Source organism: Macrosteles quadrilineatus, unplaced genomic scaffold (genome assembly GCF_028750875.1).
Source record: "Macrosteles quadrilineatus isolate MER2022 unplaced genomic scaffold, UCM_ALF_1.0 Scaffold_5__1_contigs__length_97177068, whole genome shotgun sequence".
Taxonomy (NCBI): domain Eukaryota; kingdom Metazoa; phylum Arthropoda; class Insecta; order Hemiptera; family Cicadellidae; genus Macrosteles; species Macrosteles quadrilineatus.
The window spans coordinates 53,000,191-53,144,369 of record NW_026542598.1 but is presented as its reverse complement, the minus strand read 5'-3'; the positions used below and the strand labels follow the sequence as shown (position 1 = coordinate 53,144,369).

At 32.3% G+C, this 144,179-nt stretch overlaps 1 protein-coding gene across 2 annotated transcripts; it reads left to right on the top strand.

Moving 5' to 3' along the window:
- Nucleotides 1–39,766: 39,766 nt before the first annotated feature.
- LOC128995224 (frequenin-1) lies at nt 39,767–136,680 on the top strand. 2 transcript variants are annotated; one of them, XM_054420169.1, is made up of 9 exons: nt 39,767–39,851; nt 84,981–85,005; nt 93,994–94,081; nt 125,033–125,057; nt 125,464–125,512; nt 126,025–126,114; nt 128,239–128,317; nt 131,234–131,322; nt 133,809–136,680. In XM_054420169.1, the coding sequence occupies exons 3-9, from the start codon at nt 94,018–94,020 to the stop codon at nt 134,007–134,009; spliced, it is 597 nt and encodes a 198-aa protein (XP_054276144.1). In that variant the 5' UTR covers nt 39,767–39,851; nt 84,981–85,005; nt 93,994–94,017; the 3' UTR covers nt 134,010–136,680. The 2 variants fall into 2 exon arrangements, with proteins under 2 accessions (XP_054276144.1, XP_054276145.1); XM_054420170.1 differs by lacking the exon at nt 84,981–85,005 and having other exon boundaries at nt 39,772–39,851.
- Nucleotides 136,681–144,179: the final 7,499 nt, after the last annotated feature.

The following is a 144,179-nucleotide window of genomic DNA, read 5'->3' as shown; positions in this document are numbered from 1 at the left end:
AAGTTTAGGAACAATTATTACAATTCTAAACCAAAATTTTCGGGGATATGACTTGCCAAAAATAAAACAAATATTTTATTAAATTCAAAACAATGTGTTCTTTGGAGACTGTAACTAAACTTAGCAATAAGGCAAGGACAATGCCACTGGTGTGTAAGTGACAGTTGTTTTACCTCTCAAACGAGTTACCATTGTAGACCTTAGTCAATTGTTACTTATTCCTTACTTGTCTACAGGGTTAATTAAATATAACTGGATGAAACTAATTTAATAATTCAATAAACAAAATAAAGGTTTTATTTTCACTTTGATGAATAGCTTAATATTTCAATCTCTTAAATGCATAAGGTAAAACGGGAGTTAAATTATTTTCCTCACGAAAGTGGGTGAAATAAAATTCCAATTAGTTAAGTGAGAACAACTACTATTGATGATGGGATGGTGGGATGGTAGAACGTAACACTAAATCGATAGCAATAAATCAACATGTCAAATGTAATTGTTTGCTAACAAAACGTAAAGCATGACTATCTTAAGCGTACCCTAATACATATTAAAAACGTTCATAAATATTTCTCATCAAAAGTTAGTATTGGTAATATATGGAAATTTTAAACAACATTGTGCATTATACGAAATAAGAAGTGTTTGGAGGACGTATTACTACTATCATTGACTATTGGACACTGTATATATGGACCAGTTGTCGCTATTTTCTATTAAAAACAACATATTTATGTGAGCAGCTAGTGTTAAAAATTCTACGTTCTACCTTATTTTTTGTTACTGACTAAGCTGATGGATCATAACAGTTGCTAGCTCAAAATACGTCATTCCATCAGTTTGTCTTGGTGAACAAGTTCGCGTACTCCACAGAAACTATTAATTATTTAGATCAGAGCAATCTGTTCGTGGCTTACACTAACTACGAATATTTTGATTGAAAAAACTAGCGACATCTTTAACATGGGGATGGGATGTCTAGTTGTATCGGAGCTTTTATGTTTGCTGGATATTATTATTTCAACTGAAAAATGTCTATGTATTAGCTTTTACTATTGATAGAACTATACATTCCATCTCCATGTTAAAAGCTTTTTCCAAAATCGAAATGGATGTAGTTGAATAGCCACTGACAGATTGCGCTAATGTTAATTATTGATTTCAACTTTTTAACCAAGTCACATCGATAGAATAACTTGTTTTAAACCGTAGCATCTTTAATGTCACGCCAGCCCCTCAGTAATAAGGTGGAAAATTGAATTTCAGACACTAGAGCACTCTGAGACTAGCTCATTCAACTAATACAAATTGATGACAGCTCGTCCATATAGTTGGGATTTAAACTTCTACTACAATATACAATAGTCAATGGTATTGGTTATAACAATATTTTAATGATATGATGTTCTTTTAAGTCTCAATGTGCCTAGGCTTGCTTCAATATTGTAAAGTTCTCTCAGTGTTTTCTTGATTATGTAGTTGGTCCTTTGCCAGTTCCAGGTGGTTCAACGAAGTTAGGCCTCCAACCCTGTGTCGTGACTGCAATACTTCTAAGTTAAGATTTGTTCATTTTTGGCAAGATTTGTAACACAGGTATGCAATACAAACGTTTATCATGACGATTGGGATTGTAAGCTTGTCATTCGTTATTAAAATCTGTAGCCTATTTTGATTATTGTGAAATGTTGGTGCCATTTGAGTGTACTATTGTTCCCTTAATCTTACCCCTTTAATTTAATGAAGCTAAAAGTTAAGCTTTTTAAGTTGCTACTTAGAAAGCAAGCAATATTTCAAACCAAAGATTAAGTCAAAATAACTTTTATGTTCATTAGTTTAGAAACTAAAAGTAAACAACCAATCACCACCAACCAAACGGAACTAAACTTCAAAATGCCTCTATCTAAATATATAAAGAACTAGCAGAGTACACGTCCTTCGTAAGAGGTTGGCGTATAAGTATAAAATGCTTATTGCAGTTATACTCGTGCTTTGCGTTTGAAATGGAAGAGCACACGTTTAAAAAAATTAGGTTTACTATAATTTGCGGTATACTATAGTATAGCACATCTCCCATAACCATAATGTTCTACCACTGCACTTGAACAATTGAAACAAACTAAATCATCACAGCTTTTAGTTACTGCTTGGTTCAAATTAGCTGTTGTCGTAAATGTAAAAAGAATTAATAGTGATGCACCCTGTTGGTAAACCTTATAACCTTTTAATACCATTGAATATCATAGAACCAAAGTGTATAGTTGAAAACGCTGGCAAAATTCCTTAATTCCTTTAAAATATGAATACTCATGAGGCTAACATGGGAACTCTAGAGCCACTGGGGCGGAGCCCGAAAGAATTTTTGAGATAAGAATATGTCTATGAGTTAATTGGGAATTTAAGCTAGCATCATACCAAATTTCAACCCAATCTGACCAGTGGCTAATGCGTGATTGAACTTCATACAAACAAACACACAAACTTTCACATCATATTAGTAATATTTCTGTGATAGTGGCGGCATTTTTTCTCTTTGAATGAAAATTTGGACGGGTAAACTTATATGAACTACATATTTGAAAGGAGAACTTCAGTTTTCCTTAAAGCGTTCAACACAAAGCCCTTAGCTTATTTGACTTTTTGATCACATTAAATGTGTATGGGAACAATATTCACAACTTGTTGACGTCACACAAATAATATTCCATACAAAAATAATACGTAATAGTTTTGTTTACCTTAAGAGTCTTCCGTAGTGGAAGCCATGTTGGGTTTCTTCCCCATAAGAACAATGTTAGAATTGCATCATTAGTGGACACGTAACGGCGTTAAGATATAGCTTTGAAATTTATAATTTGTATTTTTAACATAATAGACTCGTGACTGAGGTTTTTGAATTTCGAAAATCCATTTTCATTTCCTTTCAATAATTAGCTTAATTTTAAGCTAATTAATAATCAATTATTCATTATACAAATTAAAAATTGTGAAATAAAAAACGTCATTCTCTAGAGGACCGCAATTCCTTAAATTTAACTCCTTATCCATAATTATATGACAATTTGCTGATGAGATATTTGGACCCAAAGTTAACATTGTTCTTATGGGGAAGAAATCCAACATGGCTTCCACTACGGAAGACTCTTAAATATTTAAACGGTTAAAGCTTAAGGCAGAAAGAACATGGGTTGCCAAAAAATATTCAATTGAGAATATTAAAATTTTGTTACGTGCATAGACTTAACTAATCAGGAAGAAATGCTTATGAACGTAGGATAGGGGAACGTCACTTAGTAGTAAACTATCAAGAGTTTATAGAAAAACTAATTATTACTATTTTTTCCTCTGGCCCCAGAACTGACATCCTTTTGTATAATTGTAGAATACATCGTGGAATTGTATAATCTTATTTGTAGATTATACAACTATATCCTGGAATTTCTATAGGTAGAACTATAATTAAGCTACCGACACCTGAACGTTGTATATCATGAGATATCGTTTGTCACGACCGACAGGTAGGACTTCACTAACACGACATCTGTAGATTATATCTCGCACTTCCTGTCGATAGACAACATTGGACATTTGATTGAGCTACTGATATCTCGACTGAGGTCAACGTTGTATATAATGAGTGATGGTTTGTCACGAACGTCAAGTAGGACATCGCAAACACGACATCTGTAGATTATATCTCGCACTTCCTGTCGATAGACAACATTGGACATTTGATTGAGCTACTGATATCTCGACTGAGGTCAACGTTGTATATCATGAGATATCGTTTGTCACGACCGACAGGTAGGACTTCACTAACACGGCATCTGTAGATTATATCTCGCACTTCCTGTCGATAGACAACATTGGAAATTTGATTGAGCTACTGATATCTCGACTGAGGTCAACGTTGTATATAATGAGTAGGCGTACCGTGGAGGTAGAACCAAGATGGCGGCCGTAATCTAACCACAACTGTTTATCTCAGCTGATGTCAGATGGTGTTTATTTTAAATAAATTATGGATTAAAAGTTTTGGCTTGAACAAATTGGAACTCGGGTCTTTTAGACAAGGGTTGGGGTCGTTAGCTACTGATCTATGATGCTAGTCATACCTGTACCTTAACTTACATATAAAGGGTGTGTAAATATTGGTTGTGGAGGTTTGATTATAACCTGGATAGAGGTTCACGGGTTTAATTCTAACCAATCATTTCCGGTTGGAGGTTCACGGGTTCAATCCTAACCAACCATTTCCGGTTGGAGGTTCACGGTTTCAATCCTAACCAATCATTTCCGGTAGTGTGAGGTTCTAGCTAGAGGTTTACGGGTTTGATCCTAACCTATCACTTCTGGCAAGGTTTACGGGTTCGACTCTAACCAACCACTAATGGTACTGTATTATAGCGGGAGGTTCATGGGTTTGATTTTAACCAACCACAAATCATGTTATTAAAGGTTCACGGGTTGGATCCTATCTTTGTTTAGAGGTTTTTTGGTTTTGAACCTAATCTAGTTGGAGAGGTTTACGGGTTCAATTCTAACCCAGCAGGTTTTGTAAAAAAAAACACTCTATTCTATATATGCTGTAGTGTATAATGCTTAAGCGGAACCTTACTGTTGAGCATAAATACTGTCAAATGTTGGATGTTATGTGTTTTGAGGCGTGTAAAAATGTGTTTTTGGTATAGTGGGGGTTTTAAAGGTTTACGAGTTCAATACTTTGTAACAAAAAAAAACATTTTATTTTATATATGCTATAGTGTATAATAAATGTTAAACAAACAGATGTCAAAAACAGCTGAAAGAGGGCTTAACTTTACCATTAAAAGCTACCAAATATACAGTAGTATGTTTGACTTTATGCTGAATGAGTTATTTTGGGTTGTTTTTTCTTTGTAGTGAGAGGTTCATGGGTTTGATTCCTAGTTGGTTATATGACCTTTATGACCTTGTATTGTATATGCATTCCACCAATTAATATATTCTCACTCTATATACTGTGTATGTATGTTGTCTGTTTTCCCGCTAACGGTTCCTGTCATAACTTTACTTATGTACATAGGAGTTGTCATCTGATAATGTGACCTTTCCACCAAATTGACATTACCTAGGAGCTGTTATCTGCTTTAGTAACATAATCATACCTATGTACGTAAATTAAGTATTAAATTATGAATAAAAGTGTGTACCTTGATCGGGTATCAAATATTAATATTTTAGGTAGTGGTCAAATTGTCTTAGTCATAGAGCTATGATCACAACTAATAGCTTATGTTATTATGGATGAGGTAACGATTATGGTGGGTAAAAAGTGGCTTCATATCCTATGTCTGGGGAAAGATGGCCTCTAACTAGTGGTGTTTAAATGAATGGAAATAGCTAACTAGTGGTATCCACAAGAAATAATGTGCAGCCTATGTATTTTGTTATCCTAAAGGAAAGATAACAAAACCGAGGAAAACGTTGTGATTCAAATATTTTTATCTAACCATATCCTGTGCAGCGATAAGTTACTTGTTAACAAAAAGTTGCTCTCTAATTATGTGTTATAAAATGACACTGGAGTATTAATGAAATATGCTTTAGGCAATTTTTATTGATGTATTGAATAACAAAGCATCTGCAGATCACCAGACAAAAATTATTTTATAGTAATGAATGTATATACTAACTTACTTGTAACTAGCTAACCGAAGATTCATTATAATGGATTACACCAACATTAGATATGCGAGTGATGTCTGGAGTAGCTTTTATTGACTTTTTTATGAAAACAATATTTATGTACTACCTCAACTTTTAATTTCTGGGTACACTTAGAGAAATAACTATGTAATAAGACAATAGTTAAATTACCTATGTCTAATGGTTGAGTAATCTTTTATAGGAATTTGATGAATTATATCTTCAGTACTTGAACTTATGAGCTGGTAAACATTATATTAACAAAACAAATAACTGTGTGGTACCTAGGTATAATTTAATAGAACACGTGTGTCGTGTATATTATGGGTTGGAATGTTCTGATGTAGCTGAAAATCTTGTTTATTGCACCATTATAACAAGCTTAGTATACTTTTGTGAAGTGTTTAACATAATAATATATATTTCTATAATGAGGGTGAGCTTTGCATCTGTCTATGTTGTCACATCTCGACTCCTTGTGTAGAAGAAATTTTAGTCACTTTTCCAAAAATAATTATCCACCAGAAACAAATCTGTAAAACAATTCAGTTCTGATGGGGGCTGTGGAAAAATTAATGTCCACTTAAATGTAACTAAATGTAGCATTTGTATGTGGAGAAGTATATTGTCATCCTTGTGGTAATAAATAGCAACAACTATACATGTACTCAAAGTTACTGATGAAAATTTATGCAGGGATAAAATAGCTGTTAATTTACGTTAGGTTTTTATTCTCTATAAGAGACTATGTTAGACCTGAAGTGTTGACCCCAACTACTCATATCCTCTGCCAAGGTATGTATGTAATACCGTTAATATCTAGTTATTTATGATTATTCAGCTTTGTAGCGAGCGGGGACCAAGCACGCATGATAACACGATGTCTGCACCGGAAGCTTGATAACTGTTAAGATGCAAATACCCCCACTTCGTATTATTAAGCAACATGTTGAAAGATATGTTAGACATACTGCTATACAATAATATATCCAAACTATAGCACCTAAACAAGCAATGTTCTTATTGCTTTTTGTTATGGCTTAGTTTAAATTATTGTTGTAATAAATATAAAAAATAGTTATTTGTGTAGATAAACCTTTTTAAACAACTGAACCTATAGAACCAACTTGTGTGGTTGAACTAGCTGGAAAAACTCTTTAATCTATAAAATATGAACTATGTTATTGACTCCAAAACAGAAGGTATGAATCATTCAGGCATTATTTAAGGACGATTTGTGTAGATTTGTTAAGAGGGCTCTAATGTCGGATTTTAGTAACTACAAGGTTTATAAATAATTTAAAGCAGATGTTTACTTTCACTAGATGTTTTGTAGGTTTGAATAACTGCATCATTCTGTTATGATTTGAAATAGTGTTACAACGTTCCCACAGTATAAAACTATTTTACTTCTGGTTAAGTACAACCGCAGCACACTTGTGCACTCAACAAAGCTTAAATCCCCCACTATTTAAGTAAAAAAAAATGTAAAAACCTTTATCAAAGTGATAGAATTGCTTTAATATTTGTTCTATACCCACACAACTTAACGTAAATTATTAAGTGAATAATAATTGTGTTTGTGCTACCTCAGGTATTCAAATGCCTCTCAATTTGTCATTAACCCACCACATTACTACCATTAAAAGAAGGAACTTCAATAATGTGAAACTTAACCCCGCCGAAGCTGTGCAACGCTACCAGACTGACAATTTAAAAAATTTCACCAAAATTGATTGAAGCTAAAACTATCAGTGGTAAGTTTAAAGGAGAAAAAATCTTCAGTAAATAATATATTTTATTTTTTGAATCGTAGTTCCAAGTGACTGATACGTAAAAGGTGCTAGTCTGAAATAAGCTTGAAAAATCTGTTAATTCCATAGACAATCAAGTAAAATAAATATTCTATTTCTGTTTTTTGTATACATTTCTATTATTTAATGTAATTAACAAATTACCGATTAAAATAATAATTGTTGAGCGCAGCAACAGGGTAACTGCTAGTTTCTTTTAAACATGAATATTGATAGCCTAAGTCCAACATGGAGGCTATAGAACCGTTTGGGAAAGGATTTCTGTGGTAAGAATATTTTGATCAGGAATATGAGCTATTATCATACAAAAATTTAACCCAATTTAACCAGGGCGTGATTGAACTTCAAACATACAAACTTTTACATTTATTAATACAATGTCTAGAGTTTACCATGATTATGATATATTTAAACTAGTAGACACTTTAAAAGTGGTTTAAACAAGCGTCAGATATTAGTAAAATAAATCACATTACTCTTTTTGTGATTTTAAAATGTTAAAATGCCTGCTAGACAGGACCTGATTGAATATCGGATTATGTTTATCACCAAACCAACATATAACCCACCATACCAATAAACACAAATATGAATAGTTGTAAAAGCTCACACAGCAAACCAAAGGTAAACTGTTTGTCATACAAGTATTCTAGGAATTAAGGTTTCTATTACATCTGTAGGTTTGGAAAGTAGCCCTAACTCCCTACAACAATTGCTTTGAACAGGGCAGTTTGATAGTTTGTTGTAGATGATAATGAATAAACATATAAGCTCCTCCGATGTGAATAATATTATATGACACGAGCCCACAGTTAAAACTTTAGTGTGTATACCAACACATACCTTCACCTTCAATAACACCTTTTAATAGTGTGAAAGGTTTAAACAACTAAAAAAATATTAACATAACTATACCATAGGTCCTTATAAGGAAAAAAACTAGACTCAATTCTACTTATATTCTAGAAGTTGACTAGGTTTATTTTATGACTTCAATGACATACAACTATGATGTAAGGTCAAAATTATCTTAGTAAATCTATTTTTTCTAACAACTCTGATTAAATAAATTACAGCAATTTTTAAATAGTTCTCATCTACGATAATGTAAAAAACAAAATTATTCTTTTTATATTAACACCTTAACCTCCTGTAGAGTAGGACCCATTGTTAATTGTGTAAAATTGATTTTTGATACTATGAGAGGAATATGTATGCAAATTCTCTACTTCTAGGTACTATGGTTTTACATGTTTGTTGATTGGAATTTAGCATTTATATACCTAGTACTATGATATCGTAAATTATGTAGATCCCAAATATGTTTTTAGTTTCTTAATTAAAAAAGCCGTATAAAAGTTAGAAAATTCATGTTTTAATTGCTCAGGAATATTGTTTTACAGTGTTGTGAAAACTATGGAGATAACAACGCGCCCCACCCTTCTTATCAGGCGTGAGAAGCCTGTTGCGGTTGAGTTAGTTCAGTTTAGACGTTTTGGTATGCTCAGGCTGCATTCAGTGTAGGTTCTGTCTTCTTTCTTGGATATAGGTCTTGTTGCTTAAATTATATCTTGTCTTGGACAAATATTTTAACTTTGTTGTGGTTATCTGATATTTTTGTCATTTAACATTACTAGTGAGGATACATTGATAAATAGCTATTCTTGGTCAACGTTTAAGTTCAGCTTTCTCTTTGGTCCGGTTATTTGAAACACCGGCGAGGGAAATACATCTGGGATCAAATAGGTAAGTCATTAATTAAACCTACAAATTAGATTACACATTTACAAAGTTGGGCTATAGTAAAAAGTAAAAAAAAACAATAATGTGAATAATAAATTAATAAGTTTAACTTCTTGGGTTTGATCTATTAGGCATACAGCTGATTGCTGTAAATATTCTAAGATTGTAGCATATGGTAGGCCTATTACAGATACTAACTGTTGTTAACATTGGGCTTTAAGTATACAGTAAAACAATCAAGTAATGACACCTGAGTTTATTAAGTTGAGTACAACTGAGGTATTTTTAACATTTTGTATATAGGAATCACGACTTTACCCGGCCTTAATGGATAGTTTTGCACAAGGTTTCGAAATTTAATTATAAGAGTGTGGTTCTTACAAAAGTTCATAGGTACTTTAGGATTTATCTAGAAATCAGCCTATAACGTCTACAAACAATCAACAGGGTTTTTCATTAATTACTTGGAATAATGGGTAAAAGTTTAAAAATGTTGATATGCTCTTTTGTTAACACAGTCATTGATAAATATATTGTATTGATTTTTAGGAAATGGTCTTTGTTACAATTAACAAGCTTAGAGTTTAATGCTCTTTTATGTGTTTGACAGATGCAAACTATGACAGAGTCAGCGAGCATCAGCGGCAGAGGTCTACAGCTGAGTCAAAGTCAGAGGTCTAAGGTCTACGGCAGAGGTCTACAGCAGAGGTCTATGGTCGCACACCTGAAGTTAAGCAGCTCACGAGGTGAAGGATTGGTAAGTGTTGTATTCCATAGTAGACTTTAGATGCATCTTAATTATTATCACCCACATAGATAAAACATTTAACACCAACAACTGGCCTTTAACTAAAAAGCTTAAAAATGCCATTTAAACCATTGATATATCTACAGGTTTGCTTTAGGTGTCCAAACACTTTTATTTAGCGTTGATATATAATAGCACCAAGGAGTTTAAAAACCACTTATCCTGTAGAAAAAAAGGAGATGTCTAAAGAGTCTGTCCATGTATTCAAAATATTACTTAACATAAAACCAATCGTTATTTTACTCATTTGATAAAAATAGTACCTTACTCCAACACATTAAAAACAAATAAATTTATTAACTTATAACAAAGAGAATTACATAAATGGTATTGATTACTAAATTGAACTTCATACTTATATAACCAATTAAGTTATGACTGAAATGAGATGTAAAGTGAACAGGAAGCTTTTACCAAACATAGGTAGGTGCTTGTTATAATCCTTGGTTAATTTCCAAATGCTGCCATTAGGCCGATTCCGTACAAACTAACGTTAAAATGTATGTTTAGACAACATGTATCAACATTTTAATAGCTAAGAAAATTAAAAAAGTAAAGCATTATTCATACAATCATTTAACTGACTGCAGTACGGCAAAATGATATGTATTATGCAATACAAATAATTTTTACCGTTTTTTGTAGTAATTTGTTTTAATATAAACTGCATACAGTAAAAATCTATCTAGTACTGATACTGTAATTTTAAATATCATCCTTAAGTGTTAGCTCTTGTATAACAAACAACCTTTAATCAGGAAAATGCAAACCATTGGTTATAAGACACAATGTAAATATAAGCAGTAGATCTTTTGTTTGGATAAAAATAATTACCAGTCCTTCTATTGCGTGTACTAGATTAAAATGTTTAGTGAAATTATTAAGAGAAAACTTGACAAAATAGCGTAGAATTAGATTATTTGCAAATTATGAAAAGCTAATCACACTGTTAAAATTGATTTTGCTTTTTTCCGCCATCAAACTTTCTATGTTTTTGAAAGTTGTATTCTCTTAGACTTGGTGTCCCATTTGTTGTCTAATAAACTGCAGTTCCATTGTAATATAGTACAGAGCTTAATGCTGAAATCAAGTATATAAGCAACAATTCCGTTATGAGATAGGATATTTATTTACTGTAACGTTCTGTAGAGTTTAGCGTATTTTTCTCATCACCGAGCATGATAATGCTGGGATTTCTTAGAAAGCAATGGCTACGTTAATAAGCCTTTATAAAACCTACGCAAAACAGACTCAAAGCAGTACAGCGTTCTTGTCACTTTAATGTTATAAGTACTGTATGGTATTTCACAGTAACATTGTACTTTTGTAGTAATATTATGTTGAAATAGCAACCATACAAATGTAGGTTTTTAGAGATGAGTGTAGGGTTAGGTTGAATCAAGAACTATAATAAGCATAACTACACCCTAATAATGATAAACATTTACACTATTGTTTTTAGTGTTAAATGTATGGTAAAGATCATACGTCTGTAAATGTATAACAAAGTAAGCCTACATAGTAATTATACTATTAGTCATAACAAACATAAGTACAAACCAGAAACACTAAACTGGAAGGTATATTTGACTTAGAGTAATTGAGGTCTTTTCATACAATTATTACGTAGCCACACATATCGTGGATGTAGTTTGGTCACTATGTTGGAGTGTTAGGTAATTTAGTTGATTAGCAGTTTTTATATATTTATAGTATAAGTTGAATATCGGTAGTTTTTGTGTCATAAAACAGGTTTTTTCTATTTATTCAAAGTATGTTGAATCTTGATAACAGTAAAAGGAGCTTAGGACTTCAAGTGTATCTATTTTATGTCAATCTAAAAGACATCTCCATTAAAACTATTACTTAACATTAAGTTTTTTTCAACACAGTGTCAACTTAAAAGAGTCGTAGACAATAGGTATTGCATTACATTCATAGCTAGGAGCAATATATGGAACATTAGGGTAGAGATTGCTATAAGGAAACATGTTTATAATAGTCTTCACAACCATTATGGTAGACGGGTTAAAAGCCCACCTATTAAAACCTGGAATAAACTATTAATTGTTGCTTAGAAAAAGTACATAAATAAATAGAATTTGGTATTTAATTTTTGGGTTATTGGCTGATACAAACATACTTTTACCAGACTCAGGATGGATATAGGGTTATTGAAAATGCCTAATAGCTAGAATTTAATCAATAAAAAAACATGTCTCCAAAAATCAGACACCAAAGGCAATGATGACGTTTTTGCGAGCGCAGGAGACCACGTTTTCGTGACTGTAAAAGACGATGTTTTTATGATGACTATACTATCTCACATATTATTATGCGCATACAAATTTCCAGATAAATCTACAAGATTTAGCTATAATCGTTGTACTACAGTAATATGTTATTGGTGATCGGTAATTTAAATGTAGGTTTTTAATTAACTACCGATACGTATATAAATATTTGACAGAAAACATGTTCAAATACAGAGCAAAAAAGTGATGTAGGACTTTGCAACAGTATCTACAGGAAATGAGATAGCAGTATCTAATGACCGCCAAACACACTCAAACCTTCTACACTGACAAAACATTCTATGAACTATGTAGTATTTTTATAGTTGGTATAAATAACTCTTTAATATTTGGTTATGCTAATTGACAATTATGGTGCATATATTGATACATACAGCCTGGAAAGAACTACTGTATTGTGGGGCGTTCAGATTAGTGAATGTCTGTATTATGGGGATTGATATAACCCTAGGTCGAGCTTTTTATTTAAATGAAGGATCTTAGTACTAGAATTACATTGAATTGTTTAAATTGTCTTTTTAAATAGTGTTGTCTCTGTGACTATACTTATTTAGAAGCATGCATTCATTTTGGATGCAAACTAATTGAGCTCTCTCTCTTCCTAGAATATTCAATTATCTTAATTTTTATGTACAAATAGCTTTGTAGGCCTATGGATTTAATCATGTTGATTTTCTTATAATCGGAACAGTATTTCTTTTGCATTTAGTGTGTATTTTTCCGGATATGTAGGCTAAACTCTGTATTCCGGTTAAGCTCAAGTACAATTTGATAAACACAGAATCTCCAATTGGCAACCCAAATAATGCATAGAAGTTTCATTTATGGTTACACGTTATTACTCTTGCGATTAATTAAACGTAAGAAAAAACGTTTTTTAATCTCATTTGGGTGTACTTACAAAACATGTTTGGTAATGGTTATGTGTAAACAATATTTAATGTAAAAATATAAGTGACAAAAAAATAAATCCATCCAAACAGATGTTCATTACTTCATAGACAGCACATTCTCCGAAAGGATGAATATTTCATAAATGGTAAATGTTAAGAGAAACTTGACAAAATAGCGTAGAATTGCAAAGTAGTGGTATCATATTACAATGGATAGAAATTAAGATAACACAAATCGGTTTCTCAATATATCGTAAAAATAACAAAAATTATATCATTCCAAGCAATATATAGACAAAACTCTAATTTTTAATACATAATCACATAGGATAAAATTATATGTTTTAACGATTTCAAGAGCATCTTTAGATTTTAATATCCTTTAATAACATGTATTTATTTTAAACATAAAATTACATTCCCTTTATAACACCAACTTGTTGGTTGTGTCTTACATAGTGTCACCATTCATGTAACATTTGCGGTTTGAAACATAACTTTTTAAATTTTACATGCCCGATTATTTCTCTAGACTACCTTATCGATCCTTACCAATTACTATACGTTTTATTTCATCAGGGTAATATTTTGAGTTTTGGTATATCACAGTGGGAGTAGTGTGAGTCCTTGATCTCAGAGGTTTACGGGTTCGATCCTTACCAATCGTCGATAATTTCTGGTTGGGGTGTTTTTAGTATGGTATTGTATCATAGTGTGAGTCCTTGATCTCAGAGGTTCACGGGTTCAATCCTTACCAATCACCGATAATTTCCGGTTGGGGTGTTTGTAGTATGGTATTATATCGTAGTGTGAGTCCTTAATCTCAGAGGTTTACGGGTTCGATCCTTACCAGTTACAATACGTTTTATTTCATCAGAGTAATATTTTGAGTTTTGGTATATCACAGTGGGAGTAATGTGAGTCCTTGATCTCAGAGGTTTACGGGTTCAATCCTTACCAATCATCAATAATTTCTGGTTGGGGTGTTTTTAGTATGATATTGTATCATAGTGTGAGTCCTTGATCTTAGAGGTTCACGGGTTCAATCCTTACCAGTTACCAAACGTTTCATTTCCGGTGTTTTTTTTTGTATGATGTTGTACTATAGTCTCTTGTTTGTGTATGGATGTTTGATCCCAGAGGTTTGAGGGTCCGAATCTTACCAATCACCAATCATTTCGGGTTGGGGTGTTTTTAGTATGGTATTATATCATAGTGTGAGTCCTTGATCTTAGAGGTTTGTGGGTTCGATCCTTACTAGCTACCATTTGTATTATATCAAGTTGGAGTGATTTTTAGTGTTGTATAGTAGTGTTATATTTGTATATGAGACTAGGGTTGCAGGTTGAAATCTTCTAATTTCTGATCAAGTTAATATTTTATGTGGTATAAAATAAGGAGCTTAACGAGTAATTTAGATCTGTTACATCTGGTATAGTTCTTTAATGGTGGAAATGATGTATTCTTACACCGGTTACATATATTATAGCTTTATATTGGATAGGGTTTGAGACTATCCCCTCATTAAGTGAGGCCAGGTTAAGCGTTTATAGCCAATCCAGATGACCTGGTAGATGCTTTAAACGCCCTCTCCCTTATTTATAAAGCTTTTTTTTTGTCAAGTCTATAGATTTAGTTATATAACCCAGCCAAGAAAGTTAACATTCAAGGTTTACAGGCCTTTTAGTCAGCCGTGCCAGTGACCTTCACTCATGGTTTACAGGCCTTTTAGTCAGCCATGCCAGTGACCAATAACATTCACACAAGTACAGGGAGTGGTACAGGTTCTATCCAATCTGAACCCCTCAGTGTACACACATTCACACAAGTACAAGGAGTAGCACAGGTTCTTCTAAATCTGAGCAACTCAATGTACACACACACTCACACCTTAGTTGGGTTACATAAGTATATATCTATAGACTTGTTTTTTATTAGGAGAGTTATATACAATAATATACAGTGAAAAATTACAAAGTTATTTACAATACAATTTACATGTCTCTTTGGACTTTTCTATATCCAAAAGGTAAAGTATCATATTGACCTTCATACCTCCTTTTAGGACCAGTTATTTTAAACACTTTGCTCTCAGCGATGGTGACGATGTCTCTGTCTCTAGTCCTTCTGATTCTACTTTCTTCAATTTCAACAGTCTGTTTTGCTTCACTCAGAACCATCTCTTTTAATTTTTCAAAATTTACAACTTTTGATGTTTTAAAGTTAAGGGTGAGGCCCTTGATTTTACATATTGGGATCAATTTTTGTTGATTGGTTGACCAGACAAGGTACGCGTAAGTTTTAGGCCCCCCAGAAACAAACTCAGTAATATAAGAGCCGGGTCCATACTCTACTAATTCGTCAGTCATTTCACCGAGGTAATCTCCTGTAGACACCCTATAAAGACCGTTTCCATATATGTAAACAACACTGTCAGTATCATAATATAATACTTGAGCTCCTAGGGCTTCAAGATGTTCATAGAGCTTGAGTCTCGCCTGTGAGGTAGTGTAGGCCGCGATACAAACGTTTATGTTACTAAGAGGTTCACCTACCTCCTCCAAATATTCCCATGACACAACCACAACCTCATCATTAACAATCTGAATTCTGTTTACTTTAATTTCGGGGCTAGAGAGCATTTGAAATAATGTTTTAGGATCCCTAACAATTGTAGCCTTAGTTTGATTTTCCCTCTGACCAAATTTTCCCCAAAAACTATTTAGCATTAATTTTGCCAAAGATCTCAAACCCCCATTCTTAACAATCTTTTCTTTCTCCAACTTAATTCCCTCGTGCCCCAAATACTCTGCAATATATTTGTTTTTATCCTCTTCAGTCTTGCACCATTCTGGATAGCCCGAAGCTTCCTGTTTCATCTTAAGAAATTTATTAATAAAATCGGTGAACAAACCCCCATTTTCATAAGTCGCTACCTGGTACTCCCACAACTCATACATATCCAATACAATATACCCTTTCTCTACTGCCTTTCTGATTTCATCCATAGTCCATGTCCCAACTAATGCTCTATTATCGCTGTCATGATTACACTCTCCCTGATACATCATTTCCCCACACGTTTTACACAACACAAACATCAATTTATCATTCATTTTTGTAGGGAGTACAGGGTGGTAGAGGTCACGAGGCGGCAATACTTTACATTTTAACAAACCCTCTACACCCATACCTCTTTCACGACACTCTCTGTCTCCTACATAGATGGTTGGGTGACCTACAGGGTACTTCCCATACTTACAAACATAAGGGTACAGAGAACAAACATCAACATACTGTATAGTTTCCCCCTCAGCGCATTTGTGGTAAGATTTCGCGTTACCTGTTCTACCTCCAAAGAAAGCCTGCCTCGGATCAAGTGGGAGATTATTCAAGATAGGCAGACTGTCCAGATATTTAAGCTGCAAATCTTTTTTTTGTTTACGAAATTCGCATTCCCACATCTCCACTAGTGCGTGTTCTGTAAACTTTGCATTTTTAGCCTTGGTTCGCTCATAGCGAAGATGTAGGCTATCAGAAGGGTCCTCTTTCAAAGGAGCGTGACGGTTGTAAGGAAAGCATTTAAAACACCCATGGAAATAACAGCCATGAAATTCGTAGATGTTTCTGCCATCAAACCCGTCTACTTTCATTCCATTGACTTTAACTTCTTTGCCTCGTCCGGCATGATCGATCCTAACCCCGTTGGTTTCCTCGACCCAAGAAAGCCACTGGAGCGCTATATTTGATTGATTGTCTACCAAGCGGTAGCCGTTCTTAGGGATAAGTCCGATAGTATTAGGTTTCAGGAAATTACGGCGAAAAGCTAGATTACAAGCACTCGCAATGGTAACAGCCTCGAGAAACGGATCAACATTACACTCTTTTAGGAAAATTGAGCGAAACTTTAGACAGGCTTGAGCCAAGATATCAACATCTGAAATACAGTAGGCTAGGATCTCGTTTTTGAAGTTGAACACATAGTTGTTTGCCACCTGATCACTGTACCATTTTTCAAAGTCATTATGGGATTTCTCAAACATAGATTCGGGGCAGTAGTACTTTTTGTCTGGCATAGGGCCTACATAGTTTTGATTTGCCAGAGTGTTGAACAGGTGGGGAAAATAGCCTTTCTTTTTCTCTGGAGGTAGGTCAAAAGCTTTAGGTAGAGCAGACAAAGCCATAGGGAAGTAGCTAAGTGAGTCAACAAACCTCACATTATCAATTTCCATTAAGATAATTTTAGTTCCCCGCATTACAAGTTCTGGTGTGAATTTTGTTTCTTCCAACAAGTACTTTAGCAGAAATTGAAAGTCAAATCCCTGCCCATTGTGTGCAATTACACAGATTTTTTTAAACTGTTTCCTCACTGACATGACATAGTTCATAAACTGATTGATAGGGTCAGAGTCAAACACTCGTGTACGGTTTTTACATGCTATACAATATTTTGCCTCAATACACTGATAACAAAATTGCTGGGCCACACACAAGTTTACTTTATGCACTTTACTTTCAGGGTCAGAGGGCAAAGGCTCATCCTGACGGGTTTCCAAATCAAAGAAAATAAAAGCATAGTCTTTAGATTTAGGTTTACCCTCGTTGGGTTTCATGTAACATTTATGGTTGGGATCTTTATATTCTCCACAAGGTTTACAGAATACTTCCCCACACTTGTGAGGCTTGGACCTCTCTTTAAGCAAAACTAGTTTCCCGCAGTCAAGGCATTTTTTTACATGTTTACACCTATCAACTTGATGCGCGATAAAACAGCGTTGATTTTTATAAGTTAGATTGCATTTAGGACACAAGATTCCCCCATGCTCCTCTACACAAGGAGGTGAGATGGTTTGACACTGTGGGCAAATGTTTGAGCAGCGATGCTCACGTTTGTGATCATATGGGATATGACAGGCATCACAAAAAAACACACAAGCAAAGGCTGCTGTCAGGCTAGTAATTACATTATAATGTCTATTATAAAACAACAGGTTAATTTTAAACTTGGGGTTCTCTACACTACCCTCAAAATACACATCACGGCCTTTAGCGTTATAGTTGTACACAGTGATTTTATAGTCTTTAAGTAGATGTTGGAATTTTTCAAGTTCGGGAATGCCTGCACCACCCTCAGGCATCACAACTCTAGCTCTACGTACAAGTTCTCGAGCCCTAACAGTCTGTCTTTTCCCTTTATCCATTCTAACTAATTTATATTCAGGATCTTTAGTTACATTAGCTATAGCCACTACAATAGCGCGGGGAAGACACAAGTTATCTTTATTATTAATTACAACAATCCCTTTCCTTGCTTTACATTCTTCATCAAAAGTATTATACAATCCAGGTCTTTTGCGTCCGCCTGAACCTACAGGGAGATTAACTCGGGTACATTCGACTTGGAACGTGTCCGTGGACTTGATTGATTCAGCGTTACTTTGGACAATTCCCCCAAAGATTTGCCACAAGACATCCTCATTAACTTCATTTGCAGGGCGAAAAGCAACAAACCCCGGCTCCTTACATTTTAGGTTAAGTGAACGCAGAGTGAATCCCAATTGATCGCCCTCCTGACAAACTTCTTTCATTTCATTTACAATTTGACCAAACCCTTGTCTTAGCCAATCAATCTCACTAGTTTCTGGTGGGGGGTTAGAAAACTTAAAAACTGTATTAATTCCATGAATGCGAAATCTCTTTACATAATTTTCATGTTTATCTAGAATATTTACAGGGACAATTACTTCAACAGAATCTTCTACAACATTTACAGGTTCATTACTATCAACAGATTCATTGGAATCTACTGGAGCAGAGTTACTTACATCCGTCATCTTGAAGCACTGGGAGCAAAGTGATGCAATAATGGCAGGGTTGCGATAAGGGTTTATATAGGAACAAGAATGACCACAAACTTGGTTATCAAAGGTGACGTGGTACACAAGAGGAAGTGATAGCTGTTATTTTAGATGATGCAATACCGCAAAAGTGGTTATCAAAGGTGGTTATCCGGTTGTGATATGGTACACAGGAAGTAAAAGTTGCTGTTTTGGATGATGCAATACCACACAAAATGTAAACGTTGTATTTAATATTATATACTATATAATTATTATATACTAATTATGTTTATTGTTTGTTTCAGATGGCTACCCCTCTCCTCCTCTACTAGCTTTAAGTATCAGAAATCGGAAATCAGAAAATCTTTAAGTATTTAGTAATAAGTTTGTATGTAAATAGTATAAGTAGAAATATAATATAAGTTAGTTAAATTATAAATTCATTTTTAGCTTTCACAGCTGTTTTTATTATTTTCCTCAACTTAGATTACATCATAAAAACATTCCATTGACAGAGACAGCTGGCAAAAACAATTGATGGAAAAACGATTAGTAGAAACAATTGATAAAAAAAAACAGATAACACAAAACAGAGGTTATATCATATACAATGTAATCAGTAGTTGGTAAAACACAGCTACTGCTACCTAATACCACAGTACATTAGTATAATTTATTATAGTAAATCAAACATATATTATACATTTATAATTATAAACTTGATAGAAAAACAGAGGTTATGTTACAAGAGCACCTAACCTATAGTTGACTAGACACTAGTGCTGCAACCTAGTAGAGAATTTATAAACTATAACAAATCACAATAAAACATAAAATGAAGTTATTTTACTTAGCAGAAAAGCATATAACACAAAAGTGAGGTTATGTTACAAAATCATATAATCAGCTATCAGTAGTTAGCAGTACTAGTGCTACTACCTGGTGGATAATTTATAAACTAATACCTCAACTCAGAGTAATCTGTTATGATGAATCTTATATCAAGTTAATCATTATTATAATTATACCATCAACACTGGCGCTCCAGTGGTGAATTAACAAAGTGGTTTGAGTAAAAAGTGAGGTTATGTTACATATACAAGAGATCAAACCTTCAGAACTCATATACAAACCGTTAACTATACCAACAAAAAAACACCCCAACCGGAAATGATTGGTGATTGGTAAGGATTAAACCCGTGAACCTCCAGGACTCCCACTACAATACAACCTAACCCAAAGAACTCATTTAACATAGATTAGATGTAAATTTAACCTAATATATTTGGTGGCCTTTACAAAGACCATTTTTATACTCAATGGTAAAGTTAAGCCCTCTTTCAGCTGTTTTAACACCTGTTTGTTTCACATTTATTATACACTACAACATATATAATATAAAAAATAAAATAAAATGTTTTTTTTATACAAAGGCTTGAACCTCTAGCATAGGGTTAGGATTGAACCCATAAACCTCAAATACAAAAAACAACCCTAAGTAACTCAAACATATGATATTTAGTGGCCTTTAATGATAAAATTAAGCCTTCTTTCAGCTGTTTTATATTTATTATAGCATATATAATATAACATCCAACATTTACCAATTATGCTCAACAGTAAGGTTTAAACATTATACACTATATAAAATGTTTTTTTTACAAATCCTACTAGGATAGGATTGAACCCATAAACCTCTAAACCAGGTGACGTAATCAGCTAAAATAAACAGCTGTAATTAGATTACATCCAAGATTAAACCTATGAACCAGAAATGATATATTTTATGTTAGGTTAGATTCAAACCCATGAACCTCCAACCAAGACAGAATTAACCATGTTAAAATCAAACCTCCAATACACACCCTGTATATATACATACATATAGGTACAAGGTGTCATTTACCAATATAAAACCTATTCCCATAACACTGCTGTTGTAGCTCAACTATCTAACGCGTACAACTACCAATAAAAAGACCCGAGTTCCATCCTCGGTCAAACCAACACTTTTTATCCATAATAATTTATTTAATACAAACACCTACTGACGTCAGCTGAGATAAACAGTTGTGGTTAGATTACGGCCGCCATCTTGGTTCTACCTCCACGGTACGCCTACTATAATGAGTGATGGTTTGTCACGAACGTCAAGTAGGACATCGCAAACACGACATCTGTAGATTATATCTCGGACTTCCTGTTGATAGACAACATATGACATGTGATTGAGCTACTGATAACTGGACTGAGGTCAACGTTGAATATCATGAGTGATGGTTTGTCACGAACGTCAAGTAGGACATCGCAAACACGACATCTGTAGATTATATCTCGGACTTCCTATCGATAGACAACACATGACATGTGATTGAGCTACTGATATCTCGACTGAGGTCAACGTTGTATATAATGAGTGATGGTTTGTCACGAACGTCAAGTAGGACATCGCAAACACGACATCTGTAGATTATATCTCGCACTTCCTGTCGATAGACAACATTGGACATTTGATTGAGCTACTGATATCTCGACTGAGGTCAACGTTGTATATCATGAGTTATCGTTTGTCACGACCGACAGGTAGGACTTCACTAACACGGCATCTGTAGATTATATCTCGCACTTCCTGTCGATAGACAACATTGGAAATTTGATTGAGCTACTGATATCTCGACTGAGGTCAACGTTGTATATAATGAGTGATGGTTTGTCACGAACGTCAAGTAGGACATCGCAAACACGACATCTGTAGATTATATCTCGGACTTCCTGTTGATAGACAACATATGACATGTGATTGAGCTACTGATAACTGGACTGAGGTCAACGTTGAATATCATGAGTGATGGTTTGCCACGAACGTCAAGTAGGACATCGCAAACACGACATCTGTAGATTATATCTCGGACTTCCTATCGATAGACAACACATGACATGTGATTGAGCTACTGATATCTCGACTGAGGTCAACGTTGTATATCATGAGAGATGGCTTGTCACGAACGTCAAGTAGGACATCACTAACACGACATCTGTAGATTATATCTCGCACTTCCTATCGATAGACAACACCTGACATGTGATTGAGCTACTGATATCTCGACTGAGGTCAACGTTGTATATCATGAGTGATGGTTTGTCACGAACGTCAAGTAGGACATCACTAACACGACATCTGTAGATTATATCTCGGACTTCCTATCGATAGACAACACATGGAATGTGATTGAGCTACTGATATCTAGACTGAGGTCAACGTTGTATATCATGAGAGATGGCTTGTCACGAACGTCAAGTAGGACATCACTAACACGACATCTGTAGATTATATCTCGCACTTCCTGTCGATAGACAACACATGGAATGTGATTGAGCTACTGATATCTAGACTGAGGTCAACGTTGTATATCATGAGAGATGGCTTGTCACGAACGTCAAGTAGGACATCACTAACACGACATCTGTAGATTATATCTCGGACTTCCTATCGATAGACAACACATGGAATGTGATTGAGCTACTGATATCTAGACTGAGGTCAACGTTGTATATCATGAGAGATGGCTTGTCACGAACGTCAAGTAGGACATCACTAACACGACATCTGTAGATTATATCTCGGACTTCCTATCGATAGACAACACCTGACATGTGATTGAGCTACTGATATCTAGACTGAGGTCAACGTTGTATATCATGAGAGATGGCTTGTCACGAACGTCAAGTAGGACATCACTAACACGACATCTGTAGATTATATCTCGGACTTCCTATCGATAGACAACACCTGACATGTGATTGAGCTACTGATATCTAGACTGAGGTCAACGTTGTATATCATGAGAGATGGCTTGTCACGAACGTCAAGTAGGACATCACTAACACGACATCTGTAGATTATATCTCGGACTTCCTATCGATAGACAACACCTGACATGTGATTGAGCTACTGATATCTAGACTGAGGTCAACGTTGTATATCATGAGAGATGGCTTGTCACGAACGTCAAGTAGGATATCACTAACTGTGATTGAGCTACTGATATCTCAGGTTTGTGTGTTTTCCAGAAACAGGGTGGTTTTGGCTGTGTTCAGAGCCTCTTACTCTCCACAAAATGGTGGAAATCGGCTTCACTCCTGGTACCTATAGCTGTGAACTTTATTCCACGTTCACCATGCAGACAGGTCTTAATGATTTTGGTCATGCTACAACCTTTACTGCAAACATCATGCTTATAGTCATTCTGGGTGCGTCAACGGTCCTCACGACTCTCGTGAAGGGGCTTAAGTAATATATTTGTTTTATTTCAGTGTTTTTATGGTGTTTATCAAGATAGACTGGTATTACCATTGATAAATCATTCACCCTTACCTTGTGAAAGAGCTTGTGTTGCTTAGTCTATGGTATTACTAAGTACAGAGTATAGAGGTATTAACCATATTCATCTTTTCCAAACTTTAATCAACACGAAGGTGTTGTATTTGTAAAATTATTCAATTAAGAGCAGTACATATTTGATGCCAACGATTTAAAACGTTGCAAAGGGGTAACACATATAAAAAAAATCCATCTATTTTATTATTATTTTAAGTAATACAGTCAAATTTGTAACACTCGTTTAAGTTCTTTTACTAAATGAAAATATAAACACATGAAACATCAAAATTAAGCTTGGAGTGTGTAGATTTTTCGAAAAGTATTAGTATGAACAAAGTGCCCATGGAATCTGCCCAACAGCTGATTTTCAATAGGTTACGCCTTAAATGCTTCCAAAGTTTGCATGATTTAACTAATCGAATGAAGCAGCTGATCGATACAATTGACAGTTTGTTTATTTAATGGAAGAGGGTTTTTATAGTGCTCATTTTGTAAAATGTACTTTATTTAGGTAAGGTTATGATTAATAAAAAAATGTAGAAAAAGTATTGTGAAATATTACTCAGAATGTTCTTTGTAATCCATACTATTATAAAGTAAAGAAGAGGTGGTGTCTGTCTGTCTGTGTGTTTGGTCTCAAACTGGACAAAAATAAAGCTACAGCTCCGAGGATACATTTAGCAAGGACTCTGTCCCGTGGTCTTTGAAAGCTCTGTGGTGAGAGTTTTAAAAGTAAATATTGATTGGTACCCATGGCAACAAAGAGCAAACTCATGTTTAAATGTTTAAAAATGTTTAAATATAAACAAGCAGAACTGGCAAATGCACTTGATATCACAATTCCACACAGTTGATTTAAATAAATTTAATACTGAAATAATATTTCAAATGGAATAAATCATTGATAAAATAAATTATTTATTGATGAAATAAGTTTGATTCTGTAACCATTGCCGTATCAACGTCAACTGTTATCCTTTGTTTTATGAGAATGAGTTATTTATATATAGTTTTTGGAAACCATGGTGGAAGGAATCTTCCACCATGTGTGGAAACAGTAATAAAATACCCCCGCCACAGCAAACTTGTAGACTAAGGCCATTTTCACACTATGGTGGCCAGTAATATGTGCATGGGCTACTAGCTCAGCCACCGAGCTCACAGTTTACGGGATTTTCAATTTGCCTCCTTAAAGATGCCAGAAAATTCACTATTGACAGTCTTGGAAATATTGTGACAGCTTTACTTTTACAGAACAAACTACTCAAAACATGTTATTTTATTATTCCTTAAAATACATCATAGATTTTGGATCCTAGGTAGCTTGAATAAGATTTAACAAATAAATACTATAATTAAGTTAATTAATACAGCTCAAATTAGTTTCTGAATGCAATGGTGGATGTGAAACCATTTTTAAGACATTTCTTCTAAGAACAAACATAGTCTCTTTTGAAAACTGACCCCGTTGCAAGGCTAGATCGAGACAAAATCAGAGTATAGCTGCTAGTTTATATGATGAGCGACAGAGAATGAGGCTTGACTAAATTGAACTACATTTTCATGGAGCATCAATATCAAGTAATGCTCCTTTGTGTACTGAACTGCTCAATCCTTTTGGATCTATTGACATAAAATATTTGTAGGGGTTTAAAAGTAGGTCTACACATTTTTTAAATACAATAGATTAAATCAAATCATAGAGTTGCCGTATTTTTAAACACACATCGGCGTCACTTGTACAATGTAATGATTGCCTAGAAATGTAAACCTCTCATTGAAATATACTGAAAAGAACTACAATAAGTGGTAGAACTAAGCTTTGTTTATAAAATTAATAATAGATGTGTAACTATTTCGTACAGCAGATCCAAATAACAGCATTATTCTCTTCCACGCATTATATTTTAAATTTGTTATAAAAAACTATGATTGATGTGGTTGACGCTGTTTTAAGGCGGGAATTTTTCATTACAACAGCCATTAACTTTTCCGCTCCCATCAATTATATTGTAACGACAGTTTAATCAACTTAGGTTCTGAAACTCAGTTACCAAGAAGAGAAACATTTTGTGAAAGGTAATTTTACACCGGTCTAATGGTATTACATGTTTATATATGATAAAAGAAAACCGTATATGTATTATGTGATTAAAATGATTTATCACTACGGTACCCAATTGGTTCAATGTGTTTAAAAAATATGTTTTGGTAGTGCCTTGGAATTTGGACCAATAAAACTTGGTTCAGGTTTGTACCTTTCCTTACTATTTATTAAGCTAAGTTAAGCCTAGATTAAATATACCTTTAGAAAGACGAATGATTAAGCTGAAGGATTTCTTTACAATACAAATTTTATGAACTAAGAATAAATTAGGATATTACAATGATGAATGGGGTTTGATATTTAAATAAACAAATACAGGGTCGCCATCTTGGTTAGCCTAGCTCAGTAAATCAGAAAAATGAGTTTACAAATAAGTTAATAAGTTTAATTACATATATTCTCAGGGAGGGAAACTCGACTGACTCAAAAGATCTTAAAATATTTTAATTTATTAAACAGAATATGTCAATTATAAAAAATTGGGATAGTTAATTGATATTCTTGGATAGGTAGCCTAGGTACTGTAACTTAAGTAGTCCAACAATGAATAGAATGGGTACAAAAATTAATCAAGGTTGAACTTAGTTATCTTGTTCAAATTGTTTTTTCTGAAATTATTTTTCATAAAATAAAGTTATAGTTATTTAATTCAAATTAGGTTTGATTAGATTAGAAAGTTAAATTTCTTGAAGTAGGCTAAGTCTAATATTCACAAATGGAGAGCTCTGACTAGGTTGGTTCTTCACAGTCACAGTGGAAAATTAGTTTAATATGGATCTTGATGTGGCGGTAAGCTATAAATTTAGAATATGAAATAGATATAAAGGCTAAGACTATTCTGTTGTTATTACTAATTACTTTTAATCACTTTCACTTTATTTAGGGATTTTTCCCTCACTGCTTAAGTTTGAGATGTTAAAGCTGCCATATCCAAAATGAGAAGGAGGATTTTTTTGATTTCATACAGGATGATCAAAGTTCATTGTTGAAGCCAGCTGTCTTCTTTCTTCATCACTTACACATGCACTAATAATCAGGCTTTTGGATGATAATTCAATGTTGGGGTTTTAGAAATAATTTATACTATATTAATAATTTTGGATAAAAGTGTTATTGCAACTATGGAGTTAATTACAGGTTACAGGTTTTTATTATATTAACAAGAATATTTGTTGAATATATACAATATATTTTGATGGTTTCTGAGGGGTGATTAAAGGATAATATAATTTAAATTATTTAAATAGGCTATATGGCAAATTTTGGTACAATCAAAGAAGTAAAATTATATAGCTAAAAGAATGAATGTAGTGAATGGGCTGATGATGACATGTAAATGACATGTAAAGGATGCATGCAAGGATTAAAAATTTTACTGTAGAATAAAGTTATACAATTTATCCTTTTTTATTTATATCTTGGGCTTGCATACACACTCAAAATCTGTGACAAAACATTTGTTTTTGTTTTTGCCCTCATAAAGGAATTAATTACTGATCAAACTAGAAATGAATCAATCACGTATGGATTATTAACAGATCCCACTTTGATTATAGTGCACATTGTAATTTGCAACCTTCTACCATCGGCTATTAAGTAATTGCAAGGAACTATTCTGAATTGCATTTATAGCAATGCATCGCATCACCTTTTTACTCATAACATTCCCTGATGTAGATTAAAATGTGCCTGAGCAGTTTAGTAATCATTTTAACTTTTTAAATATGCAAATCATCCAGGTATGAATACATATAAATAAATCGTACTAATATATAAAAATAAGACTCCCGTCGCAGCAAACCTGCAGACTAAGGGAATTTTATTTGCCTGATTGGATTTACAATAAAATGTCTCCTTTAAAAAATCACATTTATTCCCTATTAAAATATAATTATTTTAACGAGTTCTTAGGTTAACTGCAACAAGGAGGTAAACATTTTTTTTACAAATGTTAATAGTTTAGTAAAATAAGAATGCATTTTCCAAATTTGATCAAAATATGTTCATAAACAAGCAAACTTTAACAGTTTACTTAATCTCCATAAGAATAACATAAGAATTTTAAATTTATATTTTTTTTGTATTTTCTGCGTAGCCATTAGACGTATAGTAACGCTTCGTAATACTAAATTATTTGTTTTTTAATCTCTACAAAATGGTTTGGAGAGAAATTGCTAAATGTTTTCGTTATTTGAGTAAAAAATGGGAAAACCCAATTTTTACCCCATAAAACCACCAATAAACTTGCCATAGTCCGATCATGCTGGTTCGCGAACTCGATCGAATAAATGTAGGTTTACACCTTTTTACAAAATTTCATCAAAATCGGATCATTCTTGCTCGAAGTATCGTGGTAACGGACATAATATATAACCAGCACTCTACACTCTATACTCCATAGCATATATGTGAAGCATATATATATATATATATATATATACAGCATATATATATGAATTTGAACGGATGGTGTAACCTAACCACCTTCAAAAGCTCAAAGTAAGATATTGAAACTTAATTTAAATCGATGAAAACGTCGATTGACACCGACCCTTTTTGTTTCAAAGGGTTTTCGTGGCACACTTAATGGATTCTCTCTGGTTTTAGTAGAGGTGATAATCTGGATAGTTAAGGCGAGAATGCCTCGTGATGTTTTGGTCTGGAAACACCCTCATAACTTTGCAACTCTGTTTTGCACCCTCCCATTAATGTGTTGTGTTTCCTATGACATGGTTTTTGTTATTTTGTCAATATTAAAAATTAAGCCTGAACTAAAACTGTACTTTATATATAATGATACCGTAATTATTGTAATAATTTATCATTTGGATATTAAACTAAATAAATGTTATGATTTGGAATAAATAGAATTTAAATTATTAGTTATAATTTATTGGTATTTTTGTTTGGTTTTTGCATGTACGTTTTGCTTTATGTATACACTTTGTAAAATAACCCTTTATACATGAATTTTATTTAATCCTAATTTATTGTAGATTTTTAAAATTGATATAAACACCACATGGTCTCGGCTAAGAAATCAAATAATGTCTTATTTTTATTATTATTAAATTTGATTTACTAATAATTTCAAAACAGCTTTTATTCCTAAATACTTGTGTTGAGTTAAGATAAAATCTGCTATTGCCCGTAACTATAAGTTGTTTCAAATCAATACAGCCAGCAATACAGTAATATTATTACGGTACAGTTATTATTGGGATAGAGTAAAAAAATAATATTGTTATCAGTATTATTAAAGCAAACTTAATAGTAAAATAATACCGTCACAAAATTAGAAAACTACTGATTTGTCAACGCTTTACACAAATCTTTTTGCTTTATGGATCCATTAAATAAACTATCCAAATACAGTATGACAAACCGAAGTGAATAAATTGTCCATTTTTTGCATTTTAGTTTTTGCAGTCTTCATCCCTTTGGATCACATGTAAGAATAAGAAGTTTGGTCAGGTAAATTGAGTTGTAGGGAAAAGGTTCGAAATAAAATTGATTTCAACACACTATTTAAACTTCAACAAAACCGGTATAGGAGTCATTTTGTGGTTGTAGGGGTTCCTCAACCCTTCAAGTAGGTCAACCCTACTCAAGGCAAAGTTATGAGGGTTAAAGGTTCCATGAAACACTCATTTAGAACTAGACGTGCTATCGGCTTATGTAAACGCAAAGTGAATAAATGAGAAGAAATGTTTACTTAATGCTGACAACGCAATTTTAACCTTTTTTGTAGACACAGCATATCATATATAACAAATTACTAGGAAAATACAACTGCTCATCAGGTTATGAAAATATTTGTTCATCGTATTTTTTATATCATTTTACTCAATGTTAATTATAGGTATTAGGTCCAAATGATTTTAGAATATCTTTTCCCTATACTAGTTCAACCGGCAAATGTGAAAGCAAGATCAATAATTTTAAAACCACTTTTGGTTCATGTGATAAGCTTTAGATTCATTTCCCGTCGCAGGTCCCAAAATGTATAACTAACTATTTCAAAATTACAATTCAGAATACTAGGAGTTTTTATAATAGCTTCTACTGGTTTGCAAATACTTTATGTAACCTACAAAGTTTTTTATCTAACATTATTTATTACATTTTGACGTCTACAATATCAGTACCACAAAAAGGTTTGAGTTGATTGCCTCATAACTTTATTCATTATTAAAAAACGGACCACTAAAATAAAACTGCATGATTTAGAAACATTTTCAGATCAATTTATATTGGTTTTTTTTTCAAGAAGTGGACGTCTATTGACTGGATATTTGTTGAGATTGGTTTGGAGATGAGAAAACTCCTTTTTGAACGTATACATATTTTAACGGCTTTACAGAAAATAAAATGAAATTACATTATTAATTAGTTTAGGTAAACAGTATCTCATAAATTCTAATTAATGTTTTTTTCATTTAACGTTTTGATTACTTTATAGAAAATTACAAATTCAACAAACAAATAAAATTTTCTTTAAAATATTTATCCATTTATTGGCTGGAATAATTTAAAATACTCAATTTTATTTCAAAACTCTTTTTGTATGCCATTAAAATTAAGATCAAATCAATTTTCGTGATACCTACTCGTTTTATACCAAATATTATGTTTTTTTCCATTCATGTATAAATAAAACATAACTTCAATAAAAGTTATTATAATTAGTAACATAGTTTAATAATTGCCTTTACAATACGCCAAGGAATTATTGGATTACATCTTTAAAATCTCTATTTCCTTCAACCACTGTATTCTATCCAAAAATAATATATAATTATGTCAATTTTCAATGGTCGTATTGAAATTCATAATTTTTTTGGTTAAAGTATATAAATGCACGTTATATATATATATGCACGTTACTGCATAAACGTCACATAAATATGAAATGGATTACAATTCATATTTATTCACTTAATAAGTTAGTTTTATATTTTCAATTGGAAAGTAATTTGATGAGCCCCAGGGGCTCGTCTGGAGCGAATCCAATCTCCAACATGCCGAACATCTAGGAGCCGTGGGATTGGTGTATTTGTTAATTAAATTAGACCATCAAATTTTATATTTTTGAATAAAAAAATGAGCTGAAAACACAAAACAAATAAAAGTCTATATAATTTAGAAAACCTAAAAGATTATTTATGTTTTAAAATATTAAGTAAAACGAATACAGTAGAGTTTAAACAGTTTATTATCAGGATCGTTGATCAGTATTTCAGTAATGAAACTGTAGTGCTTTATATAGTAGGTGAACGACCTTTGAAAAAGCTCTAAAAGTAAAAGTATAAAAGTTAATAAGGAAAATGAAGACATATTTTTTTGTAATTGCACAACTAAAGAGATTATGCATTTTGCAGTAATTTAATTCATTAATCCTTTTATTTATTTTTTTACCAACTAATCCAACGCAGAGCTTAATGGAATTAAGGTAAAACAAATGTCCTGTTTTGATAGGAAGATAATGCCTCACAGTAAAGTTATCTGAATTTGATTTAGTGAAGCTTTAAAATAAAAATACATAGTGCAACACCTTATTTTCACAATTATCCAAAAAATTATTCTCTAATATGACGTTTTATAATTTTTATTTTGTTATCTTTTATGGTTTTTTTTATAGTTATGGGATTCCTCGTGTGCTTACCTGTATTAATTGTCATTAAGGAAAGTAGATGGATTCTATACACAATAAATAGATTTAAAAGTTATAAAATACGGAAACATATTTCACCAAATATCCAAAAACTACTCTTTGGCGTGCACACGTATACCATTTTTGTGACGTATTTCACCACTGGCTTTTAAAAAAGCTATTTGACACTTTAGTTTAATAGGGACTATTCTACATATCTAAGTTTTATAGAGATCTTACCCCCACAACGGAATACGTTTTATGCAATGCCCTATATGTACAAACTAATGATTTGAGATGTCTAGTTTTTAAGACTATCTTCAAAATATTTTGCAAAAATGATTTTTTTATGATATGCATTTAGAATCTAAAAAAGTGTACCTTCGTAATAACCCTACAGATTGAGCATTCACAGAGAATATTGTAATTTAATTTCATTTACAGTCTGTAATTCCATACTTCAAGTTCAATTATTGTAAACCACAATAGGGCCTATCTTAGTTATAAAGTAAAATTAAGTTTGCACATTTTGCTTGTGTAATGTTACAACACATTTTTATTTTATTTAAATTTACAGGCAACGAAGGAATGGGATATATTTTCTATACAAAGAGTGAAACTAAGACGTGATGTTTCTTCAAAAAGGGTGAAATTTCATACAAATCCCGTTTAAGGTAAAAAAGACATGGAGAGAGACAACATCTGCTATTACAATTACAAAGTGTAATGTTAGAAGTTTGGTACATCTCAGATAGTAATAATTATAGGATACGAAGGGATACTTTTTTATGGAGGATTTTAAATGTGCAATTGGTGCAAATCTTGATTATCATAATAGTAATAAGGAACAAATGGAGAAAATAATTTTGGGCAGACAATTTGCATAACATTAAATCGCGTGAAAGGACTTTAACATACCTAATACCGTAGTTTAATATGATCTAGCGTTGCGGAAGAACATAACACTCGTGCGGACCAAAATCTCCCCTGCCTCACATGTTACGATACGCTATGTGAACGCCATTTTCCGGTCGGATTACGACGATATAAGTATTATATCGACATCCAGGACACGTATAATTCGTTTTAAGATTCTAAATTCGTAGTACCAAACGTTATATTGCATAATACTAAACCTAGGATAGTGTCCATAAATTGTATCTTATTTTTAGCATACCACTTGTTTTTAAATTTTTCATGTTCTGAAACCCATAAATTTTTTGATGCAAAACATACGTTTCCATATAATCTATATAAGCTGAAAATGATTTATAACACTCTTTGTTTTACAATAAAAAAAAATAAAAAAAACACTAGTTGAGTGTTGTAAACGTTAAATAGCAATCTTACGGTAGGTAATATTACCATCCCTGTTGCGTAGCACAGCCATATACCACGTAAAGCCCAATCAAACACTTGACATTACTCTTAATCTGAATTTTTAAAGGAATGTTGTCAACCAGGAAAGTTGATAAAGGGCACTTTTATGTATATTTGTAAAATAAGAAAACAAAAAAACAATGACATCATTTGGATCCTTAATTACTTTCGATTATACTGTTGATCTTTTTAGATATTTTGCTAAATAGATTTTAAGGGCCTACGTGTTGTACAAATACATTTTACATTACTTTTCAACATATCCAAACAAACCATTACATATGGAAAACAAAGTTCACTATTGACTGTATTAGTGTGAAGTGCACTACAACACCACCTGGGAGCAACATTGACTGTTGTATGAATGTCTGAACATCGATGTAGTGAGCCATGACACGACCAGTGGTCAGCTAATAACTGTAACCTTTAGTAACAGGTCCCAGTATACATTGTATCATTACGTAGGCCTACTAAATACAGACATAAGTTTATTAACACACCAAATATTACAATTTACATAGTTTTGATATTAGTTTTCGTTTCTAGATGTTGTTAGGAGTAAAATTTTAAACATATTAACTTAACTAAAAGTTAAAAACTAAAAGTTAGTTAGTTAGTTAAAAAACTAACTAAGTTAAATTTGTTATATTCAAATTTCCATTACACCTAAAATACCTGTATAAAGGAAAGTTTAAAAATGTTAGGAAACACCTCATAACCGCAACAACCAAGCGGTGACGTGTTTAATGCCGTCATCGTTGTGGTGTACCTGTGGTTGTGCGTGTGAAAGCTTCACACAGGCTTTGGTTTTACGTCATTAGCCTAAAGCTATTCACATTATGTTCCATTCTTGGCTCATCAAAAATGAGAAATTTCATATTCGAAGAGTTATAACATCAAACATCATATTAAATACAAAACTTTTAACAGCTTAAATAAATTGATACATTTTAGTCGCATAGTGGGTCAAACCCCCAAAATTATAACTACTATGGACAATCTTTTAATCTACCGACGAAGTCACCGACCAAATTAAAATAAAAACTTAAATGGACATCTTTAAAAATCATTAACTACACTAGTCTCAAGAATATTGAAGTGGAGTCAGTTTAAATTCTAATGTAAAATTGGTTATTAGATATTTTATTTTTATTTTTTGCAAATTTTCCTATAGGGAAGTAGATATTACCGTAAGCATGGTAAGATAGACCTGGGACCGATTAACGTTTTCATTTTGATGTTTCCAGTAAGCCAAAACACGATTAGTTTAAATTTTTTTCCATAAAATTAATTTATAGGATATAGCAAAACTCTCAGTAATTCGACAAGTTAAGAACATATTTCGGCCGGATTAATGCAAAGATGGATAAAATAAACCTAATATAAAGAAAGGTAGTATTGCTTGTATGTTTTTAAAACCAGTGTATAAAATTAGAAGACTATAAAATAAACCTTGAATTGTGTGTTCTGAATTTAAAAATAATTAAAATACGGATAAATTGTAATTGTAACTAACTCAGTAATTTACAGAAGCACATTTCTAACAACCTGCCACCAGGATTAGGCCAATTACGTATTGATGGGGCAAGGTTTTTATAATGATTTACTTTATGAAGAAATATATGTCAGCAACAAAATAAAGATGCATTGAATTGCCAGGGTAAAACTCAACACCTATTTTTATAACTTTATTTTTTGAACAACTTTATTCAGCTAGTTTCGAACAAGTCCGGAAAACTTCCCACACGATAGGAAACCAACTCTTGTCGTCGCAGCTGTTGTCAACGCCTGACTGCTTCCTCAGTGTTGTCAAATAACATTTACATTTCCTTTAGATTTTGTTAAATTTATTCTTGAAACGGTCAACATGGGTTTTCGATGTAGTTGTAATTTTATTGATATTTTCATATGAATTTAAGGCAAGCCGCAGAAAACTCTGTTGGGTGTTAATGAACGGTAGACAATATACCTCTTTATATATATACTATATGCCACAAAGTGCCTACCACAAATCCTAAAATTGTTTAAAACGTTACAATTATAATATAGTCAAAGTACCATAGTTAATAAATATAAATCCTGCACATACAAATATTTGTTTCAGTGAAAATTAAATTAGGCGACTCCCCATCGTGTAGCTACTAGATTATAGTAAAATTAGCAAATTAAAATAGCTATTTTAATTTGCTAATTTTACTATAATCTTTGACTATTAATACAACTTCAATCCACTTCCTTAGTACAGTATCCAATTGTCAATGCTATAATGTAAAAATACAGTAATCATTTAACCACAAAGCTATTGCTAAAATGTATAATACCATTTAGTTGATGGCAAATAAAAGAAAATACAATAATTGAAATTTTTATAACTACAGCTATTTATGTGTAAATATAATGAACAGTTTTACCTGGTGGTATACAAGCGACGTATATCTTACTTACAAATGTTTCCTGCACCATGAAAAGGAAGGTCAAGCTGAATGCACCAGAAATACCAAAAGCCACAAATTGCAAAGTCACTTAGTCCAGCTCCATTGAGTACTTGGTGTCAAGTACTCGTGCTTAACCAAGAGATGAAAAGCTTCTCAGACATCATTCCTGTTAACACATCCTGTCCACTATACACAGTTTTGCTTCTTCATTAGTCAAAAGATAATGAATCTTGCTAAGAACCAGGATTGGAGTCATACTTTTGGAATCATTTTTAATGCTGTAAAAAGGTTAACATTTACTTCTATTCTAACCTACTTTTCTAACTATTTATACAAGGAGTTTTCCTTTATCGAAATTCCATTTCAATTAATGTCTTTCTAGAATCCCTGTAATTTTTGGACAAAAATACATTCAAATTAGAATTAAAACATGCTAGTGATAGAGTGCATAATTTCTAACAGATAATAGGCACATTATCTAACAGATAATCTAAAAGGTAATATTTTTACCTACGACCGTTTTTTAAAGTAGCCATTTCAGTCCAGTTCTTAGAATTGAAAAGTTTCACTTTACAGCTGTTTACTTTCATATCCGCATAGTTTCATTTCATATCCGCATAGTTTTCTCATATCCACACAGGTAACGGACCAATGAGGTTCAAGTATTGAGAGAAAAGAATTAAAATTGTAATGCTTCGAACGTCAACTAATCAGCTGATCAGCTGATCAGTTGACCAATTTAATTGTTGATCCGACTTGTTCATGTTGATACTCGCGTATTCTTAATTAAGTTGGTGGAAGTCCAAAAATAAATGAAATATTTGCCGAATTGTACCTGATACAATATTATTTATGGTAAGAATGCTGCTAGCAATGTAATATTTAACGAAGTTTAACAAACACGTAATTACAGGAAATCAGCTGATTATACAACAAGTCGTTGCATCACTTTCAGTGGCAATGACAATACACGAAAACATAACCTCTCTAAAAAGTTATCATTAGTGATTGTTAGTAATTAAATCCAGATTGATAGTAATTAAAAAAAAAACGGTCGTAGGTAAAGTAGTGTACGCAACTCGCGTTAATAGTCTTTACGACACTCGTAGAAGTTTTTAAGGCACGCACTCGCCAAGGCTCGTGCCTTAAATTTTCTACTCGTGTCGTAAAGACTCAATTAACGCAATCGTTGCGTAAACTACTATTTTACCATCCGAATAAAAAAAATTATATTGTGTTTTAGAGTTACAACATCTCATCGAAGCTAATACTCAAAAATATAATTAGTATGCACCTCAATAAGGAAACCTTAGTACTAAATATATTTTGCAGACCGTATCAGAGTATATTTCTCTCCTTACCAAGAAAGTTCAAGTTATTAATAATGTATTACAAAAGTTGGAGTATCACAACAGTGAAAAAGTCATTCATAGGTACGATTACAAAAGACAATAATTGTCAAAGTTGCGAGTGATTCTGTCTGAATGCACAACTTCCAGCATACAAATCGACTGAAACATGCCATTTCGATTCAATTTTAATATTTTCCTTGTGATACTTAGAATATTATTCAGACATCCTTTGTTCATCCATTTACGAGAAGACTTTTGTCCAGTAAAAACTTATCTCGTGACAGGTAGTTAGTTTTATTTTTACCATAATATTGCAGAAAGGGTTTTGACAGCCAACATAGTCTTAAAATGACACAATATGTGAATTCTTGATTGTGAAATAAACAAGCGTCAAAGTAACTGTTAGAGATTTACAAATAAAAGTGTTGTCTGCCCTCAGCAATATGGGCGCATAAAGCCTAACACTTCAAACCGATATCCAACACTTTATCTCATATGTAAAATGTATAAATAACTTCCTTTAAATAATTTTTTAATCCAAATATCATACTCATTAAACCAGCTATACTGTTATTTCAATCGTTGTCAAATAAGGAAACTCCAGACTTTATAGTAAAGTATTTTGTTATCAGTCATATTAGTCATCGTGTCCTGATGTAAGAAACAAGCTTCAGATACATGATGGGAGGAGAGGCCACCCTTAGAGGAAGTTTGGGACAAGGGCCTTTCATCAACTTGATCAATAAATCTTTCATCAATGATAACTTCCAAGGTGTGTGTAAGGAAACTGGAATCACTTACTTGGAAATAGTTTTCACGTGTATTACAAATTAGATTTTTGTACACGTGCTTCCCATCCAGCCCTATTTTGATGAGTTATTGAAAGTACCTTTGAATTCAGACTTATGTTATGAGAGATTATAATTTACCCTTAATAAGAACATATACCGCCTTAAGGAATGCATACACAAATTGGTGGGAAACGCTCACCCTCAAATCTAAAAAGACTGTTCTGTTTCGATCTTAGATTGGTCCTGGACCCAAACACCTTTCGTCGTTGGGCTTGCAGTCATGCTATCCAACAAAAGGGTTATTTTAGATGTTAACAAAGATCCTTACCTATCCTGTCCTTACCTAGGACCCTTAAAACGTAAAAAGCCCATCACATAAAAAGAAAACACAAATAAATATGACTATATGTATCCAACTAAAACTGTGCTTAGGATTTCACTGGTAGGCTTATGTAATAAAATAATCTTTAGCTAACAAGGAGTTCTTTTTTACATGATCAGTAGGCTATGTTTTAGAGAAAAGGTACTTTACATGGGCATACTCATACTGGATCAACATCACCAAGTTTATTTTTAGTTTAAAAACTGACTATAACCTCATAATGTTACTGCAGTTTTTGGTGTATGCATAGTTAAAGGTATGACGCATTCTTTAGTAGTCAATTCATCCAGAGCTTAATGTCCAATTCAAAGTGATAGAATAAAATGTTTTATTGGAGAACCAGGAGCCATGTTGGATGTGTACACTGTACAGATCTGTATCACTACACGACGAGGTAGGCAGATCCACCGGATCTAACTGTCCCTGTATGTCAACTGATGTACAGTTTGACGTTTTTTGAACATCGGCTGTTTTGACATTGGTCACAATAATCACGAGGCAATTTTTATTATAGACTGTGTAGCTAGTATAGTATGTATCATAGTGTGTTAGTGTAAATTGTGTATTGTGATACAACTAACCTATTTGTAATTTAAGTTATACACGTTTTATAGCATTCCTAAGCGATTCGTTATAAAAAGAATATGCTCATCCTCACAATGAAGGAAGTAATATTTTCACTGAGAAATTCAAGAATTTGTAAAAAATTAAAATCTTCACACATTAATAAACCATATATTTTCAAAGAATGCTTGTAGGTAATTTTGTTTGGTTGTTAAATAACTGTGCAGATTTTCAAGATAGCTCTTTCTTACTAAAACGAAGTGTCTTTTTCACTTGGAGATAATACATGTAAAAGCAATATAGGAAAATCCCTTTTGGTGGAGTATTGATCACACAAGATTTAAATTTCATAACACATCTTACTACACCATTCAATGCAACAATACAATAGGCCACCAAACGTCTTATAGCCCCAAACTGATCCGCTTATGCATTCAATGTGTGCTAGACTGTACTACAGTTTATTATTTTACTAATGCACCAGTGCACAATTATTCTGCTTTTGAATAGAAGATTTGTGCTTTAATATAGATGCGCTTACTTACTTACTTACTAACTTGTGTTATGAACCTTATTGTGTACTATAACTAAGTTTAAGTACTTTTTAATAATAACAATGACACTTTGTAATCGTATGATTGTGTCTTCTAATTCAGATTGAGCTGTTTTCAGAAATGATGCGAGTTCTAAAGTCAATTTCGAGATGGAAAATGTGCTTTTTAACACCAAATTTGTGCTGTTGTCCAAATTCATTCGTTAAGAAGTTTCGTAGTCTAGTGGTTAACGTATTGATTGGGTATGAGAGGAATAAATTCGGTCAATATATACCCACATTTGAGAAGTTTGGATTAGTTTCCCTGGAATGGGTATGTGATTCTTACATACAAAATGGACTTTCTTACATTCTTGACTGCAACCATGAGTAAATTTTAAGTTAAAATACAAATCGGAAGTATGTTGTAGGAGTAATTTACATACCTGTGCTTTTCACACTCCAATTGTACAAATTACTTCTTGGCATTATTATCTAAACATAGTTGGCCTTAAACTTGTCATTGTTTTTAACGCAGACTATTGCTGTTCGGAGTGTTACAATATCAACAGTTAATCATACCACTACAACCTAAACGTGATCTGGTCTAGAGGAACGGGGCATTGATCCCAGAGAGCACGGGTTCAAATCTTCGCAATCACCAATGAACCTAGCTGCAATGTCAAAAACTCGTCGCTAACAGTTCAATGTGTAATGTCAGTAATGTGCCAAAAATTACCTAAACCACCGTAGTCCATCAAACACACCAACTATGTGAACTCATTCAGTTATGTTATACTTAGACGAAACAATGTCTACAAAATGTGATGTCTACCTTAGTTCCCAAAAGTCAATAGTTATAAGCACTTTTGGCCATTTGTTCGTTTTTAAGCTTCAGTTTCATCTCCCTTACTGGACTAATTGTCGAAACTTGTAATCCACTGACCGTGGTGTCACTTTACCGTTGTCCTTACACCTACTACATATGTGTATGTGTGTGTGGGCGTGTGGGAGATGTCTAGGGAGCCATCTCCCCTCCTGCAATGCGACGGTGCGCGCGCAGCTTCTCCCAGCTCAGTGTTGTGCGAGACTCTCCCTAGAGTGCGCGCTCCTCCGTCGTCCTTCGTCCTGCTGCCAGGATACGTCTCTTCCGAGTCTCTCTCCCTTTCTTCGGTGAGCTTTCATAGACAAAATTTCAAATTTATACAATGATGTAACTTTTTTCTTCACTGTTTTGTAATAAATAATCGTATTTTTGTAATTTTAAATAGAAATATTTTCCTCTTTTGTGAGCATTGTATGAAAAATTAGAGTTATTTGATAATTTTCATAATTTCGTTGTAAATAATGTTCGTATTTATTACATGCAATTTTGTTACATTAATTAATCTCCCCTTCATTTCGTGAGCATTCTTTGCAAAACTTAATAATAATTCAATAGTTTTATGATTTTATTAATATTTTAATTATTTATTTTTATCATTCAATAATTGGATGCATTTTAAGCATAGAATAAATTCTTCATCATTTTTCGGTGAACTTTCTTTGTCAATAAATCCTTATTATAAAAATAATTATTGGAAAATTCAATTAAGATTTGATAATGTATTTAAAAGCTCGAAGATCACATATGAGAAATTAAGTGTTTAACAGCATGCTTTCAAGTTATTGTTTATATATTTTCAGTTTGTATTTCAACACAATGACATTTTTTAATTGTCCATACCGTGGTCTTCTTAATAAAACTATATATTTTGTTATAAATCTTTTCAGCGATAAATTGCATTAGGGTTCACAATTTATATTATTAGTGGATGAACCAGCAACGTTTATATTTAAAAGGCGTGTAACATCACTTGGCTACCCTTAAACACGATCGAATAATTATTTATTTAAAAATCCTATAGCTCAGTTACAATTAGGAAAGGGGTAAAAAATACTTTAGGTTTTTCGATACCTAACTTCAATCCTGGTGTACAATTTCACAATGACTCCTGGTAATTGAAAATACTTTTGAGTTAGACGCGTTCGAGAAGTTTCACTTCAATCTCGTACTTCATTTAGTTTATATTTTTATTTTAAAGAGTATTAAAAATAATAGCAATAACTTTTATCAATAGTTTAGGTAACATAAATGTTAAATTTTTACATACAATTTATATGGGCAAAAATATTTAATACAACTCTATTTAAAACAAAACTTAATTCTTCAGCATAACAAATACAGATTATTTGTATGATAACAATATTATACGTACACAAAAATGTATACAGTATTATTGTTCGTAATATTCATAGCTAACTTGATCTACTTCGTATTTAAATTGCATTTTAAAGATGTTTTTCACAATATTTTACCCATATCAAATGTCTTAACTTAAACTCTTTCGAAATACAAATACATTTACTACTTTATAAATTATAATGTAATATTACATAGTACATAATGTAAATATTAAATACTTTTTATTTGCCTTGTGTATTTCAAAAATGAATTAATTGTCTAAAACCAGTGAATTACTGAGGCATTCCAAGTAAACCAATTACATATGGGGTTTTTAATTAGCACACAACTATTATCGTATGCTAAATACCAATAAAAACAAAACAGATAGAATCTTAATATCCTTAAAAGTAGTAGCGAAAACTCATTGTCACAAGCCATTTTGAAACTAATATGATTTTGTTTATATCATATTTATCTGCTGTCATTGGTGAGCGTTTAAGATGAACAACAGGTTTCAATGACCAGAGGGGAGAAAATTTCTGGGCGAGTAGCACTTAAACTTAAGCATAGTTTCACATTGCAGAGTTGTTATTATTTCAGCGATCAAATGTTTATGGTTTGTAATAAAAATATTTTCCTAAATTATAAAATGTCTGTTTCTGATATTGTTTTAACGATTAAACCCAATTAACCACAACCGAGGAAGGCTTGGTCCCCCGCCCCCCGGTACTCAATTATTATTTGTTTACTTAAAACCCCTTATATACATAAAACGCGCTAACTTATATGTGAAATTATTTTTAGTAAACCTTAATTGTATTTTGGCAGAACTTTGTGTTGATATAAATTTCAATTCGATTAATTTCTTCCTTATTAGTTTGCAGCGTCGTGCAGAGTTTAAGTTTGTACCACACTCAGTTAAAACTTATAATCTGTGTAGCGTTGATAACTCCTCCAGATTCTGCCTTATCTCACGTTTCAGAAACTATGTTGCAAGCAAAGTGTCTAAGTTTAGTTTGGAAGATAATTCTATTAATCGAAGAACCGGTTGTTCATACATTTTAGTCATTGAAGTTTCTTATTATGAGTTTCTTTTATTTGTCAAGAGTAGTATAGTTTAACCTACTATAAGTTTTATGTTTTATTCTACTAAAAACATTTTGAACGATCTGCAAGAAACTTAAATACATAGAAACAAGACGTACATAATATTATAAACCCTACTTTACATCGATCATTATTTTAAAAGTCTTGTTGATATTGAGCTTGATTGTGGTAGAAGGGTTTAAAATGACACAACTATCATTATTTTTGCAAAATATCTAAAACTGTAAACTTTTCGCTTAGTATTACAAAAAAGTGGCTATAACATGGTTTCAAAAATTATCAAAATAACAATCATCTTCTTTTTCCATTAAGAATATGTAACTATAGACCTATAGTATGATTTATGGCTTTGCTCAGTACTTAGTGTAGATTCATAATCGGACAAACCTCTTTCTTTACTTGCTTGTATAACCAGTTATCATTTCTGAAACCTTATGGGTTAATTGGTTACAAGCATGATAACAAAACAATCACTGAACAAAGGGAAGCTGTTATGTAGTCGTAGTCAATAAAATGATACAATCTAACACAATAGCAATGCTACTTGAATTGCACTCATTCAATTATTTCAGTAACTGAAAAATTAAAATATGTCATGGACTCAATGATATTGCCTCAAGCCACTTGTTTTAACCTACATCACAATTTACCCAGTTATCTGAATATATTTAAAAACACTTTTGCAAAACTTATGACAGCTAGCTTGGCCATACTACTGGTCCGAAATACGCGCGGTTGGTACCATATGAAAGATATTTTCCTTTAGATGTGCAGAATCACCTTATGAATTAAAATAGGCTGAAAATAAGCACAAAAAATGAATTTGATGGGCCTCATGGGTTGCCTTGCTAGTGAAAAATAATAACAAAATAAACAGAAAATCTAAAAAAATCCTATCACGTGTTTTATTTACAGTGTGGGGTGAAAATAGAGAAGTCTGTACATTACATATTATTGGTCGAGTTTTTGAGCACTGGACGGCTTCTAGTAATAATTATTCTATCTCCATTCCGTATATTAATGCAGTAAAGTTATTTTAATTCGTTCTTAATAGGTATTTAATTAGCAAATAACTAATTAAGTCTGACGTAAACACTAAATTAAGCTGTTAAACCACCTAGAACTACGACAATGCAAAAACTTGAGAGACTTGAGACTATAAAAAGAGTGAATTATAAAATAATTAACTTTGAAAAATAATTTAATTTTTTTTTAATTTCATTGTTTTGTTGCTTACGAATCAAACTGATTGATTTACCAAGTGTTTTTTAAGTGTAATTTTGATAAAAGGGGAATCGTTGAGTGAAAGAACATTGTTTGGAATATGGAAATCATGAAACGAAAGATTGCATGCAACCTAAAAAAATGTATCCAAGAAAACCATAAAATTAAGATTTCATAATTATGTTAGTATTTGGGATTCATGAGATTTGAGATTTAAGTAGAGGATATTCTGTTGCATGTATTAACTAGTAAATTGTCTACATCCAACTACGATGTATTCTGTTTCCAGATTATCATCAACATGTGGCTTTGTAAGTTTTAATTTGTTTCATAAATGAAAAACACTCGAACGAGCCAAGAAATCAGGTTGTAAGCTAAATTTACGAATGAACACTCCTATATGGCTATAAACAGGGCTGAGAAGCTGCTATCTCAACAATCACAGTGTATCAGTCAGTCCAACATGCAATAGCCCAGCTGTTATCTAAACTACCCCCTGGAGGCAGACATATAACATCCTACTGGTCAAAGCCTTCTAGATACACATATATAACACGTGAACCTTGTGCTCACACAAAGTGTTTGGTTAATTTAACAGTTTTAATTAAAACTTTTAATTGTTTTCTATAACAAATTTTAATGTACCCTGTCAACATTTACAATGATAAAAATTTTTAAATTTTGCGAATTTGTTTGTGATCATTAACTTTTAGTTGAGCTAGAAGAGAGATTTTAAATTTTAAAAATTGATCAAATGAGTTATATAAACGTGTGTACGTGTAAACGTTACACGTTATATAAACGTGTAGTACAAATGTGTTATTGTATGTTATATTTGAAGAGTTAACTGGTGCTATTTATTTAGGTTTTATACAATATTTATGCTAATTTACGATACAACTTTTGTAATGTGAAATAATCATATAAATGTTTTGGTTGATATGATTTTAATGTTGTGTTAATATGCACAGGGAATAAAATTGTAATCATCATTAGAGATTAAACTTATTTCACCTTGGACAAAGGTTGAAGTAGATCGAGTGTTAGTGACAATGATGACCTTGGGTTATCGATCATACAGAAGGTGTTGGGACCTTCGCCTAACCTTCGTGTTGTTTTATCATCATCGATGATATCTTTCTCGCACAGGGCTGGCCAATTGTTAAAAGGAACATTCTTATTTATGTTTTACATAATAATGATATTAACTCAAATAATTTACACTTAGGTTGCATCATATGAGTTGATTAAATTAACAGCCAAAATAAATAAATAAACGAAATTAAATAAATGAACCATACGTTTTATACCGAGTCAAAATTATACTATCCATTCAAATAACGAGTTTTGTCGTACCATGAAGATGTTTTACTACTTTTTGATGACTACTGTTTGTGCTACTTTTAATCTGTTTCTGTCTGTTCTAATAACCACGGATAAATTAATTTTACTAGAATCCAATCAAAAATATGACTGAACATATAATTGCAATGTCCACTAAATTAGACATACAGTAGATATAGATATAGATATAGGGCTAAAGATTGTCCACGAGATAGCTATTACAATATCATTTTACTTCTAACCTTAGACTTCAAAGTTCAAGGCTTGAATTGGTAGTTTGTACAAATGTTATAACAATTTAAATTTATCTAATAAGGTATTGCAATAAAGTGTTGTGTGAAGAATATATTTTTGGCTTTGATTAGTGTCTGACAAATGTTATGATGTGACGTTATGAAAGTATGTTTTATCTATGATATAACGTTTAATACTTCATATCAATTTCAATCAAGTTTTCATGTAGGCCTATTAATGTATGTTTGTTGTATGTCTTAATAATATCTTGTTTCCTCTGATTGATATGATTTCTTCCAATAGTGCATGTCCATTTTGGTTAGTTATTGTAAACAATAGGAGTTGAGATTCTTATTATAATTTACAGCTAAAGTTTGACATAAATTAATTTCATTTATTTTTTTGCCCAAAGTTAAGTCAAAGGGAGATAGGGTAATGTAATTCCACACATTACTAAAAGAGTAAAGTAATAGATATTTATTTTTGTTTACCACTCATTAACTTGTTCAATTGTTACATTTATTTTCATATAAAATGTATACGAATTTGAACGAATTGTGTTTTTGGCCTCTGGAGACATCAAAACTAAAATGTAAGTAGGTCCCGCGTCTAGGTCTCTCCGTTCCACTTACGGTTATATCTACTTACTTAAATATCGTGCTGAACAAGCACTTAGGGCCTAATCAATAAAAACATTTTTCCCAAAATAATTGCAGGAAAAAATATCTAAATCCAGATAATGACCACAGCAGCCATTTACCGTTTGGTTCCAAATATGTGATCCAGTCTAATGTCCGACCATTTAGATAATTTATAAAATTTGATCGTTATATAACAACGCAATTAATAGTACCCTTACATATTTACTGTGAATTATATAATATATTGCAGTTCCATCAATAACCTTAACCCTGACAAATACGGCCAACCTTGTTGTACGAGACGCTATGTTGGAACGCTTGAAGATGAACTGCTTGGAATACTTAAAGGGTATACAAAAGAAATAGAAAAGAAATTACAAGAAAATAAAATACAAATAAATGGAATACAAAAGGGTTATTGACACTTTTTTTAACCAGTGACAGGGCATTTTCTATTTCAAAATGATAATCCTGATTATTGAAATATATTGAAAGAGGTGAAGAATCCTTACTCACTATTAACATATTATGATTTTGGTTAGAATTATTCATGAAAGGGAAGAAATAGAAAGGATTACTTTTAATGAGGGACCTTAAGGTTCAGAGAGTGATGATGATGAGGAGCAGTTAATAAGCTCTCTAAAGAGACTCTTCACCTGTATTTTACAAGGTATTTTACATTTATGCGCGTTATGATGTTATCATTACCATATTATATCACGTTTGATATACATCAGACAATTAGGTCTACCTCCTAGCCAACCTAACTAAAGAAATACTTATATGCTTAAAGCTAAGTATAATCAAAGCCACTCTTTAGAATAATATACACTACAATGAGTACATATGTATTAACAAACTTACGGCAACTAATAAATTTAATCTCACCCTAAAAATTATTTCTAAACAAAAAATAAATACCTAAGACTCATAGAACTTGGAAAGAGGTTCCTACAAGTTCTCTTAGTGTTTGTACTTAGCAAAGTTCGAGTCATCTAATGGAGAAGTTTATGAAAAGTTCCTTTAATTAGAGTGTACCGCCTTATAAATGATATAATTTGGACAACCTCTGAGCTTGGGTTGCAAAAAAAATGCTATTACAATTTACAAATTTTCTTTTAACTATTTAGAGATTAGTGATGAAGAACCAATATGAAATTTGTTATGAAGAAAGGTAGAAATTTATAGAAAATCTAATCATTTATATTGAAATAGAGGCGGTTTCAATTAATTATAAGACTTTAGAATGGTTGTGTTATTACCTTGTCATTTGCAAAGTAGAGTTTAGTTTAGAATATCGCATGTTTAATTTTCAGTAAACACACATAACTGTGTTTACTTTCGTGTTGTACTTATTTATGTTAATTATCATCGATTAAACTTTTCAACTAAAGCTACGATTGTTGTAATTTTTTCTAATAGTATAGCTGTGTATAATAAATTGATGTATCCAATAAACCATCACAGCAATTGGGTTGGAATGACCATAGTAATGTTTTATGTTAGAGTTTCATTAACAGAAGTTATGTTTAAAACACTGACAGTATAAAGTCAATTTTGGTTTTAATAGTTTCGTTTTTGTTTTTATTATGTAATGTACTTTTTTAAGTAAATGAAAAACACATTTTAAATTTATTAATTGGTGAAACCTCAGAGTTTTATTTACTCTGAGGTGAAACTAAGTGTTAATTCGCAGATGCTTTGAAGCCAAGATCTCCAATAATCGAATCTCTAAAATTAGTCAATAACAGGTTTGCTGAGTTGTTACAGTGTTCGCTTTATAGTTAAAAGGTTGCCAGCCAGTTCAATCCTAACAGTTTAGTAACTTTCTTATGTCTTAAAACTGGACCCAGCTGTTCTTGATCACTGGACTCTCATGGTCCCGTCTAGTGACAAAAACTGGTCTCAATCATTAATAAAGCTACATAAGTTATTTTACGCTATTCTATACTCACCCTGCATATTCAGCTTACAATAGGCTATACATAAAAGTGTTATGTTTTGTCTTGAAGAATTGATTGAAGCATACTGATTTTAAGGACGATTACTTTAGTTTAAACTTTTTGTTCAGATGTCATCACAGTCAAAGATTTTTTACAAAAGTCAAACCGAAAACTATAGTGATTGTTTTCCATTAAGACAACGATATTATAAAATTATTTGGTTACTAAAAAAAGCTGAATTAGTTGATAGTTAGATTAATTAAATAGCCTCTGCAGTAATGTTGATTTATTCATTCACGTGAAGGTGCTAGACTGGAGAGGTGGCTCAAGCACTCGGATCGATCGTACCTTGATATTCAGTGACTCTGAGCCTAGATACAATCGCCATCAGTCCTAAGTGTTATAAAGCCTCACCTGCCTTTTTGTAAGTCTCATTTAAATTCTACATTTAATCTTCAACTAACTACTTAACTGACGCGGTTTGGGGAGCGAGCTGGCGTAGTGGTTAGAGCGCAGGAAAAGTCCTGAACTAAAGACTAAAGAGAACTAAAGAGAGTAAAGAGAAGAGGAGAGTGAAATGAACTAAAGAGTCCCTGAAGTCCCGAGTTCGATCCCCACCAAGTCACCAATGGATTTTATGTAAGTGATAATGCCGCAACCCCTAGGTCTAGCCTGAAGTAATGTGAAAAACAATTCCAGGCTCGTGCCTAGTGTCCTAGGAAAAAAACACGCGGTTTGGAACCAGGACCACAAAGATTTTAAACTCTCACCCCTTTGCATAAATTCTATTCACACCCCTCAGTTAATAAATTCTATGATATCTCAAACACCAACTCAAGTATATTATTGAAGTTTCGTTTTAATAGCCAGTTATATTACACTAAATTTCTTTCCTTTGACTACTAATGTTAATTTTATTAACGTTTGGAAATATTTGCTAATTCAATTTTTTACTTGATTCCAGTCAGGCTGGTTTTATGCACCGCGACAGTCGCGAGTCGCGAGTCGCGCCACGTCTTGCGGCTGACCAAAATGTCACGCGACAGCGACACTTTTTTGTCTCACATCCGGTGGTGGGGGAATTAAAAAAATCAGTCTGTTCTCAATCCAATGTTGTGTGTTGTATTTGTGATGTAGAAGTGATTATTAAGTTGTTTAAATATAGACCTGTAGTGTTGTACACGTTAATGACAAAACCCCAGTTATTTAAACAACACATACAATTTACAGTTGGAATTGGGTCAATCCTCTTAAAAATGTCATTACATAATATAATGATGTAATTTATATTACAAATAAAGGGTAAAGAACTGATTTATATACTAATTATTAACATTAATCAATAAATAAATGGAGAATATACCACGTGGAGTATAAAAAATACTACTGTTGCGCCGCGACTGTCGCGGTGCATAAACGTGCCCATTTGATCCAATAGAACTTGAACCGCGCGCGACTCATTTTTTGAAGCTGCGATTCTAAAACCTGTCGCGGGTATTTAGAGATCTCCGAGTCGCTCGCGCGGCAGTTTGTCGTTGTCGCAGTGCATAAATGCTCCCATTTAACTCAATAGAAATTGAGTCGCGGTGCATAAAACCGGCCTCAGTGTTGTTTCCATGTAATGTGTACGAAATTCTTGGTTGGGTTCGTGAGAGGTTTTAGCCTAATTGATGCGAATAGTAATGTAAAGGAAAATATATATACTCATTCACCAAGGAGTAAACCACGACTTATTTACCAAAAGATCTCAACCTTATAAACATAACATTGAGAAGTAAAATAAATCGAAATCATCAAGGGAATAGGATTTAAATACATTATGAAAATTCTAAGAAATAGCTAACTAAAAATACAAAGACTCAATTGGCGATGACAAACTGTAATGCTAAAGATCAAGTTCAACTGTTGACAAAACGATTTTCAATTCCAAGTCGCAATCGTTACCGGATCTTACACTGTTTATCCTTCAATATTGATCTTTTAATCGTTTTCCTTCTAAATCGATGCTGTTCATATTGTCAAAATATCTTTTACTCTACTAGGCGTAGAATAATATTGAACAGAAGGATAATAACTGATAAGATGAAATAGTTTGAGCACAAAAATCTTTAGTAAAATTGTATTTAACTCAAATTTGAAGGCAACTATCTTATATTATTATAGTTTGAATACAGTAATAACTCCTACTTATGATCTATTGAAGCTCAGACCAGTCTATAAAGAGGTCTTAACCATCGCAGCTGTAGGCTGTAAATATTAATAGGGACATTATTGTAACAGGATGGAAATAAGCTGATGTTATGGGCAATGAAGAGCACTTTTCGTTTAAATCCAGGCATTTTATATGAATGTATAGTTTTTAGGGGTTTTCAGTTTTGGAACGGTCCAAACTGTGGTCTTGTTATTTTATAACATACAACTTTTGTTAGATAGTAAACCTCTGGTATCTTACTGGTAAAGAATGGGTCCTGAATTGACCCCTGTCATACTGAATTACTGATTACTAGTAACCCTCGGAGATGACGGAGCGCACTAAAGCAACTCGGATACCCAAATAATTACCCTACGGTGTAGTGTTAGAGATCCATACAAACTTCAATACATTACCGATGTCGTAATCCTACATAGCGTATGATTTTTTTCTGTTATGATATGATAACAAATAATGTTAATTATCATTGTATAACATTGCATAACAATTTCAAACAATCCTTAAAATTATCCTAAAACACAAATTTATTAATTTCGCAATTACGTTTTTTGAATGCTGATAGTAAGTAAAATATATGTCGTCATCCTGAAGTTTCAGTGGGCGATTAACCATCCGAAGCTGTTCTACGACCTTCGTCCTTTTAGCTTTAGAGTTTAATAAACTTATGAGTCATGAAACAATCATTTAAACATATTTCGACCTATTTAAAAGGGTGAAAAGTATACTTACCAACCAAATCCAGTAGTAACAAGTTACATTGCACAGCATATCTCTTTACGGGTAACACAACAGTCTATATTTTGTGAAATAAGACTCAAACTAACGTTTGTAAAACAAGACGAAACACGAGCAGTGTGTTGAAAATTAGTCAACACGTACAACACTACGGGAGATCAGCACAACACGTGCACGAACAGACTAAATCATTCTGTCAAAGTAGGTCAAGACGTGTAGCATTGTTCTTCTTCATTCCATGTAGGCCTACTACAGCAGCTTCTTTTAACTAACTGGCGTTAACACAGTAAAGAAACCTCTTGTACGAGCAGTTTAGCCAAAGCTTCGTAAAGAAATTATAAACGAGGTTTTCTAGTAATTAACCTTAGTATTATAATAGCCCAGCCACAGTAATCCTGCAGATTAAGTGATATTTCATTTTATTTAATTGTATTTTCACTTAAATATTTACTTACCTATGTCAGATTCACGTCCTATTTAAATAATTTAATAAGTACTTGGGTTTTAAGTTCCAGGTAACGTAATAAAGTGTTTTCCTTTAGTAATTTCTTTTTCTTCTAGTAAATGTGTATTTAGTTCGTTTTGTCTGATGAAATAAATAAATTTGCTGAACCTTATAAATATATACTAATAAACAAGCTAACTACAATACTTAACCTCCAAAAGAATAAACAAAATATAGGGTTAGTTGATTTTTTTTCGTATCCATTAATCGTGCAAAAACACTTAATGTACAACTTCTTTTTGTTTTAAGCTCTAAAAATGGCTTTGGGGTAGTTTGTGAACTTTAACCTTTTAATTGTGGAAAATGGGAAACCCCAATAATTGAAATCCTATAAATCCTCGTTCTCATACGCCTTACATACTGGGTTTTAAATTGGTTCCTTTTATTATAGTTATTTTATATTTATCATATGAATTCTAATTCAGGTTTTCTACGAATGAAATTCCTGTATCTTTTGTAATTATTCTTTTCGCTTAGGTTTAATAAAACTACTACAAAGTCCAGAAACCAAATTTAAAATATTGTACTTACAAAATCAAAAAGGTTATTTGCAGTTATGGTCAAGGCATTTCACACTAAAACTATATATCCCCGGTTATATTTAAATATTTACCCCCCTTCGAGGTAGGTATATCTACATTATAACTCAGCAACCTTTAAAATACTCTTACGAACCCACGCTCAGCTTGCATACGACAGTTGAATTTAGTTTACTGCCAAATAGTGGTAACAATTGATTATGAAAAACTTATATTTATCATTAGGTTCATGGAATATTCTGCCTTAACTGTATATATATATATATAAATGTTCACGTCGTTGGTGAATAATAAACTGAATTTCACAAATTTAAAGAAATTTTTAGCAATGAGCAACAAAGTTACCAGAACAGTATTAAACTGTGTCTATAAATTATTAAGGCAAATGAGGTTAAATAAAGCAGATCCCAAAAATGTTTACAAACATATACTTATGTTACCAAAAATAGCTGTTTCCATTTATTTAATAAGTTATTTTACAAAAATTATTAAATCAAAAATAATAGTCAACCGCAATGTTTTAACTTAAACTCTACTTGACAGGTGTCAAGGCAATTGATATTCTTGACGTATCGCATCAACAAACTGTCAATATCTCGACTGCTTGCATCAACACTGCCTTTAACCTCAAATAACAAATTATCCCAGTATTATACTTCAAAGTTAATTTCAGTTACAAATTTTCTTTTTATACAAAAACCACGTCGTCAAATAAATATTATTTGCTGGAGTTTAAGTGGTTGAAACAGCTTTTTACCTTCATTTTTACACGTAACCTTCATTATTAAACATAATATCACGATTAGTTTATCCCTCCATTTCTACACAAAACAGTGACGGATTCTGTTAACATAATTTGAGCTGATCATGAACGCAGGGTGACTATATAGGGCAGTGGGAAGTTATGTGTAGCTTAGTTACTGACTATGATAGGCTATTTATTTAGACTAGACCGTTTATTAAAATCTCAAAGCTAAAAACTATGTCTAGTTTTTAACCATCAACAACCTACTGACCTTTTTCGAGATCGAACGAACTTTTTCATTGTTAGGTTAGCATAACAACAATTAATTGGTCTTACTTCAAAGTTGTCTTAAGTTCTACCGGATTACCTTTTGTAATTATGGTATATTAACTGACAAATTTGCTTACCTCCACGCCATCTAACTTAATTATCACAGAATAAATTTGACAGTACAAACCTAACATTGATAATCTAAACAGTAGGTTTTGTAACTAATGTACAAAGTAAGCAGCGCACTCAAGTGGTATGATAAGAAAAGCATTATTATTAACTGTTACGGTACGATTAACATCGTGCCAGCCCTATTCATTGTAGGTGCAACCGCGAACCTGATTTTGTTTATTTTAAAAATAATTTGTTTCAGGGTAAAACAAAAAAATTGGATTTTTGACACATCATGAATGTAACGATTAAAATCTATTTTACAGTAATTTTTTCTAGGATTCTGTGTGTTTTGTTTCTTTAAATAGCTTTTTCGCTGGAAAACATGTTTTAATATGCTAAAAAGGTTACATTAAACTACCCTTACCCAACTACAACATTTTTATCAACAAACTAAAAGCATATTGCACACGCAACTATGAAGAATTGTCTAAAAATCGAGAGAGGTTTGAGAGGCCCTCAACAGAGCTCGTTAACAGCTCCTCGTCTACATCGCCCTCTCAACCTCTATGTTCTTTCCTCCCCCTATATCTACCCTTCAACCTTCAATCTTCCTGACTTCTCTATATAACTGTCATTACCCTCCCGAACTTATAATATACAGGTAGGTCAAAAACACTCATTCGTACTTTTAGTAAGTAAGTTATACAATTGTTTTCGTTTTATTCCGATTTTAATTTTTCTATGGTTAACGATTCTTGATCATTCAATGCTATAACAAATAACAAAATATTCCATCCCAACTATGTTCAAAACTTAATCCTAGGAGACGCACAGCAACCAGACCACCATAGCTGTATATTGTGTTCTATGTATGCGATCGGGACAATGCTATAAATGTTTGCATGGTTAACGCTACTCTCTGTAGATTATACGCTTTACATCTAGCGCTAACAATTTTTTTTCATAACAGTGTAATAGATCCACCTGTGAAATTTGCCAGATTAGTAAAATCCATTTACAACAATGAAAACATAGTTAACACCAAAACAAACGAATCATTTCGTGTGAACTTCCAACTAACAACCCTGCAGAGCTCGTGATTAAGAGCTGTTAGAGTTACTGGCCTTGACTTGAATAAAAATGCAACGTGCTGCACGGTTTTTATTATAGACCATTTAATAAACGTTTGTACTTACAAATTTAACCACAGATACAACTACAGATTATTGGCATTACAAGAGTTTTAACTAATGAGTTGTCAAGGCCATGGATATTTCAACTAAGGTTAGAGATATAAGATTCATTATTGCAGCATACGTCTTGATTAAGTTTTTGCCAGTAAACATTTGAAGGCCAAAACTGCAAGGGGGTGTTAAATAAAACCCGCTACAGTCATGAAGGTTTATTGTTAAACCTGACCTACATAATACAACACAAGTAGCTGGTTGGGTCGTTCCCGTGTTGTGTTTTGGGCTCACGCCGTGTCGTCCGTGTAACTGAATTTAATTCCAAGACTACTCTGATCGTGTTCTGTGAAGTAACACAGATGTTCTTCTATCATACAACAATACAAAGAATGTTTAGTAACAAAAGGAGGAAAATTGAAAAAAAATATATTTCAGATGGAACCTTAAAGTTGAGGGTGGTGACAGGAGTTGTAATGAGGGCTGTCGAGAATTCATAGTGTTAATGAGGGCTTAATTGAATTATCTCGATTTTCATGATATTTTTACAACCATGTGTTCAATGATATCACCACTGACATAATAATATGTTTAACGGGTTTATTATTATAAATTATTATACTGTATTGTACGCCCAACAAAAGATAAACTTCTCAATTGTAAATTATTGGTATAGGGGAGTAGGATATAATATGTCAAGGAACTAGCCAACAGTCTAAAAAACTAACAACTACAATATACAAAAACTGCTTGGTAAAAGAATAATAATTATTATGTTATCAATATATAGATGATACATCCACTTCTCTAGAAATTAATAACCTTTAACCTGAGATATAATTAAGGAAATAACATAACATCAGTTTTAGGGTTTGAATTATTATTTAAAATAATACATCTCGGATTTTTTTGTAACCAGTAAATGATTTTCCAAACAGAAAATCACTACCTAGGATTCAAAGAACTTGGGAACAGGTTTATAGAAGTCTTTTTAGCACTTCACCTTCTTTGGGAAGTTTGAGTCATCAAGTTAAATGTAGAAGTTTAGAAAATTAGGAGTTTTCTTTTGTCTCGTACATCAAATGGTGTTAAAAGTTTTTAAGCTAAAGTTATTTAAACAATAAATAAATAAAATACAATATTAGAGTTCAGATTTTAAAATAAAATTTAAAATAGATTTAACTACGGTTGAAAATCAACACAATATGTTTCATGGTTGACAATTAAATGTTCGAGTTAGAAAGTATAAATTTGTATTAAATTAAAGGCAATGTTATTCCTAATCCGTAGGTTAGGTTGGTTGCGTGATGTAGGAAGTCAGTAAGTCAATTACCTTGTCATCTGTCAAGTAGAGTTTAGGTTGGAATATCAAGGCCTTAACTTTCAGTAACACATCTATATTTTACACAATTAATAAACATAATTCATAAACTCGTATGAGTCATTACCCATTTAAATTAATTCAAGAACCTATGTTATTTTTGTTTTAACATGTGTTATTATTCGCTATATTCAATAAGCTGTAACAAAGATAAATTTGGTAGTGATTAACATATATTTTACAGTATTTAAACCAATTATACTTACTACTCAACAAAGTTAAGTTCTAATGTGTAATGTGGTGAAATATTCAGATTTGAACGGGAAAATAATTTTTGAATTACACTCAAAGATAGATCGGAAAAAAATAAAGGAGTTAAGTTTGTGGAACATTGTACTTGCAATTCATTCGATTACTCAAAAAGTTGAATTGTTTATAAGTTGAATCAAATTACTCCATTAAAATAATGTTGATTTATTCATTCACGTGAAGGTGCTAGACTGGAGAGGTGGCTCAAGCACTTGGATCGATCCTGCCTTAATATTCAGTGACGCTGAGCCTAGATACAATCGCCATCAGTCCTGAGTGTTATAAACCTAGCCAGCACTACTTGTATGACTTATTTCAATTGTACAGTAGGCCTACCTAGTGTAAGCCATAGTTTAATCACTAAACAATGATACGTTTTCAAACTCAGAGGTATAGACTAAAACAGAATTGTCGCGGAAAAAAATTTAACAAATTAAACTGCATACGTGCTAGTAAGTAAAGGTTGTAACAATTCAGTATATTTCCACTGATATTTATCCATAAAGTCATTCAAGTTTCACCATATGTTTCTTTAAAATCTGTACGTAAATGTAAATATCCATTCTCCCTTTTCAAACTATTTGTAATAATTGCCCAAGCAGACCAATAGGTAATTAATATAATATAATGTAATATAGACAACTGTTAAATAACCTAATTACATAAATATGTAATAGCCTATAACCTTTTGTAACAAAACTGCTTCAAATTTAATATAATCCATATATAAATCCCAAAGTACCCATGAACTTTCGAGAAAACTACAAGTCACACAGTGTTAGTTAAGTTTTTTCACATTAATACGGGATCAGATTCCAGATCCCGAAACGTTGTGTATTGTTTTTTACCATCGTGATGGAAAATGTCCGCAATAAACATTTGAACAACAAGCAATTCAACATGGTGTAAGCTGCTAAATATCAATGCAAAAACTTAAACAAATAATTTGATAAATTCTAGCAAATGACAAACAGTTGTAGACCTTGTAAGGAATCGTTGAACCTGCTTAAATTAAATCTGTAAGCTATAATTTTATTTTATGATGGTTCAATCGCCATAGTAGCTCCTACATATGATCCAATGAAGCTCAGAACAGCCTATAAAGAAGTGTTAACCATCACAGCTGTAGGCTGTAAAGATTTAGAGGGCGATCAGCGTAACAGGATGAAAATAAGCTTCAGAACTAAAGCAAATGTATAGCCAAGGGGTGATTTTTTCATTTACTTTCAGCCATTTTTTTACGAGTCTTCTAAACTACTCCATTATAACAGTTCAAAAAAATGATTTCTTGTGATTCAACAAAATTAAGAGTTAGTATTTTCATTTTTTATAAAGATTTTTTCAATCTATATTTTTGTTAATTTCTAACCTCTATCCTCTACCTTTTGTTATATAGTATTCGTTATTTTTATAAAGTAACGAGTAGTTTTATAAAGTAAATACGGAAATCATTACGATTGCTGTAAAATGTTGTAGTATGAGTTCAATAAAAGATATCATCTGGGTCTAGAGTTCATATTGAGCTGACATCTGACCACACTTCATATCGAAGTAATAACCTTCGCAATATAAGTACTTAATGTAGTACTACATGACCACTCGGCCACCCAGACAATAATATGCAGTTTTAAGGTAGGCCTTGTTATAACCGTAATACAAGTATAGTAAGTTTAATATTAGTCTTTTGACTGCTTATGTTAGTAAAATTCATAACAATTTGAGGTGAGTCTAATGTCTCAGGGGGAATATTTTTAGTTGCCAACCATAGCTGTTGTAGGATTTAGTCTTCATCAGACTTTAAACATATTTATTACAAAAGTATGAAGCTGTATATAGCCAATATTTCAACTTAAAATTAATTTTACATAACATGACGCTTTTAAACTTGAGAGAACGAGTCATAACCTAGAATGGAAGGTATAAATTAATATTAGCATCGCAGTTAACGGAGGTTAATAATCCTTCAAGTGTTCCGCGTAAGCCAATAAGTCCCAAACGTGAAGATTTGTTGCAATTTCCTCATTAAATTAATGTACCAAGTTCTGTTAAACGCCACTATAACTTAAATTTTACTAAAACCTATGTCTGAAAAGATCATGCAACAGATGGTGTGATATGTCTGACCAGTTGATGTTAATAATTTCTTTGCCAACGATTCGAAAAGATGAGCATAATGTTTAGTAAATTTAACACTAAGCTGATTAGGTAAGTTTGTCCTCCTGTTTGTAATAAATATCAAAGACGTTTTATGATTACTAGCATAGGACTGTGCAGTTCTTTTGGGTATTATTTTAATGTCGGTTATTTACTTTAATACCTTATCAACTTTTTACCTAAAATATTTACTTCTCTGATCAATAAATATTGTGAATAACTAAATTGTATAGGTACAAAAAATTAGATCACGAAAACTGGAGGTTTAAATAGGAGGAGCTTAACATTTGACATCTATGATCTTTTGACCTTATTGGACATGACACAATCATTAGGACGTACGTGGAACATCTTATACAAGAATCAAGAAACTTTATTGCCTTTGATCCATGTAATACAGATATTGGCATTACAGGTTGAAAGTCTATTTGCCACCCAAATCCAGTAATAATAGGTATATAGTGTGCAAAATTCCTCGATACTTATGCTATAACAGTAAATATTTTATCAGACTTGAACAAACGTGTGTAAAACAAGAGAAAGCCCGAGCAGAGTGTTCATAACACTACATGATATCAGAACTACACGTGTTGTACTAGTCTAGCCAATTCTTGTTCTTTTAATCTAGGTCAATACGTGCGACATTGATATTTTGTAACAAATTGCATTCAATTTACTTACAGTTACTTCCTTCAAGCAACTGGTTGACATATGAGGTAGTAAAGAAGGCTGTTTTGGGAGTAGTTGAGCTGTAGCTGTGTGGGGAAATCATAGCCGAAGTTTCCTAGAAAATATTCTTTCTTATATTAAAATATGTTGTTCGTGTGGTTATGTTTGAGCCAATGCCAGTAATTTCAAAAGCGTACTATAGCGAGTCAAAATGTAAGGTGTTTTCCAATAGAGTGAAATTGTCTAAGCAATTTTAGTAAGTATTATCGTTTGAGTTCTGTTATTAATATTGAAGCAAGGACGTTTAACACTGTGTTTTACTGACAAACCAACCTTAGCAACCCTTAAAGCTTTTCCAAATGGCGTTGACTGGCGTGAACATTTTTGTTTAAGCTTTTACTGTTGTAAATTACACAGAAAAACTTCTATCAAAGAATACATTAATGGTTCATTTTATAAAAAGCTTTGTATTTTTAAGTCTTCTTTTAGTTCAAGATTTGTGTCCAAAATATATCAAATAATATTTTGACGGTGTTTCCATGTTCACTGCTTTGCTTCTAAAACATAACTTGCTTGAAGTTGTACCCATCGACACAAGTGTTATAATAATTTGTTACATATCAATGGTTAGACCATTTCCTAGAGCTATGTGAGGTCAAACCCAACAACAAGAAATTATTGCACGATATCTAAAACCATCTGTAACATACATAATATGAACCAATTTAATAATTTTATATGTGGGCACAAATTATTACATGTAAAGTATTAATACGTAACTGTGTTTTAAAGATAGTGTCATTAACACTATTTACACGAGTCGCGTACCTTACTTTACCTACTACCGGTGTTTAATTACTTATAATCATTACTATAAACTTCTAAGAAAGGTTATGTTTTCGTTTATAACCTTTCTTTGCCACTGACATTGATGCAACGACTCATTAATTGTACCAATCACAAATTGTTAACAATTAAATTGGTAAACAGCTGATTGGTTGAAGTTCGAAGCATTGCAATTTTAATTCTTCTCTCTCAATACTTGAACCTCATTGGTCCGTTACCCATGCTGTTAAGTAAAATGATGCTGTTATGTAAGTAAACAACGTTTTTAGGTGACACTTTTCAATTCTAAGAACTGAACTGTAACGGCTATATTAAAACCTGTCGTAGGTTTTTTTTTTTTTTTTTTTGTCCTAAGACGCTAGGCACGAACCTGGGATTGTTTTTCACATTACTTCAGGCTAGACCTAGGGGTTGCGGCATTATCACTTGGATAAAATCCATTGGTGACTTGGCGGGGATCGAACCCGGGACCTCAGGGACTGAAGTCCCGCGCTCTAACCACTACGCCAGCTCGCTCCCCTAAAAAAAAACTGTCGTAGGTAGATACATACAAATTAATTTTAATCACACAAAACCATGATTCATTTCCAACATGTGTGGTTGTAGCAAAATATACACAGTCATATCTATCTATACTTATTTAATACGCAAGCAGGTTTTTTGTGACAATTACTCCTCCGAAACTACTGAACCGATTGACATGTTTTTGGTGTCATTGGAAAGAGCGTAACGTGAAGTTGTGCAGGAAACTTTATTTTTATGGAAATAATTAGAGAGTGAGTCCCTGGGGCACTTTAAAGTTTTTGTATTTATCCATAAGAATAACATGGGAAACAAATATTGTTATGGAACTCCAGCTCCAGCTGCTGTTGTCAGAAATTAAAGGTGAGAAGAAGAACATACGTTAATTTTAAACAGTCAATAAGTTTGATAATTTAACAGTTTTCTACAAACATTTACTTAACAGTTTTCTACAAACATTTACTGACTTGGTTTAAATGAATTATTTACTACTAGCTTTCATACCCGTGCTTTGCAACGGGAAGAGAACCTGAATAGAAACATTTTGATTATACATCTGCTGTACAAAATTTACACATCTGCCAACTTTTTTACAAACAAAATTCAACCCTAATGGCCTTTGTGTTCAATGCGGAAAGGGACCAGGTTTCTGCTCTGCACTGTATGTAACAACAGGCCTAATGAGAGTTTTGTACAGCTTCATCTTTGTCTTGCGGGTCATCAGGTTGGATTTGAGGATCTTAAGGTTAGCATAATATGTTCTGTTACCAGCCATGATTTAGTTTGTGATTTCTAGCGCAACAGTGTTTTTGCTATTCAGCTCTGCCCCAAGGTAAACAAACCTATCCACACCCTTAACACATTTGTTTAAATCTTTAGTACATATTATTATTTAATTTATAAATGAAAATGAGCATTTAAGATGACAGACAAAACTATTGATTATCAAAACATCAAGGACGAAAAAATTTAATAATAATACGGTATATGTTTCATTGCATCTATGATTTTACTCTACAATAATATCAACGAACAACATAATATACAAACAAGTTATTTTATTTATTTCCGTAGTCCATTGCCTTTATATATTCACATTAACCATTAAGTAAACATATAGTACCGGTAACAGATATTTCATTGATTTTATAACCAAAAGATCACTGTGTACAGCTAAGTTTTATGATATTTTCCTTAGTTTGATTTAATCAGTTTTGTGTAGCAAAACACAATTAATTACTAAATTTACATAAATATAAAAAAATCTATGTGAAGTGCAAGTTATGTTAAGTTTATCCAAAACACGTTAAGCAGTTCGAATAAAAAATTGCCTCCAAATTCATACAAACCATCTATACATTGTAATTTTCATACTGTTTCCATGAAAACATAAATACACTAACATTATTTTCATAACTTAAACGGTTTAAAAATCCCAAAGCAGAGCCGGAGTTGATACAGCGTTTATAGAATCTTTTATTTTCTATAATCATTGACATAGTTTTAGAATAAATAATCCATGATAGAACTTTAGATTAAAATAAACCTACCTCATAGTTATGGAAAATATCATATTTACCCTATCAGCTGGCTGAAATCGTGAAGTATGCAATTTAGCAGCCAGTTCTTCCTGTTTAATTTTAAATGTCGAAGCAAATGTAAACAAACATTATTTGTGTTCTAATCGCAGCCATGGAGACAAATCAATATTTACTTTTAAAATCCTCACCTCAGAACATTTAAAGCCAAAGGGGAAAAGCCCACGGTCAGTATTAAAGTGTGAATGGTCCTATAATGGTCTTTGGTATGGTAGCTATATTTTTGTAAAATTTAAGCCCAGTCGGTCCAGTAGTTTTTGCGCCTATTAGTAATACACATACAGACAGACACCATTAGATTTTTATATAATAGTATAGATTTGAATTCGGGTTGGCGTAAATATTACAAATGGAAAAAACGAGAGAGACTGGATAATTTGATATTCTAAAAAGAAAACTGAATTAACACCAAGGAGAAGAAATAGAAATATATATATATATATTTTTTTTTTTTATAATCGTTATTATGGACAACCTATTGCGGCTATGAGTAAGGCTATTTGAAGAAAACACTAAAAACAATCAGCTTTTGAAAAGTGATAAGATATTTATAAGAAATGTTGATTATATCGATCTGTTATGTACATCTTGAGTATTTCCATAATCTTTGAGTCGAATCTTTTAAAGTCATCAGAAATTATGGATGTTATTTGTTTTAAAATAACGCCTGTAATACTTAGCAATTGCTCGAGTTCGGGCAACAGGTACACTAGTAAAGCTTAAACATGGCACAACGCACGTACATAGAAAGCCTTTAGGTTACTGAGTTGTAAGGTAGATATTGACCTCAGGAAGAGGTAGAAACCACGGAGGAATAAATATGTTATCATAACTCTTGCTCTAATGACACTCTTGCTTAAAATAATACGTCAAAACAACTCATAGGATTACTGCACACGCAGCTAATGAGAGTTCTCTAAAAATCGAGAGAGGTTATGTTTTAGATGCTCTACAGAGCTCGTTAACAGCGCCTCGTCTCCATCACCCTCTCAACCTCTAGCTTTCTTCTTCTCCTCCTATATCCACCCTAAACCTTCAATCTGTCTGAATACTCCTCTTTAACTGTGACAGTCCAACCTCAAACACATCTTTGTAGGTCAAATGTTAACTCCCCGTCACCGTTTTAAATAAGTTTGTTAGAAAATATTCTAGTGTTTTATCTTTATATGATTTAAACCCCAGCTAACAATCTTTTGCTCACTCAATGCTTTTGAAAAATAACATTACATTTGATCCCAACTGTGCTTAAAAACTAATCCAACTGGAACGATAAAGCTGTCTTTGGTGGTCTTAGCATCGCATCTTGACAGGGGGAAACTGCAGTCTTCAAATTCTATTTACAATATAGACATTCAATCCCCATGTTAAAGTTTTTGCCAATTTTTTTTTCAAATTTGTCGTAGTTTGCGATGGATTGCGCTGATCTAAATTACCAATTTATGTCGAATACACGGACTTTTTACCAAAGTAAAACTAATGGAATGACTTATGATGAACTATAGCAACTGTTATGATCCATCAAATTGGTCAGCAACAATAAATAATAAAGAAGAACATTGAATTTTAGACCCTAGTGCATCCTGTGACTGGCCAACATAACTATGTTATTTTTAATAAAAAATTGTGAAGGTCGTTACAAGTAGATGGGATGTTTACTTCAGTTTACAATAGCCAATAGTTTTTCGAATTCCATTTTAATAATTAATAATAATACATAATTATATCGAAATTTACATTTAAAAATTGTAATTACAAAAATTCTCTTAATAAGACCAAAGAATTTCGTGAAAACCTTCAGCCAATACTTTTTAGTTCGTGATCATGAACTGCAATATATTATTTGCTAGCTTTGACCCGATCAAACACCACAAAGGCCATTTTTCTTTTTATTTACCAATGATTGTTATTACTTACTACTTTCTCTTACAACAAAGGCTAGAGCTACAAAAGTGTTTGTTTAATGTCTTCAGTAACGGTTTAAAGACAGTAACTTTAAAGGGACGTAGAATAAAACCTGCTAAAGCAATAAAGTTGTAGTTACACGTCTTGACCCACATAAGACAACTGAAGTGCCTGGTTGGGTCGTTCACGTGTTGTGTTGGCATGACGTCGTGTCGTCCGTGTAACTTAATTACCACTTTGATCGGGTTTCGTGTTGTGACACAGATATTCTTGTGAGTGTCATATAACAAAGAGTCTTAAGTAACGACAATTATTACAGATTTTGAGTATAAATAACACACTTAATCAGTTATACCATTGACTAAAAAAGAGTAGACATCTAGTACAAAGCAGCTTTAGCGAAACTTTTTTGTAAAACAGTATCAGAACCAGAAATATTATTTCTTTATTGGAATCATTAAATTGCCATAGACAACGGCATGCAATTAAAAAAACAAAATGTAAGACGGATTTAAGGATATGCAGAACATAAAAAAGAGTACAATGTATATGTCAGCTTAAAAATAGAAGAAAATACTAGTATATAGAAACAACTCTAAATAACAAATCAACTTATCGGCCGTTATAGCTGTGCTTCCAAGCAAAGCTTTACTAACATAATGTTTCCCACAAAAAAAATTAAGTTTCCAAAAATCAAAGAGTTTAAATTTGATGACCTTTTCACAAGTTTTTAATGATAACCCTGTTCATAGCCGTGTAGAAGTGTTGGTAGGCTTATCTAGAAGGTTTTGTCCAGTAGGATAATATATGTCTGCCTCCAGGGGGTAGTTTAGATAACAACTGGGCTATTGCGTGTTGGACTGACTGATACGCTGTGATTGTTGAGATAGCAGCTTCTCAGCCCTGTTTACAGCCGTGTAGGAGTGTTGGTAGGCATGCATCTATAAGGTTTTGTCCAATAGGATGGTATATGTCTGCCTCCAGGGGGTAGTTTAGATAACAGCTGGGCTATTGCGTGTTGGACTGACCGATACGCTGTGATTGTTGAGATAGCAGCTTCTCAGCCCTGTTTACAGCCGTGTAGGAGTGTTGGTAGGCATGCATCTATAAGGTTTTGTCCAGTAGGATGGTATATGTCTGCCTCCAGGGGGTAGTTTAGATAACAACTGGGCTATTGCGTGTTGGACTGACTGATACGCTGTGATTGTTGAGATAGCAGCTTCTCAGCCCTGTTTACAGCCGTGTAGGAGTGTTAGTAGGCATGCATCTAGAAGGCTTTGTCCAGTAGGATAATATATGTCTGCCTCCAGGGGGTAGTTTAGATAACAACTGGGCTATTGCGTGTTGGACTGACTGATACGCTGTGATTGTTGAGATAGCAGCTTCTCAGCCCTGTTTACAGCCGTGTAGGAGTGTTAGTAGGCATGCATCTAGAAGGTTTTGTCCAGTAGGATAATATATGTCTGCCTCCAGGGGGTAGTTTAGATAACAACTGGGCTATTGCGTGTTGGACTGACTGATACGCTGTGATTGTTGAGATAGCAGCTTCTCAGCCCTGTTTATAGCCGTGTAGGAGTGTTGGTAGGCATGCATCTAGAAGGTTTTGTCCAGTAGGATAATATATGTCTGCCTCCAGGGGGTAGTTTAGATAACAGCTGGGCTATTGCGTGTTGGACTGACCGATACGCTGTGATTGTTGAGATAGCAGCTTCTCAGCCCTGTTTACAGCCGTGTAGGAGTGTTGGTAGGCATGCATCTATAAGGTTTTGTCCAGTAGGATGGTATATGTCTGCCTCCAGGGGGTAGTTTAGATAACAACTGGGCTATTGCGTGTTGGACTGACTGATACGCTGTGATTGTTGAGATAGCAGCTTCTCAGCCCTGTTTACAGCCGTGTAGGAGTGTTAGTAGGCATGCATCTATAAGGTTTTGTCCAGTAGGATGGTATATGTCTACCTCCAGGGGGTAGTTTAGATAACAGCTGGGCTATTGCGTGTTGGACTGACAGATACTCTGTGATTGTTGAGATAGCAGCTTCTCAGCCCTGTTTATAGCCGTATAGGAGTGTTGGTAGGCATGCATCTAGAAGGCTTTGTCCAGTAGGATAATATGTCTGCCTCCAGAGGGTAGTTTAGATAACAGCTGTGCTATTGCGTGTTGGACTGACCGATACGCTGTGATTGTTGAGATAGCAGTTTCTCAGTACTGTTTATAGCCGTATAGGAGTGTTGGTAGGCATGCATCTAGAAGGCTTTGTCCAGTAGGATAATATGTCTGCCTCCAGGGGATAGTTTCGATAACAGCTGGGCTATTCCACGATGGACTGACCGATACAATGTGATTGTTGAGATAGCAGCTTCTCAGCCCTGTTTATAGCCATTTAGAAGTTTTGAAGAAACACGATATTTGATGGTTGAAAATATTTAAACAATTTTAATTTTCTCTGAAGTTTAATTCCACTTGGCCGATAAATCATTATCCTCTATGTCAGGTACAAGATTGCCAATTAACTCTCCTAAAATCTGTCCAAGTTTCTGATTTAAAATAGTACTATGAGTGAAGTGTGATGAATAACACTAAACCTCTATTATTAGTACATAAATCATCGCATTAACATAGCGAAAAATACAACTATACGTTGTAAACCATTTTATTAGTATAAATATTATTACTTACATAAACAAAAGAATCTAAATAATCAGCACTCATCACTCTGCGACTACGGGTTTTCTTTTACTTTTACAATTGTGCGGTGTTATTATAATGAAGAGTAAAAGGTCGAGGGTTTTGGTATAAAAGAGGTTTAATTTATGAGAGAAATAATGAGTACATGTTTTTATGAGAGGTGATTCGCGATGAATGAATGCAACAATGAAAATTGACATATGGTAATGTGATGGGAATTACAGATGGATTGTTAAAAACAAAGACATATAAAACTAATACAAAAAACAAAGGCAACTTGACCGAACATACCGCTCCCTTTGAACCAACAAGGTTCAACAAAAGAGAAATTGAAAAAATATAACATTTTTATGAGAATTGACCAGAGTGGGTTGAAAAATGATTCAAAGAATGCAGCTTAATGGTATGAAGACACTTTGAATGATGGTCTTGAATGAGGATCCAGCTGGTCTGTAGCTAGGAGGAGCTGATGTGTTTTAGCAAACAGGGTCTACACATTGAGGTTTTCTTTCTTGAGGTTCCACTTGAAACAACGCTGATGAGGGGTGTTTAGGTATTCTTGGCTCCAACGTCACCAAATGTTTTGGGTAAAAGCTTGGACACGTTGCCAACGCTTAAGGCGGTTGGAAGTCAAATCGGTGAGGTCCGGTTCAGGAACAGATACTAGAGAAGAGCCAATGAGAAAATGGCCCGGAGTTAATGCTGTTAAGTCCGAAGGGTCTGAGGAAAGAGGAGTCAATGGTCTTGAATTCATAATTGCTTCAATTTTAGCAGTTAGAGTGAAGAATTCTTCAACTGTGAGAACTTCTTGTTGAATGACTCGATAGAGGTGATGTTTCATGCTTTTGACAGCACTTTCCCACAAGCCTCCTTGGTGTGGAGCAGCTGGTGGATTGAAGTTGAATTCGATTGAATGAAGGTTACAAAAGTCCAAGATTTGTTGTTTGTTTTCAATAGTTTTGAAGAGTGATTTAAAATATGAATCAGCTCCGACAAAGTTGGTACCACAGTCGGAATGAATCTTTTTTGGAAGACCTCGACGTGATACAAATCGTGTTAAAGAAGCTAGAAATGATGCTGTAGAAAGATCAGTCACAGGTTCTAGATGAACGGCTTTTGTGGCAAAGCATACAAATACACATATATAAATCTTGAAATGTTTAACAGACCGTAGATTGTGAGATTTCGCAATGAAGGTACCACAGAAGTCCATGCCTGTTGTCTGAAATGGGCGTGTACAGCTGACTCTTGAACTGGGTAGATCACCCATAAGAGGTGGGGTATTTCTTGGTTTACTCTTAAAACATCTTAAACATTTGAAAATTCGCATTCTGATAACGGTTCTAGCAGAGAGAATCCAGAAGCGTTCATTTATCAATGACTGAAGGAGTTGTGGTCCAGCATGTAAGTGTTTTGAATGGAAATGGTCGATCAGAATGTTAACAACATGATGAGATTTTGGCAAAAGGATTGGATGTTTACTGTCATAACTCAGAGATGATTGATTGAGTCTTCCTCCAACTCGAAGAATTCCTTCGCTGTCCAAAAAGGGAGACAATCTTCTGATCCTTGTACTGCATGGTTTGTCGTCTTTCAAAAGTGCAATATCTTCTGAAAAAGCTTCATTTTGTACAAGTTTCATGACAAGCTTTTCAGTCGACTGTATTTCCGAGAGGGTAGGTCTATCACCTTCAGTAGTATTGACAGGGTGGTTGCGGCATCTATTTATAAAGCGTAACACAAATGTTAGGACATTTAGTAGTTTGGTCCAATTTGAAAATTTAAGCAAAAAATCTGGAGTTTCAGAGGAGGTGAGCACGATGAGAGGGTCCTTTTTTAATTCTGGAATTTCATTTTCTTTGAGAGAAATTGAGTCATCTGAAGGCCACTGTGATAGATTATTTGCTAACCAGGTGGGTCCTGTCCACCACAGGGGATGATCTTTCAACAACGAGGGAGAAAGTCCACGAGAAGCACAATCGGCTGGGTTGTCAGAACTTCTCACATGTTTCCACGAGTTTATAGGAGTCAACTCTTGTATCTCTGCTACACGGTTAGAGACAAATGTTTTCAGTTTGTACGGGGGTGTACTTATCCATGCTAGGACAATGGTTGAATCACACCAATTTTGAATCAATTCTATTTGGTAGTTTGAAGAGTAAATATTTACACAGTAGTTCATTAGTTTTGCAAGTAAATGGCTACCACATAACTCTAAACGAGGAAGGGAGACTGATTTCAAAGGAGCAAGGCGAGTCTTAGATATAATGTTTCGGATGATAACTTGACCATCAGCAGTCGTACGAAGAAATACAACAGCAGCATAACCATGAAGAGACGCATCTGCAAATCCATGAAGTTGAATTGAACAGCCTGATGTAAGCTCTAAATTTCTTGGAATTATGATAGTTGAAACGTCAGACAATTCTTCAAGAAAACTCATCCAGGACTCAGTCAATTCTAGGGGTAAGGGATCATCCCAATTCAAATTCTGTGTCCAAAGGTATTGCATAAAACATTTAGCTTTCATAGTTACTGGGGTTATAAAACCTACTGGGTCAATTTGGTAGATTTGGGCAATGATGCTCAAAACTTTACGTTTAGTATGTGGAATTGTTGTACATGACTTTGAAATGTTGAAATGGTAAGAAAATGTATCTGCAATAGATGACCAATGCAAACCTAGAATGCTGAAATGGGCTTGTTGTGTGGCATCATGAAAGAACATAGGAGTTTCTAAATGTTCTTGAGGCATATCATTGAGAAGCTTTTTTGAATTGGAGGTCCATTTTCTCAATTCAAATCCACCTTTCTTCAAAAGTTCAATCAATTGATTACGCAGCTCTAAAGCTTTGTCTTCAGAATCATGCCCTCCAATACAATCATCCATGTACGTTTGATGTAAAAGGACATGTTTTGCGGATGGGTACGCGTCACCTTCATCAGCAGCAAGCTGATTCAGAGTGCTAATGGCTAGAAACGGTGAACAATTCATGCCGTATGTGACAGTGGTTAATTTAAAAACTGAGAGTGGATCTTGATTATTTTCTCTCCAGAGTATCAACTGATAGTTTTGATCGTCCGGGTGAACTTTAATCTGACGGTACATCTGTTTGATGTCGCAAGAAAAAAAAAATTTGTACTTTCTGAAATTCATTAATATGTCATGAACATCAGTTTGAAGCTTAGGACCAGGGAGTAATATATCATTGAGAGAGATGTTGTTACTTGTTCGACAGGATGCGTCAAAAACAACACGAAGTTTGGTTGAGGATGAAGACTCTTTAACGACTCCGTGATGGGGCAGGAAAAAATGTGGACAATTTAAAGGGGGTTTGACATCACATTTTGTCATGTGGCCAGAGGTGTTGTAATCTTTCATGAAATCAGTGTATTTTTCATGAAATTCAGGTAGAGAGGAGAATTTACGTTCAAGAGATGCCATTCTAGATTTGGCAGGGATCAAAGAATCACCTAATACGTCACTATTAGGCTTAAATGGTAGTCTTACTACATAACGTCCGTCAGGATCACGGGAATGAGTCTTACCAAAATGATTGACACAGTAAGAGTCATCGTCAGAAAGCTTTGAATGCTGCGGAGGTTCTTCTAGCTGCCAAAATCGCTGTAGAGAACTGTGCAGATCGAAATCACTTATTGTTAAGAAGGTTGACAAGTGGTTGGTTGGATGGTTTTCACCGAGGCAAGGTGTTTTACCCATAATTGTAAAACCAAATACTGTACCTACAACTTTTGGTAAATTATTACCAATGGTGTGTATCTCGCCAGTGAAAATGTTGGCAAAAAGTTCACATCCTAGGAGAATATCAATGGGTCCAGTAACATTAAATGAGGGATCTGCTAGGCTATATTTTCTAACATGCTCAATTACATCAGGATGTACTTGTGATCTAGGGAGTGGTGAAGTAATTTTGTCAAGAATAACTACAGTATGATTCTGAGCTACGGGTTTACTGCTTAGAGTTTCTAAATCCACATTAGTTACACCTTTAGTCTTGGTACTAAGGCCAGAGATGCCATCAATAGGAATTACTGACTTACTTCGGACCACGTTCAATAGCTGGGCTGCACGTTCAGAGATGAAGGAGCATTGAGAAGCTGAATCAATCAAACCTCGGAGGATATGTGCGTGTCCGGAGGGAGACTTAACCTTGACAAGAGTCGTGGCTAGAAGTACTGTGGAGTTGCATTGGGAGAATTTATCACTTTCGCAAACCATGGATGTTGCACTTTGAGGGTATAAAGCTTCATTAGGTTCACTTAGGCCTATATGTTGTTCTTCATTGGAACGATTTCTGACTTTAGTAATAGGCTTACCGGTAGTAGGTTTAGGTTTCAAAAAATGCAAAAGTGAGTGATGAGGTTTTGAACAAGTCTTACAAGTACGCTTAGACATACACTGCTTAACCAAATGATTGCCGAGGCAATTTGTACACCGTTTTAAGTCATGTACCATTTGCAACCTTTCTTGGGGGGTTTTACTCTGAAATAATGTACAACTATATACATTGTGACTTTCATTGCAGCAAAAACATTTGAGATCATTTTAAGTGCTTACAAAAGCCAAAGGTCGACGTTGAAAAGATTTATCATTTTGAAATGAAACTTGATTAGGGTTGGACAGTTTTAGAGGAGCTACTTGTGGAGCGTGACAGAGAGAGGCATCTTCACTGTTGTTACAAAAGTCTTTAAGAAATTTGATTAATTCACTTGCTTGAGGAAAATCAGAATAATTTAGGCGTTTTGATTCGAAAACTTGACAGAGGTTGGAGTTCATTTTTCGTAAGATCAACATACTTAGTAGGTAGTTGTCTTCCATGACATTATAGCCAAGAACACTAAGAGCTTGTTCATTTTCATTAAATTCATTTAAAAATGATCTAAGGTTTTTGATAGATTTTTCATTAATATTGGGTAAATCGACAATTTTACTGAGGTGGACAGAGATTAGCCTACGCTTCGAGTGATATCTTTCCCGTAAGGCATTATAGGCTACTGTATAGTTGCCAGACGAGATTGGTAGGGATTTGATTAGGTGTAAGGCTTCGCCTTCAAGTGAACTTATCAAGTACTGGTGTTTTTCAACAAGGGATAAGCTACTGTTGTTGTGGATAGTAGTATCAAAAAGGTTAATGTAGGATATCCATGTTTTAGTGTCACCATTGAAGGACTTCAGTTCTAGTTTAGGCAATTTTACTATGCTAGTAGTAGGCCTAGAGGTTGGGTTTGATGTTATTGAGTTATTTGAGAAGTGTTCATCTCTAAACTTTTGAATTAGAAGAGAAATTTCAGTTTGAATGTTAATTGAGAGTTCTGATATGTCGTTCTGGAGCTTTGAAATAGCTTCTTCATTGTCAGAAAAAACGTTTTTATCGTCATCAACATCAAGAAGCTTATCAAGGTTAGCTTCAAAATTGGCAGAAATTGTTTTAGCTTCGTGCAAATAAAGGTTAAGTTTAACGGTTTGAGCTTCTGTTATTTCTGGTGGACATGATTGAATATACTCACTGATGGTATTTAATTTATTTAATTGCAATTTGCATCTATTAGAAAATGTTGAAAATCTCATTTTGGAAGTTAGGCCTAGATCGTTCAATGAGTTAAGTAAGTAAAGATATTATAAATGGATGGAGTAATTTGAGGATAAGGACGAAGACTGAGGAATAAAATTAGGGTTTCTTTATTATTTTCATGTTGATAATGCTTTATTTTGATAACTTACGATGAGATGCGGTGCGTTGTCTTCGAAGTACAAACATAACCTTATTTTTGAGTTTCTTGACGTTTGACGTTGCGATGCGATGTAGACGAAATGAAGTCGAGTCGAGATGAATGCGGAGCGGAACTAGCAGAACGATGACGATGTTGAACACTTGGAATGAGAGGAGTGTGGACTGTATCGTGACGTAGATGAAAAGTTCAAAATGGCGATGTGGTTTTGTCCTTGGCGGCTTCACGTTGGATGAAATACGTTCAACCGAGACATTTAAATTAACTTTAAAAAAGTCGCACTAATGTATAATCCGCTGCTCGATAGGACCAAAAATGTGCGGCTCGAAAGGACCAAAATGTGCGGTGTTATTATAATGAAGAGTAAAAGGTCGAGGGTTTTGGTATAAAAGAGGTTTAATTTATGAGAGAAATAATGAGTACATGTTTTTATGAGAGGTGATTCGCGATGAATGAATGCAACAATGAAAATTGACATATGGTAATGTGATGGGAATTACAGATGGATTGTTAAAAACAAAGACATATAAAACTAATACAAAAAACAAAGGCAACTTGACCGAACAACAATTCCTCTCTTACCGACTGTCTGTAAAACGTTGCAAGTTTTCTTAGTATTTTAAAACCTTTACACAATCTCGACATCTCCAGGAGCACGAAAAATAGAAACCTAATGAATATGAAACTGAATAAATCACTGGTCACTCACGCACAACCGTAAATCATGGGCTAATGTTTTGCTTTTTGCATTTTATAGTTTTGAAAAATACAATTTCTTTATAAATGTATACACAAATCCTTAGTGTTATTATTTGGTAGCTAATTAAATAGCTGACGAATTTAAACTACCAATAAAATAACACTAGTCATCAGTTCACTTTATTCGGAATGAAAATTGAAGAATTAATTTAACATGGAGTAATCAAATTTAACTAATATAATAATATATAATAAATAATAATAAAATAATATAATATATATAATATATATATAATATTTTATATAATATAGTATAATATATAGGTTAACTCAAGTGGCTTATAAAACAAAAGCATTAACACTTTGAGAATTGTTTTTATCTATCAATAAATTCATGAAATAATTGAATGAAAGCTATTCAAGTAACCCGTCCATCGAGCCCAATTCCATGGTTGCATAGACTACACAACTGATGCCCTTTATAACAGTAATTGGTTTGTTATTACGCTTGTTAACCAATTAACCTACAAGTAAGTTGAGTAATATTATTGCCCAACCCAATAGTATTATTCAACGATTGTATACCAAATAGGCTCAAATGAAATAATGTTTTTAATGCTACTCTTAAATTATTATTCCCCTTCTTAGGTTAAAATATAGCATCGGTCAATAAAAAACTATATACTGTTATTTATTATATTCCCAAAGAAAAGTACTTACAATAAAGAGAGGAGATGTATTTTTCGGTGTTTATATAGTTTACTCTATTTCCTTTTTTGAATTTTCTTGAATTTTTAACAAATGCTAGAGATGTAGAATACTCTTGTAAAATCCCCCTTTCAAAACTGTGAAATCTCTCCTAATGGTTCTCAGTATAAATGATACATGATTAAGGATATAAATTACCACCTTGATTATATAGTAGGCCTATAATCTTAAATCATTCCAATAAAATTTAAATTTTAAAATATATCAAAATAATATTAGATTTGGACTTATTTGAACAAAAATGTACGATATTAAGTGTAGGTAGAGCTATTACAAAATAGAAAGACAAAAATTATATTTCAAGGACCTGAAGGTTCTAAGAGTGATAATGATGAGGAGCAGTTAAAAACAATACAAAAGTCTCTTCGTTAGATTTCTACAAGATATTTCACAGTTACGTGCGTTCTGACTTATTATAAAGTACCAAAAAAATATCATTTGTGTTAATTGTGAAGACATAACGAGATGGTTATGTTATAATAAGATAGTTGTTACACGGGCCATCATTGACCAACAAAAAAAACCTCATTCAAATAACCTAACCAAGAGAATCCCTCATCTTTAAACCTGACATAAAATGAGGTTACTTACCTCATTGTATGTCAATAAATCAATCCTAGAGGCAAATCATGTATAAATTTAAACCTGAGTACAATCAAATCAACTCTTTGGAAAATAATTATATCAATCTTGTAAGATTTATATAATTATTTTCCATAATTTTTTGGAGCTGATTTGATTGTAAATGTGTTATTTCGTTATTTGTATGTATACAAATAACACATTTACCATAAACTTATATTAAAAAATATCATAACAACTGTCATATCCCATGTCAATCCGAACAATATTTCTAAAGTTACTAGTCCACTGGCTTATATAACTTCAGGCGATGTTTCAATAAGTCTTCTTAGTGCTGCACCTACTTTGGAAAGTTTGAGTCATCAAGTTCAACTACAAAGTTTAGAAAAACCCTTGCTTTAATTAGTATCTTCATTATCTGATGAATTAATAAATCTTATAGAAATCTTGTGCATATGTTAAATACCCACACAACAAATAACATTTGCTATTACAATTTACGAAATAAAATGTTCAACGATTTTGAGATTCGTGATTGAGCATTCACATTAAGATTGTGACGAATAAATATCCATAATTGAATAAAATCTCATTATTCATACTGAAATAGAAGCAATGTTTTCTAACCCCAGGTTAGGCTGGTTGCGTGATGTAGGAATAACTCAATTTCCTTGTAATTTGTCAGTTAGAGTTTCGGCTGGAATGTCGCAAGTTTTACTTTTAGTAAAACCATCTAACCTACGCGTATTTTTTATTAATTATTAGGCAAGCTACACGTCAAGTCTGGTCACTATGGTTCGGTTTATTGTCACTTTTGTTCGTAACGAATTTCGTGGTTATTTTGCGTATGCAATAAGCCATCACAAAAAAAAAAATGAAATTTTGTAATTATTAACCTTTTTAATTTGCGTTCACACCAAATTATGTTGACTGTAAAACCAAAAGTTAATTCCAACTAGCTGCTGTACCCGTGCTTCGCAACGGGAAGAAAATCAGTTTCATAAACACCGAAACAGATTTAGAAATAAGTTATCCATCATAAAGTTTAAGATAAAATAATCCTACCAAATAGTCATGTAAAATATACAGTATTTTATTTCTTTGGATCAGCTATCTGAAATCGTGAAATGAGTATTTCGCAGTTCTGGTTGTTTACATTTAAATGTCAACGCAAAGGTAAACATTGTGAATTTTCTCATGCTTCCACGGAGACCTATTAATATTTACTTTTTAAGACCTCACCTCAAAACTTTGGACATCCAAGGGGCGTACCCCGAGAGGAACTCAGGGAAGTGAATAGGCCTATTACATTTCCAGATATGTAGACCATCTTTGTACTTAATTTTGGCTGTATTGGTTTATTATTTTAGTCGTGACAGCACTGACAGCTGTCCAGACAGACAGTCACCACCCTAATTTTTTAATAGTATAGATAAATAGATGTATGTATACCCAATATGAGGATGCACATATCAGGGTGAATAATTTTGATTTCTATATTAAGATCAGACAAGAATGTAAATAAATAATCTTGGACACAAGCCTCAATTAAATGTTAACCGAATTTCTGTAGTTATCCTAGACCTGAGCCTTACTATAATTAATAGGGTATATAAATGCATTTGATTTCTACAAGTTGAATTAGTAAATAGTTGAATGAACTAACTTTCCACTGCAGTAATGTTCATTTATTCATTCACGTGAAGGTGCTAGACTGGAGAGGTGGTTCAAGTGTAGATCGATCCTGCCTTAATATTCAGTCACTCTGAGCCTAGATACAATCGCCATCAGTCCTAAGTGTTATAAACCTCGCCATTTAACAGTACCTGGTTCGTTTGATGACTTATTTTAGTTCTAAAAACCATAACTTTTCCACTAAACAATCATTTAACAAAAAATCACAGACAAGAAACAGAAAAATCTTCAAATTTAGGTAACTTAAAATGCTTTTGTATTGTTTCAGCGTAAGTTTTTGCTGTAAATCTTGAGGTAATGATAAAATTTATAGTTTAAGCCTTACATTAATATTAACATCGCAGGGAACGGCGGTTAATAATCCTTCAAGTGTTCCGCGTAAGCTAACAAGTTCAGAACTTGAAGATTTATTGCAATTTCCTAATGGATATTGCCACTTTTGCTTTTATCCGATTATTACTTCTGTTTTCCACTACAAAAGAATTTATAAAACATTATCCTAGAACGGGTGAGACAGAAATAGTTTTTTTTTCATCCCAATGACTAAAGATAGCTAGGTCCAGATATAAAACCATAAAGAACTACTGACATATCCCAAGAGCCAACATTGTTAATAATTTATAAATAAAAAACTTTTTTAAACAAAACGTTTTTAAACGCCCTAAAAAGTAAAAAATAATTTACAAATAATGTATAAATATGTTGAGAGAGTATAAATACTTGTACGATTTAAAACGAAAAACGTTGGGTGCATGCAATTAATTGATAATAATACATTAGTTCAGTAGGTGAAGGTAATTGTAAACTATCTATTGCATGCACCCCACGTTTTTCGTTTTAAATCGTACAAGTATTTATACTCTCTCAACATATTTATAAATTATTTGTAAATTATTTTCTACTTTTTAGGGCGTTTAAAAACGTTTTGTTTAAAAAAGTTTTTTATTTATAAATTATTTTCTATTTTTTTAGTTTTTTAATGCGTGAGGATGTTAAATCTATTTCAAGCATCTATATCAGATTAAGACAAAGGCATGTGGGAAATCTAAGGTTTATTTGAGTTTGTTTTCATATAATTATGTATTAGATTGAATGTATGGCCTACCTACTAACTATAAATATATAAATCTATTTAATTTATTTTTTACTTTATAGAACATTAAATAAATAACAATTTACATTATTAACGAACATCTTTATATCTGCAATCAGATTGTTTATCTATATTTTGAAATGTTTGTATAAAGAATCTCTTGGGAGCATAACCTGTACCTCTTAACCTCTGCTCTTTGAACTGTCAAATTTAAGTATTTACAGCTGACTTAAATTAATTGATATATTTATTTACATTCTTTCAAAATGTAAACATGAAAAATTTGGAAGCCCATGGGGCGTAGCCCAAGGGAAATATGAAAATTAAATGATATAATATTGCATTGTCATGCATTTGTGAGCTATGTTTCAAATTTCAAGTCTCTAGCTTATCGGGAACATCGTTTAAAATTGATATCAAAATTTGTAGGAAAGCGAGCTGATAAAAACAAGCCCATGAGCGTAGCCCAAAAGGAAATATGAAAATTAAATGATATAATATTGCAATGTCATCCATTTGTGAGCTATGTTTCAAATTTCAAGTCTATAGCTCATCGGGAAGTATCAAAATTTGCAAGAAATCGATTTAATAAAAACAAGCCCATGGGGCGTAGCCCAAGGGAAATATGAAAATTAAATTGTATAATATTGCATTGTCTTCCATTTGTGAGATATGTTTCAAGTTTCAAGTCCCTAGCTCATCGGGAAGTTAGTCTAAAATCGGTTGCAAAATTTGTAGCGGACAAGAAAGCGACCTAATAAAAACGTTTTGAAAATATACTTGTACGATAGTAACATATGTTCAAGCACCAAGTGATAGTGTTGAAACCAAAATGTATTAGTTCATTATCAAAATATGTTTGCATCTATTCGGCCAGCACTTGTATAGCGTAATCCTTGAAATAAAATAAAACCACGATCCCCTAAGTAATAACAATACCGCAAACATTATGTTTCCACACATGTACCTCTTTCTTTAATTAAATGAAGACAATTCAGGGTAAGTTTCTTTACGGTATACCGTAGTGCTTATGTTTACTGCAACAAACCCAGTTTGTTTCAAACATTTTAAAAGATTTAAACTAATATAATACAATCATTCTATATAGCAACTGTAATGTGAATGTAGTACAATGAAGCCTAACGTAAAATATATTTTTTAATTCACAAGATCTCTCAAAAAATCGAATTTTAAAACACATCTAAACATCCATCATATATTTTCAAAAGGTCTAAAAGGCTACACTCATCCTTATTTTATATTTAAGTTAAAATTTGCCAGTGTAAATACCTATTGCGCAGATACTTATAACACATTAGTTCATATTTGTCAAATAAGACTTGGAACGTGAGTAAAACTGAAAGGATGAGCAGTGTTGTAAATTAGGCTACACGCCCAACACGACGGGAGCTCAGCACAACACGTGCACGAACAGGCTAGATCCTTCTGTCACGTAGGTCAAGACGTGTAGCGTTGTTCTTTCTATAACAAACTGCATTCTACGTAAGCCATTTCCTTCGAGTAAATCACTGGCGTTAAAAATGACCTCGTAAAGAAGACTGGTGTGCCATGTTTAGCCATAGTTGTGTGGGAAATTATGAATGGAGTGTTCTAGTAATTATTCTTAATGTTATAAAACTATGTTGACCGCATGGCTTTGCTAAAATTAAAGCCAATAAACTTTACAGTTTATAATCACGGTTCTTCCAGCTTGATTAATTGAATTTTCAAATGGAATATTTTGCGTGTTTTCCAAAGGTATAAATTTTAATTTTGAGTATTTCTTTACGAAATAATAACATTAATGCCCTATTATGCATATGTATTCCAGAACGTTTAACATGGTTCTTTATAGACAAACAGACTTTAGGAACTTTAGTAAAGTTACTTCCTAAAGATGTTTACCATGGTAAACATTTTAGTGCATCTTTTACTTTCGCTTATTACGTAAAAAACCTTCTATTCACGATATTATATTATTCCCATTGAATTTTATGAAACTGTGTGTGTTAATTTCCGTGTTTTAAGCAACACCATTAAAAGTTATACTTCTCGCGTTTTGATTGCTTACTGATTTGACATAACTTAGCTTCAAAATTGTATAATATAGCTTCATAGAATTTAAAGTATCAACGATAATTAATGGGACAATAATGAAAGCTATATGTAGCATATGAACCAATGTATTGATGTATATGTGAACACAAACTTTTTCATACTCTAGTTAGATACTTATGTAATCCACACGCAAAATAATTCTTATAGGTCCTAATCACAGTGTACACACAAATTAACTGCTTCCCCTTTGCTAAATAATTAACATATTTATAGGACATGGAATCTAGGTTTGAATTGCGAAACAAGTTAGTTTCTAGCTTCAACTTGTAGTTAAATTCAGTTATCATCAAGCCTAGTAACCAAAATTAAAATATTTCACTTAACGTAAGTTTAGTAAAGGTTAGTTACACCGTTATGGTCAAGGCATTTACCGCTAAAGCTAGTGAGTGAGGATGGTTTATCTGTACATATTTACCCCTCCCCGAGGTCGATATATCTACAATGTAACTCAGTAACCTTTAAAGGTCTTCTATGGACCTACATTGAGCTATGTAACCCTTGTGTACCATGGTTGCTCTAAGTTTACCGCTAAACATCTTCTGGACATACTAGTAGCATATCAAGTTCATTTTACTCGACTTTTAATTTAAAAAAATTAATTTATAAACTAAAATGTATATACGAGTATTTGTTATAATTTTTCTGAGGAAATTTCAATTATAAAGTGTGAACAATATTTAACTAGTATAGTAATTAAAGGCGCAACATGAGGCGCCCCCTAATAATTTGGCCTTATTTTGCCTTGTCTACACAACAACAGTAACAGTGATTTTTTAGCTATAAATGATCTGTTTTTTGCTTATTGTTTTCAAAACATTTCATAAGAATAAAACGTGGTGCTGAAAATGTTTACAACAAAAAAAGCTGATATGAAACATAATTAAAATAGTTACATACACACAAATACGCTACGCAGGGAAACTTATTACAAAAACTCACACCAGAACTAGGAAAGCATTTAGTGTGAACCTCCACTAACAAGAGGGAAGGGCTCGTGATTGGGAGCTGTAAACTCTACTGACTTCGGCTCGAATACAACACGAAAATCTCGCGGCACTATTTTTGTGTCATTTTACACAAATTTATACTACTTATAACTTCCACATACAACTAAGACTAGAGCTACAACCTTTTCATTACAATTTACGTCTAGTTAGGTTTTTACGCCTGTAAACAATTAAGGGCGTAACTGTAAGGAGACGTGGAATAAAAAAGAGGTTTATATAACACATTCTGGCCTACAAAAGACAACACATGTGGCTGGTTTGGTGGTTCGTGCTGTGACAGATGTGTGTGTAATTTAACAATACAAGAGATGTCAAGTCACGAAATTTGATATGAAGTTAGACGCATTATTTTTGTAGATAACATTATTGAAATACAAATTGAATCTTGACACTTTCAATAATAAAGTATTGAATGGAAAGATTATTAAGGGAAGGGTTTTCTGTTAATTTTCATCGGACCTTTCACGTAATACTATCATTTGTAAAATTGAATAACATAAATTTGAAACATTTCAACAATGTTTTTGGTAAGGAATTACTGTAGAATATACTAATTGCACAGTTTAAACACGAATTTCAAACTGTGCAAGGATTTCATTCTGCATTTTGAACTAAAATGGCTATGAATTCTGTAAAATAAGTATGGAAAGAGAAAGAATCCACCATTACTTAGACGGATATACTGCAACATTTGCTTTAGTACTGAAGCTTATTTCCATCCTGTTACGCTGATCGCCCTCTAAATCTTAACAGCCTACAGCTGTGATGGTTAACACCTCTTTATAGGCTGTTCTGAGCTTCATTGGATCATAAGTAGAGTTACTACAGTGTTCGAACCCTCATAAAATAGTTATTGCTTGCAGATTTGAAATAAGCAAGTTATACTGATCCTTTACTATATCTTTAAATTTAACTGTTAATTTATTCCTATTAGATAACTCTATCACTTTTCCTTATAGAAAAGTGATTCTGTGTGTTTCTTTGAATATCCATTATGCTTCATGAAACCTACGAGATCTAGGCATCAGTGTAGAGGTAGAGGAGTCTATAACAATAAGAACCGATGTATTAATGCACTCTAAAACATCACTAGCGTTGAACCACCTGTAAAACACGTCCATCCACTACATATTTACAGCCTCTGCCACGGCTAACACATATTTATAGACCATTCTGAACTGCAGTGGAATATATTGTAGGAAACTATTATAAAATAAGGTCCATTATAAAAAAAGGTCCCCTACTAATAATAACCGCTTATTATTTGTTCTGAATTTGTTCATACTTTTTGGCCGTACAACATTCAAAAGCCTATGTTCGCACATAAAAATGGCACCCTATAAACCAGTACTATACAGTAAATGCCCCAAAAAAGTTGAATCATCAATAGATTTATTTAAAGATAAGACAAGAATGATTGTATATTTCTTAAATTTAAATCTAAATGGAAATTTAGTTTAAAAATCTAATTTAAAAACATAGAAAGCAACATAGATGTGGAACATGAGAAAGCTGATAGCTGAAAGCGGCCCAAACATGGCTCGGCTCCAAGAATTTGTCGATCGACTTTTTAGTGGTTTGTTTTCTTTGTCTAGACACAACTTGTAATAAGGAAACACACTGTATTTTTCCATAATGTTATCCATTTTTATATAAAGTTTTAAAACTCATATGTCGAGGTATTGAATTCACTATAAATATTCAATTGCAAATGTATCCTTATATATAGTACGTGAAGGCGATTTATACGAAACATTACTCCTCCGTTAATAATGGACGGATTTTTACAAACGATGTGTCAAAATGAAGTATTGTTTGTGTAGATGCTCCCTTTCACCAACTCCTGTAATAAAGAAAGTCCTCGGGCTTTGCCCCACAGGCCATCAAAATCCCAATGCATTTCTTATGGATAAAAGATTTTGTTTACTTGAACGGACGAATAATTTGTATTAATTACAGCTGTTCATAGTAAACACATGTACACACAAGAGCGTACGTTTTCAGTTTCGTTAACTGGAGTGGAGTGATTGATTGCGTTATCTTTGAGTTGACTTTTAAGTTATCGGAAATTATGACTGTATTTCGTTTTGAAAAAACGCCAGTAATACTTTGCAATTGCTCGAATTCGAGCAACAGGTGCACTAGTTTATATTGTTGTTTGTTGCACCAAAATAGTTACCTTGCAACAAAAACTCTCTAACCAACAGTGAATCAAACATTTACCTAGTAGCCTAAGCTCAAAAGTAAGACCATATAATTCGTACTCCAATGGAATAATTTGTGATTTTTTTATAAATCTTACCTGAACTAATTGTGTCATACTTAAAAATGATAAAAGAAAACAGTATTTGTATACCTACAACTATTGTTTTATCAAGTCCAAATATTATTCAAAGAGGTTAATTTAACTAAAACAAGGAAAGCGTTCCACGAATGTTGCCCACACAGTAAAGGTTTAACCGCTGTCAGTCGGTGAAGAGGAATGTGTTCGTAGACAGGTGGATTTATATCATCCCAACGCTTTCAGAAAGCGTTTCTTCTCTTACTTGATACTACAAACATTCCATCAAGTTTCAACTGGCATTGTTCTACTAAATTTCCTCGAAATCTCCTAGCAAACGTTGTCTAGTACAACTAATTATAACTTTGTAATGTTACACATACCTCCTAATATTTTTTTCTTTAAACTATGGAATATACTTAGCCATTTTGAGTAAAAGAATATTAGGAGAAAAACTCTAATATTGTATAAGAGCGAAGAAATTATCTAAAAGAGATAGTTTTTTAGATAAAAGATATTTTTTAGATAATAAATGACCTTAGATTAAACGTCTGTATGTGAAACGTAGCAAAGAGTGAGTCATTACAGTGCTTACTGTTTATATTAACAAAATAGGTACTAATAAAAAGTCCAGATTTCCCAGAACGCGATCACGACATTGCTGCTTGGGTTTCATGGACCATCGTACCTACTGACTATCTAGTAAAACACTGATTCAAATTAAAATTTGTCAGAAGGCAAAAACATTTGTCTTGAAAGCAAAATAATAGTTAGCCTACACCGTTTGTAAATCAAAATATTTCCCTGAAAACTCGGACTTTTTCAATCAAACGTGTTATATAAGCTCTGTCCTCATTAAAGACAGATATTAGAATATTTTTCAATTGAATAGGCGTCCCTAATTTTCAATCCAGCAACATGCATACATGTATGAGCTATTTATGTTGATATACATACTTATATGAACATACATTCCAAATGTTTCAATCATTCAAGATGATTTCGTACACATTGTTTATTAATAATAAACTACTGATATATACACTTTGTCAAGTTAATAAATCGTTATCCACCTGATGTAGAACAGGCTATAACAGTTAAGACTGAGCTTAGTCGCCACTGAATGTTAAGTCAGTGATCGATAAAGTATTTGAGCCACCTCTTCAGTAGAGTACTTTTAAATCCCTACTAAATGAAAATTACTTCTACAAAAACTATTTGTATCACACTTTGAAGCAAATTTAGTAAACTTTTTATCTTCCAATATCTAAAATAATATTTAAAATTAGGTCAAGTAATATTGACAAATATTTTCATTTTTTGTTGTATAAAACAACCTTCCAGGATAATATCAACGGACTGAATGCAAATGAATCCTGGTTGTTTCCTCTATGATATTTCACTGCACGTACCTCTGCTCAGTATTTATTAATAAAACATAATAATTTCTATCAAAAGATGGATTTAATTTTACCAAGCAGTTTTGTTTCTTGTGCATAGCAAAACATGATAACAATACTATGTTTTGTTTCAATTCATAGCTTATGGCTATTTGAAAAATAAGGCAAGTATAAAATAATTAATGATCGAACTTTGATTATTTTGATTGAACAGATGACTTAGCGATTGACTTTATTGAATTTTCATGCCACGCAACTGTCTTCCTTGGGACTACCGGGGTAAACAATTATAATAAAAAAACAAAACATATATTATATGTTTTATGGTAATTTGTTTATCCTTAAAATATTTTAGTTTTGTCATATTCTTTAATCATAATATCATAGGTATTATAAGAAAATTCTATTCTACCTAATCTGCACGTAATATGTTTGTAAAAGCCGTATAACAGACTTTTCCTGGAGCAATTTATGACATGGCTACAATAAAAAGAGTAGAATACTGAAAAAAACAAGAAATACTTTAGAAGCTCTCTACACACTCCTTAACTGCTCCTCCTTTATATCAAACTCCGCATTCGTTAATCTTTTCTCTCCTAAAATTATCAAGTTTATCCAGTGTTTTATAATTTACTATAGCCACTATTTAGTGCAATATCACACCTTCAATCATTCATAATAGAGGAGTCTAGCCAAGCACATACAGGGTGGGGCAATGAAAGCACCCCAATTTATAAACAGTACAAACTCAATAATATTCACCCTATGGATATAAATAGCACACCAAAACACAGCTTATCTTTTGCCATTTTAACTTAACAAAGTCATTTTTCCATTTCTTGAGAACAAAATCCTACAAGTGACTCATTGTCCTACTTAACATTCCTTTTTAGCCACTTGAAACACCATCAAATACTCCTCCAGCACTTCTTCAGGAATCACTTTAGTTTTTGGACCATCCTTAGCTTCGTTTCAAGCAAATCCGTGGGGTGACTTTGAAAAACCTAGAACGTCAAGTAGCTTATTAGAACAACCCCCCCCTCCCAAAAAAATAGCCAACGTAAAGCTTTCAACAACAAAAGCTTCCTGGCAAATCTCTTCGGACTTTGAGTTACTGGGACTCATATTCTTTTAACATTTGCTGGTGTACAAAGAGTTTAGCGGCACCCACCGATTATTTTTTTTTTGTTTAAGCGATTATCCTAAATAATTTTACCCAGTTCAACATTGTTTTCCAATCTGGAACAGCGCAATGTTGACCAAGGATGGAATACGGTCCAAACCATCTCTGAGTTTTTGCTCAAGAACCACTATTTTATAAATAGGTTTCCACATCAAAATCTCAGTGTTAATAGCCTCAGGCATAATATTTACTAAAATGGCATAGTTTAATTGATGTTTTAAGCACAGCTGATCATTCATTGTTGCAACAATTAACATGTGACAGGTAAAACAAATTGTAGCGTTCTCATTGCCTCACCCTGTATATGCACACATGCCAACCGCAAAAGAAACGCACCCTAGTGGCAGTGTAAGCCAATTACAGCGATGAGTTATCTAACTAGAACACTTTGGTAATAATACACAAGTGGGCAACACCCTGAACTTTTCGTGTCAACAGGCGACTAACAAGGCAGTAAGCCTAGTGTTTTAACATTTACAGACCTTAACTTGAAAACTGTAAAATTTACAACAGAGTTACATTATTTCATGACCCACAGTGAATTGTATTGTTTGGCTGGCATATTTTTTAACATATATCACGAACAATGTTGTTTGCCGAAAACATAATTTACAATTGAATATTAGAAACTTATTGTATTTTTATTTTTATGCACGTAAAATTTTTTGTTATATTTTGATTGTTTTTTGTTTCAGGTTTTTTATTCATGTAAATCTTCTGGTAAGTAAATTTTAGTAGTGTTTTTATAAAACTAAAATCTATATGAGAGAGGTTAAACTGCAAGATGAATGACAGAGTTTGTGTGATTTTATTGTTTTCTTGCTAAAGTTTTAGTGAACACTAAACTAGTGGGCCCTACAACAATGGAATAAACGAGAATGCTTAATCTATGTTTTTAAACTAGAAAATAGTTCAAGTGAACAAGTTTAGATACAGAATATATTGATGTATTGAAAATACAATTTCTTGTTTGTGTTTTAATTTATCTATCCTTGTGATCAAACCGTATACTTGTTACTTCTCTTTATAGTACAATCATAGACTAAGCAACACTAAGATTGTATAGTTTATGAATGGTGCAATAAACAATATCCAACTATCCAGGATATAAGAATTGCTAAGAAAAAACACAGTTTTGATTTATATTAATACTGTTGTAGCAAAATTGCCATAAGCATTAACCAAATTACCCAATACAACCAAATACAACCAAATTTATCGAAATATTATTTTTAGATGTTTTAACTTAGTTTATATATTACAGTATTCTAATCAATCACTCGAAGTGGTTTAACTGACAATTTACTTCATAAAAAGCTTCAAATGTAAGTGTCATTATTTGTATTTTTAAGTATTTTCAATTACAATGCATGAAACGTGCCTCAGATAATTATGATTAATAACTTTAGCTATATTTGATTAGCATATTGTTTGCTATATTAGTTATACTATATGTAATTTATGCAGTCTCATGCAACGAAACTGGTGCCAAAATTGTTTTGAACATTTTGAATATTAGAACTGAGCAGGACAAATTGACAATTAATTGCAAAACAAGTTTAAAATTAATTGGTTTGAGATGAATTGATTAATCACACAAAGCAGTAAACATTGAAAAAAACGGTACTTTCCTGTTAAAGGGAACATTCATTATCATCGATGATTTTTTTCGATATATCGATATTTTTATCTTCCGATCCATTACAAATTGACAACAACTAACTGATCTTGTTTAGGCTAAAATAGTCTAAGCTAACCTAACATAACCAACCAAACTTGCTGGACCATTTAAAAATTCCGTTTGGGTTTGATAATAGGAAAGACAAGTTAAACACAGAATTTTTAAACGTTATAGCAAGTTTGGTTAGTTATGTTAGGTTATTTTTTTTTAGAACAGTTTCATTTCATTATTGTTTGTTGATACTGAACAATATTTATCGCGTAGTTGTCAGCTGATATGTTTCAATTTGTTAATATCGATATATCGAGAGAAAAATCATCGATAATAATGAATGTTCCCTTTAACAGGAAAGTACCAAAAAACTTTATTTCATCCGATTTTGATAACAATATTATTTTATTTTGCAATTAATGTAATAATGTTTTATCAATATTTCAATAAGAGCTGTATTTAAATTGTTAAATTCATTTCATAACTTCAATTTATTTTACGGTGGTTACAGTCTTTGAGCAGAAGATGTTTACAATACGAAATGTTATTTTGCTTCAAGTTCGATTTTTCCCATAAAAGTCTAGTTACGGAGATTATTAGTAAAACTCTTTGTTAAAACCCGGATCTTTTAAGGCGTTATGTTTTAATATCCATTTGTCGATAAGTATTGACCAAAATACGTATCAAAAACGTATAAGACTTTAAATTAAATCAAGAATTTCTCTAAATAAAAATTTTCTCAATAACGTTATTTAATAAAAATGTCTATGACTCTATAAGAATGAATCGCGGTTGATTTTAAACACTTCAATATAAATAATTTTATTGCAACGAATTATCAAATGGTTCACTTATCGAACCTTAAATATTCCACAATCGTTCATTGAACAAAAATATAAGTTGTCTCTGTAGTACACAGGGTGCTGGTCTATCAATCAATGACTTTTTCACAACTAATACCATCTAATATAGTCTAATTTAATAATGTGCGTATGAAAAGAGCGTATTATGCTTTATGGCTTTATGGCGAAAAATGTTTCAGGCTCTTCGTAATGGCAAAAGAGAAATAGAATGAACACTCGATAACACTCTCAAACGTGGCTGCTAATCGGCTCAACTTGAACTGACAAAGCCCGCGCTTTTATATTTGACGTTTTGCGAAACGGTTGCTGTGCCTTTTTAAATATTTTATTTACCGTATGCCTAAAGTGGTATAAAAGTATAAATTTGTTTCAAAATATTTGTCGATCAAATGGATTGTTTAAATGGCTGGTAAAATTACAATGTATTCAAGGTCCAAACCAAAACTCATATAGTCTACCCAGATAAACTGTAGAGTCGTTATAAGTTTAAAATATTTTACAATGTTTCCGGTAAAAAAATAATGAATTTACTTTTTTAAAGTACATAGGTTTACGGTTAATTCTGTAATTTCCTAATTTTTTATTGCACTGTGTATAATAAACTTCAGGATTATGTAGATCACATGTTAGCAGGACACCTTAAGCTTACAAATGAAATATTTATTGCACTACACTCTCAATACATGCCAAGAAAATATTATTTTACTTGCATTATTCTATCGGAATACAAATTGTCTATTTAGCTGATGTAGGAGACATCAAATTCAAAATGGTTGCTTTTTTATCCCTAGCAATTGACCCAATACACAATATAACCGTTATACAAATGCAGTTTGAGATTATAACGGAGAAGGTAATCTATGAAGCTTCGATGCTGTCTAGTATCAGCTGTTAAAGCCAAATGATAAAGGACAGCTGTGTCTGGTTTGCACCATCAGAAACACGTGTAGGATCGAACCACAGCCACCTCTAATACATATATAATATACATAATACATATATAATATAATATAATACACCTCTAATACTCTAATGTATTAGAGGTGGCTGTGATCGAACCGGTGACCTTGATGGTTTAAGAATCACTCTGCTAAAAACGTGATTTATAATCTGAACTACAGCAAATGTAGCATTTGTTTCTATGAATTCCAAATAATCAGTTTTCAGCAATAAATAACTCACTATAGTAATTACTGTATTATTATTTCCATGATAACTCGAACATTGTAAACCGATTCAAATTGGGCTTAATTGCTTATAAGTATTATATTACCTCTAAATTGAGGCTCTGGAATATAAACCATGAACATGATTGGGAAACATTAATTAACGATAATCCCTCGTTTAGCTCCTGTATCGTGAAGCGTGTGGTTCTGGTTGCAGGTGTTAAGAGCGTTCAATACGTGCATACTTTAGTAGGCTACGTTTCATCAGTCTAGCTTTTAATTAATTGCAACTACATCACTGGATTACATGGAATGAAACATGGATAAGAATTTATCATACACAAAGAGAATTTTAAATTAACACTAACCATAAGGTAAATACTCTTCGTTAATCATCGTAAATTTTGTATTTGAGGTATTAGTCAGTATTTGTTATTTTTATTTTGTGGGTACTGTATTTTGTAACTGAAGAAATTAAAAACAGGTTTATATAAGTACGGTAAAATTAATGGGGGAATTCATCTTTTTACACACTCAGAGCCACTCTATAGGTTTATAGTTTGTTGTTTACCGTGATTTTAAGAAAACTATTAATCTATGAATTATGTTTAAAGTGAAAACCTTTATGTATATCTTAGAAGAAAACCCCAAAATTTATCCTCAGTATTCCAAATTATATTAACAATTTGTATAATTTTATCAATGTTTTATAAGAAAAGTACATAGGAGAGAAAAATAGTAACCTAATCATGCTTAAAAATACAATGACTTTAAATGTATTAATCGTAAATAATTGTAATAAAATGGAATGCATAATACTCAAATCAAGTCTTTAAGCTCTGAAGCAAATGATTGCTTATATTACTTTATATGTAGTTTGGGTTTTTTTCTAATTCGGGTAATATGTTCGGGGTTTAAACAAAAGTTTACGTTTCCCCCGGTATATGTATTTTAATTTCAAAAAGGAAAAGGGTAAGAAATAGTGGTTTTAACTGGCTTGTACGTATTAGTTTATAAAAACGTAAAATAAAATGAAATTGAATTACGAAAAGTGCTACAAAACAAATTTAAAGATTTTAAAATTGCAACATAAAGTAAAATTCGTTCGGCGAAATTCAAAAAGTGATGATGAAATGTCTGATAAACCACGTTAACAAGTTGGTTTTTATGCAAATCCCTACCCTAGGGATACCAACCGCCCAGCTCTGGTTTTATTAAACATGGAAATCTTCACGTCTCTCGCCAACCCTTGCAATTATGAATAAGAGCTTATTTTGTCCTTAAGATGTAAAACTGTGGTAAAACTGCTTTCTAACGAATACACCCTTTTTTAGACCCTCCTCTTGTGATAATAATGTTTAGAACAAATCACTCACAGCTATCTGGTGTGTTTTTATTTTTCATTAAATTCTTATACAAATTTCTAAATTGAAACTGCATGATTCCAAAACCCGCAATGTAAACCATTCTAAATGTTATAGGTTGAAAGCATTAGCAACGTTTATGATAACATACGAGCTGGAAAATTTGTGTTGTAATACGGCATTTAGATTATTTTGAGATTATTTAAAACAATTTTAAGATACGAGAATCTCTCATTGTTACATAAATAAATCTGTGTATATTCGAACCCACAGTAAATAGCTAATAAACATCTGGACGATTTCCATTCGTGTGTAACATGTCACCAAGTAAATTAGCATACCTATTTTGTCACAGTAGAGCATACTGCATTAGTTCGATGGGCAATTTAAGTTAATTATCAAATACAATTATCATGTACAAACGAATATTGTATACCAGTGTGTCGGTCACAGTCCTTCTAGCTTGAGTGTATTTTGTGCAATTCAGTGGTAATCATCCCACACAGGTTTTGACCTCGGGATGCAGACTTCATTGTTCCAAAGTGTAACAGTGTGTTTCTTTTATATAAGTTTACAAACCGAATCAAAAATTGAATTTGAAACATGTAATATAGTTAGTATATCGTGAATATTCTGTAATATTATGTAAAGAGAACAATAAAGAGAGTTTCATTTCAATTTATGGAACCCCACCTCCATACATTAATCCATACAGTACACCTCAATTAAGCACCTTTTGGAGTAGCCTTTTGAAAAATAAACAGTGTTAAGCATTTAAACTCTATATTTTGCTCACTATCTTTGTGGGAAACAATATAGAGAGAAAATAGGCTAAACATATTTTGGTCATTTAAAATACTGTACATTTGATTCTATAAATTTTAAAATCATAACAGTAATAAAGACGATTTTACTACATTTTTGTTATTAATGAGGTTTGTTTTTTCATACTTACTATTAACAATGTCCAACATGTCTTTACGTCTTTACAATGTCTTTTTACGTGTTCTACAACGTTCAATTATTCATAAACGAGATATCATCCAAACCCGCAAAAGGCACATCTAGAGGATAAAAGCTAATTAATACCCAATATGACTATAAAAATAAGTATTTAGGGCTCGATTTGCTGCATACAAAAATCCAACAAATTCTTTTAATAATATAGATATTTGTAGATATAGATATTTTGTTTATATTTTCTATAATATAGATATTTTACTTTATGTTATTTGTAAGGGAACGTACTAAACTCTGATCTAGTTTACTCACACGTCAACTCTTTCTTGAATGACATCGTTAATTGATAGACCAATCACAAAGTTTATCTTGGTTCGAAATCTACCTCGTCGTTGGATTGTTACCTCCGGTTTAAAGGGGTGCACTATAACCAATCGGCTACCCAGACATATTTGTCATAATATATCTAAGTTTTAAAATCATTTTGGACCAATAACTATTAAGCTGAGGAAAAATATAGTATTTACCACTTGTCTATTTCAGAGGGATATCTCCTGGTCGCTTTTTAATATTAGTCAACCAAATTAGTCATGTCATTAACTTTTTGATAATAGTATATAAATTTATAACGTCTTGACTAAATAGTAAACTTCTAATTTCTGCCGATTCTGAGGCCTTAAATCATTCTTGCATCGATTCTATGACAAACCTAAGGATTGACGACAACGTTTTGTATCGCTTGTTTAATTTTAATGCCCGTTCTATAATATTAAATTAAGTTATCATTCTGTGTTCGCTGGTTAAAATTGTTTGTTTCAATTCCAATGTGTATGGATCAATATTATTTTGTTACGTCCATGAAACATTTAGTTGACATCAGCACACTCTAAAATTTCGAACATGGATCATTTTTGAAATCCAGTACAGTAACCATTTTCTGCCAATGGCAAAACAGCTTCATAGCAACTCATAAGGCCAATGTTAAAAATTTTAGATTAGTTTTAATTCATACAAGCATTATTAAATAGATTTTTTTTTTATTTAATAACATGTTCACTGTTTGTCTAAATAACCCTAGTAAGTATGGTTGTAATATGTTAAGCCATTATTTAGTTAATTGATTACATAGTTTGCATAAGTCCCGTTCTTAAAGAGCTTCGCTCGCTCCGCTCAATTATCGACTCCCCTAACAAATGCCTTGCTTTCTAACACCATCTTGACTTTGGATGATAAAATTAAAGTTACCAGGGCCTCCAAATTATTTAAACAACTTAACAAATGCCGAATTTATGTTGATATATAAAAAATATTCCAATAATCTTGCATTTAACAAGAGGTACAGTGTTGTAAATGATGAAATAGTGTAGAAGGTGTTTGGCAGATAATACTGGGTGTTTACATTAACAGTCGCTTTGAGGATAGTCCTGCCACAATAGCGTCTCTCATTATGTAGATTCAGTCACGTACAGAAATGTTTGTTATAGAAATGTGGCTTGGTTGTTCCACAATATTGCGTTCAGCAAAACTTCCCAATGCACACAATTGAAACATCTAAAACAAGCATTCATTTGCTTCTCATCTATATTGCACGACTCTAAATTCGATAGTTTCTTAGTAATTTTAATTGTTCCAGTATTTTAGTTGTTGTTGTATTATACTCAAATTATAAATGGGCATAAATGATGTTAGATTGTTCGATATAAAATATCTGTTTCTAGAGATGGAATGAAAATAAATAAATTACTGTCTACGGTTTTTAAGTTCAATTCAAAGTACAGGTTGTTTTAGAAGAAACCTGATGCCTCATACTTTCAAATTCAATAGCTTTAATAGAAAGGTATTGAATCAGAAAGGTGAAATTAAATTTGTATAAAACATTTTCAATACACGATCCCGATAATTGAAGAAAACCGCCACACTTTATGAAAGGAGACAACACAGCTTTGTGGGAGGGTAAAGGTTAGATGTTAGGTTAGGTAGGCTAGGGGGTGAACAGCTGATTGTAGGTCTTGAGACTCCCTCCCTGTCATTACAGATCTTAGGTCGTTCAATACTTGGCTCAGCGGTGAAAGAATCTCCAATAAAGGAACTGCAGTTCTTTGAAATCGAACTAATTTGTACGTGCTCTGCTTCGCACACAAAACTTTGCAATAAAACACACAATCCTGTTAAACAATTTAATATTTTATAAAATACTTATAACGAAGAAAGGTCACTTTTAAATCTAAAATGTCACTAGTTCTATGCCAAGCATTATAAATTGTGGGCCTAGATGCTATTTACCATTGGACGATGTTATAATGCTATGTAATTAATAATGTTATCCGACAAAGAGTTTACATTATATAGTATCATGACCAATGTTTGGTCTCTTCTCTTCAAAATACGTAGGAAAGCGGCAATGGAATAGGAAATTGTCTGGATAGCCGAGTGGTATTCGCCTTCAAATATATACCTAGAGGTCGCTGGCTCAATTCCAAGCATTATCGTTTCCAGACCCAGATACAATTTGTCATAGGGCTATGAAGTCATTACTTATCCTATCTAACAAAAAGATCGTCGTTGAGATAGTAAAAAAACCAGAGTTTGGACCATTCCCTCTTAAAACTTAAAAAATGCCATTGTCGTAGAAATCACACAAAACACAAAAATTAATTAATTAATACACGAAATTAAAGTAAAAATACCTTAGATATCCGCTTTTTTAACTATATTTAAACAGCTTTACTATGTGTCCAAAAAACGTGGGTGTTTTAAAAAATCAGTCGAAAGTGCCTACCAAAGTAAATTTTCTCTATGAAAGTGTTTTGACAGTGTTTCGTTGATTCTTTGACGAAGTAATAATAACCAATAAGCGAATTGTGGTTAAAAATTGACAATTCAAATAGCTTCCTCCTGAATATTTTAAACTCATGCAAAAGCCTGTAATATTTATTTTTATAAAAAAAACTGAAAGAAAGGTTAGAAAGGGGAAACAAAACGTTAAAACAACAATGGAAACAACGAGTAGTGACGTAGACAACACATTCGTTACTGGAGTACTTCAACTCGTGTCATTAAAATGTGCTTTTGTATTTATTTTAAGGAACTTGCTTAACAATGTATGAATACAGTTCAGGTTGAACGAGTTTAACCAAAGCAGAAGGCTTTTTGATACCGGTTTGTCACGTGATAGTTGTTAAACGACTGTATTGCGTAGTTCGTGAAGAATAAGTTTGTATTTTAACATCCAAGTAATTTTATGTGGCAGTTAGGTTTATCTTGAGTATATATAGGTATATCTCTAATAGAGCTAAAGATCTTCTTTCCAATCTGTAATAGTAGTCTATAAGTACCACATCTAGGAAGGGAGTGCCCAAACAATTGTGTGGTTGTTCCTTCTAAAGTTGTTCATAAATGCATCTGTTTAAATTTCACCACACAAACCAACAGTAAATAATTTATAGTCAAGCTATGTTTTATTTTAGCCTTAATAAACAGGTCCAACATTAAGTCTAATTATAAAAAAATCATTTTACCTCATTGTGGTTGCACTTGTTTAGTAAATGTTTGATTAGGCCACTAATATAATATTGCATATAATGTAATATTGCGATATAGTTATTCAATATATTACATGAACACCCAAATTAAAGAATACTACTGTATATGTTTTAATTAATGTTTTCTAATGCTGTCCACAGTGTTATGGACCGGAGGTAGTCATCATGGGGAAGCGGAATTCCAAACTGAAGCAAGAAACCATCGACCGCCTTATGTCAGACACATATTGTGAGTATTGTTTATTATATTTTTCAGTCATACAGTAGTACAAAATTAAACATAATAAAAAGGTAAAATAAGGAACTGATATTTATATTCATTTACATTGATGTAAATACCTTTTTTGATAATTTTAACAATACTGTAACGTAGATTTTATACTAACCTGTAAAATAGGCTCTTTAAAGTGTTAATTGCAAAAATCTTTCATGTTTAAATAATATAGTTTTTGTTGTAGAAATATCGTTTTAATTCAAAACTACTTAACAACGCATTAGACTTCGTTCCATCAGTTAGACTTTTGGATAGAGCGCGGAACTTCAATCCAATGGGCCCCGGGTTCAAATCCCGTTGTTCACTAATGGCCTTGAACTACGTTATAATTCTGTGCTAAACCGTTCATTCTGAGCATATCTAAATCTGTCCATCAAGCAAACCAAAAATGATGGTTCTCCCAATCGTATACGAGCAGCGAGCGCTCCCACACAAAAGCAATCACACATTAAATTCTATTGTAGGGCAAATTATTACGCTAAATAGCACGCACCCCGGATCATACCTATAAAATCCTTAAAGTATAAGCTTTTTTAAACAGATAGCAAAATTCTAAAGGATGAACTCAGTCAATATTTATATCCCGGGCGTAATGAAGGTACAACCTGCACGGAGGCTCAGCAATGCAATTACAATGTTCACATAACAGCGTTGCATTACTGACATTGTCATGGACGGATTAGGCGTCGCTGGTGTCACATTATCATAGCAGAGGTGTTTGAAATAGGATAAGATTTTAAGGACTCATCTAACTTTGTCTACCACAAAATTTAATATTCTAGCAACGAAACAAGCTGTTATGTTATGATTGTTTTGAATTTTTAACATATTTCCACTTTTCCATCCGAGGTGATTGTTCACTACAATTTTTTTCTATAAAACATGTTGAAAAGACATATATATTTTTTACACATACAGTCTATAACTAACTAGTCTATAACTTAACAAATATTGTTTCACAGGACAAAGGTGGTGGAGAACCTACTTTCTATATTCAATTCCCTTAATTAAATTTTTTGTTTTGAGTAGTAGTATACTCCTTAGATTTTTTAGGACTAAAACTATTTAAGTAAAATTTCTATATTGAGCTTTAGATGTTTGATGCTAGAACCAGACAGCTTATATTTAAGTTAGCTTAGGCATTCCAAGAATGATAAATCTATATTGGTACATGTTTTATGTACAGGTTTACGTAGTATAACTACCCAAATCCAAAAGTTTAATCAGAAGCCTAAAATACGCTTTTAAAGGATTGTACCAGCCCAAACATTGGCCATAAACATAATAACTCTGTATTCACGTCAGATATGAAAATTTGTAAGGGCCATAACAACCACTCTCGTGTAAACAACTTAATATCATTCCTTGAACTTTGTTACAGCTTGCTTATTCGGGTGGTAACTATTATTAATTTGAAGTAATTTCATTTTGTTATTTTGAAGATAGCTGTAGTAAATGAAGTAATTTTTACACTGATGGACTGCTTGGCCCCAATAGCTGAAAGTCACTGATGTTTAGTATTTGAAACCAAATAAATCAAGAAACCTTCATTTTGAAAAATCTTAAAACAGTTTTTAGCCAGTACAGTAAAGTTTAGGTTTATAAAGATAACAAGAAAATTGAAGCCCCAAAGTAAGCTGTTAAGAAAATCATCAAACCACCTTCAAGTTACTTAGAATGAAACAAGAATCAATTCGTCAATTTAAACAGAAATATTATTTTACTTTTTACATTCGGGGGAAAACAGTTTTCATGAGGTAATGACAATCAATAACGCCAGAAGGAGGTTGCGTCTTCATTTCCGTTTGGGAACGCATACATATATTATTTATATTTCCTAAAATTTGAATATTTTGTATTTATTATTTGACTGTTACTTCTTAATTTAAAAACTAAATAAAATAAACTGTAATTTGATCTTGTAAAAAAGGGGATTTTCAGAACCGAGTCTTTAAAATCTTACAATTGTATTAAAATCGTATCTTTTCTGTTTAGTTTGCTTAAGAAAATTTGAATGTTTACTGTCCCCCCCCCCCCCCCCCGAGTAAACAAGTCAATTCCATACTATGCGTTTATATTTTATGTTTGGTTGTTTGTTTAGTTTGCCAGCCTAACTGTCATTGTATATCATTTTAATCGAAAGATTTCAAGAGTAATCGTTTTCCGGACGAATTTCATTAGCATAAGTTAAACTATGATGATTGTTACCCTTTCAATCTTTACTTTTTTGTTTTCTTCTTTATACTTCATTGGCATTTACTTAGGGAGTTGTTACAACCATTGCTGGCCTTTGCTGTCCAGATTTCCAAAAGCTAGTTATTGCATATTTGTGATATAAATTCAAACACTATTACTTTGTGCCACGTATACAATGATTCAAGTGGTTAATTTTAGTACCTTTTGTGTGATAGCTTCTTGAAATTAAAGTAATTAAACAGTAATAAGTAGTTGGACTGGTAAACTGTAAGAAAGGTATCGTTATATCAATTTTAAGTTTAAATATAGGTGGGTGGCTGAGTGGTTCTAGTGTTGACCATAGCAATCAAACGGTCGCAGGTTCGTGCCTGAGACACGTTGGTCTTAGTCAGCAAAAAAGCTACACAAGGCATATCATTTCATTATACACTTATCCTCACTGATATTTGGGTTAAAATGCTCCTAAGATGCGTTTCTATCTCCATCGGTAATTGTATGGGTAGCCGAATGGTTATAGTGCTCACCTTCGAATATGAAGGTCGCTGGTTCAAATCCAAGCGAGACCGTTTCCAGACCCAGATGCCATTTGTCATTGGGCTATGAATTAATGATGCTATCTATCAAAAAGGTCGACGTTAGAAAGTAACAAGACCAGGATAAGGACAGTTCCCTTTCAAAACGTAAAAAATGGCACTGGCGTTAAAACACAACCAAAAAAATAATAATTTGTTTAATTCACTTTAACTTGTGGTTACTTAAATATAATACAGTATTATCAACGTAAAGTGAAAATGAACGATAGTCATTTGTTTTCTGTTGTTAAATGATGATAAATATCGATATGTAATGTTTATGGTAACGTAAGAATGTGTAATCTTTGAAGGAACAGACACGCTATGTTTCGTGCATTGTCCGATGTATCATTGATCATATTTGTGTTTCCTCATAGATCATAGTTGTGTTTGTGTTGATTTGTAATTGTGAAATTTTGTATCCATAACCTAACTCTCATAGATTCATATTTTTGGTTTGATAACTTGGTATTAGAGTAGTATATTTTCCTTTTTTAATTTATCATCGTATAACTCTGAAAGGCCAATTTTATACTACTATCAACTATCATAGTACAAAGCCAAAAGAATAAATAATACCCCCACCGTAGCAAACCTGCCGACTAAGCGAATTTCCATTTGTCTGAATTGATTTTCAGTTAAATATATTTTAATAACATTAGGTTTAACGAGTACCTAGGTTTGCTGCTACAAGGAAACTAATAAAGTGTGTTTTTGAGTCAAATATTGATAGCTTAGTACAAAATAAATAATTTTGCCAAGTTTGATCAAAATATATCCATAAACAAGCAAACTACAACATTTGACAATATTCTCCATAAGAATAACATGGGAATTTTAAATTTACAATTTTTTTATATTTTCTCCGTTACTAATAATCGAACAAAAATACTTGTATATACTAAATTATTTGTTTTTTTAAGCTCTTTAAAAAGGTCTAAAGAGAAATCGGGAAATTTTGTGTTTTGAGGGTCAAAAGTGAGAAAAACCAATTTTCACCCCATAAAACCTCCCGTAAAGCCCCGTTCCCATGGTCCGATCGTGCTGGTTCGCGAACTCATTCAAGTTTATCCCACTTTACACCTTTAAACCAAATTTAATCAAAATCGGACAAAAATTACTCAAGTTATCGCGTTCACGGACGTGTATATATATATATATATATGAAGAATAGAAAAATAGGGCTACTATATATAAATAAAGATTAAACATTAATAAACTTAGTACCCAAGTAAAATTATTTATTAAAATATTTACTGACTTTAAAATTTCTATAGGTTTGTCCAAGACTGTGACAAATACTACATTGGACAAACCTATCGAAATTTTAAAGTTAGATTCAACGAACATATACAGGCATATAAATCGAAGAACAAAACATCAATGAAATCAAATTTTGCAGATCATTTACTAAAATCCAAACATAAGTTTACTAAGATCGAAGAAAACTTAACAATATTAGAAATTGAAAAAGACAGAGAAAAATTTAATGTAAAAGAAGAAATTAATATTTATATGAACAACAAAAATAATAAATCAAATATTTTAAATACAATGATTCCAAAATTGAATAATCCAATATATGAAACAATAGCAAAATAGAGAAAATATTAATGAAAATAAGTACAACACATCATATAGTATATAAATTAATCAATGAAGACAAAATTATGTTACAAGTTAGAAAAGTTTTATAAAATCATATGTTATTTATTTATTTACATATCTTATTTTGATTTTTGTTTACTTTGAAAATGGCCTTAGAGCCGAAACTATAGTCAGTAAATATTTTAATAAATAATTTTACTTGGGTACTAAGTTTATTAATGTTTAATCTTTATTTATATATATATATATACATATATAAAAATTTGAACGAATGGTGTTTTTGGCTTCTGGGGACATCAAAATGAAAAAGTAAATCGGTCCCGGGTCTAGGTATTACCATGCCACCTACGGTAATAGCTACTTCCCTATAGGGAAATTCGCTAAAAGCTGTCAACGATTATGTAGTACTGTACATACTCAATAAGAGGATCATTTGGCCGTGTCACCTTTGACTATAAAACTGGCTGCAATAGGTTCATGTATATTCGATGACTACTCTAATATTCAAAGTTAAGGGTTCAACCATTTAACCCAGGGAAGCCAGTTTATCATAAATGATATGTTTTGTTGCTCAATATGCAATACTTTGCGTAGGAACATTTTATAATGCTAACAGATTGGATTGGCATAAACACATAAACCTTTTATACTTCATATGTTTAGTCGCTTTTGCAAAGGGAATACATTCCTGCACTTTTACATTCCTTTTAACGTGCTTTAGAACACTTATTTGTTTTAAAACCATCAGGTAATTCCATGTGATTGTATTTCTTCCAATGTCATAGAGCAATATAACTAAGCCCTGCCTTAAAATAGTGCATAAACCTAAGTTAATTTCGTGATACGCGTATCACGTACACACCTGTTTTTACGAGAAAATAATAAATAGTATTTATATTACTTTAAGACGTTACAAATGTATATCACTTAACCTAAACGCTTATGAAAAACTGATCCAATTTTGCTTATGAAGCAGCAAAAACGTTCCTCACTACGTGTTAAGTGCTTTTAAAAAAGCTGTGCCCCTCTGTGTTAATTTCAACCTACAGTATAAAATCACAAATACAACTCTAATGCATCTCCAAAATGTCTTTTAGGTAGAATTTATAAGCTATGTGTTGTACAGAGTGTTCGGTTGTCTCTTAACTCTTTACCGACTTTTTAAGGTATCATTCCCGGATCAAAGACAAACCAAAATAATACCGTTAAACATTTCCATAGCTTTTATTCAAGATACTATGTACGAAACAATAGCTGTGCTCATTAAGTAACTGAAAACTAAAACAGCTGATTGCAGGCCTCTTGTTCATGTACTTTTTACATATTTCATAATATTTACCGGTCACAGCAAAAGATCTTGATTTTTTATTTTTTGTGTGGGGTACATGTACTAAGAGATGAGAACCAGCGTCAGTTACGTGCTCAAATTTCATCTCGTAAAGTTCTTGCCTTCTACAAGCACCCATCACGCCATCAACCTAAAACAAACCATACCTAATAGATACTGATTATCAACTACTTTTTTAGTTTTATCAAAATGAATATTCACTTCAGCGTTTCGTAAAGTACACTCAGCATTTAGTTGGCATCTTCCTAACAATTTAAATTAGTTTTCTTAACATGGGTTACTAAGATTAATATATTTTTTATTACGCCAAACTCAACAAAGGGAGTAAGTTTTGTTTGTACAAAACACAGGGTGTATTCAATTATGCCTTCAAAAGCTGATATTTATAGTGGTCTACCTACATTGGTTTTGTTTCGTTTATCTAAGGATTCCTTATCTTATCGCTTATATTATCGCCCCAGGGATTCTATCTTACAACGCTATTTTTCGTTGAGTAACTGTTTCCGTATTTTTTTAAACAAGTGTTTCTTACACTACCTCATTATTTTTAACTGTGTAATTTAGCAAAAGGTATTACAGTGATGAGTTACCTACTATAATGGCAAAACGTAGGCATATTAAAAGGTATCTCAGTTACTTAGGCTTGTTAAACAAGAATTAATGCTAGAATAATAATACTGCTAGTACCTACACACTATTTTACCACTATAACATACCTTTGATAGTAAATGTTCCTCGTCAGGGGCTGTTTCGATGAACGTTTTTACCTCATCGGAGGTAAAGACCTTTGATTTTTTTGGCGTGTAGCCATCGTTTTTCCTTTTCAACAAGGCTATTAGGCAATTGTATCTAGATATATCTCTTTTATTTTTTATGGCTAGAGTAGATTTCAGCATCGAATATGTGGTCCACAACGTGTTGGGTGACAAAGTGGTTGAGAGGTTTTCAAAATAAACCTGAAGCACATTTTCGTTTATCACTCTTACCTTATTTTCTTTTGTCCATTTAATGAACTGCTGGTATTTAATTTCATACCTTTGACTTGACTTTAGTGGTAAAAGATTTGCACAAACAGTTTGTGCTCTCGTTTCAAACTCATCAACTTCACTTTCACTTGACATTTTTAAATCGGGTAATCTGCCTTGCTTTAACTTGCACCAACTTAATTAAGAATACGCGAGTATCAACATGAACCAGTCGGATCAACAATTAAATTGGTCAACTGATCAGCTGATCAGCTGATTAGTTGACGTTTGAAGCATTACAATTTTAATTCTTTTCTCTCAATACTTGAACCTCATTGGTCCGTTACCTGTGTTGTTATGAGAAAAACTATGCTGATTTGAAATGAAACTATGCTGATATGAAAGTAAACAGCTGTAAAGTGAAACTTTTCAATTCTAAGAACTGAACTGAAATGGCTACTTTAAAAAACGGTCGTAGGTAATAGTATTTTACGTTACTAGTCCTGAAAATAAGTGTTTACCGGACGAGTGTGGTCGTTCCCGTGCGAGACGAAGTCGAGTACGGGATTACCATACGAGTCCGGTACACACATTTTGGACGAGTTACGTACGATAGTTTACGCCATACTACTAAATCCGTAAAAATCCTTATATATTTCCACCAACTAAAGGACTGTCATAACCTCTAAGAGAGGTTATGTTTTTGTTTATAACCACTCACTGCCACCTAAATACAGTATAATCAGCTGATTGGTGTCCGGCAAAACTCATCGCAGCACAGTAGTACGCAATGAAACCCCATTTGAATAAGCTGGCGGCAAACAGCTGTTTTCTGGACTAAATCCTTGCATGGGAAGTTTGTCAAAATAATGTAGTGTGGCGTAAAATGTTTTTCTCTCTTGTTTATAAACAGATTGTGTTATATTTTGAACCATTAGAAATGTAATGTAATTGTAACAATTTAAAAATACCTCACTAGTGTTGCTTACCCAGGTAGTTTTTATGTTATTTAAGTTTTAAAATTAAAATCTTTATGGCTTTAAAGTTTTTGCTTGGTGTTATTAATCTATGCCTTAAATTTCAATTAAGGCGTAAGAAATCTGAGGCAAAATGTCGTTATAAATTTAATAATAATTTTGTGAAAAAGCTGCAGTTGTACAGGTTACTTTTGGACATTTAACAACTGATCATTAAACAATGACTTTTGTTCAGGAATGATACCTTAAAAAGTCGGTAAAGAGTTTGGAGACAATCGAACACCCTGTACACACTCAGTAATTAACTATCGATGCATTTTTTAGCATTGTTTATCACATATTAGCATGGTTTAAACTCATCATTACAGCATAATTGTTTATTCGTTGCGAATTGCCAATGGAAAACGTTGTTTCAGGTGACCACTTATTTATTGTTTATTTCACCTCTAATAATTACTACTTAATTATCCAAAAACATTCTAATTAATAACCTCTCAATTATAACGTAGACTAAAAAACACTTCTACATTTATAAACTTTATATGAATTCTACATCAAAGAATCCTCTATATTTCTTTTTTTTTTACTTAATAGAATCAACAATAATAGATGGTTTTATTATTGTTACAAACAATCTAGCAGTAAAATGATACTAATCTTTTCCAATAAAGCTGAAACCTTTTCATAACTAAAATAAGGCACTTTTATCTTTGAACATAAATTTTATATTTTTGCTTTTAGAAGACTATATAATGCCTTAAAGCATTATCAAATGACCTAAACTGTGAAGTGACATACACGCCAAAGCTGTAACTCGTATTGAACGTTGCATACCAACTTTACACTGCAGACACAGTTGACCTGTTATTAGGTTGGTACAGGTGGCTTAACATTGCGACATATCAGCAAATTGAGCCAAATATATACAAGACGAATATAAATGAATGTTATTCCTATACAGTCTTATATTTTATTTTTGTTAACAGAAGAAAATACCATAGGTCCATGATTTACATGTAATTCCCCAACATATCTAATGAATAATTGTTTATATCTCAAAGTCACTTAATATTTTGACAAAAAAAATACAAGTTAACAGTAAATTATTATGAATTAGTTAAGGTTAAGTATATACACAACATTAAAACGAAACTGTCATCCTTAATACATTATCTTAATCACGTATCTAAATATGACCAACAAATAAAAAGTATAATCTAAGCTATTTCAGTCACGCAATCTATCGTGCTGAGTTTTACGATTGAACATTGATCATGTTTATCTTTGGATCGTACTATTGCATGTTTGTTTTCATAACAAACCTACTCACATCTCATATTCAATCAATTTAAATTTCCTGTAGATCTTTATTTTAATAAACTCCAATAATGCAGAAACAATCCCCAAATTATTTGTCGTCAAAATATACCCAGTGTCCAGTAATACTAAGGATTTGGTACTGGGTATCAAAATATACCCTAGATATAATTTGTATTAGGCTAGTCATATCCTGGAGACATAGCATATATTTAATCCGAGGACCCAAATGGGGTATGATATTAATTGATCGTATTCTTTTACAAAGTTCTTTCGTTTTGGACATTATTAGTGCTTTGTCAATTTTAAATAGTTAAATATATTTCTTAGTGCTAAGGTAATCATAGTGTTTGTTTCGATGAATGGTGTGTTATTTTTCTTTTGTTTTGAAATGTGAGAATTCACTCTTGACCAAACAAACAGTATAAATAAATAAACAGCTCAGCTCGTAATGATTTGTTAGAAAATAACTTTTATTGCCCATAATTTTATATTTTTAAGGGTTTTTTTAGTAAAGTATCAACATTAACAAATCTTCTGACGTTGTTAAGAACACGACTGGTTCATTAATTCGAGCGCTAAATTTAATTCCTGGAGGCCTGGTGATAATCTATTCTAAGTACACCTCTACAGGTATACAACACAAAAAGAATGGGTTTTGTTTTTACACACGAAGAGGACTTGTATTAGAGAAACTAAAGCAATAGGAAAATTAAATTTCTATGCAGAGAAAATCATTACGCTAAATAACTCGTGGCACAGACCTTTCCTATATAATGCTTACGTATAAGTAATAGAACTTTTTTACAAAGGTAGCAGAATTCTAAAAGATGAACTCTGTCAATAATTATATTCGGGTCTAATGTAGGTACAACCTACACAAGGGAGCTATAGCCTAATAAACCGAGGCCCAGCAATGCAATTACAACGTTCAAATAGCTGCGTTGCATTGCAGACATTGTCATGGACATATTAGGTGTTGTATTACCATAGTAAAGATTATTAATATATATTTTAAGGACTGTTGACATCAAATGTCATCAATTAAAACTAAGCCAAATAATATTATGTTTGTTTGACTTTTAGCTAGGAGTCACCTGTTGCCAAACGTTTCACTTTTGCTGTGAAAAATGTATTGAGTACGCGTTAGTTACTTTACTAGATCAGTAGATTAAATACCCCAGCCGCAGGAAACCTGCAGACCAAGCGACTATCCATTTGTCTGAATTGATATACCATTAAATATATTTAAATAACATTACATTAAACTATTACCTGAGTTTTCTGCTTCAGAAAGGCTAATAAAGTTTGTTTTTTAGAATAATATTGATATCTTAGTATAAAATAAATAAAGTTTGCCTATTTTGATCAAAATATGTCTGTAAACAAGCTAACTACAACATTTTAAAATATTCTCCACAAGAATAACATGGGAATTTTAAAATTACAGTTTTTTTCCCCCGTAACCAATAACCGCAAAAAAAACACTTCAATGTACCAAGTTGTATGTTTCTTTGAGCTCATTAAAATGGTTTAGAGAGAAATTGGGAAATTGTGTATTTTAATGGCCAAAAAAATGAGAAAAACTAAATTTTACCCCATAAAAAACAGTAAAACCCCGTTCCCATCACCCGATCATGCTGGTTCACCAACTCATTCAAGTGTATCTCGCCTTAAACCCTTAAACCAAATTTCATCAAAATTGAACAAAAATTACTCTAGTTATCGCGTTCAGGGACACATATAAACATTTGAACGGATAGGGTTTATTTGGCCTCTTGGGCCATCAAAATGAATAAGTAAATCGGTCCCGGGTTAAAGTTTTACCATGAGGCCTACGGTAATAGCTACTTCCCTATAGAACCAACCCTGAAACCAATTTTTATATTCAGTTAATATAGCTTTAGAAGATTATCAAAGTTAAACAAATAGCAAACAACAAAAACAAGAACCTTCTACAAAAATAAGAATTTTTAACTGTTATAGCTGATTCATACAAAATTAAAATGTTAATTATTAAAAACTTGTATATAAAACTATAATATAAAATACGCATTTGTAGGATTATACTAGCCTACATTGGCTGTAAACATAATAACTCTTTGTCCGTGTCAGATATGAAAATTTGTGGTGGCCATAACAACCGCCCTCATGTAAACAACTTAATATCATCCCTTGAACTTTGTTACAGCTTGCTTATTTGGGCGGCAACAGTTATTATTTTGAATGGTTATTTCACAGGGTATCATTTTATAATAATATGGATTAGCCCCAATTGTTAAATGATAATGGTGTTTAATATTTGATGTGTACAACAAATATTATAGCTTCATATTTTCTTAAATATTTTTAAGTCAATACCGACACGTTTATGCATAAAACGTGTTGTATGTTTATTGTGAGTCATCAAAATTCATTTTTGCGTCTTATTGTTTGGAAGTTTTAATAAGAAACCACAAATTTTCTATAAGAAAATACGGTGCAAACCACTAATTCTGTCAAAAATAGTTTAAGAAAACTTTTGTTTATATGTATATGAATACATGTATACTGAATATATACATGTATCTTATGGATGGACCCGTCTCACTCACACCGATGTCCGAGACACTATCCAAGCTAGCAACACACTTAAAACTAGATTAAAAGGCTGGGTTATTTTTATGCAGTATACATGTATTCATATACATATAAACAAAGGTTTTCTTAAACTATTTTTTGACATAATTTAATTCTATTTACAATCGTGTTACTTTTGCAACATGTAGTAGATATAAATATGATCACATGTTAGATAAAACTGGATTGGTAGAAGTTTCCATAAATAGTTAGGAAAATGAAAGGTATAACTTTCAAAATAACAGCCATGCAACATGTCGTGTTCTTCTTGTATATTGATCAAAAATCCGGAGTTAATATGATGCGATTTAGATTTGTGAATGTTTATCGTTTTTAACAAACAATATTAATTTAGTTTTTTTACTAGTTATCTTAATTCAAAATTTGAGAATAGAAATAACTTATGTAAATATATAATTATAAATAAGTTAACACAAAATTTGAAAACAAAAATCAGGCTAGTAAGACAATTGTCAAAGGTTAGTATCGAAGTCAACTTACATAGAATTATGCACAAATATAACTTTTAAAATTACAAAATGTAACTGACAAACATAATCTAATGACGATTTTACATCTTATTTGTAGGAGGCAGATTGAAACCTACAGTAGATAAGGACAATCAATAGTGCTACAAGCAGGTTGGGTCCTTATTTCGGTTAAAAAGACATAAATAGTTTATTTATATCTCACGAAAATGTGAATACTGAATATTTATTCATTAACTAACTATTTATTTCTTCTTTATTTGAAAACTAAATGCAACATTGACATTTTATGTTTAAAGGGTTTTTATTTAATTTTTTAGAAAGAGGGTTTTACTGAATTGTTCCGGTTTAATATAGGCAATAAAATGTATAATATTCTATGTTTTGTTTGTTTCTTACAAGAAAATTTGAATGTAAACTGGCCCCTACCATGTAAACAAGTCAATTCCACATCATGCGTTTTTATTTTATGTGTTATTGTTTGTTTTGCTTGCCAGGCAAATTAACCTTTTATTTTAGTCGAGGTATTTCAACACTGAAAATTTGTTAGACTTATTAGCGTATTACAGTTATTTCATTAACATAAAATAAACTTATTTGTTTAACATAACAATATTCTTTGTGTATTTTCACACCATTAGAATTTTTTAACGTCGTTATGTATGATTGGTATAATATAAATGAGAGGAATAAAACCACAGGCTACTTATACAATGTTTTGAAGACAAACGGTCTCACCACTTTGTCGTTCACCATGAAAATTAACTTATATATTTTGTTTTAAACCAGAGATCATCTGGGAGAAAACAGGATAGTATGACATGTATTTTAACCTTTTATTCTACAAACGGAATATTTTTTATCACTCCAGTGGCTGAAAATATTGGATTAACCACGTAGATATAAGATAAAGTACAATTTGATTTAGGGTTCAATATACCATTGAGTTAAGACTTTTTGATGTTCAGACTGAACATAACATTATGAGGTACAAGCTTAATTTGGTATTGCTCTATCTTACCAACAATATGAATTTGCATCAATACTGCATATCAATTCTGAATATATTTCCAATTATAATTGAATTCTCGTTAGTAAGGGAATGTAAAGAAATGTTTGAGTATTAGTAAAAACTAAGTTAAACGTAAATACAGAATTGACGAAGGAAAGCCACCAGCCTAGAGGTAAAGATTATTTCTGTTAATTTTACAAACAATTTTTTTCTTCAATGAAAGTAAGATTTCTGCAGTAAAGAGGAGTTTTACATTTCCTAGGTTATAAATAATTAATTAATTTTAATAAAATATCATTTACACTCCTATAAATCCACTCTTTAAAGTTATATAAGAGACTAAAAAAAGATAATACAATTTTTAATTACTATTCATTTTAATACTATTTAACTCTGGGGTTTACTATTTTTATATGAAATGAAATGTTACCTTTTACAAAAGGAGTACAAATGCATATTTTTTCTTTCACAATCTTATGTTTAATTTTGGTTTCCTTAAGAAGAATAGCATATGTCAATGGTTTATAAGTAACGCTTCAATCATAGTTGAATTGCATGCATTTCATAGTCACTTTTCTACAGTTTGTTGTGAATTGCATCTTTTACCCAAAAATGATTGTTGGCTTCAAAATTACATGTTGACTTAACAGTGCACATGAAAGTTAACATTAGATTAATAATTAAGTTAACACAACATAGAAACGAAAAGCTATAAACCTGTTTATAGATTATGCCAATCACGTACCCAGATGTAACCAACTAATAAAAAGTTTAATCTAAGCTTTATCACACGCAACCTATCGTGCTGAGATTCACGATTGAACATTGATCATGTTTATGTTTCCTTTGAAACGTATAAGTGCATGCTTGTTTTCATAACAAACCTATAAATATCAAATATTCAATCTATTTAACATTTGTTGTGGATGTTATTCTCACTAAAGCCCCAATGGTGCAGAAACGATCACTAAGTAATATTTGATTATGATTTATCAGGTGTCATGTGTGCTGTGTTTCCCCAAGTAATATTAAGTAAATTAAGTAATATTTTTATCAGCCCATTATTTTACGATAGTAGATATAATAGGACAAAGATACCCCACTTTCGGCGTTTTAGAGGCACTTTTAGGGCATTTTTTATAGGGGAAAAATGAGAAAAATGAGTGGCTCATTTTTTTGGCCACTTTTTTAAAGACCCAGCTCTCGACCTATACACCCCTATATAAATTTTCTACTTTTTTAATACTGAAAAACACGTCTGGAATATGGCTCATTTTTTTGGCCACTTTTTTAAAGACCCGGATCTCGTCCAATACAAACCCATAGAAATGTTCAAACTCCATTAAAATTTTAAATCCACATTCATTCACAAGTATATTCTCAAAATCATGTGAGGTTTGCGCGCGAACTCGGGCACGCTTATGGCTATGCGTAAACTATGCCTGACTCAAATGAATGACTGTGAGTGTAACCTAATGACCCCAATCAAAATCAATTGTCAATATTCTCTGCCTGTCTGGCGCCAGACTGTCTGGCGCAGGTTTAGACAATTACCAAATATGTTTGATTGATTGACCTCAATTATTCAATTGTTCAATTTCAGTTTGTTCAATTTCCATTGTTAAGTTCTAAATTAATTTAGACAATTTTGTGGTATATAAGGGGGGCATTCTACGGAATCATCACTAACTCTTCCACCTGGATCTTCTTGTTTTGGTAAGTCTTTGACATCTAAGCTAGACTATTGTAATATGTTGTCGCGTGTCGGGTCATGGGATCAATTGGTGACGTAATTGATGCTTGTAGTCATACTCTGTATTTCTTTTAACTTAGGAGTGTAGCTAATTTCCCGAGTCCATTTTTAAAAACTTAGCCGAATTGAGTCACTAAGGAACATGTAAAAAATGTATATATGTCTATTTTTAAATACTTAGAGTATTTTGAACAGTCACCAAGGAACTTAAAATGTATATAAATCTATTTTTAAACACTTAGAGTATTTTGAACAGTCACTAAGGAACTTAAAATGTATATAAGTCTATTTTAAAAAACTTAGCCAAATTCACTCATGAGGGGGACTTTGAGTCAAAAGTTTGCACAAGTTATTATTTAAAAACTTAGCCAAACTTCACGCACTGGGGGACTTTGAGTCAAAAGTGTGCACAAGTTATTATTTAAAAACTTAGCCGAATTATACTCACTATATAATTTTGTCGAGTTCCTTTTAACATAGGTAACATAGTCTTCTCTATAACTAACACTCACTCTGTATATATGTAGACTCAGCAATCTGAATTGCTAAAAAGTATTTTTATTTAAGATTTTGGATTTAGTTTTGATTTAAAAAATTACAATTGCCAAATTTTATTGTATGAAATTGTTTTAAATATTAAAATTTAAAATTCTGATTTAAATTATTATTTCCCATTAATTGAAATTGTCTAAAATGTAATTTCCACCATATAGAAGATGCTAACTTTGTTTTTTAGTTACATGTCAACTGTGTGCTGCTTCTCTATCCAAAAAAGTAACTTATTTTGTTATTACTATTTTTAAGTGAGTCAAAAATATATACAAGTTATTATTTAAAAACTTAGCCAAACTTCATGCACCGGGGGACTTTGAGTTAAAAGTGTGTACAAGTTATCATTTAAAAACTTAGCCAAATTCACGCACCAGGGGACTTTGAGTCAAAAGTGTGCACAAGTTATTATTTAAAAACTTAGCCAAATTCCATGCACCGGGGGACTTTGAGTCAAAAGTGTGCACAAGTTATTATTTAAAAACTTAGCCAAATTCCATGCACCAGGGGACTTTGAGTCAAAAGTTTACAAGTTATTTTTTTAAAACTTAGCCAAATTCACGCACCAGGGGACTTTGAGTCAAAAGTGTGTACAAGTTATTATTTAAAAACTTAGCCAAATTCACGCACCAGGGGACTTTGAGTCAAAAGTGTGCACAAGTTATTATTTAAAAACTTAGCCAAATTCCATGCACCGGGGGACTTTGAGTCAAAAGTATGCACAAGTTATTATTTAAAAACTTAGCCAAATTCACGCACCGGGGGACTTTGAGTCAAAAGTGTGCACAAGTTATTATTTAAAAACTTAGCCAAATTATACTCACTATATAATTTTGTCAAGTCCCTTTTAACATAGGTAACACTCACTCTGTATATATGTAGACTCAGCATTCTGCTAAAAAGAGTTTTTATTTAAGATTTAGGATTTTGTTTTGATTTAGAAAATTTCAATTGCCAAATCCTATTGTATGAAATTGTTTTGAATATTAAAATATAAAATTCTAATTCAAATTATTATTTCTCATTAATTGAAATTGTCAAAATGTAATTTCTACTATATAGAAGATGCCAACCTAGTTTTTTAGTTACATATATAAAAATGAAGACTACATGTCAACATTGTTTCGCATCGCTCTCCAAAAAAAGCAACCTTATTCGCCACTACAATTTAAAACATCAAATGAAGGTATGTAAACTGTGTGATTTAATCTGTGATAATAATGTGGCTCTAAAATCTCATATATTACAAAGTCACAAGACTTGTAATTTCTGTAAAAGAAATGTTGTTGGCCATTTTAAAAGACACGTAAATTCTTGTAACAAATGTCCATATACAATGATTAAATTTGTTGGTGAATCGATTAAAACTGAACTTAAAAGTACTCTTCAGTCTTGTCCTCTACCGATAAAATGGACTTTAGTAAGGAGAATCAAATTTATAAAATATACAATAGATCAAAATGGAAAATTAGTTAATGAGAAAGAATGTATTGCAGATTTCAGAAGCCTTACTATCCTAACCATTGAGAAGAGAGATTTAAAGCCTCAAATTGAAAATGCTCTTTTAAAGATTGACACTTCCACGCACAAATATCAAGCCGAAGGCAGCGGATGGATTTATGACCATACTAAATATTGGCAGTTGCATGTTTACAAGTATAAGCCTCTAACTCCAAAGTCATATATCCCCACACCAAAAAGTATTCAATCAAAACATGCTGTTTTAAATATAAAAAATTCAGATAATAAATGCTTCCTTTGGTCAATTTTAGCAGCTTTACATCCAAGGAATGCTAAACATGCTAATAGAGTCTCTAGCTATGCACCCTATGAAAATCAGTTAAATATGACAAACATAAAGTATCCTGTTAAAATATCTGATATAGATAAATTTGAAAGACAAAATAATATAAGTGTTAATGTATTTGGAGTTGAAGACCGAAAATTTATATATCCATTAAGAAGAACCAAACTGAATAGTAACACTCATATAGATCTATTATTATTACAACAAGGTCGTAAATCACATTACTGTTTAATTCGTGATTTTGATAGGTTAATGCTACGGTCTACAAAACAAGACCACAAGAAGCATTTTTGCAAGTTTTGTTTACAACATTTTTACACTAAAGATAAATTAGAACGTCATATAACATATTGTAAGAACTTTGATGCACAAAGAGTGGAAATGTCTAAACAAAATACATTACAATTTAAAAATTATAAATATCAACTTAAAGCCCCATTTGTAATTTATGCAGATTTTGAATGTTTTATAAACTCTAACAACCATACTCCATCTGGATTTGCATTTGTCGTAGTAAAAGATTCTAAGATTATTTCTGAAGAGTTATATAGTGGCGAAAATGTTATGGATGTGTTTTTCGAAAGATTATTTGAGACTTATGACTTCATTAAAAGTCAAATGGTGATATATATTCCCCTTGTAATGACTCCTGAGCAAGAGGCATCTTTCCAAAACTCAACACATTGTCACATTTGCGAAAAGCCTCTATATTTTGATAGGGTACGAGAACATTGTCATTCAAATGGCCAATACCGTGGAGCTGCCCACAATGATTGTAATTTAAACTATAAAGTAACAAAGAAAATACCAGTATTCTTCCATAACTTGAAAAATTACGATGGACATTTAATTATGCAACACTTGGGAAAGTTTAATCGTAAATTAAATTGTATAGCCAAAGATATGGAAAAGTACATTTCATTCTCTGTTGATGATTTAGTATTTTTAGATTCCTATAACTTTCTGTCCCTTCCATTATACAAATTAGCTTCCAATTTAAATACATTTAGATTCATAGACAATCCACTACTACAACGTAAAGGCGTATTTCCCTATGAATATATGACAGGGCCAGATAAGTTTGCAGAGTCTCTACCTCCAATTGAAAAATTTTACAGTACTCTAACTAAAGAACATATCTCTCCCATCGAATATGAACATGCTAAAAATGTCTGGACCCATTTCAATATAAATAATTTACAAGAATATCATGATTTATATCTTAAAACAGATGTATTGCTACTGGCTGATGTGTTTGAGACATTTAGAGACCTGTGTTTAAAAGATTACAAACTTGACCCCGTACATATGTATTCACTTCCTGGACTAACATGGGAGGCCTGTCTTAGAATGACTGGTATAAAATTACAATTATTTCAAGATATTGACATGCATTTGTTCATAGAAAGTGCAATCAGAGGAGGAGTCAGTATGATTTCCACACGTTACGCTAAAGCCAATAATAGATATATGGGAGAACATTATGATCCCAATCAAGAAAGTGTGTATTTAATATATTTAGATTGTAACTCGCTATACTCTACAGCTATGTGTGAGATACTACCCGTGGATGGATTTCGTTGGACGAATGAGATAGACTACAAAATATACAAAAACAATCAAAATGATGAGTTTGGATACATTTTAGAAGTTGATTTAAAATATGATAAAAGCTTACATGATTTACATAATGACTATCCATTAGCACCTGAGAAAATGAATGGCAAATTAATACCTAATTTAAATGACAAAACTAAATATATTTTACATTATAAAGCATTACAAAAATATGAGGAATTGGGTTTGGTTGCTACAAAATACCATAGAATTTTAAAATTTAGACAGTCCAAATGGCTTGCGCCCTACATTAATTTTAATATTGAAAAACGCAAATGTGCTAAAACTGATTTCGAAAAAGACTTTTACAAATTGTTAAATAATAGTCTCTTTGGTCGAACAATTATGAATCAACGCAAGTTTCGTGACATATATCTCAAGGATGAGTCACTATTAACAAAATATGTCAATAATCCAAGGTTTGATTGTAGCAAAAAGTTTGATAACAATTTACATGCTATACATTTAAATAAATTAGTTGTAAAGTTTAATAAGCCGATATATTTGGGAATGACCATTTTGGATATCAGTAAAGTAATAATGTATGATTTTCACTATAATTATATGTCAAAATTTAAGAACAAAAGATTTCTAATGACAGATACAGATTCTTTAATGTATTCTATAGTTACAGAGGACTTTTACAAGGAAATAGAATGTGACTTGCACTATTTTGATACCTCTGGATATAGTAAAGACCATTTCTTATACTCTGATAAAAATAAAAAAGTCACTGGCAAGTTTAAAGACGAATTAGATGGTCATATTATGTATGAATATTGTGGTTTAAGACCAAAGTTATATTCTTATATTCCTCTAAAATGGTTATATGAAGAAGACAAACAAGCTTTAGAGGTAAAGAAAGCTAAAGGAGCTGATGGTGCTACAGTTAAACATCTCCTTAGACATCAACATTATTTGAACTGTCTTGCCACTGGGCAAGATTACTATGAGAATGTGACAAGAATTAAATCTACAAATCATCATCTTCAAACCTTAACTATGAATAAGAAAGTACTATCGTTTGACGATGACAAGAGGTTTATTCTGGAAGATGGTATCAATACTCTTGCACTTGGTCATTATAAAATTGATCAAACATAAATCTATATTTGCCATTATTCTTTAACCTTTCTTTGTCTATTACAAAAAAGCCATATTTAGTTTTATCCCAACATTGATGACAGAGATTTCTAAATTGGTTAAATGAAAAATCATTACCAACATGATTGTTATATACATGTTTTAAATTCAAATCATCTTGTTTAAATAATATTAGGAAATTTACATTATCACGTAAATGTTTGTGTACTTTGCTGTAAGATTGACACAAGTAAAAACAGTTAATATTTTTATGTCGACCCATTGAGAAAAATTGTGTAATATTTGGACTATTTATGTCATCAAATACAACAACTGACTGTGATTCGACATCATTTGGTGTGATTTCACAGTCAGTAAACGTGTGTAATTTCACTTCATCACACAAACGAAATATTTCAATTATTTTTTTATATTTTTCTTGTTCTAAAGATTTAGATATTAAATATAGGTTTGTAAATTTTAATCCTTCCTTTTTTACAATTAAATTATAAATTACAACCGTCTTCCCACTTCCACTTGGACCACAAATAACACATCGAATATTGGTAGGAAATAGACCCAACTTCTGTAATATTGCAAACGGGTCCTATTTAAATGGAAACAAATCACACACCATACATAGCTTTTATCCAGAAGCTCCACCTGGCTACAAAATTATTGAAGTTCCAAGAAATATTATATATTTTCCTGTAAATAAGAGAAGTTTAGATGTTGTCAGTATTACATTTGCCGATCAGCATGACAAGGCAATTGACTTTAACGGAGAAGAAACTACAATTACTTGTCATATAAAAAAGATATGAGAATTTATAAGAATTTATCTATAAGTGCACAAAATGCTAGGTTCCTAAAGTCAATAGGACTAAAGTTAAAATTTTCTATTAATAAAAATGGAAGATTTTCTAGACGTTACAGGGAAATCCCAATTCGACGATAGTGTGGTTAAAATTACAAATCACTCCTATGTTCCCCATAACACTTTGGCAATAAATAATTCTGATGAAATTCGAATATGTATTAATAATCAAGATTTGCTAACTCTCCCATGTAGGAGTTATCTGTATATTAAGGGAGAAATTGAAAATCATGATAAAGGTCATTTTATAAATAATGCATTTGCATTCTTATTTGATGAAATTAGATATGAAGTCGCAGGTAAAGAAATAGACATTGTAAGAAACCCAGGAATTTCTAGTCTTATGAAAATATTGAGCTCTTACAATAAAACAACTAAATTGTCAAATGTGGCATTTGATTCTGACACGAATTTAAAAGAGTTCCATAAAGGTGGCAAGTTTAGTACTTGTTTGCCATTAGAGCTGTTAATGGGTGTGTTCGAGGATTTTAATAAGGTATTAGTAAATGTCAAACAAGAATTGGTGTTGAAAAGATCCAAAAATGATTTGAATTGTATATTAACAACCGCTAGTGCTCCAGCCAGTGGCGCTGTTGATACAATTCCCAAAATTACACTTAACTCAATTCAATGGGTGATGCCACATGTGATACCATCAGATGGGGAGAAGTTACAATTACAAAAGATGTTACTGCAAAATAAAAATTTGCAAATTGCATTTAGAAGTTTAGAGCTGCATGAACTTCCATCATATCCCAATACTACAAGACATACATGGTCAGTAAAGACATCTTCAAGTTTGGAGAAGCCTAGGTATATTATATTTGGTTTCCAAACAGCTAGGGATAATAGTGCACGAAAAAGAACTGATGAATTTGATCACTGTAAGTTAAAAAATCTCAAAGTATTTCTAAACTCTGAATATTATCCTTATAGTGATTTAAATCTCGACTTTGAAAATGGAGATGTCTCTAAAGCTTATGAGATGTTTATGAGGTTTAGAGAGACTTACTATAATACTATCCCAGATCCTATGATTAGTAGAGCTGAGTTTATGAAGAAATATCCACTAATTGTAATAGACTGTTCTAGACAGAACGAAACAGTGAAGGAAGGAATTGTTGATATTAAATTAGAGATTGAAACTGCAGAAAATGTGCCAGCAAATACATCTGCATATTGTTTGATAATACATGATAAAGTGTTTGAGTACAATCCTTTGTCAAATGAGATAAATAAAATGTAAATAAAAGATGAAAAACATTCAACAAGAATTGGTTGACTCTGCAAATCAAATACGAGAGAAATATAGAGCTTTAAAACGTGGCAAGTTTCTAGAGGCTGAAGAGAGGTTTCAAACATTCCAACCTTTAATAGAGCCATTACAAGAATTAAAAAAAATTGCCAAAACAGAGAGGCCTCGAATGGAGATTCTCCCAATGACTCCATCTAGAATACCAATAATACCAAGATTGCAACCATTACAGCAATCCACCCCACAGAAATTAGATTTTGGTCTTTTAGCATCAGACTATTTAGGAAATTACCTCAGTAAAAGTAGTATGACAGACACTACATATGGTATTAGACGAGAAGCAAATAAATTTTTTATTGGAAATAAGGAAGTTGATATTGCCAATGATGATGTTACAATTGCAAATAAAACCTACAAGGGGACAAAAGGTTTGTGGCAATTGTTAACTTTAAAAGAACCTGAGGATTATACTCCGGCCGATTTGCAAAATTATAAAGAGATTTTGGAAGCTACAAATGGACATTTAAAGAGTTACAAAGATGGTGCACCAATTTCAAGTAATAGACATACTAAATATCTTAATATAATTAAACCTCTTTTTAAATCTGTTGGTGAAGGTTTGAGACAAGTGACTGGTAATAAAATAGACTACATTTATTGGGATGATCCTAATGAGCTTGTAGATAGGTTAAGACTTCTTTGGCTAAGTCGCCAAGCCGGTAACTCAGGAGTGGATAATGAAATAGATTCCATTATTGAGGAATTAAGAGAAAGTGGAATTATTTATTAAATAAAAATATGTTTATAGATAAATTTTATCGTTTATATAATCCATATAATAAGCCTGCAGAACCCAGGGCTAGTAGTGAACCTACTTTAAATTTACAAGACGATAGTTGGAATGGTTTAAACCGTAAAATTGGTAATGTTAAAGATGGGGAGTTTGTAGATGATGTATCAACTTTGGGACAGACATTAACTAGAAAAGGTGATGTCTTTTTACAAGGTAAAACTAAATATGAGTTTTTAGAATCTAAGAATAAAAATTGGAATGCTAAAAAACAGAAAATTACTAATGTGGAAAAGGGTGAAAGTTTAGATGATGTGCCCACTTTACAACAGACTTTAATACGAACAGATGGTACATTTGTACAAGACAATAATAATTATGAATTTTTAGAATCAGAGAATGGTATTTGGAATGCTAAGAAACGGAAAATTACTAATGTAGAAAAGGGTGAAAGTTTAGATGATGTGCCCACTTTACAACAGACTTTAATACGAAAAAAAGATGGTAAATTTGTACAAGACGATAATAATTATGAATTTTTAGAATCAGAGAATGGTGTTTGGAATGCTAAGAAACAAAAACTTAGCAATTTGATGGAAGGTACAGATAGTAAAGATGCTGTGAATGTTTCACAAGTTCCAAAAATGGAAGTAGGCTATTGGAATTTTAATAATAAAAGGTTAGTACGTGTTAAACCTGCCATTGATGACACTGACTGTGTTACAAAAGAACAGACTATAACTTATAATAAAAAACTACATTGTTGGGATGCCAAAAATCAATTCATAAGAAATCTACCAGAGGGGGAACATTCGGATGATATTTGTCTAATGTCACAATCTATGCATTATGATGGATCAAAATTTGTATATGGAGAAAAAAATTTTAATTTGATGGAATATAATCCTGATTTATTAGTTGCTGACCCCACATCTTTGAGTGGATTTAAGTATATAGATAATAGACCATATATACCAGAAAACTATGTATTTAAAAGAATGGAAGATAATCTATTGATTGGGGCTAATGGTGATGTATTTAGAGTTACAGGAAAGGATGATGTTATAAAAAATGAATGAAATTGCATACGAACTTCATAAACCTGCAAGAAAGAATTTCATTAGAAGGTCTTTCAAAGTATTAGGTATAAATGAAACCATACAAATAGATTTAATTGATATGCAAAACTATGCTAGAGAAAATTCTGGCAATAAATATATTTTAACTTTAATAGATACATTTTCTAAAAAAGCTTATGCTGCTCCACTAAAGAATAAGACAGGGTTAGTGGTTACAGAAGCCATTAAAACCATTCTACCAAAGGGGGTTAAAAACATTCAATCTGACAATGGAAAAGAATTTTTTAATCAATATTTTAGCAAACTAATGAAAAAATTAAATATTAATCACTATCACACATTTTCTACAACTAAGGCTGCAATTGTGGAGAGGTTTCAGAGAACTTTAAAGAATTGGTTATATAGGGAATTTAGTGCTCAGGGGAGTTATAAATGGTTGGATTTACTTCCAAAGTTAATTCGAAAATATAATAATAAAGTGCATAGATCTATAGGAATGAAGCCTAACCAAGTAAATGTTAAGAATAGTAAATATGTGCATGAGAGGTTGACTTCTAAAGTAGAGCAAGTTAAAAAGCCAAGATATAAGGTAGGTGATAGCGTAAGGATTTCCAAGTATAAACATGTTTTTAGTAAAGGTTATACTCCAAATTGGACAGGAGAACTATTTACAATAGCAGAAGTTAAGAATACAAAGCCTGTAACTTATATCTTGAAAGATGAAAATGGCAATATAATCAGGGGAGGCTTCTATACAGAGGAGTTGTTAAAGACCAAGTATAAGGACATGTATTTGGTAGAGAAGGTAATTAGGAGAAAGGGTAATTCATTGTATGTCAAATGGCTTGGGTTCCCAAGTAGCCAGAACTCATGGATTTCCACTAAGGATGTCCAAGGGAGCACGTCATAAGCCAGGAGCACGCCCGAGTTCACGCACAAACCTCACATGATTTTGAGAATATACTTGTGAATGAATGTGGATTTAAAATTTTAATGGAGTTTGAACATTTCTATGGGTTTGTATTGGACGAGATCCGGGTCTTTAAAAAAGTGGCCAAAAAAATGAGCCATATTCCAGACGTGTTTTTCAGTATTAAAAAAGTAGAAAATTTATATAGGGGTGTATAGGTCGAGAGCTGGGTCTTTAAAAAAGTGGCCAAAAAAATGAGCCACTCATTTTTCTCATTTTTCCCCTATAAAAAATGCCCTAAAAGTGCCTCTAAAACGCCGAAAGTGGGGTATCTTTGTCCTATTATATCTACTTACGATTAGTTTTATTAAAGCACTTGCTTTATTTAACGGTAAAACCGTTACAATAATGTACAACAACAGTTTTAATGCGGAATTCCTAAAACAAAACTCGCCTATTGTTCAACATTTATTTGCAATGTTTTACATACTTTAAGCATTAGCAATTTGTGTTCTGCGAAAAAGTCCCGATTGAAATCCATTGATTAAAACAGAGCGGACAAGTAGCCTACGTTTAATCTCCTACGTAAGTTTATATGCGAAACAGTTGAAACTCGGGTCAGGCTTAGCAAGTTGTAATGAAGCTATCAGTCAAGTGGCTTAGTAAACTGTGCTTTACTGCGCGAAATAAGCTTAGTGAGAAGCCAATAAAGCAAATGTGATGTGATTACTTTGTTTGGCAATTAACGGGTTATGCATATATCTATAGTTACCTTTATGAATACAATCAATGGTCGTCAAATCTTTACTGTACCACTTTGACGAAACTTGAAAAATATCATATTTCAGTTCGAGGTACTTATACACTATGCAAGTTTGATAATAAGCCTCTAATACATACTTTGCTAACCTTTAAATCCACACAGGTTCTTGTGTCTCGACTAATCACCAAAGATCTGCGAGAAAATAATACAATTAGTATAGTGTAGTGAAATCTAGCCATACAACTGATTCATCAGCCTTACTGGACAATAATTTTACGAAAGGGTTCCTGCTTTTAACGAACCGTTGTTTTCAAACGAGTAATGGGATGAAATAAGACAACAGAGTGAAATAATTATGCCCTTGCTCATTAGTGAGTAAGCTGCTGGCCTGGAGGATATCCTTAGGTTATTTTACTGGTAACGTTTTCTCTGACAAAGCTTATTTTTATAATTGTCTGTTATGCCAACTTGCCTGATTGGTTTAATAACTAGTTTTAGATTTTTTTCGCTTTTTTTCGCTTTTTTTGGTAACTGATATAAGATCAAGGAAGTTTATTTTATTCTGTAGATAAAACATGTTTCACAAGTTTTGCGCAAACTATGTTTTGTTATTATTTCATACACAAATATGTTAATGAAGCTGTAAACGATGTATTATTGTTGCTTGAATTTCTCCACCTACATAATATGTTATCTCGTACGTTGTAGCTAGCAACCAGAGTTAAATTATAATTTGGTTTCCCTAGTGTAAACACAATTATGTGTGATTCATGAAGTTATTATGTTTGCTGAACCCGTATTACAGTTGTAATTGTGCTAGAAAGCGCTGCTACATGATTGAATTATTTCTGCAAATAATTTTCCAGAACATAGCCTATCAGTCTTCTAAAGGTTCAAGAAAATATTTTATCCGTGGGGTTTTGTACACAAACATAACAATAATTTTAAAATAAGTTATATTTAAGTATAAGTTATACATAAGTTACAAAAGGGTGGAATTTATTTGACATAGTAGACCACAAGGTTTTGGGGTTTATCATGTATAATTTCTGACAAACAAAATACTGGTCGACGAATTACTAGCGTTTATTAACATTACCCAACGTTTTATTTTTATGTAGACAATTGGTTTAGGTATTTTTTTCGATATGTTTTTAGTGCTAACCTTCAAGCCTGTAAGTTACTCATGAATAATTTCTGACAAACAAATACTGGTCGACGAATTACTAGCGTTTATTAACATTACCCAACATTATATGTTTATGTAGACAATTGGTTTGGGTATTTTTTTGATATGTTTATTGAGCGGAGCGAGCGAAGCGAGCGAAGCTCTTATACGTCGACTTTTATGCATTTCGTAATACGCAAACTCCTCCTAGACGGCTGAATCAATCGTTTTCAAATTTTGCATGGTGATAAAGACCATATCGGTGAGTGCCAACATCTATATGGCGTTAAAAAAGTCTCTCAGGAATCCGCCCCACTGGGTCTCAAAGTTTCAATGTAATCCATATGGAAGCAGTATTTGACACATAAACAAAGACATATGATCAGCTGTTGACTTTTCAATGCAGTAGATCAATAAATAGCTGTTAGCATTATTCCACAGATATTAGAACATAAACGGTGGTATGGATCATAAATATAATCAAATGACGACACTAGCTTGAGGTCCGTGACGTAGGAAGTGGTGAAGGAAGTAGTAAAGGTGAGCAGTCTGGAGTGTGAAAACTGTTTAAGACGATTAGATTTAGGTAGGTATCTGCATTCCTAAAATTCTATGAGAAGGGTGGAAACGGGTCCGTGACGTAGGAAGTGGTGAAGGAAGTAGTCAAGGCGAGCTGCCCGGAGTGTGAGAACTGTTTATGACGATTAGATTAAGGTATCTGCATTACTAAAATTTTATGGGAAGGGAGGAAAACGGGTCCGCGACGTAGGACGTGGTGAAGGAAGTAGTCAAGGTGAGCTGTCCGGAGTGTGGAAACTGTTTATGACTATTAGATTTAGCTATCTGCATTCCTAAAATTCTATGGGAAGGGGGGAAACAGGTCCGCGACGTAGGAAGTGGTGAAGGAAGTAGTCAAGGCAAGCTGTCCGGAGTGTGGGAACTGTTTATGACAATTAGATTAAGGTATCTGCATCCAAAAATGCTATTGGAAGGGAAGGAAACAGGTCCGCGACGTAGGAAGTGGTGAAGGAAGTAGTAAAGGCGAGCTGTTCGGGGTATGGGATCTGTTTATGACCATTAGATTATGGTATCTACAATCCTAAAATGCTATGGGACGGGAGGAAAACAGGTCCGCGATGTACGAAGTGGTGAAGGAAGTAGTCAAGGCGAGCTGTCCGGAGTGTGGGGACTGTTTATGACAATTAGATTAAGGTATCTGCAATCCTAAAATGCTATTGGAAGGGAAGGAAACAGGTCCGCGACGTAGGAAGTGGTGAAGGAAGTAGTAAAGGTGAGCTGTTCGGGGTATGGGATCTTTTTATGACCATTAGATTAAGGTATTTGCAATCCTAAAATGCTATGGGAAGAGGGGGAAACAGGTCTGCGACGTAAGAAGAGGTGAAGGAAGTAGTAAGGTGAGCAGTGTTCAGTTTGGGAACTGGAAACCGTTTGTAGCAGTTAGATTAATGTATCTGCAATGCTGAAATGCAATGAGAAGGGATGGAAGCATGGCCACGACATAGAAAATGGGGAAAGAAGTAGTAAAGGCTAGCAGTGCGGAATGTGGGCAATAGTTGTGGCAATTAGATTAACGTATCTAAAATACTAAAATGCTATGGAAAGTGATGAAAACAGGTCCACGATGTAGGAAGTGGCTTAGGAAGTAGTAAAGTATGAACATATTGTGAGAACCGTCTGTGGCAGTTAGATTAATGTATCTTCAGTCCTAAAATGCTATGAGAAGGGAAGGAAACAGGCCCCACGACGTAGGAAGTAGTGAAGGAAGTAGTAAAAGCTGGCAGTGCAGAGTGAGGGAACCGTTTGGGCAGTTAGATAAATGCTATGAGAAGGGATGGAAACAGGTCTATGACGTAGGAAATGGTGAAGGAAGTAGTAAGGCTTGCAGTGCAGGGTGTGGGAAGTGAATTTGGCAATTACATTAATGTATCTGGAATCCTAAAATGCTATGGGATGAGAGGGAAACAGGTCCACGACGTAGGGGATGGTAAAGGAAGTAGTAAAGGTGGGCAGTGTTGAGTGTGGTAATGGATTAATGTATCTGCAATGCTAAAATGCTATGGGAAGATACTGTAGACTGTAGGTTAAAATGATTATGAAGCACGAATCGTTACATATTTCGATACGTATTCAATAGTTTACAATAGAAATTTACAACTGAGTAGACAACAACTGAGTTTTACTCCATAGAGGCTAAAAACGAATTTTTTCCCCTAAAGAGTAAAAATGCTACTTTAGACCCGCAATGCATGCACCAATGACGACTGTTTTTACTGCAGTATGACAAAAACAATATAAAATGAACCCTTGATGACTCCGCTCAATTTTGTGGATGCCTCTGCGAACGCCACCTAGTAGTGATTACCTTCAAGTCTGTAAGTTACTGGTTTGTTCTTAAGCTGTCCATGCTGGACCCATAGGCCGTTGTCATGGGGCTATCATAATACTTCTATTAATAAAAATATAGATGAAAAATTGAGAAAAACCCATATTTTCTCGAAAAAACATCCAATGACATAGAAGAACACCAAGGGCTTTACAGAGATAAATGCAAAATGTTTAGATATCCGCAAAGGATATCATTATATCCAGCAATAATCTTAAAGAGAGGGCCCATCAAAGAGAGAGTTACCAAGCTATGGTGTGGAAACGACTAGGCTTGCGGTAGGTGTACGTAAATTCACTTTTATTTCAGATATTAACTTAACAAGCAATTTAATCGTGTCCGTTTCTACTATACGTATTTATTTGTATTTATAAAATTCCAATTACGTAATACAGATGCAAAATAAAACATTACATTTTCTACATGGTTCATCTTAAGTAACATAAGTTAACTAAGTATTTTGGCAATGGTTCTTTAGGTAAGTTGTAGAAGAGACTTTGGCCGAGAAAGAGTGACGGTTGCCTCTTGGAAGCCAATTTCCCGCGCACGCGATATTATCTGCGACAGATAACCGTAGGAGGGGGAAATATAAACGAGGGAAAATATCATGAAAGGAAAAGACCGCTAATAGTTAAGAGACACAATCTGTTACGCATCTTATTATATCTACTCACTTTTCGTAAATATTGTTGTATTAATGTGAAGCGTGCTCTAAAGTTATCAGTAGGCTAATGTTTTTAAATACAAAAAAAGTAATATTGGAAAAATATAATTGATTTGTGTAACGAAATAGAAGTGAAAGGAGGAAATATATTTTGGAAATACTGTGGAAAATTAAAAACTAACCGTAAGCATATATTGTTATATATTTTTTTTGAATTTTGCAAATATGTATCTTTGATTGTAACATCATTATCAGGAACATACAGTAGAAGACTGTATACGAAAATGTTCTCCTTAAATGTGAATACAAAATCCTAGGCATGCATCCGGAGGTTGTTCAATTTTAAAAAGTAAAAATAGGTTATATACATATCCTAAAAGACTGCTATGCGACTATTTTTCATGACTTAGGCGTAAAAGGATTTAAAAGTATAACCAATTTGACAGTTAAAACTATAATATTGTCATTAGGACGTTAAGTTTACATTCGTGTAAAAACTGTAATATTATCTATAGAAAAGTTATTATCTTTATAAATTGGTCCCATTTACTGTATAAATAACATTATCAGCTAACTTACAACTTAATAAACTAACAGTTTTATTTTTATCTAGTAAGGTAAAACTAGAAAGCTTATCTAAGTTCCTTAGGTTTTACCTAGACAATGAAATTCCCAAGTTCCGTTCCTTCGTCGTAATACGTTACGTGTTCTGTATTCTTATTTGACTCTTTAAAACCTCTGCCAGTTTTCAGCTATTTTACTGAGAAATAAGTATGACTAACATTGAATAAAAATTTAATCACTTTAGTTTTTTTGGCATTTCTGACAATGATATAAGGATAAAAGCATTTTTGGTACAGCGAAAAACATCTGGAGATCTTTTTGTATTATTTAGGTCTACTTTTTTTCAACTACGAACTGAACTTGGGATGCAAAATGACGGAACATTCACCCATTACAAGCTGAGCCCTATCTTAACCTAGCGATTGAATGTGTATGAATTTGAAAATTTCCACTAAACGATTCCCACACAATTTTCATAGTAACAAATATATTAATATTTTACTTATAATTGCACGCTGCAGTCTCAGAAAAGGAAATAAGACAGTGGTAAGTAAATTGAAATAATTCCTTTCGGTTACAATTTTGTATTTCCACAAACAAACTAAAAATACAATCATTTCAGATGACATAACTAGGAATCGCGTTATTCATTTATGGTATAATGTCTTCAAACACATTTTTGTGGGATTCCATTAGTCGGCTATTTTGTTGGGATGTCAAAACTATTTACGCATGCAAATCTGGTATCCTTCATTATTTTTGTTTTTCAGTATATTGTTTAGGTATCTATTTCTGTTCGGCTAGAAGTTTATGAATAAATACGATGAGATTGAAACACGTTACTTGAAATTCATATACATATTTTGGGAAATAAATAATTATGTAGACAATTTTGTAAAGAATAAAAAATGAATGAATAGCTTTTTAAACCATTCTTGTCAATTTTTTTCAGGCACAAAGGATTCCTAAAAGACTGTCCCAATGGGCTTCTAACGGAGCAGGTATTTGTATGCAATTCTTATGCAATATACTTTTTGATTAAATATACAATTTTTATTACGCAATACATACTCAATTGTTAAATAACTTTCCATCTATTAGGTAAATCGTTACAATTATTTTATGGTTATTTTAAACAGTGTCACTTTAGGTTACTAGGTATTAATAGTGCTAAACGTCCTATGTTGACTTGTTGACCATGTTATTTTAAGTAAAATAGAGTTACTGAAGTTGACTGCTTGTTTATAGGCATACAACTTTATTTGTTGACTTTAAAAAGTTAATAACCCAAACGGTTTTGGAGTTCCTCAAAGCTTTAATATTCTTTGAGTAAATTTAATTTAAGCCGGGAAAAGCTCCAAAAGTAAATTTCGTTTCAAAGTGAACCCTTTTGAATGAAAATAATCTGGAACTTATTAAAATGTGTTCAGTTTATTTTTCGATTAGTAGACAAAATCTTCTACAGGGAAATAAACAGTATAGTGACATTTTTATATTCTTTTCTTTGTTTCAGGGTTTCATAAAAATATATAGACAGTTTTTTCCACAAGGGGATCCTACGAAGTTTGCCTCACTAGTGTTTAGGGTCTTCGATGAAAATAATGTGAGTAAATGACCTAATTATAATTTTTTTTTTAGTAAGTATTAAAAGGGTTATAATACTTTTTATAAGAGTGTTGATCAATGTATTTTGTAATGTTGTGCTTAAAATAAATTTATTAAAATTGTGTTGGTTATATGGTTATATGGCTTATATGGTTTTTAATATTTTGTTTATACATAGATCATCTTGAATTTATTTCACTGAAATTGTTTTTAATAAAGTCTATTTAGGACTCAAGCGTTTTATACGGTACTAATAAAATACGTTGCTTTATTATGTTAACATAAAACATCATTCTAAATATATCTAATGTTTTTTCTGGTTAAGCAAACTCGTATGTGGTCTTTGGATACCTTTACAGCATGGATGTAATTATTCATTTTAGTAATGAATAAAACTATAAAAACTGAAGTTAACTAAGTTTTAAACTTCTGCACTTTTTGATAAGATATACCCTACTTCAAATTTAAATTAAATCTCGCATAGAAAACATTCTAAGATATTAAGTGCGGGGTGTTTATAGAATAATGTTATAGTATACTTTTAAAACAATACCCCCGCCGCAGCAAACCTGCCGACTAAGCGTATTTCCATTTGTCTGAATTGATTTTCAGTTAAATTATATTTTAATAACATTAGGTTTAACGAGTACCTAGGTTTGCTGCTACAAGGAAACAAATAAAGTGTGTTTTTGAGTAAAATATTGATAGCTTAGTACAAAATAAATAAATTTGACAAGTTTGATCAAAATATATTCATAAACAAGCAAACTACAACATTTGACAATATTCTCCATAAGAATAACATGGGAATTTTAAATTTACAATTTTTTAAATTTTCTCCGTTACTAATAATTGAACAAAAATACTTTTATATACTAAATTATTTGTTTTTTTAAGCTCTTTAAAAAGGTCTAAACAGAAATTGGGAAATTTTGTGTTTTGAGGGGCAAAAGTGAGAAAAACCAATTTTTACCCCATAAAACCCCCCGTAAAGTCCCGTTCCCATGGTCCGATCGTGCTGGTTCGCGAACTCATTCAAGTTTATCCCGCTTTACACCTTTAAACCAAATTTCATCAAAATCGGACAAAAATTACTCAAGTTATCGCGTTCACGGACGTATATATATATATATATATATATATATATTAAAATTAAAACATATTTAAAAGTACCCTTTTAGTAATTATTTTATTTTTCATGACGACATGTTTCGGAACTAAGTCCATTGTCAAGTCATTTTTACCATAACCTCATTCTTATAAGAATGAGGTTATGGTAAAAATGACTTGACAATGGACTTAGTTCCGAAACATGTCGTCATGAAAAATAAAATAATTACTAAAAGGGTACTTTGTTATATATGTTTTAATTTTATTATATTAGTAGCCCTAAAAATGCAAGAAAATAATAATATATATATATATATATATATATAAATACATATAAAAAAATTTGAACGAATAGTGTTTCTGGCCTCTGGGGACATCAAAATGAAAAAGTAAATCGGTCCCGGGTCTAGGTCTTACCGTGCCACCTACGGTAATAGCTACTTCCCTATAGGGAAATTCGCTAAAAAGAAAGTAACTTTCATACATAGTAAAATGCTTATACTATTTCTAACTAAATACACTTTGATCTTACGCAAATGAGTGGTTACATTTGTTACTCACCAGATATAAAATCTGCAGCCTATTTTGCGCTACACTACATATCCCTTTATGAATGTAGTGAACACTGCATTTATTAGGTTTACTAACCAATTAGCTGAATTGTAAAGTCAATTCTGTGTCATAAGAGACAATATCCATCTACATCTATCAGTGTGTTAATTTAAAATAATAAAAACTATGAGTTATAACATTCAACGCATGTGTTTTAACGTATGAAAGCAAAACTATTTGAACTACAGTATTCATGGATATGAAATTCTGCTTATTTTAATAAACAAAAACTCATCATTATTTTATAAAGAATTTGGATCTATAATTTACAAAAAAGATATCGCATGACCGGACAAAGACGAATAAAGAATTTTGGATCCTCGTTAAATGTGATCATTAGTAACCACATTTTGTTCAACATTGATCCAGTTTATGCATGGAGATTACTTTCATTTTTCAGGATGGTTCAATCGAATTCGAGGAGTTTATTCGAGCACTTTCTGTGACGTCGAGGGGGAATCTGGACGAAAAACTTCATTGTAAGTATAACTGTTAACTTTTCATGCGTTTTCTTATCTTGTTTTTACTATTATAACTGTCTAAGCTACGTTAATAATATTAACACAGTACTTCATATTTTCCCGCACTGAATAAAAAAAAATAATATTTTGAATTTTTTATATTTGTATAGAAAGAAATGTGTATATGACTCAGGAGTAACTAAAATTAAATGTTTCGAGCTAATCTAAAATGGCTAGTTAACAAAGCAAAACTATTGTATTGTATTATGGGGGAAAATTGGGAAAACCCTGAGGTTACACAAGCCAGTGGCATTTCTTGAATACTGTTTAAATAATCGGGTTTCTTAGTAATAGTGCAAAACGTCGAGATTTTTTTCAGATGGCAGTATTGGTTAGTAATTGAAAAAATAGTAACTAAGTCAAGACTTCGTACTTTATATGATCAACTTAGCAACCTTTGGATATGAAAGTAAGAACTTGCTTTTCCCCCCCTTATTGGTCCTCGGAATCTAGTTCTCCCTTTTTTGAAACACATTAATTACAGTCACACTAAGTTTGCGTTCACAAAAAGCAACATTTTTTTAAATTTCGTAGCCTCTCTTAACCTTAAATTCACCCGTACACGTTGTCCTCTTAGGACTCTGTGCCCTCTGTTCTCATGGAGACGCTTGAGCTTGGTTTGCAAAGCAAGGGTTAACAGGCAAAGTACAAGAATGGCCCGTACTGATAATTTTATATTAGCGGCCCCTTTAGTAGACCTTTGTTTTGGACTTTGGTACGCGGTTTGGTTTTACAGTCTGAGCCACTGATTCATCATAGCACGATCCCCTAAGATCTGTTATCAACATTCTTTCCATCCAAAAACTGTATATAGGCCATTCTGAAATCAAGCGGAATTTTTTGTCCCTCAATGTTTTCTACCCTATAAAAAAAACTAATTTATATAAACTTAATATTTTTTATAAATAAATCAAGTGTGTATTTAAAAGATCCCAATGTTATTTTATTTAAATAATTTTACGTTTAAGAGATAAAATCTGTGAAGTACCCGAGGTGTAACCACGATGGCATGCCCCACCCATTTATTAAAACACTGACAAGTGATTTATGAAACAAATCATTGAATTATATAACAAATTCTCGATATCAGTAATAAAATATACAGTATGACCTAGACTTAACACAATCTTAACAATTGTTACATAAATATCTAATTAGCTTAATATAAGGGCAAATGTTGTAGATGGGGTTAGACGTAACTTCCATGAACCATATAAAAGTTCTAAAAGTGCTCACTGGAGAGCAACACTGACCATTAATGGAGTTTTGAGAGAGAAGGGGGCAGTCATATTGACTATTGAGGTTTCTGTTGATTGTTTTCTGCTGATGGTGTCCTACTTGCTGTTGATAAACAGGATTTCCTTTCTCGCAAAGCGAGTACCTTTTAAACTTGTAACCTCCATGTGTGCTACAAATAATGCGTGTCATATGCCAGTCATATGCCATATGACTGTCATATGCCATTAAAATTTTAACTTCTTTCAGAAAACATAAGATCTGGATATATGAATCTATAAGTTAGGATCTGCAAGTGACAGAAAAATGTAACTCTCATGGATAATTACTATGAATAATACAGCATTATTATATTACTAGTGGCTTGTAGGGACATAAGTCCCTAAAAATCTCAATAATACAAAACAAATTAGTCTAATATTCAAACATACTAAGAAATATATTATCCACGTGTCACACTGGATATCCCTTAACGCCATCTTTTAAGTAAAAAGCAGTTTGCTGTTTGTCTTTGTTTGCATTTTTGATGTTATTTTGACGTAACCCTAGATTTTTTCTGATCAACATAAAGAAACTACAATTAGTGTAAGTTTATGTGGTGGTATTCCTCTTAAAGGTGTGATTGACGTTACATATTCGATCAAATTTGGCCTAATCATCGGCTGATTCTTAACTCTTTTGCGACAACAGACATTACCTAAAATATCCAAACAATATTGTTTTTCCTCCCATTGGAACTTGTAATAGTACTTACTTAATTAACAAATATATATTTACTGTACGAACCTATTCCATCTTTATTCCCAGTAGTGTAGCCGTTGAGGTTATTCCACTTCATACAAAATATTGAATAAACACTACAATAAAATCTCAAATATAAAATAAAGAATGTGTAGAATAAATCATATGTTTTGGAATGAAAACAAAGCAGAAGTTTTCCATTTAATGATTTAATCTTGAATATTGTTAATTATTTAGTCAATGTGGATATTTCATGTTAAACGTTAAAATACACAAATTTGAAAAGTTTTACTGTAAAATAATTGATTTCCACATTCTAGCTATAACGTAACTAAAAGTCTTAATTATTATAGGTAACGTTATCCCTGGTTTTATATATAGTACATTGCAGAATTGACTGGCAAATAAGTAATCCAAATGTAATATTGCTCACTGGCTTGATGATAAATCACGACCAGCTGTTTTGAAGTAAACACAAATCAGCAGCAAATGGCTTATAATGCTATTCTTATGGAGAACATTTTACGCTATACCTCGTTTTCTGGTAACTTTACGGAAATTATGCTATTTTTGCCGAGTCCCTGGGGTCAAGACCTTTAATTTAAGACATCTACCACTTTTCTGCGACTTACCAGTCGTCCACAATTTTCTGGTAAAAATGTTGTCTTACAGAATTATATATAAGGATATTCATTCTTGACCTTTAAGAAGGGTGTATATGTATTTAGTTTGTTACTAGACTTTTAAAAATATATTAAAAATAAATATTATTCCTTAAACATGTGTTTAACAATTTTGGGCGGAAATTCCACTTAATTTCAGAATGGCCCATATTCTTGTATTACATACTTCACAATCTACTCTGCAGTAAATTATTTAAATATTTGCTCGTTACAGGGGCGTTCAGGTTGTACGACGTTGACAACGATGGCTTCATCACGAGAGATGAGATGTACAACATCGTCGATGCAATATACCAGATGGTTGTAAGTACTGTACGAGTTCAATTAAACTTTTAGTAAGGCTGGTTTTATGCACCGCGACAGTCGCGAGTCGCGCCACGTCTTGCGGCTGACAAAAATGTCACGCGACAGCGACACTTTTTTGTCGCGTAAACTCACATCCGGTGGTGGGGGAATTAAAGAAATCAGTCTGTTCTCAATCCAATGTTGTGTGTTGTGTTTTGATGTAGAAGTGATTATTAAGTTGTTTAAATAGACCCTGTAGTGTTGTACACGTTAATGACAAAACCCCAGTTATTTAAACAACACATACAATTTACTGTTGGAATTGGGTCAACCCTCTTAAAAATGTCATTACACAATATAATGATGTAACTTATATTACAAATAAATAGTAAAGAACTCATTTATATACTAATTATTAACATTAATCAATATAAGTATATGGAGAATATACCACGTGGAGTATGAAAAATACTACTGTCGCGCCGCGACTGTCGCGGTGCATAAACGTGCCCATTTGATCCAATAGAACTTGAACCGCGCGCGACACAATTTTTGAAGCTGCGATTCTAAAACCTGTCGCGGGTATTTAGAGTCGCTCCGCGGCAGTTTGTCGCTGTCGCGGTGCATAAATGCTCCCATTTAACTCAATAGAACTTGAGTCGCGCCGCGACACGCGACACGCGACTGTCGCGGTGCATAAAACCGGCCTAACATTACTCTCAATCTTCACTCAGCAAAATTTCTTATTTGGTCAAAAACTTAAAAGTGACACAACATTATTATATTTTTGCGTTAAATTATGGTTAGCAAAAGCCTTTTCTTTAAAGAATTTAATTTATTAGTTGAATCGATGGGTTGGTTTTTGTCTATTCAATTGAAGCTAGATCAATTAATTTAATCAAATATTGTAAGATTTCAAAGGGAAATTTTTGTTTGTTTAAAAACTTATAGTTAATACTACGAGAGCAAATTATTTGATAACGTTATAAAAATTTGTAACGTTTGAAAATTAGTTTTTGTGATATCAACCTGTAGTTCCAACCAGAAGATAAAAAAGGTGGAAAACTTTTCAGGCGGAATTTTTTTCGTATAATATTACAATATGGATATGTTCCACAAACATAGAACACAAAGGAAAATACATTCAAAATGTATGTCATGCAACGCATCAAAGCACACTAAAACAGACATTCAGCTTTATTTATTGGAGCATAAGTTTTTTCACTCCATTGAAGATTGTGTACAATTCAACAAAATATCGCATACATCGGTTCAACGATCTGATATGTCCCTTGGCTTTTCTTCTCCTCAAGCTTCAAAAACTCTTAGAAATTTAAATTCAAATTTAGGCATTATATTTAAAGTTTGTTTAGTAAGTTACTATTGATAATTTTTCAAGCTATGTTTTAAAATATCGCATTGACCTTTACCTAATTATCTAAATTTATGTTGCCAAGCTATTCACGCATCGGAAGAGCTAGTTTCTATTCTCTGATAAGGCCTATATGGTAATTTTATATTACAAGAAACCATATCGCTTATTTTATGGTCTTGTAGTTAAAGTTCCTCATTTTAAATTTATATTATCCAATAGTCAAATTGTTGTTTACTGTTTATAGGCTACGATGCTTTCATTACTGTATTTATCATCATTGCTATGTTACTGCTATTTTTTTTCCATTAAAGGTGTATACTATCGAGATTGCTATCACTGTTTTTTTTCATAATCTTTCTATCAGTGATTAAAAGTCCTTAACTGCATGAATAGTAATAATATAATTATAATTATATTATTACTAATAATAATATTATTATTATAGTATTATAAAATACTATGATTGTCTGGGGATCCGAGTGGTTATACCGTTCGCCTTCAAATTTGAAGATCGCGCTGGTTCAAATCCATTCTAGATCGTTTCCAGACCCAGATGCCATTTGCCTTTGGGCTATGAATTAATGACGCTGCCTAACAAAAAGGTCGACATTAGGTAGTAACAAGACCAGGAGTTAGATCGTTTCCTTTCAAAGCGTAAAAAATGCATCTGGCCTAAAAACACACAAAATAAAAAACATCTTTTTTTGGGGTGTATTACAGTAATTTAGCCTCACGATCAGTATAAAAATAATTTTTCGTTGAGGACCTTGAATCTAATCCTATTCTAAAACTGCCTAAAATATAGCGAGATTAATTCCATACAAAACCAGCCAAAGCTGACATCAAATCCCAGAGAACTGAATTCTAGTCAAAAAATAAGCTAAATACCCTAAAATAATACATAAATTTGTACAAATATATGGTAGGTGTACGCAACGAACATGTCTGCAAAAGATAGTGGCTGGTCAGATTTAAGATCCCAAACGTCGTGAAAATTAGTTTTTATTACCTTAATCCTCAACGTTAACGTATGTACAACGTTACATACATGTGATACACGTGATGGGCTTTTAACAAAAACCATTTACTCTACCTTCATAACATTTCCTGACCTTTTTGTGTGTTGCAGGGCCAACAGCCACAAGCGGAGGATGAGAACACGCCACAGAAGCGAGTGGACAAGATCTTCGACCAGATGGACAAGAACCACGACGACCGACTGACCCTGGAGGAGTTCCGGGAAGGCAGCAAGGCAGATCCTCGCATAGTCCAGGCCTTGTCCCTAGGCACCGACCGCCCGGAGAGAGACAGTTCCACCTCGACCGCGTAAGACCAGGAGCAGTAGGGAGTGTTCAACTGACGGAACTTATAACCAGAAAGTGATTGAGCTCAGTACGGACTTCAATAAGCACTGTTAAGTTCCCAGATTCCAGGATTTTTCAAATGTTTCAATAGCTTGTCATTTCGAGATTTGGAATTGTAAATGCTTTTGAATTAAAGCGGTTCAAATATCAAAAATCTTCGATGGCAAGGGAATAAAACCCATCCCTCTTTTACTGAACTTTAAGACGTTATCCAGGCTAACAAAATACCCAGGCTAAGCTATTTTGGTTCTTAATTTTGATGATAAACATTCTTTACTATAAGAGCAATCGCAGGTTTAATTTTCCTGAGGAATAAACAGAACTGTAATTGGAAAGCGATAGAAAAATAGGCTTGTTATTGGATCAAAATCAGGAATTAAAAAGTATTTTAGGTTTTTATGGCATTTAAAGCTCACACCTAGGAGCGAAATCAAATTCACTATTCTTACTCGTCATTTGCATTTAATCCAATAACGAAAGGGGAAAATGTTTTTGATTGATATGTAAAATATAACCTACAACTGTTAAATTAATTTTGTGAAAAGGGATATTTGACACACATATACTGTATAATAAAGTGACATGTAAGGGATAGTGATTCAAAAAAGTTGTATAGCTCAAATTACAGACAAACCAGCTTTTTCTTTACTATCCAAGTCATGAACATGTTGGTTGTATAGATTTTTTAGTTTTAACTGGGTTGAAAAATAAATTTGTAAAATTATTTAAAATGTTATACGTAATGATAGATGAGACCTCGAATAAAATCCTAAAGATGAAATGAGTCGTCTATATCAGTCAAAATTAACTAAAAAATATTTTTATTGTATAAGTAATCAAGAATCTTTTTTCGAACTAACAAATACGTTTTCCTTGTTTCAAGGGATAGTTAACACGTGCTTAATGAAGTCCCAACAGACCCTAGTTGAGATCCTATGTTTCTTCATGATAGTACTCAAATGTGTTCATCTGATCTTGATAAAGAATGTTGGAGGTCGAAACATAAGTACTGTCCAAGGTTTCTAGGAACTTTTGCCTAGAAAAGTTAGAGCGTCGATGGGATTTCAACGTGAATTCTAAAATCTGTGTGCAAAGTTTTCTTCAAAGTGTTGGAAAGTGTTGGTGAGTTGTGAAGACATTGACAATCTACAGTTTTATCTGAAGCTTTTTTGAATTCGTACAGTTCCATTAGTGTTGCATATTTATATTGCCCGTTTTAGAGCGAAAACCAAATTTGTCTTAGGTCATACTAATTTATTTTGATCACTATTTATTTCAATGTAATCTTGCTCAGTAGTACTATTTAGTTAGAAAAATAGGCTAGATATGTCCAAGTACGACCTAAACATAGCTATGGCCTTATTCATTGCGCTTTGATTTGTTATGTTTGCTTTTAAACTGGGTGGAGTATAAGAGATGGCTTTTTACTATAGATTGATTGTAAAATACTGTGCTTACTTTCCAATTCTGTTTATGACAAAAGAGTGTTTTATGTTCTGTGATATTTTAAATCCATAGATAAAATTTATAGCATTATTAGTTTCATTTCATGCAGAATTTTAAGAAACTTGTGTTAAAGGTAAGAATTAATTTATGTAATATAAATTTCCCTTCAAAAATCACAGTTAATACAGAAATGATGTTAGCTTAACATTTAGGTATACTTATAATGTAATGGTGAAAGTGATCCAAAACTATGACAAAAGGAAAAATAAGTAATACATGTTTTCCTTACATAAGTTTATCTACAAAATGTTAACAAATCATTATTCAATGTTAAATGATTTTTAGTTTTTTAAATGGACATCTTCTGATTTTAAATACATACAAGGGTTTAGCCCGTCCTACGTATGCACATCTTCAGATTTAAATGTCTTGCTTAGCAAGACATTCGAGCCTGGAGAGACCCACACATACTAAATGCAGTTTTTGTTACATTCTTCCACGGTTGAAAATCACATTCACATAAATAACAACAGTTTAATATCGTAGTAAGCACAATATTTTACGTAAAAGCGTGACGGCTCTGACACTTCCTTCAGAAATCGAATAAATAATTTGGTGTTCGCTCGTATTATACTGTTTTATATCGCGATGTCATCATTTGTGTAATATATTAAGAGTGTTGTTCATTTGAATATTTTTGTATAAATATAACGATATTATTGTATTTGTAAAGTACTTATTTGAATCTGAATTGTTAAAAGTGTACATATTATAACATAATATAGCTGTATGAATTGTTAAGAGTATGCACACAAATCACATCTCTATTATATAATTTATCCAGCCAACATAGTTATATAGCTTCCGTCCGTGCGCGGAGTCACTCGCAGTGCAATGCTGCCAAAGAATATATTTAGTTAAATATTTTAAATATGTGTAAATTTTTTCATGTGTACAAATTAAGTTTATTGCAAAAGTTCTTGACAAAATGTTGTTTTGTCGAAGATACAAGTATGTTTGAACTTAATACTTGTTTTTTAGATGCAATCATCTTTATTTAACCATTAAAATTGGTTATTTTCTTATTTTAAGACAACACATTTGTCTTTCATGTGTTTCTTTTAATATTATGCAATTTTAAAATGTTGCATTGATTTATAATTTACTAGGTAAGCTAGTTATTGGTTTTAAGAACGAAATTTCAAAAGAATTTAAACTTCTTAAGAAAAAATTTGATCAAGTATTGAATTTAGTATAACATCATTTAAAAAAGTATGATTCAAAATAATTGAAATAGTAGTAATTTTTATCTAAAATAATTATCAAGAAAATAGTGTAAAGTCTTTTTTTTAATATTTATTACATCATCTTTATAATATCATCATACGGGTACGGCATTCTAAATTAGCTACATCACCCGATTTTCTAAATACAGTTACGTTTCTTACTAACATTTTATTACGGAAAGAGAATAAATAAATGATTACAATATGATGGAATGGATTTTTACACCAAGTTTATTTGAACCATTTCTCCAATTTCTTTGTCTAAGCAATAGTTTAATGATTTATCAAACTATGTAATGATGGGATTTATCAGTTCTAAAGCCCGTTATTACAATATTGTACTGTACTAACTCTCCCATTACACGGTCAAATGCTTACTAATTTAGCAGCTTCACAGTTAAACAATACTTACCAGTATTACAGTATTCACTACTACAATTGACTTGGATACTGCTAATAGACTTTTCATCCTATAGATTTTACTGAAGATTGCTACAGCGTGTGTTTCATATCCAACACTTAAGTGCGTTAATGTCGAAATTTTTTTTCCTCTTATTTTACAGAAGATTTTTCAGCGAAGCTTTTAACACTGGTTATAGGCCTAATAATAAATTACATCCTTGTTAATAACCAGATTGACCTGAAACTATAAATAAGACATTAGTGCACTAACATGCAACCAAGCAAAGATATTGTTAAAACCTGTCGTCAGGTTATTCATAAGGATAATGAATTTACCATGGAGTATGTTCCCTCTATGCAGCTACAGTACCGTGTATCCGTGCAATATGCTTATGCTGTACATAGTTTATTTATAGTGTTTTTACCAAACATCGTTTAATATCTTAGTATAGTGGTATTGTTATATAAACAATATAACCCATGCTTATTTATTATGTAAACACAACTCAAAGCAAGAGCTGAAATCAGTTTTATCATTTTTGACTCTATTAAAATGATGTTTAAAATGTAGTTAAATTCATAAATCACTTCCTACATTTATTTTTATTAATACAATGAGTCAGTCTTAGATATCGAATTACAAATTTGTAAAAATCAGAGACTCTTCGGTTAGTGAATGTTTCAAGCTAAACCGCCAAAATGCAAATCACTTAACTGTGTTTATTTTTCTGACTAATTTGGTGAGCCTAGCTTGTCAATGTTGTGTACGAATCCAATGAAAGATATAATTAATTTGTGGCTTGTTTTGGAATCTAAAAGTGCATACACTTCTGCATGCTAACATTTACTATTTCGCTTTCAATATTTTTAGATAAACGAATCAACTCATAAATGTAATAAAATAACTAAACATCTAAATAGAATCATTGTTGTTGTTGATGTTGTTATTGTTAACGTTAAGTTATTTTCTACTTATCAGTTTGATGTTAACAAATTTGGACTGTTAAATGTGTGAATACCAGTGATGAATGCCTCATTCTTTGCAATATTTTGTTATATTTAAGGCAATAAAACTAATTATATTAAAACGTTGATTTAATTACCTTCCACTTTTTACATGGACGTATGGTTTAATTATTTATCACAACTTGACTTGAAGGAAATTGATTAAAGTAATTCAAAGACTCATGAACAAGGATCAGTATGAATAAAAATAAATTTATATTTTATATGTATATGTGTAAACTTCATAATAGTCCCTTTTATTTAGACATTGATGGACAGTGTGGTTAACCTTAATAGAAAAGAAGGACATCAGTTAAAAATCATGAATGTTTACGAAATAAATTTCATTGTAGTGTGAGTAGCCTCCGGATTGCGAATAATAACTAGTGATAGTGGTTTACGAGTAAATACCTTATTCATGCATTCCTATTGTTGTCTTCACAACTATTTTCGACCTGCTAGGAGGCCATCATCAGGTGTGTACATTGTACAAGGACGATTTGTACTTCATATGAAGGTCGTCAGTAACAGTTTTTATTTAATTTAGACAAACACACGACAAATAAACACATAGCACGCACACCTATACAGCCGATAAATTATAACATCGACCTAAATTTCATAAAATTCCAAATCATTCTAAGAATCAGTAATTTTGTTCAACTTGTCATTTTTAGCGAATTTCCCTATGAAGTAGCTATTACCGTAGGTGGCACGGTAAGACCTAGGCCCGGGACCGATTTACTTGTTCATTTTGATGTCCCCAGAGGCCAAAAAACACTATTCGTTCAAATTTGTATATATCCTACTAATATTATAAATGAGAAAGTTTGGATGTATGGATGGATGTATGTATGTATGTTTGTGACAAGTAAACGCGAAAAATGCTGGTCGGATTAGGCTGAAATTTGGTATGATGATAGCTCACATTCCCGATTAACATATAGACGCATTTTTATCTCAAAAGTCCTTTCGGGCTTCACCCCAGTGGCTCTGGAGTTTAACATGTTAACCTTATATTTAAAAGGAATAAAATAATTTTGTCAGCTGTTTCAACTATCCAAGTTGGTTCTATGATATTGAATAGCATTAAAAAATTACAAGGTTTACCAACAGGGTACAGTACTATTATTTTTTTTTTCATTTATGACAACATCTATTATAGCCTATAAAGGCCATAAAGGTTAAATTTTGTTATTAAAAGGCTTATGTGTAACTATTTTATCAACCGATGTAAAGATCAAAATGTTTCTATTTCGTGTTCTCTGCCCGTTGCAAAGCACGGGTACAACAGCTAGTGTATATATATATATTATATATATAAATACATCCGTGAACGCGATAACTTGAGTAATTTTTGTCCGATTTTGATGAAATTTGGTTTGAAGGTGTAAGGCGGTATAAACTTGAATGATCTAATTTTTGACCCTCAAAACACAAAATTTCTCAACTTCTCTCTAGACCTTGTTAAAGAGCTTAAACAGCAAATAATTTAGTATATCAAAGTGTTTTTGTACGGTTATTGATACCGAAAAAATTCCAAAAATTGTAAATTTAAAATTTCCATGTTATTCTTATGGAGAAAATTGTAAAATGATATAGTTTGCTTGTTTATTGATATATTTGGATTAAACTTGGCCAATTTATTTATTTTATACTAAGCTATTAATATTTTACTAAAAACCTCGCTTAATTAGTTTTCTTGTAGCAGCACCCCTAGGTACTTGTTAAACCTAATGTTATTTGAATTGATTTAAATTGAAAATCAGTTCCGACAAATGGAAATTCGCTTAGTCGGCAGGTATGCTGCGGCGGGGGTATTATAATATAAATTCGAAGACGCTATCTACAAATGTTAAAGTAAAACGATTGGCAATCATCTTTAGCTACTTGAGGTAAATGATTCCAATATTTGGTAGTACGTTTAAGAAGACCTGAAATCAATTTCAGTCTGAAAATTTTAACTTTAAATGTGCCATAACACATTTAATTTTAGTTGTACAGTATACTGCTTTTTTGAACTTATAACATTTCCTACGTTTAAATCCATTGTATTGTTAAAAGAAAATTATATTGAAGTAAAATACCGAAAAGTACTTATTTGTACTGCCTCGAATTATTATTCTATTCTTTTGATTCTTAAAGACAGTTTTTAACAGCTGTTTTTAACATGTGCCTTTTTTATTCTGAAAATTTCGAGATTTGAATGTAACTCAAGAGTTTGAATAAGACTATTTTGACATCTGGTTTAGGTGGGAAAATCACTATGACCTATAGGGAGAATTTCTTATTGCTCATTGTTCTTCCAGGCAGATACATTTTCCTATTAAAATATTGGTTCACCCTGTACGAAATTATTATGACTACTAGCCTTGAGGCTGTAGATTGCAGATTTTGTAGATTTCAACCATGTGTGGAATAATCGTACTCTATATTTAACTCATCCGATAGCTAATAATATTTGAGTAAGGAGTACATGATCATATGAACATGAATATATAATCATTGCATTTGGAACATAGTCTGAGTGGAATATCTTTTGTACGTTAAATATTAATAAAAATAATAATAATACTAATTTTAATAATAATTAATATTATTTTCTTTCATGTTATGATGCAATTGGATTTTGCATTTTAGGAAGTAACTGCTTAAATTTGTCTTTTTACTGTCAAGTCAGTAGTAGTATAGGGAAATCAAATCAAGGTCGTCTAGGTGGAAACATTAATTGAATGTACAATGACAAATGACATTCATCCGGTCCATCATCAATCTACACGCATCAGAATTGCATTTAATTTTAATCATCTATTTTCAAATTATTGTAACGAAATAATTATTGCAGATTCTTTCATTGATGTTATGCGCACTTTTTACAATTTTCTGTAAAGAGGCAGTAATAATGTAGGAAATCTTGTACCAGCTATAACAACTGGCAGCCACTTACTCTTCCATACAGGTCATAACATGAATTTTATGGTTATGTTATAACTCTGGCAGATACTTTAAACAAAACTGTCCAATACTAGTCCAGAGAAGGTTGATATTCTTAGGTTTAAGGTGGCTACGAGTCCAAATAAAATAAGTGTTCAGCAGGTGTTAAGATTTGCCAAGAACCTAAGGATGATGGACTGAGTATAGTGGTTGACATAAAACTATACTATTATATAAAAATCTAATGGTGTCTATTTGTATGTGGGTTACTAATAGGTGCAAAAACTACTGAACCAACTAGGCTTAAATTTTACAAAAATATAGCTACCATACCAAGGACCATGATAGGACTATTCACATTTCGATACTGACCGTAGGCTTTGCCCCTTTGGCTTTAAAAGTTCTGAGGTGAACATTTTAAAAGTAAATATTGATTAATCTCCATAGCTGCGATGAGAACACTAAAAATGTTTGTTTACATTTGCTTTGACATGTCAATGTAAACAAGAAGAACTGCTAAACTGCATATTTCACAATATCAGACAGGCGATACAAAGAAATTAATTTTAATACTTTCCATAACTATGAGGTGGTTTTATTTTAATCTAACCTTTTATCATGGATTATTTATTCTAAAACTATTTCAATGATTAAAAAAAAGATTCTATAACCATTGCTGTATCAACTCAAGGCCTAGTAAGGCCTTGATCAACTTCGGCTCTGCTTTGGATTTTTTTAAACGTCTAAGTTATGAATATAATTTTATTGATATGTTTTGATGGAAACAGTATAAAAATTACAATGTATAGATGTTTTGTATGAATTTGGAGGCTACTTTAAATCAATTCTAACTGCTTAACATGTGTTAGATTAACTTAACATAACTTGACATCACATTGTTTTTTATATGTATAATTAGGTAAATTAAGTTATTGTGTTTTGCTAAACCTATGTTTAAATTAAACTTAAGAATATCATCAATAACTAAATTATATGTCGTTGATATTTGTTTTCTAAAATCTGTTGTGTATGTGTAACTGTATTTAATTATCAAATGGTAACACAAAATACTCTTATTTTATCTTAACATAGCTTTCAGTTCACATTTACTTTATTTGATATATTTATTATTTGTGTTTTGCCACACCACTGATTAAATTAAACCAAGGAAAGTATCATAAAACTAAGCAGTACACAGTGTTCTCTTGTTTCTAAAATCAATAAAATATATGTTACTATGTTTACTTAATGGTAAGTGTGAAAATGCAAAGGCAATGGACGATGGAACTGATTAAAAGAACTGGTTTGTATATTAAGTTGTTTGTTGATATTTTTGTAGAGTAGATCCAGAGGTGCAATGAAACATATACTGTATTTACTATTACATTTTTTAGTCCTTGATGCTTTGATAATCATATTAGTTTTGTCTGCTGTCTTTAATACTAAATTAGTTGTTTCAATTTTTTATAGTACCTATAGATATAGTTTCTTTAATATTACAAAAGACTGTCTGTATTCATAAGGCACAGCAATATTTCTAAAGTTTATAACAGCTGACTTAGTTTTGCTAATGATTTATTGTGAGTGAAGAAACCGAAGATGGAAGGATTTGTGTAAAAAGAAGAGTGAAATTAAAAAAAATGTTTATTTAAATTTAATAATTAGTATTTTTGAAACTTCAAAATTGAAACTTAAAATGTTAATAATAAATTAAAAGATATGTAATTAAGGGGGATGAAGGTAAATCATGTAAGTCAAAGTTTTATTCGAAGATTTGGTCAGTTTTTCTCATATCAGCCTACACAAGATTGAAAATTAATCAAAACCAAAATGGTGGTATCCACTACGGTACTTAACAGATTTAAAAGTCATAACTTAAATGTTTCTATTAAGGCCATAAAAGTTGAATTTTGAGACGTAAAGATTAAAATGTTTCTACTTTGTGTCCTCTTCCCGTTACAAAGCACGGGTAAAACAGCTAGTATTAAATATAGATTATATATAGATAGAAATGGGTACATTAATTAACGAGGACATTAACTTTCCACACAATAAACGCTTTTATCTACGACAGTTTTTTTAAAGTAGCCGTTTCAGTCCAGTTCTTAGAATTGAAAAGCTTCACATAACAGCATTGTTTACTTTCATGACAGCATAATTTTACTCATAAGAACATGATCAACGGACCAATGAGGTTCAAGGATTGAGAGAGAAGAAGTAAAATTGTGAAATGATTCGAACTTGAACTAATCAGCTGTTCAGGCCAAATTAATTGTTGGTGCAATCAGCCTAGTGTTTGGTACAATGTTTTGTTGCATCACTGTCACTGGCAATGATAGGCTATAAACGAAAACATAACCTATCTTAGAAGAGTGGTGATTTTTAGTAATGACAACACTGTCGTAGGTAGAGTAGTGTAAGCAACTCGCGTAAATAGTGTTAAGGACACTCGTCGAAGCTTTTAAGGCACTCATCAAGGCTCGTAACTTAAATCTTCTACTCGTGTCGTTAACACTATCTTTACGCAGCCGTTGTGTAAACTACTATTACACATCATAACGTAGGTCAACGTGTTATAATATTAGTAGGATAAAACTATTTTAATTAGGAACATTCGTACTCAGTCAAGTAGTGGTGCGCCAGCTGAACACTGGAACCTGTGAGATACGGGTCGAGAGGTTTGACTAGAATCATTATTCATCCTCCCACACCACCTCCCTTCACTACCTCAGTCCAGCCTTTATCTCGTATTTCCTCTCAAATATTCACGAAACATGACCAATTTTTCATATAATAGCTTAACATTAATTGGAAACAAAATTCAATTCTTGATTCTAAAAAACTATATGAACGACTTAGTAGACGTAGTATTTATATTTTTAAAGAAATCGACTTACATTTCATTCTAACAAACACCAAGTTGCGTTTGTATAATAATACAAATTTAAATAAATTTTTTTTTGTATTGGAAATTTTTGCAATACAGCTTTACCGTATCATAATAAGTAAGTTATATAAAGTACAGATTGATAAATGATTCTAGGTATGAAGTGCTGAAAAAGC

What these genes read in the sequence shown, in the direction of transcription:
- LOC128995224 (XM_054420169.1), top strand. Translation starts at nt 94,018, where the DNA reads ATGGGGAAGCGGAATTCCAAACTGAAGCAAGAAACCATCGACCGCCTT. An exon ending in GGGTCTTCGATGAAAATAAT is followed by an intron (nt 126,115 to 128,238) that starts GTGAGTAAATGA and finishes TTCATTTTTCAG; the next exon opens with GATGGTTCAATCGAATTCGA. An exon ending in TCTGGACGAAAAACTTCATT is followed by an intron (nt 128,318 to 131,233) that starts GTAAGTATAACT and finishes TGCTCGTTACAG; the next exon opens with GGGCGTTCAGGTTGTACGAC.